Source organism: Daldinia childiae (assembly GCF_008694065.1).
Source record: "Daldinia childiae strain JS-1345 chromosome Unknown Scaffold15, whole genome shotgun sequence".
NCBI classification, from domain to species: domain Eukaryota; kingdom Fungi; phylum Ascomycota; class Sordariomycetes; order Xylariales; family Hypoxylaceae; genus Daldinia; species Daldinia childiae.
Genome location: NW_022984656.1, coordinates 457,566 through 597,787, shown reverse-complemented (window position 1 = coordinate 597,787; position 140,222 = coordinate 457,566). Strand labels below are relative to the sequence as shown.

The 140,222-nt window shown below is 44.4% G+C and overlaps 30 protein-coding genes across 30 annotated transcripts; 15 read left to right on the top strand and 15 right to left on the bottom strand.

Moving 5' to 3' along the window:
- Positions 1–1,105: 1,105 nt before the first annotated feature.
- On the bottom strand, positions 1,106–3,892 carry GL218_09077 (AAA family ATPase; the record flags this gene model as incomplete). Its single annotated transcript, XM_033585901.1, has 10 exons — positions 1,106–1,491; positions 1,549–1,578; positions 1,642–1,721; positions 1,770–1,908; positions 1,965–1,994; positions 2,063–2,516; positions 2,575–2,649; positions 2,709–3,623; positions 3,697–3,816; positions 3,866–3,892. The coding sequence occupies 10 exons, from the start codon at positions 3,890–3,892 to the stop codon at positions 1,106–1,108; spliced, it is 2,256 nt and encodes a 751-aa protein (XP_033440127.1).
- A 6,044-nt stretch (positions 3,893–9,936) lies between these two features.
- Positions 9,937–11,145, top strand: GL218_09076 (uncharacterized protein; the record flags this gene model as incomplete). The annotated part of the gene is made up of 3 exons (XM_033585900.1): positions 9,937–9,990; positions 10,054–10,653; positions 10,804–11,145. The coding sequence occupies 3 exons, from the start codon at positions 9,937–9,939 to the stop codon at positions 11,143–11,145; spliced, it is 996 nt and encodes a 331-aa protein (XP_033440126.1).
- Positions 11,146–11,824: 679 nt separating this feature from the next.
- Positions 11,825–13,139, bottom strand: GL218_09075 (Isocitrate dehydrogenase [NAD] subunit 1, mitochondrial; the record flags this gene model as incomplete). Its single annotated transcript, XM_033585899.1, has 3 exons — positions 11,825–11,909; positions 11,962–12,998; positions 13,107–13,139. The coding sequence occupies 3 exons, from the start codon at positions 13,137–13,139 to the stop codon at positions 11,825–11,827; spliced, it is 1,155 nt and encodes a 384-aa protein (XP_033440129.1).
- Positions 13,140–14,719: 1,580 nt separating this feature from the next.
- On the top strand, positions 14,720–15,557 carry GL218_09074 (uncharacterized protein; the record flags this gene model as incomplete). The annotated part of the gene is made up of 2 exons (XM_033585898.1): positions 14,720–14,986; positions 15,084–15,557. 2 exons carry the CDS (start codon positions 14,720–14,722, stop codon positions 15,555–15,557), a joined length of 741 nt encoding a protein of 246 aa, XP_033440128.1.
- A 334-nt stretch (positions 15,558–15,891) lies between these two features.
- On the bottom strand, positions 15,892–18,048 carry GL218_09073 (Serine/threonine-protein kinase svkA; the record flags this gene model as incomplete). Its single annotated transcript, XM_033585897.1, has 7 exons — positions 15,892–15,993; positions 16,040–16,803; positions 16,862–17,027; positions 17,093–17,442; positions 17,505–17,821; positions 17,877–17,907; positions 17,973–18,048. The coding sequence occupies 7 exons, from the start codon at positions 18,046–18,048 to the stop codon at positions 15,892–15,894; spliced, it is 1,806 nt and encodes a 601-aa protein (XP_033440123.1).
- A 2,454-nt stretch (positions 18,049–20,502) lies between these two features.
- Positions 20,503–21,093, bottom strand: GL218_09072 (uncharacterized protein; the record flags this gene model as incomplete). Its single annotated transcript, XM_033585896.1, has 2 exons — positions 20,503–20,770; positions 20,819–21,093. 2 exons carry the CDS (start codon positions 21,091–21,093, stop codon positions 20,503–20,505), a joined length of 543 nt encoding a protein of 180 aa, XP_033440122.1.
- An 857-nt stretch (positions 21,094–21,950) lies between these two features.
- Positions 21,951–22,793, top strand: GL218_09071 (putative protein kinase superfamily membrane protein; the record flags this gene model as incomplete). Its single annotated transcript, XM_033585895.1, has 4 exons — positions 21,951–22,071; positions 22,172–22,277; positions 22,343–22,385; positions 22,455–22,793. The coding sequence occupies 4 exons, from the start codon at positions 21,951–21,953 to the stop codon at positions 22,791–22,793; spliced, it is 609 nt and encodes a 202-aa protein (XP_033440125.1).
- Positions 22,794–26,026: 3,233 nt separating this feature from the next.
- GL218_09070 (Arginine permease) lies at positions 26,027–26,749 on the top strand (the record flags this gene model as incomplete). Its single annotated transcript, XM_033585894.1, has 1 exon — positions 26,027–26,749. One exon carries the CDS (start codon positions 26,027–26,029, stop codon positions 26,747–26,749), a length of 723 nt encoding a protein of 240 aa, XP_033440124.1.
- A 1,840-nt stretch (positions 26,750–28,589) lies between these two features.
- Positions 28,590–29,956, top strand: GL218_09069 (uncharacterized protein; the record flags this gene model as incomplete). Its single annotated transcript, XM_033585893.1, has 2 exons — positions 28,590–28,765; positions 28,852–29,956. The coding sequence occupies 2 exons, from the start codon at positions 28,590–28,592 to the stop codon at positions 29,954–29,956; spliced, it is 1,281 nt and encodes a 426-aa protein (XP_033440118.1).
- A 907-nt stretch (positions 29,957–30,863) lies between these two features.
- GL218_09068 (UBX domain-containing protein 5) lies at positions 30,864–32,557 on the bottom strand (the record flags this gene model as incomplete). The annotated part of the gene is made up of 2 exons (XM_033585892.1): positions 30,864–31,945; positions 32,014–32,557. 2 exons carry the CDS (start codon positions 32,555–32,557, stop codon positions 30,864–30,866), a joined length of 1,626 nt encoding a protein of 541 aa, XP_033440119.1.
- A 970-nt stretch (positions 32,558–33,527) lies between these two features.
- On the bottom strand, positions 33,528–39,105 carry GL218_09067 (Proteasome-associated protein ECM29 like protein; the record flags this gene model as incomplete). Its single annotated transcript, XM_033585891.1, has 4 exons — positions 33,528–38,256; positions 38,318–38,779; positions 38,832–38,878; positions 38,938–39,105. 4 exons carry the CDS (start codon positions 39,103–39,105, stop codon positions 33,528–33,530), a joined length of 5,406 nt encoding a protein of 1,801 aa, XP_033440116.1.
- Positions 39,106–47,977: 8,872 nt separating this feature from the next.
- On the top strand, positions 47,978–52,674 carry GL218_09066 (putative RNA-binding protein C23E6.01c; the record flags this gene model as incomplete). Its single annotated transcript, XM_033585890.1, has 7 exons — positions 47,978–48,171; positions 48,232–48,339; positions 48,499–48,697; positions 48,768–48,904; positions 48,956–49,523; positions 51,696–52,064; positions 52,120–52,674. 7 exons carry the CDS (start codon positions 47,978–47,980, stop codon positions 52,672–52,674), a joined length of 2,130 nt encoding a protein of 709 aa, XP_033440117.1.
- Positions 52,675–53,517: 843 nt separating this feature from the next.
- Positions 53,518–57,488, bottom strand: GL218_09065 (Nuclear GTPase SLIP-GC; the record flags this gene model as incomplete). Its single annotated transcript, XM_033585889.1, has 6 exons — positions 53,518–53,903; positions 53,957–54,725; positions 54,883–55,279; positions 55,370–56,211; positions 56,294–56,816; positions 56,941–57,488. The coding sequence occupies 6 exons, from the start codon at positions 57,486–57,488 to the stop codon at positions 53,518–53,520; spliced, it is 3,465 nt and encodes a 1,154-aa protein (XP_033440145.1).
- Positions 57,489–59,437: 1,949 nt separating this feature from the next.
- GL218_09064 (glycoside hydrolase family 16 protein) lies at positions 59,438–60,735 on the top strand (the record flags this gene model as incomplete). Its single annotated transcript, XM_033585888.1, has 2 exons — positions 59,438–60,503; positions 60,578–60,735. 2 exons carry the CDS (start codon positions 59,438–59,440, stop codon positions 60,733–60,735), a joined length of 1,224 nt encoding a protein of 407 aa, XP_033440146.1.
- Positions 60,736–66,615: 5,880 nt separating this feature from the next.
- Positions 66,616–67,554, bottom strand: GL218_09063 (putative 4-hydroxy-2-oxoglutarate aldolase, mitochondrial; the record flags this gene model as incomplete). Its single annotated transcript, XM_033585887.1, has 1 exon — positions 66,616–67,554. One exon carries the CDS (start codon positions 67,552–67,554, stop codon positions 66,616–66,618), a length of 939 nt encoding a protein of 312 aa, XP_033440143.1.
- A 5,987-nt stretch (positions 67,555–73,541) lies between these two features.
- Positions 73,542–75,000, top strand: GL218_09062 (uncharacterized protein; the record flags this gene model as incomplete). The annotated part of the gene is made up of 2 exons (XM_033585886.1): positions 73,542–74,364; positions 74,573–75,000. 2 exons carry the CDS (start codon positions 73,542–73,544, stop codon positions 74,998–75,000), a joined length of 1,251 nt encoding a protein of 416 aa, XP_033440144.1.
- Positions 75,001–76,195: 1,195 nt separating this feature from the next.
- GL218_09061 (putative chromo domain-containing protein) lies at positions 76,196–78,151 on the bottom strand (the record flags this gene model as incomplete). Its single annotated transcript, XM_033585885.1, has 1 exon — positions 76,196–78,151. The coding sequence occupies one exon, from the start codon at positions 78,149–78,151 to the stop codon at positions 76,196–76,198; it is 1,956 nt and encodes a 651-aa protein (XP_033440141.1).
- A 711-nt stretch (positions 78,152–78,862) lies between these two features.
- Positions 78,863–81,343, top strand: GL218_09060 (Methionine-tRNA ligase, cytoplasmic; the record flags this gene model as incomplete). The annotated part of the gene is made up of 8 exons (XM_033585884.1): positions 78,863–78,988; positions 79,089–79,475; positions 79,530–79,845; positions 79,902–79,976; positions 80,031–80,157; positions 80,211–80,444; positions 80,510–80,743; positions 80,800–81,343. 8 exons carry the CDS (start codon positions 78,863–78,865, stop codon positions 81,341–81,343), a joined length of 2,043 nt encoding a protein of 680 aa, XP_033440142.1.
- A 1,275-nt stretch (positions 81,344–82,618) lies between these two features.
- On the bottom strand, positions 82,619–85,650 carry GL218_09059 (uncharacterized protein; the record flags this gene model as incomplete). The annotated part of the gene is made up of 4 exons (XM_033585883.1): positions 82,619–82,969; positions 83,034–83,264; positions 84,947–85,480; positions 85,531–85,650. 4 exons carry the CDS (start codon positions 85,648–85,650, stop codon positions 82,619–82,621), a joined length of 1,236 nt encoding a protein of 411 aa, XP_033440055.1.
- A 3,862-nt stretch (positions 85,651–89,512) lies between these two features.
- Positions 89,513–91,271, bottom strand: GL218_09058 (Baeyer-Villiger monooxygenase; the record flags this gene model as incomplete). Its single annotated transcript, XM_033585882.1, has 3 exons — positions 89,513–89,653; positions 89,721–90,073; positions 90,131–91,271. The coding sequence occupies 3 exons, from the start codon at positions 91,269–91,271 to the stop codon at positions 89,513–89,515; spliced, it is 1,635 nt and encodes a 544-aa protein (XP_033440054.1).
- Positions 91,272–95,883: 4,612 nt separating this feature from the next.
- Positions 95,884–96,889, top strand: GL218_09057 (putative proteasome subunit alpha type-7; the record flags this gene model as incomplete). The annotated part of the gene is made up of 3 exons (XM_033585881.1): positions 95,884–95,886; positions 95,945–96,170; positions 96,246–96,889. 3 exons carry the CDS (start codon positions 95,884–95,886, stop codon positions 96,887–96,889), a joined length of 873 nt encoding a protein of 290 aa, XP_033440063.1.
- Positions 96,890–97,566: 677 nt separating this feature from the next.
- Positions 97,567–98,655, bottom strand: GL218_09056 (uncharacterized protein; the record flags this gene model as incomplete). Its single annotated transcript, XM_033585880.1, has 2 exons — positions 97,567–98,455; positions 98,528–98,655. The coding sequence occupies 2 exons, from the start codon at positions 98,653–98,655 to the stop codon at positions 97,567–97,569; spliced, it is 1,017 nt and encodes a 338-aa protein (XP_033440062.1).
- A 4,352-nt stretch (positions 98,656–103,007) lies between these two features.
- Positions 103,008–104,842, bottom strand: GL218_09055 (M-phase inducer phosphatase; the record flags this gene model as incomplete). Its single annotated transcript, XM_033585879.1, has 5 exons — positions 103,008–103,594; positions 103,794–104,149; positions 104,202–104,424; positions 104,486–104,553; positions 104,607–104,842. The coding sequence occupies 5 exons, from the start codon at positions 104,840–104,842 to the stop codon at positions 103,008–103,010; spliced, it is 1,470 nt and encodes a 489-aa protein (XP_033440061.1).
- Positions 104,843–112,586: 7,744 nt separating this feature from the next.
- GL218_09054 (DNA polymerase V) lies at positions 112,587–115,764 on the top strand (the record flags this gene model as incomplete). The annotated part of the gene is made up of 5 exons (XM_033585878.1): positions 112,587–113,049; positions 113,121–113,612; positions 113,663–114,056; positions 114,106–115,183; positions 115,261–115,764. 5 exons carry the CDS (start codon positions 112,587–112,589, stop codon positions 115,762–115,764), a joined length of 2,931 nt encoding a protein of 976 aa, XP_033440060.1.
- A 4,268-nt stretch (positions 115,765–120,032) lies between these two features.
- GL218_09053 (uncharacterized protein) lies at positions 120,033–120,764 on the top strand (the record flags this gene model as incomplete). The annotated part of the gene is made up of 1 exon (XM_033585877.1): positions 120,033–120,764. The coding sequence occupies one exon, from the start codon at positions 120,033–120,035 to the stop codon at positions 120,762–120,764; it is 732 nt and encodes a 243-aa protein (XP_033440059.1).
- Positions 120,765–120,879: 115 nt separating this feature from the next.
- Positions 120,880–122,364, top strand: GL218_09052 (uncharacterized protein; the record flags this gene model as incomplete). Its single annotated transcript, XM_033585876.1, has 5 exons — positions 120,880–120,986; positions 121,038–121,159; positions 121,229–121,260; positions 121,369–122,052; positions 122,134–122,364. The coding sequence occupies 5 exons, from the start codon at positions 120,880–120,882 to the stop codon at positions 122,362–122,364; spliced, it is 1,176 nt and encodes a 391-aa protein (XP_033440058.1).
- Positions 122,365–122,799: 435 nt separating this feature from the next.
- On the bottom strand, positions 122,800–124,550 carry GL218_09051 (uncharacterized protein; the record flags this gene model as incomplete). The annotated part of the gene is made up of 3 exons (XM_033585875.1): positions 122,800–124,158; positions 124,242–124,485; positions 124,537–124,550. The coding sequence occupies 3 exons, from the start codon at positions 124,548–124,550 to the stop codon at positions 122,800–122,802; spliced, it is 1,617 nt and encodes a 538-aa protein (XP_033440057.1).
- Positions 124,551–127,209: 2,659 nt separating this feature from the next.
- Positions 127,210–132,960, top strand: GL218_09050 (U3 small nucleolar RNA-associated protein 20; the record flags this gene model as incomplete). The annotated part of the gene is made up of 3 exons (XM_033585874.1): positions 127,210–128,524; positions 128,575–131,874; positions 132,179–132,960. The coding sequence occupies 3 exons, from the start codon at positions 127,210–127,212 to the stop codon at positions 132,958–132,960; spliced, it is 5,397 nt and encodes a 1,798-aa protein (XP_033440056.1).
- A 1,013-nt stretch (positions 132,961–133,973) lies between these two features.
- Positions 133,974–134,687, bottom strand: GL218_09049 (uncharacterized protein; the record flags this gene model as incomplete). The annotated part of the gene is made up of 1 exon (XM_033585873.1): positions 133,974–134,687. One exon carries the CDS (start codon positions 134,685–134,687, stop codon positions 133,974–133,976), a length of 714 nt encoding a protein of 237 aa, XP_033440147.1.
- Positions 134,688–135,454: 767 nt separating this feature from the next.
- GL218_09048 (Cullin-3) lies at positions 135,455–138,319 on the top strand (the record flags this gene model as incomplete). The annotated part of the gene is made up of 3 exons (XM_033585872.1): positions 135,455–135,514; positions 135,792–138,073; positions 138,142–138,319. 3 exons carry the CDS (start codon positions 135,455–135,457, stop codon positions 138,317–138,319), a joined length of 2,520 nt encoding a protein of 839 aa, XP_033440148.1.
- Between the last annotated feature and the right edge of the window lie 1,903 nt (positions 138,320–140,222).

The following is a 140,222-nucleotide window of genomic DNA, read 5'->3' as shown; positions in this document are numbered from 1 at the left end:
CGTCTAAACTCACAGCTAGGCACTGGTCACAGTAAAATGATTACACCATACTGTTCACGCCAATAGGTGACTAGCAGACCAGCATTATTGCTTTATCGATCCAATGTTTACTGTAGCTAGGCCTCTAAGTAGATAAATAATAGTGTAGCGCAATACAGTACGAAGTCCTGAGATAACCCCTCGGGAAGCTCAATTTTGTGAACAAGGGGCTAGAATTCTTATTAACCCCTGCGGCTCTAATTCTAGGGACATGGGATGCACATACCAATAAAACTGCGGGAGAATCCACTGTGAATAATAGAGGACAGAGTTGCGCCTGCTCCTTCTTGCCGAATGACTTGAGTGATTACATGATTGATACGAAATCATTGTACGGATCTACCTATGCTCAGGATTCCTGAGGTATTAATAATTCTATGAATCTCTGGTTGGTAGACCTAGAGTGATAAAGATTGCATATTAATACGAAAGGCTCTTGGGACAGACCACCTTAATCACGCACGTAAGGTAAACCAAGTGAACATGATTGACTATCTTCATAGCTAGGTTTGTCTCCAATAAAGAATAATGTTTGCAGATAATCAGTTTTGTGTTTGTAGTTCACTCAATTAGATTTTGAATAAACAATGTACGTTCTACGTATCAGGCTATTAAGTTAAATACTTGATTTATTCTATCTAGAGTATCGTAATAAACGATGGAAGATATACTGGGAACTGCTCGTTGCTTCGCTATTTTTCGCTTTCATAACCATATCCCAACAAAAAAAAAGGATAATAGAGGAGGGAGTTAGTTATCTCAGGCTACAACATCAGCTGGTGATAACGCAACAACTGGCTACCAGCAAGATTGCTTTATCAGTATCGCTAAATCATGTGGCTACAGCATTCAGTGCTATAATGATTAATGATTGATTATTTAGAAGGCTAGCCCACAGCTATCTCTTGAAAGTATACATAGGCCTCATTTATCAGTCTTTCCGGCCCAGTTGATAGTCCTACTAGTCATCTCCAATAGTAGGACTTGCTACTAGACAAGTTACTAAAATCAACGCCCGCCTTGCTGAATTTCTGTAGCAGATTAGTAAGAGTCATAGGAGTGAATATTAAGTGAATTTACCTTGGTATCTTCTTGTCTGGTATTCCAGATCCCCTTTAAACGATGTCATGATACTAATGATTATCTCGATATCGTCTAATCTCATTTTACCGGTGCCGTTCTGCCGGGCTTGAGCTCGACCCATGGCCGAGGCCAAGAGGTTCCGTAACTGCCGGCCGTCAAGTCTTTTCTTATAAAGGTCCGTTCTTCCAAATCGCTCAATCTTGTCATATTCTTCCACAAGCCCCTTATCATTATATAGGTTCAAACGTTGTACGAATATCGCGATGGACTGAGCTTTATCCAATTCGGTGTACTTGATCGCGATATGTATCCTAGATTGAACAGCGACGTCGAATAGGGCAATTTGGTTCGTAGTCAATATGAGTATACCTTAGGTGCATCAGTGAATTGTGTATACGATTTGGTATAATATGAGGGGAATTTTACCTTGGAAATATTCAAGAACACGAAGAAAGACTAGATGATATTACAAAATTTGTTACCGAAGTACCTAAAATATATTATGCTTGTGTATATTACCTGAAACAAGAGCATTTCGCTCTGTCGTTGGACCCTGATGACCAATGCCTCTACTTTGTACGAAGACGTCTACCTCGTCTCTAATGTTTCATGTCAGCATACTATCTTGGCAGTGAGAGATAACATACATTAATAGAATGGCTTTCCACTTTGTAGCAAGGTCGAATATTCTCCTCAGGTTGGACTCGACATCCTGAGCTTTAGTTCCAACATCTCCTACTCCGATGCTGAACAGTGTTTTACCTGCTGCAGCGGCCAGTGTTTCCGCTAATGAAAATTAGCTAAGTACTTGTAGTATTGGTGGCATTTTTTTTCAAGTGTACCCGTCGATGTTTTCCCAACTCCGGGATTCCCTATATGTTAGGGTCAGCGTATACCACTCTATATGTTTCAAGCATTATCCAATAGAGTAGTTACTCACCATATAGTAGAATTACGAGTCCCTTCCCTTTATCTTGTACCAGATCAGCAACCTGGCCTTGACCATGAGTCTTGACTAGATCTAGTAATAGATCTTTCATCTCTGTTTCGCTGAGATAGGAGTCACCTTTTAGGTGAAGGCTTGATTTAAATGTAGAGTCATTATCTTTGATGGGCTTGATGTACCTAATGTAGAGCTGAGCCCATTGCTTCTCGCGGAGTATGTATCCTAATATTCTTGGAGGGCAGAGCATGAACTGTAAGTCGGCCCAATCACCAGTACCTGTTGTTTCGTCGAAATCACGATGGTATGTCTCTGCCAAGGCCATATTATCTCTACACTGTGAGCAAGTGCATTCATCAGACTCATCACCTATGTATAAGTCTCCAATACGCCTAAACTGTGGACCATGTAGATAATATGACTCAAAATCGATCATCACTTCGCCTTTGACCTGGAAATATGTTAGAATAGAACATATGCAAATTTTATATGGGTATGATGGGTGATACGATAAGTTCTTTGGGTCCTGGTTCGGTATCTTCATCGTCGGGATCGCCCATCATCATGCGTTTGAATGCTGAAGCCTAATATTCAAGCTTTGTTAGCAAGTTTAGATTATTGTTAGTACCAAGATTTTATTCACCCAGTTTTCTTTATGGCCTCGAAACCCGAACTTATCCGCCATAGCTACTCCATTATAATTGAACCGCTTCTCGCCGTCACCTGCAGTGCAAAAATTTCGATATAATTTCCCACGTTCAATTAATAATTGCTTGATTTCCTCTGCATCCTTGGCTTCGGATAGTGGGTAATACGGAAGAGAAGAGATGGACTTCGTTCCTCGGAACCTAGGAATACCCAATCTGATAGGCTTTCGCTTGAAGACTCGTCCGTCCCAGTCGTAAGTCAGGCAAAAGATAAACCACTCCTTTTCGCTCGGCCACAACTCTTCGGTATCTTGGACGATAAATACTTGGTCGTTCTTGAAGTAAGGACGGCCATAGACAATTGTCCCCGGGGGAAAAATAGTCCATAGAGTGTCGTACGTAATACTTTTTGATTTAGTCAGCGATTCTCTATTTTTCAGATAATCGTCTAGTTGCATATCACCACTGGTCTGTTGAAGGAGTTTGAGGATTTGATCCAGGCCTCTTCTTGCGATGTTGTCCTCCTCATTCTCAGGATCTCTTTTCGCTTCCTCAATGAGGAGGTCCAAGTTCATGATAAGAGGCTCATACGGTGATCTGATTTTTACAGACTGGCCATAGAAATCATGTGTAGGATGATGTGCAAGAAGCCCTTTGAGCAATTCGCGAAGACGTTGATTCAGTATCTCCAATTCGCCATACCCCCCGTCCGCATTCCCTGAATCCTTCGAGTCATATATAACTAGCCTGAGGATAGAAGCAGCTTCTTGGCCGTCAAGTTTGTCTGGCTCCGGAGCCTGAGTTTCTTCAAAATCTTTCCTCTCGCCGCTTTGAGAGCTTGGATCCCGACGGTTTGTGACCAATTTCACTCTCCAGGGTTCGTGTGTCTTTTTCGATTCCGTATCATGTTCCTTTTATTAAGGTTAAGTGAGCACATACTGTAGATTACAATGTCGTATTATTTAATTTATTGCATTTACATACCGTTTCTTTTTTCAAATCATCATCTTTTGCCGAGGGTAATTTGTCCGCCGTAGCGCACTTAGCTTCAAGCCGTGCTAATCGCGTAGTTAGGTCCTGGATTTCCTTAATAAGAGCCTCCTGCTGGTATACTTTAGTATATATATGTACTTAACCTCCTTTTATCACTCACATTTCTCGCATCTCTAGTTTCAGCCATCCTGGATGTTTTAGGGCGGTGATAAATGGACATGAAGATATAAACTCTGGAAGCTAGTATATTAAGAGTTCATGGATTTAGCCCATTTCTATACTCATATGGGTAGGATAAGCATGTTCTCCCAAATAAGATTCTTGCAGAACTACGGTCACAATATTGAAATTAGGTGCTACCTATATGTCACATAATTGGTCGGTTCCTATCAGAAAAGCTAGATGTTGCAGCAGGCTCTGGATCTCAAGCCGTGAATTCCCGCCCGGTAACTCTCTTATTGGATACATCTGGAATCGCATCATGCATAGATACTCAGCTGCGCCACTGATAGAGCCAGATGTGTTTGGGAGTGTAAGATGCATTTAATAGTGTCACCGGCTCACCGAAACATGAAAGTTATGTACGTATTGGTAAACAGTAGAATTTATCCCTAGTAAAGTATTCTTACAAATTCAATCACATCCAATAAAAACTTCATCGCGAATTCTTTTTAGGCTTATCGTGATCAGTAGCAATGCCTAGACAAACCCGCTCGGAGATTGAGTTTCAGATTGACGTAAGCGACTACAATCTCTCAGATGAGGATAAGAGATATCTCAAAGATGTCGAGGAAAAACAGGCCAAGTTCCACCAAAAGTTGGAGAAAGATGGAAGATTGTCATCATATGAGGAGGAAGCCTTGAGATGCACTAGCCATGATGAGTTTACGAATTTCTGGGATAGGTATTGTCGACAAGCACACAATGGATTCCGGAATAAGCATGATTTTGGATGGAGACGATGTGTTAAAAAGTCTCAAAGCTTCGCAAATCACGTCCTTACCTTTATGAATGACATAAAACCAGCACTTGACGTGTGTAAAGACTTTGGGAAACCCTGGTCTGGACTTGCAATTGGAACCCTTACCATTCTTTTTGTAGTAAGTCTAGAAACTCTTTCACTCTTAGCGGAGAGTGAAAATTCTGCCTCGTCCTACACTAACTAGGTACTTATTAGGTCGGTTCTAACAAGCACTTAATGGAGGAACAGATATCATCTGCCCTAGAAGGAATAAGAGACCGACTGCCAGGATTTGAGATGTTAAAGCAGTGTTACAGTAATGACACCATACTCGAAAATGGCTTAAGAAGAAACATACTGCTCGCTCGCTCACCTCTCAATCATTGAGTTGGTCATGGAGGTAATTAAATACTACTTTCGACACGGTTATCGTTAGTACTTGCGTCTATTATCAATGTCTACCTATCTGAGAATTTAGCTTTGCTCACCTCTTCAAACTCAGGGAGATGGATAACTACTATACTGAATTCAAAGAAATTCAAGGAACTATCGGACAGAGTGAATGAACGAGTGTTTACTGTTCGTTTGCGATGCGAGGAGTTAATCAACTTGAATATTAGCCAAATAAAAAAGAAAAATGATGGTAGGCAGATATCTTACAGCCTATGATTTACTATATAAAACCTAGTTGCTAACATGCGAAGATCTCCTGCGGAGAATAGATAGTAAGTATACCCTTCAATCTTTCCCCCCTATAAATAAAGACACAAATGTCACCTTACTAACTATTCGGAAACTAGTACTTCTTCAAGGTGATGCGCATAACTACATTTCCCGGCTCCAGGAACTCTTGGGTATTCCCGCTTGGTCATTAGCTCTCTTCGAGACGGAAGAATTGGCATCCTATCGTCTCAGCCTTCAAGATGAAGCTTATTACGAGCAAGGGGTATACGAGCAAATTACATATACGAATATCAGGAATTCAGGACTCGGTGACATTATTTCCCAGTGGTCAGCGAACGGAAACTCTTCGATGCTCATCCTCACTGGGGTCAGCAACACTAATATAGCGGCGATAAAGCGTCACTGTTGGCTATCTCCTCTAGCACTCGGCGCTTCCGATAAAGAGCGAGAAGCGGAAACGCCGCATGCGTTCTTCCTCTTTGGCCGACCGAACCGAAGATCCCTCAGCGTAGCAATACCCATTATCGTTGCTCAGCTAATTAGGCGTAGAGGACAGAACTTCTTAGAGCCACATAAGCTAGCTCTAACGTCAGATGCCGAGGAATTCGCTCATTTGGGTTCTGATCGACCCATGGCTGGTACCGATGTCGAAGACGATAAAAGCATCGACGTACTTAGCCGACTGCTATACGACACAATTAAGATATTCCATCAAGAAGAAACTATTACACTGATAATTGACCGCTTAGACGCATGCGAAGAGATACAGAGGGATGAATTCCTGCGTGTAATGGCTAGGATGATTGTTGAGGCTAGCTGTGTCGTAAAGGTCCTCGTCGTCACTCAATGGGTAATTGACTGGAGACCAAATGAGCGAGAATTAAGGGGAGTTTTGGGTGTAGACGCCACTCTACAATTAGAAACCAAAGTACAGGGATTCATCTTACTAAGGCAACATCAATATTTCTATCTTTTCTTCTATGCAACAGCAAGTCAACGACTAAATCGAAGGGCAGATGAACTAAGTGTCGAAAATACTCCGTAGACGTGAAGGGGGGGAGGAATGAGTTGAGATTTTAGTCCTACAGTGCTTCGGGTTATTCTATTTCGAGAGCAGCTTATGATCTATGATAAAATAAAACAAAAATACCTAGTATTATGCTTTTTCTAATAGGGTAGGGTCAGATCCTACAAAATGTGGTATTATTCCTTTAATCAAGCTATTTGCCATAATATTAGCAAGATCATATATTAGGTGACCGCATTCCTATTTAATTATAGATGGTCTGTTTCATCATGGAATAAATGAGCGCTTTTGAAAATGCAACGGATTTATACTCGAGATTACTGACCTTGGTGAATTTACTTGGAATATCTAGAGACACCTGGGTTGGTTGCGTGGAGGGTTGCAAATTCTTGCGACAGGTAGGCAAATCCACCAAAATACTTTCTAAAAAAGAAAAGGGAATGAAAAATTGAAAAATAAAAATAAAAAAAGGATAAAAAGTGCAAAAAGTCGGCTGGAGCCTGTTATCCGCCGGTTCGAACAGGCCCCCTCCGCGAAAAACCTGAAAATGGCAAGTTCCCAAAGGGATAGGAAGCCCGGTGCTCCCAACTACGCCACCCCGTTTTTACTCCCAGGACTCCAAGGCGCCTAGGGGCACCATCCCGATTAATTGATGCACTGCTATCTACCTATATATGTTACCTAACTGTACCTAAGCTTTTAAGGTTTGTATTTTCTCGCTTAAGAAAACAGAAGATACTCGATAACGTACCTATGTACTTGCAAATCGTTCTCTGGACAAAAATTCCCATTTCATTCATTTATCCAACACCCCCTATTTTGAACCTGCTATTTTCTTATGACTTATGCCTACATAATTTTCTCACAGCCTCCCGTAATGAAGATACCCGTATTCTAATAGTCTTGCTTAGGGATTAGCATCAATTTCGACTCAAAATACGCTATAGCACTTTGCAGTGATCATGTAAATATTTCGAAAATTGAAGCTGCATATAGTTAGTACCTAAATCATAGGTAGCCTCGGTTTGGAATCTGTACTTAAGGTACATAACGCAGTAGCTACCTCACAGGTGTTAAAAACCTGAATTCTATTTCTACGGCACGAGTAAACTTGGTCGGTGCCTGAGGGTAAATGCGTATTGTAGGTACATTAGAAGGTACACTTAAAGGTTTATTTTTTATATTTCAGTGTTTGGTCACCTTATACGCCGAGTTTCACTTTGGAAGATGTGCTTTCTAATAAATGCAGTGGTATTTAGATTCTAACTACTGAGAAACCCCTAGCAACGGTTACTCTAGACCTACTCTTTAGTGGATTAGCATGTCACGACCTTAGAATTTTATTTCTTTTGTTTTCTTCAAAAACACAACGTCTTATTTCACCCCATCTGCATCAAGACAAAATTTCTTGAAATTTTTATACACCATAGGTATCTAGAGGAAGAAACCTAGCAAAATGGCGTTTGTGGGGGAGCAACACTTCCCTCACCTTGCATCCGGAGGGAACCAAGTAAGAAACTTGTCAACCTCTTTCAACCTAGTTACTGTGAATAAAACTTAACCTATTATTGTAGAGTCAACTAGAGGAGCATTCAGTAGTTCTGATACCTGCACCTACGCCGATCAAAGATGAGTTTCATATGATGGAGAAAACGATTAGCCGACATACTCGGCACATTATTGAGCAATCTCAAGGCCTTATTCAAGCCTATCATGATACGGGCGATAAAACCTGGCTAGATAAATATCGGGCGACACTCGAGAATTACATTAGTCTATTCGATGCCTTCGCTATACATCAGACACAATGCAGGAATGCTCTTCAAGCAACATTAGATCCTCTACAGGTAGTCCCGTCGAACAATACCACTTCATTTACCAACAATCACGAAGCGGTTATAAGTCCAGTAGCACCTGTTGCCTCTACTCAAGATACAACAATCATCCGTCGAGATTACACCCCCCATCAAGTCAAAGAAGAGGTGGTCACTCCGTTGCCACTATGTTTGTAAAAGAAAATCTCGATGTCCTGGCATAGACAGCACAAGCTTCGTTTCACTCTCTTGTATGCTGGTATCTCAACATACTCGGCACCTGAATGGCACTTCGCACGAAAAGTACAGGGCGAGTGGATCGTGGGCGATTGGAAAGTGCCAGCCAAAGGCGTCGACGTTAAGACAAATATCGTTCTGGGTACGCGCTGAAATGCCAATATTATTCACCAAGCACACAACTACTTGAGGGCCCATAAGAATACCTTAATCCACAAACTAGCCCAAGCTAAGAACCAGTCGTTGAAGAATCACGAGCGAGATTTCTAGGAAGACACTCGGCACTTTTCTAGCAACACCTTCAAGGAAAAAGATCTACTACTTCATATCATTCCCGCGGGTTCAAATGAAGTGACAGTTAGCTCTGGTCGTATTCTCCTCCGTGATATCAATCCCGATGGTGACGAGGAAGTCATATGTCCCCTTTCCAATACAAGAATCCATCCTGGTGGAATTAGCGTCGACGACATGATCTTCTCAATTGAAGAGAAGACCTTGAGAGATCTTCACCTTCTTCGCGAGTTTCTCATAAGCTACGTCGAAGGAAAGAGTGCAGCTAGACAACGTTAAGTTACGACAATGATTCCGAAGGATATTGTGGCCTTGAATTGATGACCACTCCTACGCGTTTTGAGGATGAATCGCCAGCTATGACTATGTCGTCTTTTTAAGGACTTTGACAGCAGGGTTGGAATGTTTACTGAATGTACTTGTATAAGTGTCTACCTGTCTTGTTTAACCGGAAAGCTTTTGCGAGACAGCTTTGTCGAAGCTGGAAGTTGAGAGACCGGTTACATTTGGGTTTTAGAAAAGATAAACTTTTATTATCTGGCTTGGATAAAATTAACTATCTATATCGCCTTAATTTTAGTTTTTGGTACAGTAATGAAAAAATTCTTGTAATTTCACGTTCTTACAACTTATAAGACGTTGCGAAGGTCACGTGATGTTCATTGAGCCGCTTAACAATGGATGGGTAACCATACAGCAAATGCTAAACTTTTATTTCCATTTCTTATATGTCAGATAATACTAATACAGCTAATGTGCAGTGTCGATTCTACCCGGATATGGTAAGGCTTAAGTTTCAGCTATAAGTTATAAGTAAGTACTTACATAAATGGTTAGCATAGCTATGAAGACTAGTAAAAGGAGTTAAAGGTGAATATTGATGCAAGATCGGATTATAACCCCATTTTAATTATGTAAATAGGTGGTCATGTTGAAGAGGCACTCGAGTAATGCAAACTGTAGGTACCTAAGTAGCATACAGTACCTTATGTGAGAAACGGTTGCCCTGAACATACATGTATTTTATGCAGGCAAATATATCATAACAAACACAATAGCAAAATGTTTCGTGACTATTGATTATCTACCTACACGCATGTAGTAAAGAATGGTTCTTTACTTCGTATTTAACTTTCTACGTTCGCACCATTCTTACTGACCTTCCGAAGCTATAGACTTAAGCAATAACAAAATCACTTCTAAGATTCGATAGAAATATGGCATCATCACGAGCACTTCAGTCTCCCCAAGCTGCATCTGCAGGCGATCTAGTGAGTTAATTTGCTGACAACCAGCCACAATAATGAACACAAATGCTAACGCATCTTCAATAGCGCGGTGAAGAATGGTGTCGCATCCTAATACCGGTCCCCAATCACGACGAATTCTTCACAATTGAAGAACTAAACACCCGCCATACCCACGATGTCCTCACTCATTGTCAGGAGCTCTTTGAGACGTACCAAGATACAGGAGATTCATCATGGCTGGAAAAGCGCCGCCTAACACTCCAACAATGGCTGGTTCGATTTGACGCGATGAGGGTACATCAAGAACAGTGCAAGAACGCTGTCCAAACGGCTTTGGAGCTATCAAAGACAGATGATCCGGACCATACTTATGCATCGCCTAGAGCTCCTTGTCAGTCAGCAATTGAGAAACCTGCAACTCCTCCCCTCTTCCACAGTAGAACCACGCGACGAAGACTGCAACAAGTTGGCTCGACTCCAATCGAAGAAGAGAGAGGCTCATTAACGCCTCAGAACTACTTGGAACAGAAGATTGAGGCTACTTGGGATAGATATAACTGGAACCTCCAGTTCAACCTCACGTATAACGGCTTTGGTGCCGACCCTCCTGACTGGTACTTTGCGCGAAAAGAAAACAGACAGTGGGTTGGGAGCGGCTTGCGATGGGAATGCGATGGAGTAAAGGTAAAGAAGTACCTTGTTCTATCTACACCGCGCAACCTCACCATCGTGCATCACGCACTGAATTTCCTACGAGACCATAAGGAAAGGCTTGTCAAGGAGCTAGCAAAAGTCAAGGGGTTGTCGCTGGACCGACGTCGCCGAGACACTTAGGAAGATGATCGGGCCGTGTTCAGCGGCAACCGCCGGGACGAACCGCTGCAGCTTATGGTTATCGAAGTCGGATCGAACCGACAGACCTTTGCCTCAGGTCGCATCCTCTTACGCGACATCGACTTCGAAGGCAACGAGGAGATTCGAAGCCCCTTGTCAGGCGAAATCGTTGATCTGCAAGATACCAGTTCTAACGATTTGATCTTCCCGGTTGAGGAAAGAACCTTGCGGGATATTTATAACCTCCATGAAGACATAGAAGCCGAGATTGATGCACGCGATGAAGCGGCTGAAGCAGCGGAAGCAGCGCGTCAGAATGATGGGGAAGATACTCCCACCTAATCGGCCGTTAAAGTTCGATTGCTCAGCACAGGAGATTACGTGTTACACATGAGGGGACCTTTTGTGATTAATGCTTCTATGTTCGGCTTGTTTTTAGAAAACACTTAGCACGCTTGCTGAGTGCGCATAAGTGTTTTACGTTCCATAGCCAATTCAAGTGGTTCTCCATCCCTACTTTTAGTCCTTATGTTATTATATTTTTCGTATACACCCATCATGTAATAATAATTGCTGCATCTCAGTGTGTTTAGTTTCCGGTACATTAATAAAAATCCGATGATTTTGAAATGTCTCTCACTCTGTAACTTATAAGACGTTGCAAAGATCACGTGATAAATAAACAACCTTATGCTGTGGAAGCCCACAGTTCCATTGATGTGGCTTAACCCTAGCCACAGACTGTAGAGTTCAGCCACAAATCTAATGATAGGCGTTGATTCCGTCCTTAAACATGTGAATGTAAAAGGATCAACAAAATTTAAAACAATGAAATTTATTCGATGCAAATCATATCCTAATCTACGTACAGTACATATTTAGGACTCTCCAACGTCGCCTTCCGTGACTCCATGTAGTCATGCTATCGTTCTCCCTATCCTCTAGGTATCTATCAGAGCAACACGTAGGAAGTAGGCCGTAGTTTTCGGGTTTAGGTGTAAAGTTATAGAAATGGGTTTGTTTACAAGGTGTCCATCTTGTCTAGGATGGCACGGGTGAATTCGTGAGTAGTGGAATCACCACCCATGTCGCGGGTGCGGTACTTGCTGTGGAACTAGTTAGCACTAATAATCATAACTTATTCCAAGAGAAACTTACCCTTCGGCAATCACACCATAAACGGCCTTGGAGATGCGGTTAGCGTGGTCGTCAAGACCCAGGTGGCGGAGCAGCATAGATGCAGAGAGAAGAAGAGCAGTAGGGTTGGCTTGGTCCTTGCCCTTGATATCGAGACCGACGTGTCGGCAACCAGGCTCGAAGACAGCAACATCACGACCCATGTTGCAGCCGGGAACGATACCAGGACCACCGACGAGAGCGGCACCGATGTTGGACAAGATACCACCGTACAGGTTGGGCATAACCATGACGTCGAATTGCTGGGGTCGCGACACGCACTGCATGCTAGCGTTGTCGACAATCATGTCGTTAGTCTCGAGGGTAGGGTATTCGGCAGCAGTCTTCTGGAAGGTGCTTCGGAAGAGACCGTCAGCCAACTTCATGATGTTTGCCTTGTGAATACAAGTGACCTTCTTGCGGTTGTTGGCTAGCGCAAAGGAGAAAGCGAACTTGGCAATTCGCTCCGACTTAGCACGGGTAATGATCTTGAGGGACTCGACGACGCCCGGTACACTCTGGTGCTCCAAGCCGCTGTATTCACCCTCGGTGTTTTCTCGGATAATGCATAGATCGACATCCTTATGACGGGTGTTGTAGCCAGGGATGTTCTTGATGAGCGAGATAGAGGCATAGATGTCAAGCTCTTGTCGCAGAGCGACGTTGAAACTCTGATGTCCTGATCTGCTGATAGGCGTGTGGAGGATACCCTTCAATGCCAGCTTGTTCCTCTTGAGGGAAGCGACAGATTCGCGGAACATTTCCTCGAGGCTACCAGGCGAACCACTTTCCACACCAGAGACATCGACTTGCTCCCAATCAATGGGCACGCTGTCGGCCTTGAAAACAGTCTTGACACTCTCAGCTACCTCGGCACCAATACCGTCACCGGGAATGAGGGTAACAGTGTATTTTCCGCCATACTTCGTAGGCTTGAAAATGTCGGATTGGACCGTCGCAAAAGATCGCGAAGCATTTTGGATGTGCGATTGTTGACGGGTGGCTGTTCGCGCCAGGCGCTGCGGGAGAAGAGCGTTAGCCGAATTATCGTCTTACCGAAAAAAGGGCATGTGAAAGGTAGAGGGAAGCTCGAGCCATTGGGCTCAGCAAATTGGAGATATATGTACCTGGGCAGCTCTGGCAGAGTTTCGCGACAACATCGTGGGTTGGAAAATTGGTATGTAGCCTTATTAAAAGGGAGTGATGCGTCGGAAGTGCTCAAGGAAAGGGAATCAGTGATGCGAGGACTTGCAAATGGCGCAGGTGGTAAAAAGCTTGGTGGATAGGTCCTTGGTAGGCTAGGCTTAGTGCTGGTTGGTGGGAGGGAGAATGGGCAAGCCGTGGCATTCCGATCGGGTGAACGGGGGCAAGAGAAAAAAAGAGAGCACGGTTCGTTTGAAAACACCCTTTAATTCCGATGGTACTTTGGTACTTCACCACGTTTAATGCCAGGTGCTACAGGTTTTTTTTCTAGGTTGGTGGCTCTCTAGCCACATTATGCACGTAAATGCGGGTATATGTGGCGCTATATCTTATCTGATCTGATCGCAGAATGCATAACTTTTAGGTACGTACCTCAAACCCGCACTTTTGTGTACTTACATGTAGGTATTCACATGTAACGTTCCAAAGCAAGGATTATTCGACTGAAGGAATATTTTCTTAAAAGAGTAAAGTTCTATCCCTCTTTCAAACAGATAGTCATGAGTCTATTTAGAAGATATTATATTAGCTTAGCATCCCCTCGAGAAACTACGACGAAGATTAGATTACTTTCATTATTTCGACAATCTGTAACTAGTTTATATGCTGGAAACTCCTGCTAATAGTAACCGCCAGGATATTCTTACCTTTGAAGTTTTGATAAGAACATCCAAAACGACTAAGACAATTAGTCGAGGAATAAGAACAAGGAAACTATACCTACCTTATATATACTAACAAGCTGAAAACCACCGCGATGTATAATATGTGCTGTCAATAAGGGGTATACGAAGTTTCGTGAAACTCAGGCACTCATAGACTTCAATTTTCAATAAGGCGGAGCACTGCAACTCCTCTCCACTTGCTTGATTTATTTTGATATTTCCTAGTAGATGCCACTGCTCTATATTGCATCGATTTATCGGTCCAAGCTTCCTTTCCTTTTTATTTATAAACTTCACCCCAAACCACTTCCGTATCACAAAAGGGGAGATCACACGATAAGAGTGAGGTGTATATAGAGGGAAACTTTACTTCTCATTGAAAACTTAGCAGGTATTACTTACTCTCCTAGGTCTCCGCATCCACCTCATATCTTAGTTAGTAACCTATATCATTCTATCCTACCTAAATGGCTCCCAAACGCAGCACGTCAGCATGGGCAAGAACCAATTCTGCTGAACGCCACTCGTTTCAGACAGAATCTCCTTCGGATAATAGGTTTACTTTATATACCTTTCTCATTTTTCCATCTTCCCTTCTGAGTAGGACATCCCTAACCTGAGAGTTGTGGGCACACACCAACAACCCTCCTCGGTAACTCCTAGAAGAAATAAACCCAGCCGGAACGTAAAGTATATATTATAGCAAAGGTTACAAAACATACAGATAAGCTGTGTGAGGGAAAAGGAGATTGAAAACCCCAAGAAATTGGGTCGTCTGACTTATACCCGTTATGCAACCTGTCAAACCTCATTACCACTAAACCCCTATCATTAGCCAGCCGTCCGTATATCAAAATAAAGACACAGCAACAATGGCCGAATACGCGGCGGCAGCTATCACAGCTTTGACAACAACAGCGGCCATCGTCAGCAGTTCGACGGCGTACAGGCAGCAGATAAATAGAGGATATAACGGCATCGAGAACCCACCATGGCAGCGCCGCCCCCCGTTCACGAGCATGTCCCTTCGACGTGCAAGTGCTTACTACGGGCAGCCATTATACTATCCGCCCGGCTTACACGAGCACCTTGTGCATCACGCCGAGTGCCCGGCCTCACAATGTCACTACAGAGCTTTTGTATGCCCTCTCTCTTATTCTCTCCTATATTTTCTCGAGGCCGTTCCCCACGGCCCCTATTAATAATTTTGCTAACGCCTCTTTCCCACCCGCATAGCTCATGGATTCGATCCAGCGATACAACGAAACCAGGCGAGCCCTGCGAGAAACGTACGTGTGGAACCTACGGGAGTTAGCATACGTACATGCGGCACAGCCGCGCAAGCCGGCCGCTGACAAGACCGCCGAGGCCGATCGCCTCTATACTTACTACGTCTCGCGGGTTCGAGACGTCTTCGAAGAGCATCGCTGTGATCACCGCCGGCTATTCGGTCAGGACTACCTATATTGGGCGCAGCCCGAGCGTGAGGACCATGTAAGGCTATTATTACGCGACCGAACGAGAAGCAGGATCGCCAGTCGTATTGAGAGTTCTAGTAGCGATACCAACGGCAATAGCGAGACGCAAAGTACTGATTGCACCAACACTGAGGATGTGAAAGGAGAGAGAGAAGAAGTTTCGGAATGCGCAGAAGGAAACGGAGGGGACGAAGAGAACTCAGTCGGAGGCACAGAGGACAAAGTAACATAATTTCCCTTTTCCTTTCTATTCTGCTTTTCGGCAATACCATTAAACGCCTTCGTAACATAAATGCCAAACCTCGCATCGCATCCAGGGCAGACGGGACGGGGGATTCTAGAACCTAATACAAGCAAGCCTAGCTAGTATAGCTCCGGGACGGGCAAGGAGTAGTACAAAACGGAAGACCCGTGCCTAATACATACCATCACTACCAGCACCCCCTTATTAGATATATACTTACACAACACGTTATCCCTCCGCAGGGTATATCTTTTTTCTCGAAATAAAATGTACTCCTATAGTTCCGTGCCGTGCCAAGCCATGCGTTTAATCAATCCAATCATTATGTTTCATCTTCATCCAGTGGCTCGACTCGAACGAGGATCTCTTCGAGAAGGCCCTCGAGGAAGGTACCGACTTCCTTGCCCATACCCACGGGCTCGCTCTTGTCGAGCCGGTCAATCTCCTTACACACGTTGGCCAGCTTGTACACGTGCTTGCGGATGCGGTCGTGTGCCGCCTCGGCTCGCTGCCGTTGCGGGGTAATAACCTTTTTCGTTGCGGTAAATCTGCTGTAGCCGGATCTGCCGTCGCTTAAGGGCTTCCTCGAGAGCCGGGAAGATAACGTCGTTCAGTGCGTCCAGCTCGCCATTCGGGTTCGTGGGGCCGGGAGGCGGGAAGGCGTCTGGCATAGGAGCCTGCTGCTTGGGCTGTGCCTTTGAAGCAAACGCTTGCGAGCCCGGGTTAGAATGCTGATTGCTAACTCCCCGTGGAGGCTGTTGTTGCGCACTAGGTCCACGATATGGAGGGATTTCTGGAAGTGTAAACGGGATGGGTCTAGGAATTCCGCGTTGCTGCTGCAGCTGGGCTTGAGAATTCTTGGGAGTTATAGGCTGTTGCGAATGAGTAACTTGAGATTGGGGAGGCGCAATACTGAGAGCGCCCATATCTTGCTGTATTTGATCCTTCAGTGCCCGATCATAATCGGCTGATATCATGCTGGTATTAGGCGTGGGCCTCGAAGGCCGTGGAGTACTGGGATCTTGTGCGTATTTCTGTGGTGAAGGAGGTAATGGAATTTTTGAAGGTGATACGGGTGTCACGACCGGGACAGGTTTCCGCTGAGGCGAAGATTGCCGGGACGTCCCTAATAGCGGGGCGTTTGCAGCCTTCAATGTGCTGGTTACGGAGGAATTGGCGAAGTCTTGGGCTTGAATTTTCGTCGGTGATGATCCCCTGGGGCTCTCACCATAGTCTGCCTCCAACGGTCTTGATGCCCTGGCATTCCTAGTAATTCATCCATGGGTTCAAACCAGGTCGGTTAACTATTCCTCCTCGGCCGCTCACTAGTCGGACAGTGCCAAAATCCCACATATCCTCATTAACGCGTTCTGGCTCAACCGAATCTTCTCGTTCTTCCACAGTTTCCTCTTCCTCCGACTTATGGGTTGCGCTCCATCGATTATAACGCTCAATTAGCTCTGTTAAGTAGCTAGTTTTCTTCGCCTTTCGGATGAAAGGGTGCTTGAGCAATCTCTAGCTACCGGCCGTTCTTTCGGGTCTCTTTGTAGACAGAGTTCGATGAAATCTTTGAATGCTTTTGTGAAGTTTCCTTCTAATCTAGGAGGAGCATTTTTGGGGATCAGGAACAAAACTTTCATTGGGTGGATGTCGGCATAAGGTGGCTCGCCATTGGCAAGTTCTAAAGCTGTAATTCCCAGCGACCAGATGTCTGCCTTGTGATCGTATCCGGACTGTTTAATGACTTCAGGAGCCATCCAAAACGGAGTACCAACGAACGTATTCTTCTTTGTCATGGTCGCGGAGAGCTGGCCAGAGACGCCAAAATCAGCCAGCTTCACCTGACCATTGGAACTGAGTAAAATATTCGCCGCTAAACCAATACCTTGTTAGCAAATTCATATTCGCAACATCTACAAAACTCTGCGGTAATACCTTTAATGTCTCGGTGAAGCTTCTTATCTGCGTGAAGGTAATCAAGGCCCAAGAGCAACTCCCTTATGATTATTGCAATGTAGTCTTCTCCTATCATGCCAGGCTTCATGAGATCGGCGCAGCTCCCGCCGGAGCAGTATTCCATCACGATCCATAGCTCGGCACCTTTCGCATATGATCCGTAGTATTTGGTGACGTATGGTGATTGAAGCTCGGAGAGAATGGCAATTTCTTGTATAATATCTTCGACCTCATCTTCGGCGCTCTCGATATCGATGACTTTGATAGCGACAGCTTGACCGCTCCGCCTCTCAACGCTTGTCTTAAAGTTAGCCATTGGTATAACAAGATGACCCAATTGGAAGCACAAACCCTTTGTAAACTTTTCCAAAGCTTCCCCCACCTAAAGCGCAGGTCAGCAATAATCCCCAAGGTAGTCCCTATGCAGAGCGTCTGCGAGAGTCTGACCAATGCAGTATTCTTTGGTGTACAGAAGCTCGGGGTCTAGGGCCTCATTGCTCTCGTCATAATCTCGTTCAGCCATAATGCAACGCAGCTTTCGTTATTCGTAGTATATAAATTCGTGAATCGTAATAGTGCGACGTTGGTTGTTAAGTAATCGGGGTAGGTATCAAAGTAATCAAATCGTGGTGATTTTGGATTGGCTGATTCCAGAAAGGAGGTGAAGGCCTGCTTGCAATAAATCTCGAATTTTCAGAACATAAACGTTCATAACCAGCTACCTAAATAATTCAGAGGTTGTATAAGTCATAAGACAGCTTTGATCAGCTTGCCAGAGAAGAATGAAGGTAGAGTGCGAAGCTCAAAAAAAAAAAAAGGGTTGTCCAATACAAAATAGAAGCTTCAACGAGGAATGAAAGATGATAAAGTGACAAGATGACAAGACGAAAAAAGCACCGGCGATTCGGTAGCATGCATGTACCAATGCGACAAGATCGATGTCCAATGTCAACAAACGCGGCAACGGCAATCAATGCATGCCCAGACAATGTGATGAGTGAGAGAAATAGGCAAGTCAAGAAAAATAGAGACAGATGATTTGTTGTGACGGCGGGAGAGCTGGGCAACTGAAAGCACTGGGGGCAACAGGGCAACAGGGCAATTAGAATATGTACCTAGGTACATGTATGTACAAGATTCTGATAGGTCTTACAAGGGTTAACAAAGTTCGACAGGGGGTTGATAGGGTTGGATAGGGTTGGACAAGGTTTCCCGCTATGGGTAACGTGGGGTTGAAAGAGGGACGTTAATCGATTGGATAAAAACTAATGCGGTGAGTTTATCTCCCTGTTTCCCCGGCACCGCAGGCTACTGCGGGCATGCGCGCAAACGCTGGGCTGAGATTCCTCGTTACGTCGTTACGTCGTCACGTTATTACCACCTTAGGTACATAGGTACATAGCTGCGTAAACCATGCAGTCCACGTAATAAGGTCATAAAAAGTCGCGGTATATATAAGATACACGCGCCACCGCGTTAGATATAGCCTCTTAGCCCTATATACCTATGTACCTTAAATAGGTACCTACTTTTTAGGTACATACGGATTGTAGAATAAGGCTTGAAAACTTGAATTACATTAATATGGGCTCAAATAAGACTAACAAAAGAAAATCAGTTTTATACAAGTTTGTCAGATTAAATAGTTATTATATTAAATCATATCTATTGATTATTATGCTCACTACGAAATTAATAAGCAGCTGATCGGCGTTTTGAGAAATAAGTCTCATCCATTGTTAAAGGCACTACTAAATTCCGAGGTAGATTGCCGTCTTTGACCGACTATTACACACCGCGTTTACTTTCCTATTCCACATTTGCCAAGTAAACGCCTGGTGTTTATTCTGCTATTTGTTAACAGAGACTATTATTTCGCATGTATATAAGTACCTAGGTATTGAAACAAATAGAGGTGTTCTTTCAGATAACATTCGATCATTCCCATTCACTTGGCGCCTGGGTCCGAATATTCGGGTCACCACCAGCCCCGCATTCAGCTATGGCCCATAGGGTTCGAGCTCAGGTTCGGGGACTTAGCAGAACCCCTGATTCAGGAGTCAGCTAGCTGGAGGAGTCTTTGGTAAAAGACATGGCTTTTTCTTTTTCGGGAATAGCACCTGTTCCCGAGATCAAATTTCCAAATTCCATATCTGTTATAACTTCTCCCGAAGTAAGTCTTAGAGAGACATAACTATGATGTTGATCTTGCTAGTTTTCAAATAGTGTTATATAGATTCAGATACGATTGACTACCTTAGGTAAACTACCTGGCAGCATATTAGATACCTATATATTGCCAAGATTATACAAGACATATTCACCCTTGTTTGATGGAGTAAGGATAATGAGGCACTATGAAGTTGATTTTATATCTATAATGGTTACTTCTGTTTGTATTGTAAATCTTGAAAATGACGTTATACTAATATCAGCCCCTCATGCTGTGTTCTATCATGAGATATTAAAATTCCGGACTGTCGAGATAAAAGTCATAAAGAGATACTCTCTAAGAAAGGTTCTTATTATAAATACCTACCGATAACGTTGATGCGAGCTTCCAGCCTACCATACCAACCTGCATCTCAAGTCTCGGCCCAGGTATCACTCGGCCCGGTTATTTGGCATAATAAAAGGTACTCGGTATATGAATAATGCCTGCAGAACATAGAAGATGACTGTGCCATAGTAAGATCAAAACGATTGCGGAAATGTGCTTTTTGTTTTGTTAAATCATATCAGTCTTTGTTTAATAAGGGATATAGCTTAATAGGATAATGACTTCAAAGGGGTTACTGTTCATAGTCAAATAGAGAATGCCCAGTTCCTTACCACCTATCGACGTAAACCGGCACAACATTATAGTAACTACGAGACGATAAGTTGCTACAAATACCAATCGTCATGTTTAATCTGTCTATATTTGATCGGCGACAGCATAGACATCGTGCTTCCCACAATACAAATCGGCGCTCATCTAGGAATTCAACTGAGTTTTCACCTCGACAGAATGTGGCCAGAGAGCCCGAGAGCGAATATGAAACTGCAACATCAGGACGACAATCAACGCAATATGGTTCCGCGCGATCAGGGCAACAGTCAACACAATATGGTTCTGCACGATCGGGGCAACAGTCGACGCAATACGATACCGGAAGATCAAGACAACAGTCAACGCAATATAATTCTGCACAATCAGGGCAACAGTCGACAGCCCGTGGTCACCCCTTTTCTCGTGGCCGTTCCTCTTTGTCAACGCGCAACCCACTTGGGCTAATGGAAAGTCCGATTACACCTTCTTATCAATCTTCGTCTTCATTATATCCACCTTCAACAACATATAGCCCTGATCGCTCGTCATCGCGATATTATCCGCCTTCAGTGAAGAGATATCCGGCAGAATCTTCACGTGACACCAGTCGTTCATCTTCGCATGATCCTGGGCCTTCACGAGGTGAATCTTCACGAGGCGAATCTTCACGTGGCGAATCTTCGCGTGGTGAGTCTTCGCGTGGTGAATCTTCGCATAGGACTCACCACTCACATTCACGCGATCGACCCCCATCATCACATGATTCTCCGCCTTCTTATAGAACGCTGCCTTCGCGAGATGGTCGTCCACCTCCGCCTCCGCCTCCGCCCCCACCCCCACCTCCAGGTGGACCATCACCTCCAGAATCCGATTCTTCAGATTCTGGAGATTCTGAATACGAATCTGCACTTTCACATATACCTCAACCTATAGATGAACCTAGACCCCCGACAGCCCTCAACCTTCTAGCAAGAGCACGAGCTGACGCTCGCGAAATGCTTCGACAAATGTCAAGAACAGAGGCCCGCAACATACGAAGCTTCTTCGAGAGAGATGGAAGGAATTTTCAATATCAAGGTATAGCCGGCCATGGTGCGAGTAGCGTTGCGGTTAAGGTCAAATTGAGGAGCCGTTGGTTTAGCCGTCATTCTTCACAGATGTTTGTCGTTAAACGTGCGATTGTGGTGGAATCCAAAGGAAGCTAAGGAACGAAAACCGTATATTGAGAGTAAGTATTTTGAAAACCTAAAGGAGGCTATGGGATTTCCAAATTCCATACGGCTATATCCCCGTTATAATTGTCATTAGACCTAGCTTACTCTTTCAAAGATGCTGCGCGGAGCCAAACACATCATCCAATTATATCGAACTTCCGGTATACGTAACCCTATAGATAGCGCGCGAGGTCGAACAGTGATAATGGAATGGGCTCCTAATGGAACTTTGGGAAATTTCATCACCAGACTAGCGCGAAGTCGAGACCATCAATCCAATCGAATATTCCATATATTATTCATGTGCTGTAAGTAGTACTGGGGATATGAAATTTGATACTTAATTATCGTTAAGGCTAACATTTTGGCCCTTATCTAGTGGTTCGCATGTGTATAGCCATGGCGTTCCCACCAAGACAGAGAAGACGCGCAAGACCTCAAAGGGAGGCACTCCCTGATTCAAGAGCTGCGCGGGAGCGGAAGACTCAACTTATCCACCACGACATGCATACGAATAATAGTAAGCTCCCTTCTACTTAATTATCTAAGAGATGCATATCCATATAGATGTTACTAGAGTGCTAAGAGTCGTTTACTAATATATCTGTTTTAAAATCTAGTACTGTTTGCAGACGTTGAACCTCCTGGTGACCTCGATCATTACGTGATCCCCCCGTTGAAACTTATAGATTTCGAAGACGCTGAGGTACTTTCTAACCCACGCAGGTAAGACTATCTTTCTCCCGGTAGTTACTAGCAAAAGCACAATAACGTTGACATTATCCGTGAAGATATAACGAAGCAGTGCAGTCGAATATATTAAGTATCGGACTGGTACGTGGCCATTTATCGTTATATACAATCCCGGTTAACTTATTGACATACTTACCTATGTTTAAACAGATAATGAGATGCATACTTACGGGCAGTACAAACCTGGACGCCCATGCTGTCCCTGTAAGGATTAATGTTAGTGGGCTAAATGTGACCATCACATCGTATGCCAACTTTCCTTCCAATACCTACCCAGATATCGACAATGATCTTAAAAGCCTTGTCGTTCAATGTTGTGCTGTTAATCCGCTGGAGAGGCCTACCCTTGAGGATTTGTACAATAGAGCCCGTGGCCACCTCCGCGACAGGGAATACGATTACTATCGAAATACTCCGAGCGCACCATACGAAAGAAAGCCATGGATAACAAGATTAGTCCAAGAGTATATCCTTAACGCTGATAATTAGAACTTGAGTAGAAGGGGTTGTTACAGTAGACCTCATAATCCAGGTTATAGGGAGAGTATTTGTCTCGATACGGAGGCTGAAATAGCATGCGACAACGGAGTAAACAAGGGTTAGAATGAAATAGGCTCCAGCAAACACATATAGAAAGTCGACTAAATATCAATAATGTCATTAAATGTACCTAGGTAGGAGTATATAGAGAGGAACTAGTAAGTTCGTGGCTAATTTTAGGAATATATATTCATCTAATGTTTTCATTATAGCTGGACAAGGCATATAAACCAGCAAGATCATGTCCGTGAGAGTCTTAAGTAGCATTTTGAGGAATGTGTTTTGAAAGAAAAAAACCAACATAACTAGAGTATAGGGGTTAGCGGTATAATTTATATGTCCCCATGACAAAATCTAAAGGACGGCGGAAATGTTCATTACGGGTAAGTTAGTAAATATTATCAATAATAGTTTACAATGGGTTATAAACGCTCGATGATAAATGTAATATAGTAAATAGAACTGCCATTAAGGCTCGCAATAGGCGAAAGCCATACCAATCCTTCGTAACACTCAAAATTATTATATGACAATTCGACGAGTAGCTAACGAGGATAGTTGAGGCTTAATATCATACCTCTCTATCCCCATTTTCTGCCCCAATGCTGTACCATTTTCTCCAAAGACTACCAGATAATATTAGGACTGCTTTTGTTTCGAGAAGAGTTCGGCACTTTGCTCGGCTATCATGGTCAACCAACTCGGCGACCTATTTACATAATATGGTAGTAATGCTAATTTGGGGTTTGATCTCATCACGTAAACTACCCCAAGTTCTAACCTAGACTTTCTGTATTGATCGGTTCTGATGTGACTAGGTACCCAAGAAATTATAGCTTCACATAGATCGGCCATTCGAAGTTCTACATTACCTAACACCCGAAGACTTTAATTTTACCTTTTCATTGAGGAGTTAAGAACTTCCTCCTTGTGCACAAGAACGGTTACTATTATAGAGTAGAATTCCTTATAGAGAGGGTTTTTTTTGGTTTTTTTGTTGTTGTAGTTAAATGTTAATAGAACACATTTGAGTCTGCACACATGGTATGTGGTAACGAAGAGCTAATCACGACGAAAACAAAACTGGCCTTAGTATTGACTGTACGAGAGCTGTATTTCGACTTCAATTGAGAGGGGCGGTACAAACAGTAGGTTTGTTTGATTCTCATTCTTGTTTTTATGATCTTCAAGCAGATATCCGTTTCTAGGAACTGTGGATGATGGGGCATGTATGCTGCGTTGTAGATAATATTACCTACCTATGTATGTCAAGGATTGCTTGGCCAGTCATGACAGATTAAGATAACCCTAGAATAGCCGCTAAAATTTAGATCGTAATGCGAAAAGGGGTATGGGGAACCCCATCTTAGGCTTAGGATCAACGTAATTCAAAAAAATATAGTCTACAGATACGTAGGCTGAGTAGTTATATTCGGGAGACTAGCTATTGTAGTTACCTAGGTTAGTTATTATATATAACTAGTGAAGCTATCTCCATCCAATTAACATGACATTGAAATCAGGATATGTTAACATTTGGTGAATTAATTGGGTATGAAATTGGCCGTCGTCTTTTGAACATCATTTGTAAATGCAGCATACTATTTAGAATGCGTATAAAGTTCCCAATTAACTCTTATGTGATTGATAGTTCAATCGTAAGTAGAGGCGAGTGCGGTGCATATAATGCGCAAAGTCCCGAAGAGATCTGCAGGCCATGTTAAGCAGTTTGACCGCTATGACTGCGTACCTAATGTTGACTTAAGAGGAGGCCCACGAAAGTCCTTACCGATTTCTCTATCGAGCTAAGACTACCCGACTGGGAACTAATAACATATTTCCTGCTTATAACTCACGCCAAAGCCAATTGGGTAGAGTCCAGCTGGGTCTGATAGTTGGATCTAACGTTTAACTTAGACATTGACCCACGAGATTATTTTAGCTTGCTACAGTATGAAGGAATGAAAGAATGAAAAGCAATCAGAAGAGACAAGTTAAAAGCTTAAAAACATAGGTAGCTTATCGCATCGTTGGCTAATGTTGGCTAATATGAAATGGTAATGGTTATTAGCCTACCTAGGTACCTACTTATTAAGTTAAGTACTAACCTAACGCGTCAATATCCGTATTAGTATAGGTATAGGTATCAGCATTTAGTTATACGTTGAAATTGCACGTTTGGAATTGGAAAAAAACAATACTTTTCCCTCGTAAAAGATGTATGTAAAGACTCTCGGTCTTCTTAGTGATATCATGCCACGGCCGGTGACGAGAGCCTCACTTATAATAACCAACCACATGATGTCAACAATACCGAGAACTATTATCGGAATCGCGCGAACGGCGGATTTTTTTTTTTTTTTTTAAATTTGGCCCACGCAACCCACTCACCCTTGATAGCGTTACAGCAGCTCGCGCTTAGAGTCCCATTCGTCAATTGATGGGGAAGGAGGGAAAAAAAAATATTTCAGTGGAGCTATAGTTTTACGATACGCCACTGATAGGGCAAATTATTCTTTCAGCCGAATTTCCAGTCTACGTCGCACTGGTCGCGATGAATGGACCCGACTGGATCATGAGACATTTTCGGCAATGCCGTAGTATTTCAAGCAGGTAGTCTAGTTAGGTACTATGTAGTCTATGTAAACTGTACCAGCAGACCAGTTATTATTTCGAAAACTTTTTCTGGAAGAACATGTCTCTTTTAATAAAGTCGATGGTAACCGTCTCAAAAAGCTTATTTATATGAATTCCCCTCACCTCGTATACATTATCATCACGTTCCCCTTTCACTTCCCACCTCCCCTAAGTAAAGTAATTAATTACATAACACGATCCTTCTAGTGTTTCTCACGTTACGCTCGTGCGCCTTTGTTGTCGAGCTGATTTAACTGTCGAGATGGACCTAACCATCAGCGAGGGAGAAAAGAGTCCCAAGGAGAATTCTCTGACTAGCAATGGTGGTCAGAAGGATGAGAAGGATGTTGAGGCTGGTGACGACCAGCTACATCGGGGCCTTCGCAGTTACCATCTCCAGTTTATCGCAATCGGAGGAACCGTCGGAACTGGCCTGTTCTTAGGAAGCGGGGAGGCATTGGCGACAGCCGGGCCTGTTGGCTGTCTAATCGCTTTTCTCTTCGTCGGTTCAATCGTCTTCTCCGTCATGACGAGTTTTGGGTGAAATGGCTTCATTTATTCCGGTTGCCGGCAGTTTTACCGTGTACGCTTCTCGATTCGTCGACCGCTCTCTTGGTTTCGCGATGGGCTGGATTTATTGGTTCAGCTGGTCCATAACGTTCGCCCTCGAACTCGTAGCAGCCGGCGTTATTATCCAGTATTGGGACTCGAAGCTTAGCATCGGAATCTTTATCGCTATTTTTTGGGTCATCTTCACAGGCGCCAATTTCTTGCCAATTCGTTATTTTGGAGCCTTCGAAATGTGGTTCTCTAGCATCAAAGTCGTCACTATCGTCGGTTTCATCATATTCGCCATTTGTATTGATGCTGGTGCGGGGAAGAATGGATATCTCGGTTTCGACGCCTGGGTACACCCTGGCCCTTTCGCCGAATATATTTTTACTGGAAACACCGGGAAGTTTGTTGGATTCTGGTCGGTACTCGTTACCGCCGGATTCAGCTACCAGGGAGCAGAACTTGTCGGCATCGGCGCGGGAGAGACTCATGACCCAGCAAAGAATGTCCCAAAGGCTATTCGGTGGACATTCTGGGGAATTTTATCTCTTTTCGTTTCAACCATCTTTTTTGTCGGCTTACTCGTGCCTTATGATACGGAAGCTCTTCTAATCGGCACTACGGATGCCTCAGCATCGCCACGCCACTTGTTATCGCAGCCAACCTCGCTGGGGTTTCCGTGCTTCCCCATATCATCAACGCCGTCCTATTAACCGCCGTGCTCTCTGCTGCAAACTCAAACGTTTACTCCGGGAGTCGTATTTTAGTTGGTCTAGCCTCGGAGAATAACGCCCCTGCATTCTTATCCCGTACAAATCAGTATGGCACTCCCTATTTCGCGGTTGGTGTCACTTCGGCAATCGGGCTTCTCGCCTTTATGAATCTATCGTCGAATGGCGGCGACGTCTTCGATTGGCTACTAAATATCACTGCCATAGCTGGTTTCATCACCTGGTCTTGTATCAGCGTCTGCCACTTACGATTCATGAAAGCCTTAAAGACTAAGGGGATTTCCAGAAAAGATCTCCCATACGCGGCTCCGTTCCAACCATACTTAACCTGGTTTGGACTCTTCTTCTGCGTATTGATTCTCTTGACTAACGGATTTACTGTTTTCATCGAGTGGAAAACCAGCGATTTCTTCGCCGCATATATTAGCCTTATATTGTTTGTTGTGCTCTTTGTCGGGCACAAACTCATATGCTGGACAAAACCCGTCAAGCTGGCCGATGTAGACCTTGACCGTGACAGAGTCCAGCAATAATTTTTGTTGCATATGTAAATATTTATAGCAATACTTATAGTTTATGATACCCCTAATATAAAATATTAGAGTCTATTAGCGTTGTCATTAGAAATCTTACTAGAGAAGTCATAATAATTACTCAAGGGCATTATCGAAACAAGAAGCTCTCACCTTTATATTCACAACACAGTGAATAGTTACCAAGGATGAATAGTATCCACCATCATATAGTCTCATATAGTCGTCGACTGCAGTACGTGCTTTCCAATACTCTTAAGTATATCATAAGCTGCTCTGTGAATGCTGATTATAACATGACGTTTTCTATACTCGTCGAGTATACGCCGCCCCTCTTTATAATCGGCGTCTACGCCATATTATTTTTTCTAAGCCATCGACTATAAAATGTACCTCTGTATAGTCGGCGACTACAGCATGTGACCGCCTAACAGCACTTGCCTATCAAACAGTATCTGCTCCACGTTCACTTGCCTTACATTCACTTACCCTGCGTGTACTCGCCTTACATGAAGTTATCTTGTGCACTTTCCTTACATTAACTCTCCATTAGGTTTCGATTATCACCTGTACTCGCCCTGTCAACCAGATTGACCCGCATAAAGTACGAAAATTTAGCATGTACTTGCCTAAGAGGCTCTCATGACCCTCTACCATTGGCCACGATGTGCAATCTAACCAGGTAGCTACCGCAGTCAGTCTTTTTCTCACCTACTGGCCTTTCCTCATTCCTCAGGAACACAACTTTCGAAATCTCTATATAATTCCCCAGGAAATCCCAAGTTTTTACCTTTCCAATATTTTCTTTCACAGGAGGCTTTTAATTATTGCACTCGAGTTCCTCGAAACCTGCAACCACATTAACCAATTATCTCTTCACCCGAGTTAATTTAAACCAACCTGACAGTTAAGTAATCTTAGCTTTGAGGTCGAGCCAGTTCAATTACTTTTCGAGTTTCGAAGGTTAGTATTCCCCCAAGACTCCTCTTACGCCCTGTCTTTTACCTCTTTAACATGTTTCCCTTCCACATTCCTACTACCATTTTCCCTCTCTAAATAACACAAATCATAAAAATGCGTTGAAGAAATCAGACCATTGTATTGAAAAGAAACTACCCTTTTTCATACTGGCTGATACCCCTTACTTATTGTCCCATATGATATATATGTATATGGCCTTACAATACTTCATTATTGCACCTTTCAAGACTTTTCAAGCCATTATCACCCCAGATTCTGATTCTCTCCTAGCGATCCAAGTCAAAGCTCTGACTACTCATCCTCCAACAATGGCTACAAGCGCCGAATCATCAGCTATGGCCATCGCCAAAAGCGGCTCAGACACAGCCGACGTTGTCATTTGGGGCCTTGTCTATAATGATGATTACAAGAAAGGTGTGAAAGAGAAAACCGCTAGTCAGTTTTACGAAAAGAGCTTGCGCCAGAAGGGCAAATCCGCGACCAAGTCTAGTAAGGCCGAAGTGAACAACGATGGCATCGATAGCGGGAGCAACAATAGTGCTGGAAATACTCCGAATCTACTACGACCAGGGAAGTGATGGGCGAGAAGAACACAGCCCCAACAGACCAAGTACTTAAGGCATTGATATTAGGAGACGATAAACGACTAGAAGTTCCCGAGGCTACATCATACCGCTATGTCTATGGACCTAGCGAGCCCCAAACCGCACCGGCGAGGTACACTCCCCGGACTAGCATGTATGATATTCATTGGGAAATGATCGCCACGGACGGAAAGTCGTATCACAAAGCTGACGAGCGAGATGGTGTCAATCCCCAAAATATGGGCCCGGGTAAAGGAAGTCCACATACGCTCTGTGATGTTGAAAAGGACATCTTCATCATAGACAGATACGCTTTGGCATTTGTCGAGCGTCCCGATGGCGTCAATAGAAACGACAAGGTTGATATCTTTGAGACGAATGATACCAAGAAAGCTCGTCAACGGATTCCGGATTGGCTTCTACGCCCCAGGAATGTTCTCTTCAACATTAATGATCCGGGAAGTCTTCTGATTTACTTGGATCTTCTCGAAAGAGCATCTACATACGGAAAGGACGGAAGCAAGGACCTTATCAATGAGAAGAAAACAGTTGGCTTCTTCTCGGGGCCCAAGCAATGTAATCACAACAATTGCCACGAGTGGCGTAGTGAACAAGCGAAGAAAATGCGGACGCCAGCGCAAAAAAATATCCTAAAGCAACCTTGGTGGGTCTTTGCTGACTTCTGTCCGATGGGCACGACTGCGATCTCATTCAAAACTTCGCAGCACCCTGAGGATGTAATTTCCGCCGAGGGCATCCATAATGCGGATGCAAACCGTTGTCGCGCCTTCTGCCACGCGATGCTGAACCATTCTCCCTTTAAGGAGGGTTATGCCATCCACCGACAAGGCCATATGTTCCCGCTCTTGGTTCACGCTAGTGGTCAGTGTTTAACTCCCAATGACACTGGAAGGGACCAACTGGATGCTATTGTTAGCCAAGTTGAGGATGGCCGCACGTGCTATGGCTGTGCCGAGCAGCGCGATCCATCAAAGATCTTCGCAAATAATAGCATTCTTAAAGATCAAGCTACGGGGCTGATCTATCTCAACTATGAGGTAGATGAGGATACAGTGATGGCAGATGGGTAATGGCATGAACGTCGCACGCGAAGAGAGACAAGTCAGTCTTGACTCCTCATCGACTCTACCGTTGCTATCGCTATACCTACACTTTTCCTTCCTTTCCATCGTAGCACCCCCCCCCCAATACGTCACACAATAGGGGAAAATCTGCCAAAGTGACAAAAAATGCAAGTCTATTGATGCTATAGAGTCGATGGCAGTTTATTGCAGATACCCTTGAGACTCGAGTAGGTTCAGAACCAAGTATTCTCTTTAGCCTATTGAGCTAGGAGACAAAAGGCATTAGATGAAAAACATGTAGCTACCTTAGGTAGGCAGTCAATACTGAAGCTTTCCTTTAATATTTTTATTCGCATAATTATGAAGTGATTAATCAAATTCGTACACTGGTTTTCTTGAATGTTTATTGGTTGGAGTACCGGCTTTGATACGGAGGTTATCGTTGATATCCCGGCCGATCGCCGGCCCCACTCTGCCCGCTAGCCAAGGTCTACTGTTGAAGATGCTCTTGCCCTAGGCTATTTATTTAACGACCCATACCACATACAACTACTATTAACTAGGGTAAGAGACATGTAGATGAAATTATTGCAAATTTTAGGGGATCAATTCGTATTATTCTCTTGCTGCAGGACAAGGCCAAAGCTACGTATGTATGTAGTAGAGGACGTAATCTAATTCGTCCTTAAACGTAGCATACATCACAAGTATTAGGAATAAGGTCAACAAACGCGCGGAAAAGAATTCATTTCTGCTAGGAGCTAGCTCTAGACAAGTAGGCAACGGGAGTCCCGACCGTCGCAATCGTGGCAAGTGAATCTATAACGCATCTCCTGAGCCATAAATATCAATGCAAGTGTGTATTCCACAACCACTCATCATGGGCCGTGTTCCTTTCCTGCGTCATGATTTACTATGAGTCCTCAATAAACTCGATCATGACTGTGCCTTGTTTCAAACCAGCCTCTTCAATAGTCTTTCCTAACTCCTCGATGAGATCTCTGCCTGCCGGCATTGCTTTGAGCTCGAATTGTATATTCTCCTTGCCCTCGAGAGGCTCGGCCTTCAGCCACTCATAGATACGGCGAACGGGGTCTGCAATAGAGAATCTTCGGATAATGCGACCGCCGGCGTGACGAAATTGTATTCTAGTTGTAGTTGCCGGATTATTTTCGGGTTCCACATGAGGGTTGGTTGATGATATTTGGGCAAATGCCGACTCTGATGCATTAGAGGGTTGGTTAGAGTCACCAGCTAGGTCATTAGACTCATCAACCTCTTTACCCTTGCCTTTTCCAATATCTGGGTTTGATTTAGTAAGGGCGTCAGGATCCTGAACGCTAGGTCCCGATGATCCGCCATCTTCGTCAAGACTGTTTTGTAAAGCCATTTTAAGCATCTCCTCTTCCGACATTCGGCTAATATCTACGGGCTTCGTCTTCGGTTTTGACTTAACCACGGGATTCTTGCTGTTGGCCGCTAAGCTGTATCTGTCAAGAAACTCAACGAGATCGGAATGAAACTCCGCCATGGAAGGAAATGATTCTCCTGACCAAACTTTGACTTGCTCTCCGGTACGGGGATCGATAATAGAAACATGCGGATAGTTATTTTCGTCCTCGTGAGCTTGATTGTTGAAGTAGAATGTGGTATATGATTGGGCCACTGGGTCATCTAAAGTGTATTGTAAGAAGATAAAATGTTCACGAATCAAAGACACAATGTCTTCGTTCTTCCAGTGATCTCTGTTAAGAACCTGGCACCGAAAATCATCCATCTTCTGAAGATTAACCAGTATCCACTTCTTCTCTTCTTTTCCGAGGTCTCTTGCAGCATCTAATGGTAGGCGGGTAATCAAGCCTGTCGGGGGTGCGAATAGATCTCTTAATCTTCGTGATGTATTACTGGAGGTAGGTGGCGTATTTCGCGGTCGAACGCCGTCTTCCCGGTCGAACCAGTCAACCGAGGATTGACTGAAGGGGTTGGCACTAGTACCTATGAAGAAAGTTAGGAGAGACAGCGGAATGATATATGTAGTTTATAAAAGAAAAGTAAAGGCTCACCTTGTACTCTCCGTCGGCGTAGTTGCTCCATAACGGCAGCTTCTCGGTCGTCGTCTAAACCCCACGAGGGATCGGGTGCTGCGAGAGTCTCGGTCGTTTGCGCTATAGGGGCTCTTACTCCATCCAGTGATCCGTGGTTTTCAGAGTACATTTCCTCTTGTAGCCGTCTCGCCATCTCGGCATCTTCTTCCTCTTGCGCACTTCTTACTAATGCCGTGACATCATCCGCATCGTCAGGTACATCAAAATCATTGTTTGCCATGTGTACATCATCGTCGTCGTCGGAATCTATGTGAATTACCCCGCGGGCATCTTCGCGACCGGTAAAAGCTTGGCTTCGGCTTGCAGACGACGATGTAGGTTGTCTTGCTGGAGTAGAAGTTGAAGCGGCAGGCTGGTTGAAGCTGGCTTGCAACTCAGGGTTTTCGTAGAAGAGCTGAATAGCTTGCATAGGATCACCGCCTGAGATTTCAAGATAGCCGCGAGCTACATGATCGGCAGAGATGCCAGTTATGGCCATAAACTGAACCACGTCCTCATCCATCTTCTAAAACTTGTATAGATACCTAACCTAGGTAGGTATAGATAATAGTGGACGTGTTGGATATTATCTTAGGCGTGAGACCAGTATTCGATAGGTTTGGGTAGGTCTAGATCGTGCCGTGGAGGAACTTCTAAGATGAAATATGCTTTCGTTAAGTTAGGTAGCAGGCGGTAGGCACTCGTAGGCACTCGTAGCTGAAATATCAATAAAAGTTAGCGACGGCTCTAAGTTCACAATGGACTAGTTAGGCTTTAAATACTCTGATGGGATTTTGCCTGTAACAACAACGTGAACAATCCACATAATTCGAGAAAAGTATGAGTGAGCGATAATCACCTCTGCAAACAGAAATAAGAAGAAGTTGTTTGCATGAGAATGATGCTGTAGCAGATGACTGTGCTGTAGTAGTAATGGACTAATGGTTTAAAGGCGGCTATTGTGACGCAACAACTATCTTGTGGGGCCGACCGCCGATAGGAAGTAGATACCTTAAGATAGGGCAGATAGGGCAGATAAAGTTACCTATGTAGATACCTAGGTACCCACCTTATAAAATAATGGGGCCGCTGTTATCCTTTCCCGACCTTTCCCCGTTTAATGTTGACCTAAGGTCCACTACTCCCCCAGGTACTTAGGTACTTAGTAGCTACTTCCTAACATTACCTACCTGGTAATACTCAACAAAGGGATCCGAAACCCTATCCATAGGTTATATACATTTACATAACACAGTGGTGTATCCAAGCCTCTTTATACCGACTTCAATATTTGAACAATTCATCTTATTTTCCCCTTCAACGCTATCGAGTAAAGAAATTCTACTCAATAAATCATCTGTATTCGTATTTATCACATAGTTAATTAGTTTACTTCTTAAGAATATACCTAACGAAAAAGTCTATTTGGTAAGTTCATTGCTTGCTATAGCTACGTTTTCCACCCCGGCTCCCTACATGGCCTCTCTCTTAACCTAGACAGCAAGCTGTTGAACAACTTTCTCTAGTAGCTTCTGTACATCTATGGATCTTTCTGTTTCTATCATAGCTCTCAACTTCCGCCCAACTTCATCAAGTAAAGGTCCCTGTTCGCTAACTGCGCCAAAAATGCCTTTCTTTAGCGCCATCACGAAAGCCCCGAGCGCTTTTGCCCGGCTTGAGCGTTGATTTTCAAGGATAACATCACTCTCATCTGCCACCAGCAGCCTAAACCATCGAGTAGCCGCCGTACCCGCTGAAGGGTCCAGGGGACCCTTAGAGATTGCGGCCTGGTTCAAGACATCAGCGGCGCTGGTGAACCACGTATCCCTAGCCGACGAAATTGCTTCCCTTGCCCCCTCTATAGTAGTCACTATAATATCAAGCACGGCAAGCGGGGCCTCCCGCATTCGTTGGCGATTATATGCTGTTAGGGTAACTTTGAGTGCGGCATCAACTGTCTTTTGTTCTACCTCCGTAATCTTGTGTACTTCATCGGCTTTCAAGTAATCTGATACAATAGCGACCACTTCTGCATACATATCTAAATCTTCTCGGGCACTAGCAAACTCCGCGAGTGCTTGGAAGGCATGAGGACGATATGAATCATTATTTCGTTTTGCTTCACGGATAGCTATCTTTTTTAATTGCACTGCAAGAGCCGAATCCGTGCTCCAAAACTTTTTGCCGTGAAGTATGAAGAGAGGATATGCAGTCACTACCTTCTCTTTGCCTGTAAATGTCTTAAGCGACAGGGCCTTTTCCAGCGGGGGCCATATTTTCTGTATATCTGCGTCGGCGAACTGTCCATTTTTCCCAACCGCACTGCTGAGTGCGGTAATCATAGACGCCACAGCTATGGCGGCGCCATGTTGAAGAGCCCACTTCGACGTATTGAGACCGTTCAGCGCGAACTGTGTAATTTCGTCCACGAAGCGTTTTACACTATGGCTCCCACCGGCGTGTTGGCTCCAAACAGCTTCGAATTCTTCGGATACGTAATCGTCCGTGTCATGTTTTGCTAGGTAGGAAAAGGGTAAGAGACGAGCCTCAAGGTCTGTAAATGCATCAGGGGAGACCTTCGCTATGGCTAGAACCACATCGGCAACTTTCTGCCGGCGGGTATCATCCTCAGCTCCAAAGTACAAGTCTACGAGTCGCGATGTGAATTGATCTCGAGTCTCTGAATTTGCCGATCTTAGCAGATATGCAGAACTTCTAGCATAGGCTTTGTTCACTTCGTGGTTCCGGTCTAGGATCTGTGTCTCCATCGTCTTTAAAAATTGCGCATTGTATGGGGGCAACAGAATGCTATGTCGAAGTGCCAAGGTACTGAGAAGTTCAGCACAACCAATCTTGGTCTGCATTCCAATAGCTGATTTGATGGTCGATACCAGCTGTGGGGCTAATTCTTTCATGACATCCTCGTCGGCAAACCGCAGACAGTCAACGATGCATTCAAACATAGGCGATCGAGTAGCAAAGGTGCCTCGTAGCTTGTCCAAATTTTCGCGATCCTCTTCACTGAATCTTTGGTACGCAAAATTGACTTCGTCTGGCTCTACGGTGCTCAACAAGCCTAGGAAATGCGTGATAATAGGTGGGATGAATGGTTTTAGTGCATCGCCTCCGTTTTTGACGACATCCAGAACCGTCTTAATACAGAAATACTTGATTTCTTTAACGGAATTTTCAACTCCCTTATCGGACAACAAGAATGGGAGAACCTGAGCAATCATTGCTCTGGCAGAAGCGGAGGAGTTATTCTCTTGGAGCTGCGTGACAAGCGTCTTTGACAGCCCCATACATAACTTCAGAGCAGCAGCCCTAACTGAACCTTTCTTGTCGTCTAGGACTCTAAGTGCGAGCCTCCAGATATCGGCGTAGTACTTTTCGTATTTGGCGAATGGCTTTCCATATATAAGTTCCGCAATCGCTGAACAGCTTGCCTCTCGCACACGCCATTCTCTTCCATCTAATATACTTTTCAAAAGGTCCGTCATTATAGCATCGAAATATTTGTCGATCACTGCTGTTTGGTCTTTGACGACCGCTTTCCATATGTCATTCATCGATCTTTGCACATTCGAATTTGGATCAAACCGGTATCTGTACAATTTTGGGTAGATCTTAGGATCCAATTCCGCATCCGACAGAATATTGCTTAGTCCGAAGCGACCAAAGGCGGAACGAGCAGTCCACGTCGCGGCGTTCGTGGCCAGAGCCATGAATTTATATATTAGACTTTGATCGCCGACTTCATTAGCAAGACTGACAATATCCTTATAAGATGTAATTGACTTTCCCTCGTCTGTCGGTAGGGCGCCGGCATCGAACAATTCAGTGTCCCCGTCAACTTTCAATTGTGCTTTAGTTCCGGTAAAACTGGAGACCAAATCCTTTACAAGCTCCGTCTTAAGAGACGGGTCACCTCTTTCATACACCAACGCAAGTCCGCGTGATGCCGTTTCTTGGACGAGCTCATCTCGAGCGGAAAGAAGTCTCATGAAAGCGACCTGACATTGGCGCAGACGAGATTGGATCTCAGGGAGGTTTGAGCAATATTGGATAACGCAGAAAAGCCATATGCCAGATGCTTTCAAAACGGAAGGCTTAGTAGTTTTGCAACCCTCAATAAGCTTGTTTATCGTGGCATCAATTCTAAGAGGTCGCTTTCCAAGGTTGTCGACGATGTCAGATCTGCCCGATCCAAAAGGTTCCACGTCTAGGCTAAGTTGCACAGCTTCGGAATCCCACCGAGCGATTGCACATGCAATTGCCTCCCCAGTCGCGAAATGGACTTCGGTTCGCTTGATTTCCGATAACGCGAATAATTTATCTAGGATATTTGTTACCGGCTCTGTCTCCTTGCCTGGGACGTCGGCCGATGAAGGAATTGCCAGCCTCCCCAAAGTACTAATCGCTTTCTCATTTCCCGAAAGTGCAAGCTTGGCCAAGGAGTCTATGATCTCCGTTAGATGCTCGTCTTTCTCAGGGAAATGAATATTTGCAGTCCACAGTTGGGAGATGGATTCCAGAGCAGCGGCTAGGATGTCTGCGCTTCCCTTCCGCAACGATGAAATAAGCCTCTGGCAGATAAATTGGGCATGTTCGGATACATCTTCGGGCTTAATCTTACCATAATAAGCAGCACGAGAGAAGTAACTACCCAAGCAAACAAGCGAACCCTGGTACTCAGCAGACTGAGAAGCAGAGGGCTCCGGGTATAGGGTGACAAAATTCCGCAGATAAGAAATAAAGGTGGCAGACTGGCTACTCCATGGCGCTAGTATACCGAAGACCTTTGACGCTAATTTCCTAACTTTTTGATCATTGGACTTAATTATAAGAAGTAACTCTTGAGTTCTCGCAGACAGTGGGGATATAACAGTTGTTGAGGGTGCAAATGACAAGATGTCTGCGAGACATCCAATATACTCCTCGATACCAAGCTCGGGATGATCTCGAAGACCATCAAAGGCCGCGTTAAGGAGTGTGAAGAGAGAGCCCACGTTTGCGACGCCAAAATATTTCCTGATACGATCCCGGCTCCCTAAGTCATTTTGAAGTTTTCGTTCTAGCTGCGATTCCCAATCTATCTCAAACTTATCCTCGCCTAAGGCAGTAAGAAATAAGATCTGCTTAACGTAGCGTATTGCTATTGGGAAAGCCTGAAGGCGATCATTGTGAAATAATGTGTATTTGGATTTCTGATCGATATCCATCCGGTTTTCGTTGTCTTCATGGTCATTATTGAAGAACATATGCACCAGTTGTGTCCAATCGGGCAGGACTAGAACATCATCAGGGTGAAGTTTGGCAGCCCACCACGGATCAAGCCCTCGTTGTCCTTCTTCTAGTACGTCGCGTCGTTCAGAAGGACCACCGCCTAATGCAAGAATATCGATCCATCGAGCTTGGATATTGCTGTAAGGAAGGCAGTTATTCGCATAGCGCGCTGCGATATGTCGCGCTGTTCTTCTTCCTTGTCCTTCAGAGAATGCCATATATTCCAGGAGCAATATTTCCAGATCTCTTGTTTGCCCCGGAGTTGTTGGCTTGAAAAGACCCATCATACTTGACAAGGCACTCTCAATATAGACCACAATATCTGGGCTTGGGTCGGAGACTAGAGAATCAAAGAGCCACTTCAGGAGGGAATCTTTTGCCTTATACTCGAAACGGCCACCTCTCGCAAGAATACCTATAGTTTCATATGCATTAGCTCGTAGTCTCTGTTCGTCTTGAATCTGCGACTGGTTTCCTCTTGGTGTGGGTTCAGGCCACCCTTGCTTCAGAATGTAGTCCTTCAAGATTAGAACAAGAGGTGGCCCAATATCATCACCGTTGCCGTTAGAAATGGAATTATTTCTAGCAATCCAGCCCAGAAATGCCAATAATGCTTTGCTTAGTCGCAAGCCTTCGAGACCGAGAACAGATGCATCATCACCTGATACAATCCTGAAATCCTGCCTCACGGCTTCTAACATCTCTTGCTTGAAACTGCATGCGATAGATGATTTAGAGAGTAGCTTGAGGACCTGTATCCGATGGGCAACTGGAAATCTTCTATGCGCGTCATACAGCGACTGGACTACGCCATTGTTTTCGAGGTCAACATTAGACCGTTTTATACCATCGTCAGCAATCGATGTGATTCGTGAATCTGCGGAACCAGCGGCGCATATCATTGGTATATATCGCTCGTCGTCTATAAATGCACCACTAGCTAGAAAATTGACAGCCTTGGTTTTACATTCCGGTAAGCTTAAACTAGCTGGGCCACCTGGTTTCCAAGTTTGTTCGTTGTTGTTTCTCAAGGAATGCGATATCCTCACGAGTAAGACCTGACGGCGAAGCGAGGAGCTTCCCTTCGAGTTCTCCCTCGGTTGCCAAGGCTAAATCCTGTCTTAATAAGAAAAGCTTTCCAAGCCACTGTGATATGTAGCTGGCATCTCCTGGATCCGAAAGACCAACTCTTTCTCGAAGGTCGACATCTTCCTTGCTGCCTCGCCCAGGTAGCTTGATTTCTAGAAGCAGACGCAAGAAGATATTGAAAAACCCGGCGGCGCCAGCCAAGTTCGTTTCCTTGGAGATTCCTCGCAATACTACTGGGAGTATCTCTCGACGCTTAAGTTGGTCAAGTCTTAGAATGCCTGTTTTTATAAGGTTTAAGTCCAGCTGCTTAACCATAGGCGAACTGGTTTTTTTGTACTGCTCTACAAGAGCTGCAACGGGCAACACGACGCTTACATGTGGGTTAGCAAGGGGCAAATCCATTTGCTCAATATGATACATACCCTATAGGCTTAACGAAGTTGTTGACGCTAATGAATGCTTTAAAAGCCTATCCAGAGAATTTAGTTATGTATTCGGACATACGTTAGGTAGGGATGAGGTTCGTACAGCATCTCTCACAGCCTTATACTGACTACCAGCCCGTTCAAGGAGAGGGACAAGTTGAGAGTGGAGTGCATCACTAAGCTTCTTCTCCTCGGTAGAAACACTGGCGAATTTATACCGTATTGATGAGACAAGCCTCAGCTCAGCATCTTCGTTGGACGAAGCCATCATTAGCCGAGAATTATAGAGAATTTATTAAAATCGTTGAAAGTACTCCTGATATTCTAGGCGATGTCTGCTAGTGAGCAGTGAGCAGTGAGTAGTCAGGTACACGCCAAACTCAGATTGATGATTGATGATTGATGGTTGATGTTTTCAATCGCATCTCAACTGCATGAATTTGCAAAATTATGTAGTATCGTCTCCCAAAATTTCTGAGGGGCCTATAATATTCTTAACCCAAGTCTTTTTTTCCCATCTCGGGTGCCGGCGCTCGTTAGCCAGCAAGATGCGCACGTCAACAAGGAGTCAATTGGTAGAATCAAGAAGAATGTGGCGGTACAGATCAGGCTGTCAGGATATGTACCTAGGTACAGATCCTTGACATCTACAGAATCATCAGCCACAACCACTGCCACAAGTGGCTTCTATCTTTCCAATCGAGCATTTAGTCCTAAGTACAATTCGTCATGTTGTTCAAACGAGACTTCATAAGTGATGTGATAATCGGTATCAAATATCAAATATTGAAATTCTTGGTAAATATAAGATTCTATGTTCTATATCAACTGTATATCTTCATAAGCTGCTGCTATATGTCGCGTATTGAAAATGTTGCTTACACTAATATATCCCATTTAAATCCATGGGTAGATATTAACCAAATATCCTCTTGGATTAGATTAGATGGGTGATTATCTTGGAAATAATATAATATTTATATATTTATTGTCTTTCCCGAAATTAATATCCTACCTATAAACCGATGAACAATATTGACGGAAGACCGCGTCAAGTTTCATTTATACACACCATAAGAACAGTGAAATATTCAGCCGCACATTGACTAGAGGCTCAACTCATGGTTATACTCGGAATCTTGGATGGAGCTCTACTTTTAATACATTGTTCATATTCGTATAGATTCGTATAGACCCTAATAGACTTTACCTGCTTGTTTTAACGCTTCATCCTTAATCTACAATCCTTACCCTATGGATGACTCTAATAGTCAATTCTACCAAGATAATGTCATCACTATCACCTACAGCAGCAATCCCGGACACTGCGGCTAGCCGACGTAAGTGGCCAAGTTTAGAGTATAGTCCTCCTCTTTGATACGAAGATGATGGCTCCGATACAACGCCACCTTATTAATAAGTTGTCGCCTTTAGGGTTACCAAGTATATGATGGTACCGAGTTCGGCTTGAACCTTCATTGCGCGTTACGTTTTATGACAGAACCTAAAGCTACGTAGTAGATCTATGCCTTAGAAGAGCCCGTATTGCGGAGATTGACTACCTGTCGACTAGTTGAGAAGCTTTTGCCTTTGCATTAAAGCCGCGAGTTAACTCACTCTGAATTTGCTAACATAGACTTACCTAGCGTATCATGCTTAAACATTGATAAACCTTATCAACGAATAGAGCTGAAAATATTTGCCCTGATACGAGTAATATATGAGCAGCTTGACATAGAGTTATCTCATCGTAATGAAGTCTAGCTATGAGAATGACACCCTCAGAATAGTAGGCCTGCGAAGAAAGAAGAAAGACATCACTAGTATAGAGCATTTTATCGAAGGAATGATATACTAGCTCATTGGCGCGATTCAGTGAATCCGTTCAAATTGTGAGCAAAAGGTCGGAAGCCCGGAAGATCCGTTGTGCACAGACGGAGCTGGGACCCGCAAGCTTTGATCTTAGCGTAGGTAGTCACACTACTCAACACCAAACGATGGGATGACGTAGAAATTGACTAGGCGAGCTTCTGAAAGGATAAGTAGGTACCTAGACAAGTAGGATATGCCATTAGCATCTGAAGAGACGCTGCGTCCCCAACGTTACGTAGTCGAGACTCGTACTATCTGGATAGATCGTGCTGCTGTGAGACTTGAAACGAAAATCACTCCGTTTTCGAAGAAAATTTGTTTCTCGCGTTTGCTGAGTTTTACCAAAAGGCATTTATGTTAGGTAGGTAGTTTGGGTGGGTTGTACTGGTGGATATAAAAGGGTTAGCATATTGTGCCTTGCAGCCTGTGTCTTGTACTATACAAACTTGGTTGAATCGATACATGTCCATACAAGGTATGCTATCATCTTGCACAAAAAGGGTTTTTATTTTTATTTATTAATTTTTTTTTAAAAAAAAGAAAGGAAAGTACAAAAGTATTGGATCCCGATTGCGGATCAAGTGGTTAGTTGCATGCGCGTAATTGCTCGCAAGCCGGGAAACGAACGAAGTGGGAGAAAGGAAAAGAAAGAAAAAAGTTTGCTGGCCTAAAATAGGTACCAAAATTGATGCTTACATATGGACCACCTATAGAAACAAATAGACATCGGTTCTTGGATTCTATACAGGTACATCATGTACATAATGGCTTCAATAAAGATGGAAGTGAATGTATTTAAATGTATATATGTACATATCTAGTACCTGGGTACAGCAGCCCTAGGAAAGCCAAGACCCATCTGATCGTCCATTTTTTTCGGGCCTGTCAGAAAAAAAAATTCATTAAAGTTTATCTCTAATACAAATATAATGTGCGCAATTCATTTTTGTGCGTCTTTCCTAGTTTATATATTGGCTTATACTTTATATTTGAATTATTCACCTCATACTGGTAGTCGTAAGGTCAAATATCCTCACGCAAGCGCACTGTCTGGTGTAAAAAAGATACTGTATTTCGAAATGATGCTTGTCATTTCGCAATCTACATTCAGGCCGCCAACCAAGCAGGGATCTTGCAGATCGTCGCATTTCCCGGGGTGAGAGCCATTTTATGATTCGAGATCCGGTCCCAGATTTCATCGCCCTCCCCCTCGCACACGTGCGATTACGCCGTCGCACAACCAATCTCGACTCGTTTGCGGTAGTGCCCGAGTGTCGCTACATACATCGTAGAGGCTGGTGTAAACTCCAGAACTCCAATCAAGTCGACACGATAGAAAATTCCCCCCTGCTTCACGTAGGTATCAAGTACTCAATATATCAACTAGGTACCTACCCAACCAACTTACCATCTATCCCTAAGCTTTTTACAGATCTATTCGAGTGATGGCTTCACTACCTGGGTATATTTCCGAGATTTCCGCAAGCGTAACTGATAATAGTTCGAGGCCTAAATCGAGAGATTGATAGATCGCATACATATCCTTAGCTAAGAAATTACACTCCGTTTGGATCTGAAAAGACACGTTTCAAAACAAGACATGCAGGACAATGTTAAGTTATTAGTACCTAGCAGACATGGACCTAGTGGATAGAGTAAACATAGCGAAATTCTTTACGAACTCATTAATAAGGTTACATACACAAATACCTAATAAGCAAGATTCCTAAAAGGTAAGACATCGTGTTCCTCAGCTGTAGTAATTAATTCAATTATCGGAATGTTCAGCATGAGTATAAGTGAATGGGTATTTTAGGTACTATGTAGGTATCAAGGAAATAAATACCTGTGTACATATTAAAATTGGAAGAGGGTTGGTTTGACTTTGGACTATAATGCTTACGTCTTATTACAGGATTAGCCAAGTTATCGAAAAGAACTTACAACATATCTCTGTAAAGAGCTTCACGTTTATAAACCATGCGGTACTAATAAAAATCGGTACTGAATTTTTACCTATGCTAGATTTAATACGATACACAGATATATCATAGGAACCGATAGAGTCAATCTCTATTCATTTCTAAGGTCACATAATAGTAGGTATTTATAAGATGGGTAGTATGAAAATACACACTAGCCTTATTCACGCCTTCAATGAAATCGTCTCTCTCATATCATCTCGTGCAAAGGAATAATATAAGCACTTGGAAAATTTGTTCTAAATACATCCTACACAGATACAATAAGGTAGGTATGTATTTCTGCGAGATTCCGTTCTATTATCAAGTAGCTACTTGTATATAGGCATGTACCCACTTTAGAGGTATTTCGCAGTACTATTACGTATGCATGCATCTAGCGCCATGAGGTGGGGGCACTGACCTCACCTGCATATATTGTACCCTCGTACAGTAAGTACATACCTACGTCAGGTACGTGAGGAATTTACTGCTTAGAAGCTTCCACCAACTTATTTCAACAAGCTAATGCCTAGAGCGGGCAGCTTCTTGAGATTTACCTAGGTTGGTTACATACCTTAAGTACGCTCGCCTGCATAGAACTACCCGCAAAGCAAGACAGCACACTATTAATATGCCGAGTGTTCTATCTGTATATAGTTTCGAGGTACGAATGGTGCTTCACTCGGTTTCTAATAGTATGCTGATACTTCCTATGGGGCAATTATATCGGTATCAACTATCTCTCGTGGCTTACATCACAAGCATTTTTGTTTGAAGAATATATGAATTATTAGTCGATGTCTAGTATATGCCAATATATTCAAGCAAGGATGTAGGCGTCAGAGTTTGTAGCGGGGTTTAAAATATCGAAGCTGTTAGGTACTATATTGTACAGTACTTCCTCTGCCCTAAGATATACTGGAAGCTTGCTTAGTCGCAGCTACTAAGTACAATGAGTACTTAGGTGGTTTAAGCCATTAGCGGCATTCATAGAGGGCTTTATTTTTTTAAGTTTGAAGTCGCAGGTGCGCCTTGGTCTGGCAAGCTCCACTTTGGCAACTGATGGAAGAAGATTTGGCGGCCATGGCTCCGTGGAGACTCGTCTCTCCTCCACCCGAAGGGCCCCAGCCCAGTCCAATTCCACCTTTTTTCCCACTCACACACATCCACACTACGCGCAAACCAAACCAGCACTATCGTTGTTCTGATTTTGTGTTTCTTGCTTGCTGTTTTAATTCTCCTTCTCTCTCGCTCTCTCACTCTCCACCCTTACACTCATTTCCTTCTATTCCTCTCTTCTCTCCAACCCTAATTAACGTCGCGAGCCCAATCCTTCTTGCCTGCTACGTGAATTTGTTGGTTGCGTGTGCGTTTTGGCAAAAAAAAGCGTTTTCTGTGTGTGCGCGCGGCCTGCTCGGTATCCCATCCTTCGTCTATCGCATCGTCGCAACGGTCCAGTGCGGGTTTTATTTCCCAATTATCACGGTTCCCCCAATTCTTGTTGCGGCGTCGTAATTCGATATCTAGGAGTCTAAAAAGGAACTATCCTGCTATTTTTAACGAGAAGAGACATCTCCCGGTACCCTCGGATCTTGCTGGAGTTCGCAAAGGCGCTACATTTCTGCTGCTTTACTCGGAACTAAAAGTGTTGTTCGGTGTCTAAAAGTAAGTGCACAAACTCTTATTCTAATATTATTGCGCCTTGGTGCTCTTCAGCATTTGAACTCCCTCGGACCCCTTGGATAACTGCAATTCATGGATCCATAAGACCTTGCAACCACGGGACATCTTTCTCTGGAGGCTCTCTAGCCGCGAGAATTGGCTAGGCTGCACATTTTTGTTGTAGTAACTGGATTGACCGACCCTCGGATCCTACATCCCCGAACCGAAGCTGCGTCATCGAATCCTAGCTCTTTCTAGCCAGATACAAGATACCACTGTTGCATTGTTGTGGCTATTATAGATGGTGCGCACTCCTGGAATTTGCTGGATATCATGAAGCGCACAATGCCCCGCATCGCAGAATATATAGTTGCGCGCAAATGCTCGATCGACTTGAGCTTTAGAAAATCCTGGACGATCAGCCCCACCTCTTGCTAGGCTAGCCTTCTAGCTTCGACTGAGCCTCTTGGTGATGCACGACGTCTTGATACAATGCTCTCGCCAAAGAGTTCTGCCGCACATGGAGCGCGAACCATCGATAGCTTAGATAAATCATTTATTCTTACCAATCGCCTCACGGACCTTCTCATATCAGCACATATTGCAAGATTCCCGCATATGGGTAAAGGGGATAGATCGTGTGGGCGTGCTCGAGAATACGACTAGCTGAAACTCGCTTGACATTGCGAGTACGTCCATCCCATCTAAACGGCTATATTTTTTGCCAAAGACATGTTCAGTTTGGTAATCATGATACGTCAAGACCCCTCGTCCATAATATACGAATTCTTCGACGCCGTGTTTTCTTTTACGGTTCAACTTCTAGTTCCTGGAGCATATCTCGATCCTAAGGGTATATATGCTTTGGAGTTTATGGAATCAAATCTTCACGGTTACCAGATGGAAGCTATCCAGGCGCATCCACTTGTCTTGGGGAAGGACTCAATAATTCTAGGATTGACTTACGACATGAAACTTCATCAATATTTAAAATGGATGGAAGACTTCCATTGCAACAAGAATGGCAGCTATATGAGCTGGACTGGAAACTGCCGAATCGTCACGACGAAATTTGGACTTCAGAATCGAGACTCGCCTTGGCGCTAGAAAGTGCAAATCCCCAGCGAGACGGCACTACTGAACTATACCTGCCTAAATGTTGAAACGTTGAATCTACCTAAAGTAAGTAAATTTTCATTTTCTAACCCCGCACAATTGTCGCCTCGGCATCGTACCCATATTCCTAGCACCATCTCGTAACCATTTAAAGCCCCCATAGTTATCAGTTTACTTGGAAGAATTTTTATGAGTATTTACTGTTTGTTGTCCGGATTGCCATTATTACCTTATAGAGTACTACTAACCAGATATATTTACAGAGATTATACAATTAACAAGCCAATACCCTATCAACAGCACTATTTGTCCCTGAAACTAACGGTTCATGATTGAATTTCTGCTCGGTCAATTCTCACGCAGATCATGCGCCGCGAATTTATCATCATAGCACCCGCATTCTGTATGGCGAGTGTATTGAAACAGTTCACGAGCATTAGCACGCATTCTAATACAGATACCAACAGTTGAAGAAGCATAATAATATCTGATCTCGATAGATTGGCCTATATATATACCCTAGGATTCTATCACGCTACCCACCAGGGAAATCGGATCCGCCATACTAACAATGCTTTTGCTACCTGGAGTTCAAATGTTGAAGACACCGTTATGCTGGCTATGAAATATTTATCTTTTGCCCCCATGATACTAATCCGGCTACAGGTTTTCCAGAATCCTTGGCCCCATCGTCAATAGAAATTGTCACACGACCTGAAAGCTTGATTCCATCCTTTCAATTGATCAGGCGTCTTCTAATATTTACGGTCGTCGAAACGGAATTTAGGAGCATAGCTTCAGATTCCAACACTTGCATTCCCACTTTCATCAGAACAAGAAGCCTGAGGCGTCGGCGTTTGGTTCCTAGTCTCTGACTTACGGGATCTAGATATTAATCGGGTGTTTTCTCCTGGTGAGTTATATCTTGTGGTTAAGCTACTTTTCTCTAAGATGTTGCTTCTCTGCCTCTGCATTTCAGCATCATGATCACTTACCCCTCCCCGCATTCCCTCTGTCCTGCCCCTATTGTCAGCGGATGATAAAGACACCTAGTTCAAACTTTGAAGAGCACCGAATGTCCCATATGAATATGAAATAAGACCAAGTGGGCCTATATATTAAGTTAAGCCACCTCGATACTATCATCAGTTTGATATTATCTAAGTAGATGGCGATTATTTAAATCCTAGCACCCTCTACATTAGCATAGTTGCTTTATTCATATTTTAGCCTCCTTTCACGACTGGCATATGTTCGCTGTACTGGTCTCCCTGCGAGTTTCAGTATCAGCGCAAATCTTTGGCTAGCTCAAAGAGCTACTACCACGAACATATAGTCTACTCTTGGTATTCAGATATTTATATGATTATTCCCTTGCCTCGTCAGTGATAGCTATTGTCCTATCAACAAAAGGTCCATATCTCTCTCTAAATCCCTATTTCTTAATCCCCTGACAGATTTGCTGTCTGGCGGCATATTGTAGCAAGGATTATAGTTTCGTCCCAAAGCGCAATATTGCTCGCCGACGAATTATTCTATTTCCAGCCTAGACTTTTGTTCTGATTTTTTATTTTGCCAATTTCTCTCTATCGTAACAACTCTGTCATCTAGTTCACCGAGGAGGAGTCTAGTTCCTACAAGGACATGTGTCTAAAATATCTCGCATGTTTAGCCTCTGACCAATATACACTATGTAGTATGTTTCGTACAACATGCCACACCCAGACATTGCCCATGGCACAATATTAATACTGTCTTTTATGCCCTTAAACCATTGCTCGAGCTCTTAAGCGACCCACAGGAAATTTTTTTTCTATATTGCACATGCACTGTTTTGAAATAGCACTGTCTTTAAATCTGCGTACTGACATCCTGTTTGCTAGAAAATCTACATTTGGCCATACACAGCTTTTATCGACTACAATAAATACGATAGGTGAGTCATATTAGCGAATTTTATCGTCTACCTTGTCGTCCATCTTGCATAATGCACTGTGCAACTATTGGACTTCCTCATTTCCTATTCGGCCCTGCACCCTTTCTTTTCTATCTCCCAGCCTTCAACTCCTAGGTATTTTCCTACTGCTTCTTCATCATCTGGATGTGCACTTCTATCGTTGTTGCCAAACGTCACTAGTGCCTTCCTCAACTCTTGAGATCATCAAATCGGTCAAGGGCCAGCTCTTTGATAATGATCAATTCCTATATTACACATATTTAAGCTCCTTACCTGAGAAAACTCCTCTCACATGCCCTTAGGCTCCGACTTCAATTTATTAACCGATATTTCACAATATAGCCGTCTCTACTTGCAGTATCCCAGCGATCAACTCGGAATTTTATTGATAAGACTTTACAGAGTTCCGCCACAGTCTTGATTTAGTATGTTCATCGTTCCCCGACTTGCTTATCCCTACCGTTGTCATCCGATTATCGGGATACACCCCCAATATCAATCTTATCCGTATACATCGTATCCTCGCAAAGTGTCAAGTATAGACTGTATCTGACACCCACTCGCAGGTTACTATGGACGGATTTAACCCCTATAACGGCAAGCCTCCGTCTAACGGCTCTGGCTCCCAAGGCGATGCTGGCTCCCAAGGTGCTGGCGGTGCCCCTGGTGTATCCCAACAAGGCCTATCCTTGGCCCAGACTAACGGTCAAGCTGGCGGTGACATGACGCAGCCCTTCCCTGCCGATTCTGCTCGTCAGACCCTTTGGTATAAAACAGACCCTATCCCCACTCAATAATAACAAGTAACACTGATTGAATTATACAGGATGGGTGAACTAGCGGGGTGGATGGATGAGGGTTTCATTCGCACGTTATTCCAGTCGACACTCAACGAAAACGTCCAGGTTAAGATCATCCGAGATCGTCACTCTGGGTATGAAGAACCTGTCTATTGCCATGTTCCTCGCGGGAGCTCCAGTGGGCTCCGTAATACTACCGGCCCTTCCAAGCGGCAGAAGCCTATCATCCCCGATCCTGCTTACTTAACTTCTCCCCCACAACCTCAAACCAACAATTTCTCACATAAAAATAGGAGTGCCGGCTATTGCTTCGTCGAATTCGCCACCCCAGAGGCTGCCCAGAAGGCTCTGCAGCTGAACGGTACGCCCATCCCCAACACCGACCGTGTTTTCCGTTTGAATTGGGCTTCGGGCGGAGGTCTTATTGATCGTCGTGACGACCGAACTCCCGAGTTCTCGATATTTGTTGGAGATCTGGGTCATGAAGTCAATGTTTGTCCTGGTCGCTCTGTTCCAGGCACGATTCCCTAGCTGCAAGTCCGCTAAGATCATGACCGATCAGCAGACTGGACAGTCGCGAGGCTATGGGTTCGTCAGATTTTCCGATGAAAAAGATCAGCAGCGTGCGCTGGTGGAGATGCAGGGCGTTTATTGTGGTAATAGACCTATGAGAGTTTCGCCCGCGACTCCTAAGAACCGGCAAGTAATATATTCTAATATCTGGTAAATATTTTCTAACATGATGATTAGCAATCATCAGGGAGGGCAGTACAACCCCTACGGCCACCAGATGGTCCAACCCCCCCAAGTCCCGCAGCATGCTGGCAATATGGGTGGCCAGTGGGTACAGCAGCAGCAACCGCCTAACTATGGCTATCAGCAACCCGGAACGTTTAACCCGTTAACGATGAACCAATTTACAGACCCGAATAATACAACTGTCTTCGTTGGAGGTCTTTCTGGCTATGTGACAGAAGACGAGCTAAGATCTTTTTTCCAGGGTTTTGGCGAGATTACCTACGTTAAGATCCCACCCGGTAAGGGCTGCGGTTTTGTTCAGTTTGTTCACCGTCACGCCGCCGCGGAGATGGCAATCAATCAGATGCAGGGCTACCCAATTGGTAACTCGCGGGTTCGTCTGTCTTGGGGTCGTTCTCAGAACAATTCTGGTGTAGGTACCCCGTATCGTCCTGCCCCTCCCCCGCCTCATTACTTCCCCCCTGGCCCTCCTGGTCCACCTGGTCCCGGTCCGTTTGCCGGTCCTAGCTTTGGTGGCAGTGGTCATCAGGGCCCTCCCCCTGGCGGCTTAGGTCCTCAGGTACGTCTTGCAACTACCCCTGCATCTGTTGCTGGAGAAGCTAACCTTGTCTTAGTAAACCCGCTCGCAACAATTCAGCACCCGGTATGAATTGTCGCACTTGGTATGATCTAGCATAACCGGCGTCCTGCGTTTCTGGCGTTTCGGCATGCTTCTCAGTCTCTCGTATCGCTCTCTGGTTTCGGCTCCTCGGTCTTATCCATCTTTGTTTCCCTGCCATGTACGACACCATCTACACGCGGTTGTTCGATCATCCTTCTCCTCGTTATGATATGCAGGCGTTGGTGAGTTCGATACGACAAATGGGCGGTGCGCACGGGGTTCGGGGGTCTTAGGCAGTTGTTTCCCTTGCCTTTCATTGACTTTATGGCGTTTGTCAAAAAGTGGATGTTTCTACAGGAGAACCGTGTACCATTTGCATTATTTGCTACGACGTTGATTTCATTTCACGATTTCTTTGGTTTTCATCTTATCCAACCTGAGCGACACGAGTCTTCCTTCATGACAATTTCGTGGCATATAGTTTCGACATGTCTCAAACATTGGCGATTGCAACTGCTTTTTTCTGCGGCTACTTTGCGTCCTAATGCCTTGACATTTTGAAAACACATACGCCTTGTTCGCAGATAGCGCAATCAATTTCATTCGCCTTGGCATGTGTTCGTCGAAGAATATCACTGCTTGCACCGAGTCCTCCCAGCCCCTGCCTCGAGGTTGTAAAAAATCAGCTCTCTATTATGAAACGGCAGTATCGAGATAATTAGTTCTATACTCTTATGCAACTATGGTCCTTCTTCGCAGGCTTGACGGAATACGAAGGACTATATAGTCCCGCCCTGATTCCCGACTATCTGCCTCGGATGACGATAGTTATGGCTTTAGTTGTTTGGTACATTCCCCGAATACAAATAGGAGCTCATGGAATAATGAAAGCTATGGAAATTTAACTAAACTGCTCCTCTATTATCCTAGCCTATGTTATTGCAGCAATTCATCGTCAGGTGCATTCGATTTCGGTAGTAGTGGAATGGCGTTCTGCCTGGACTTGCCTTGGTGACGTTCGTTTAGCCTTTACAAGCATTAAATTGGCTTAATAGGCGCTCAGGTTTTCTTTAGTCAATAACTACATCAAATTTCAAAGTATATGCTTCAGGGCCCGTGATTGGCTTGATAACTTCGGCTTTAACTATTATCTGCTTGTTAATCGTAGTACAATTTCTAAATTACCTGCAATGACATCTTCTAAGTTAGTAGTGTTAAGTAACGGAGTATTTTGGTCTACTGAGTGATAATGTGCTAACTACTCGTTTATTAGTATAGTTAAAGAATTTAGTGACGGTGTTGCATCTAAACCTAAGTCTCAGATAAAAATTAAAACGTCATTAAAATTCTGCCCATCGTTGCCATAACTTAGACCCACGTGGTGATGCGTACCGGGGCGCGTTACGCAATCCCAAGTCCTGTCGGGAAGCCTGACGGGGGAACACGAGCGATAGCACTGACGTAATCCTGACCTGTTGGTAAGCCGTCGACGAAGGAAATATCGTTTATTAGATTTAGGATGTAACGGCGTCGGGAGCGCTGGTTGGCTAGCTGGTACGGGCGGGCGTGGGACGCTCGGTCCCGAACCTTCTTTGTGGTCGGGGCGCGGCGGCACGTCCCCAGGCCAAGTTCCGAGACAAGAGGTACTAAGGCTGGAAAACTATCAGTGGTGTAACGGCTCTAGGGGGGCTTGGACCTTCTTTCTTCTGGGGAGCCGCGCGTGCTAGATCGCGGGGGAAGGGGGAGGATATATATATGTAAAAGAGGGTGGCCGTTGGTAAGGGGGGACTGGAACTTACAAACAAAAGTAACTTTCTATTGAGTTATATTCTGCATTTCTCACGCTTGATGTGGTATAACTTTAACACGGCGTAGATGAATAGAGAGAGAGAGAGGGCTGAATTGAGTTGAATTTATTGGTTTACTCAAGGGCCGCGTGTCAATATGAAATCGGTTGCATTTTGCTTATAACCTCGCTTTATTAGGTAAGTTCAGTCCATCTGCCACATTTCGTATATAACGTTTGGTGAATGGAATATTTCTTTATAATTCCTAGATAGATATATATATATAAGTAAGCCTTAGATATGGGCTAACCTTTTTTGCGTAGCGGGAAGTGTACAAGCCCAGGGTCCATACAACAACGACGGCGGCGGTGCTTGGGCGGGTTGGGTCGGGGACAATGGAGACAGCGGCTATGGGAACGGGCCGGGAAGTTCAGGCAGTTCAGGCACAATAGGAGGCGGCCTAAGTGTATTTGCGGACTTCGACGTTGATCAGGCGATTCGATACCGCACGGCTCACGGTATTATTGCCGCGTTATGTTTTGTCGTGATATTTCCCATCGGCGCCATCCTCGTACGACTACTACCTAGTCGACACACTTGGATAATACACGCCGCAACTCAGATTATTGGGTTCATTCTATACATTGCCGCTGCCGCGCTCGGGATACATCTTATAGAGATGGTGAGGATTCCTCCTAGTGGTTCTAGTTTGGTAGGTAACCCCCTTTTTCTTAGATTCTATACTGGCCCGCTAATAACCAAATTAGTTACAAATATCATCGAAAAACGCACACCCCATCATCGGTATCGTCCTGCTCGTGGTAATGTTCATTCAGCCGCAACTCGGATTCGCCCACCATTCCAAGTTCAAGCGTCTGCGACGTCGAACCTTTTATTCGCACGCGCACCTGTGGCTCGGCCGAATTGCCATCACCCTAGGTATCATCAACGGCGGGCTCGGACTAAAACTAGCAGAGGCGTCCCAGGGATTAATCATCGCCTATTCCATCGTGTCAGCATTCGCCTGGCTGATGTGGGTTATGTCAGCCGTGTTAGGTGAAATGCGTCGTCGAGAGAAGCTTCGAACTCACATAAACGATACTCCTCTTCCTAATAACATACCTCCTAATCACGGCCCCTCTCCATTTATAAGAGACGACCATCGTCGCCATAACAGCACCTCGAACGATCCTAGTCCTCCGTACACGCCCGGCCCTATATACGGTGGTCCACCGGTATATAGAGGTGGACAGACGGTGGAAATGATGCCTACAAAAAACACCGTCGAGAGGCAAGGATCCGTATCGTCCGTTCTCGTCTGAGTTAACGCCGGTAGATGGAAGACGAGACCATAAGAACGCTGATTCGTGACTGTTATTTGAGACTCATACTACGATGTAGAGATGAAGGGGAGATGTGAATACCCACCCAAGTAGAACTGGGAGATAAATGTGTGCAATTATGATATTTCACGGGGATACCTGCGCGTCCTTAGTTTTATCAGTCATCTTCTGCGGAAGCCCCAAGGAAAGGGGGGGACTTGGGCCGGATTTATTATCGCAGTGTTACTATTTAGATCGCAGCTACACGGCACACATAGCTGCCATTAACTGTTATATATGTTATTAATTTACCTTCCACCACGTCTCATTATACCTAGATGAAATTGTTATTAAGTTTAAGAGTTAACACTACAAGGGCTAGGCCCCAAAAGCTATCGATCTAAAATAAGACAACACAGTTATGCGACGACAATCCAAGAGCCATGCCATCAACCTAAAATGGCTGCGTAGATGGGAGATTATAAGACAAATTACCAAAAATATCAGTGATTTTCTTTATTGGTCCAAAGCTATGTGAACCACGTTTACACAGCAGCTTGAGACAGTTCCTATATAGCTACCTAGCTCACTTTACCTACCCTTACAAACTTTTACCAACCATCATATGATAGCAACCTTGCTAACACTACCTATCCTTAAGCTAACTCCCTTTACACACAAACACACCAAACCAGACCAAACTCACTACCGAACCGGGTGAGTTGCCGACCACCTTTCACAGAACTGAATAGAAGGGAATACGGTCCTTTATGTGGCCCATCGATTTAGAGCCCGCGAGTGATTTTACTTGTTTCTCAGAAGAGAAACATGTGGTTAGAAATTTCACTCGCACTCGACGCTTTGGCTTTGCGCTCGAATTTGTTGCTGCATTAATTCATCAGCTTCAGCCAGCGTTGAGTTGTACTTTACATCTTGTATAGCGTGGTTGTTATTGGCCTCGCTAGGTACGTCGATGGAGGCTTGGGTCTCAGTTGGGGCTTCTATTTTGACGGACGCCACTTCCCCACCATACTCATTCTCACCCTCTATCATTGGGTCTTCTTCTGACGTCTGTGTTGTGCCTTTTGTTTCCATACGTCCATCGACGGCTGTCTCGTCTAGAACGGATGAAAACATCAAGTCGCAATGCTGCAGGAAGTCGTTAACATTTGCTCGCATGGCAAGTTCTTGGGGTGGCAGCTTGGCGTGACGATCGACTGTGGTGCCAACTGTAGTAATATTAGTACTAAAATTATGTAGGCCGTAATAGTCAAGTACTCACCAAGAACCTTCATATAGTCGCGAAAGATAGAACTGAACATATCTTCCATTTCGTCACTTAGGCTCTTTTGGACAGTACGACACATCGCTTCCAGTTGTGCTTTCACTGTGTCGGTGGCCTCATTAAACATAGTATGACGCGAAGTTGCAACATGGTTCGCCATTGCTGCTTTCATACGATTATAAGAACCGGGGCCGCGCTCCTCTGTGCAAACTTGATAGGCATACTGCATGGCACTGCAGATAGCAGGGGTAAATTGTCGACTAGCCTCTCTTTGAAGGTCAGTAATTACGGCTCGCAAGGTAATTGGTAGTTGTTCTAATGTACGTATATGGGCCAATATCTGACTGGACAGGGTAATTATTCCTGATACGTTAGTATGGCGTTGCCGAGCGCGGGTTTCGGCAGCTTCATGAAACGCTTTTAGTTGTTTCTTTGCCTTTGAAGCAAACTCATCAAGAACGGCTGGCAGCCGACGCTGGAATGCGCGTTCCCACCCCGTTGCTAGATTGCGAGAAATTGGGTCGAATAACTCTTGGTTGAAATCACGAGGACCCGAGGCCCCAGTATAAACACCACTCCGCCGAACGGTTGCTTTATACGTCGCCCAGACCATACCGCCTAATTGTTTAGGCGCTGACCATCCGCTTGCGGTATTGGGGGCAGCAGAGACAGCCCCTGGAATAGACGACGTGAAGACGGAATAAACATGCTCTTGAAGTGACTCTTTAAGTAATTTTACTGCCTCCTTAATAGATGTATCGAATCCCTATGAAATGTCAGTCATGATTACCTAGGTAGAGAAACTAACGAGTAACAGCCGAAATCGTCATGTTGCGAATAGCTAGAATGAATAAAACAACCTGCACTAGCAGCAACATAGTATGGGTAAATCATAGGACAGGAATAACTAGACAAAAACGTACGGTCTCCAAATCATTCAAGAGTTTGCGCAGATGCATTTCCTCGCGCCGCTTTTCCACATCCGTCAGTGTAGATTGAGTTCCATCGTTACTAGCCCATAGTTTCATAGAATTGATCAATTGGGTTAGATCATTAAGGAATCTACGGCAGTTACTTGCTCGTCCTTCCTCTGTTAGTTTCTTCGCATGCAGCTGAAGCTGCGGGATTTCTGTATCTTCTAGAGACATAAACCCATGATCTTGGAAGTCATCTTTCCGGAGTTTCCCAGTTAGACTCTGGTAAGCACGACTGCTTACACAAAACACGGGTAGAGTACGAGCAACCTCATCATAGTCGCGAATATCTTCATCGGGGTTGAACGTTGTGTCATCTTCTTCTGCAGCGTGTTCTTGATCAAGTCTAATTATTGTCAGCGGATAAATGGAAGACCAATCAGTATCGTTATAACTGATACGGCAATAGGCTAGTGCTAACAAACAGTAGACTTACTCTTTGATCCCCATGGCGAAGTCCTGCTTAATTGCACCGCGAGAATAATTATTGCGTCCTTGGATACACCGTGCCTTGATCTCGGCAAGAATTCCTTGTCGCTCAGCTTTTGCCTCTCGTATCTGCTTGCGAGCATCTGCAATTTGTGCATCAAGGCCTCGCCTTTTGTCACGTATTTCTCTCTTCTGTGCCCTGAGTGACGCAAGTTTCTCGTCAATATCATCGCTGGTAAGAGGTTGGCCGGCGCTGATCGACTGCGAGTTTTCCTTATCACTCGAGTCATACTCGTATGCATCCTGGCCATCATCATTGTCGACATTATCGATATCAGATCCAAACGGGCTGCGGCTCTTGCGACTTTGGAAGGGCTTGGAAAGCCTCTTTCTCTTCCTAGACTTTTCGAACGGCGCGTAAACTGTCTCTCCGCTCGAAAGCTGACTTTGTAGGTCCTCCCATATGTCCAAACTAGCTTCAATCTCATCGACATGCTCGCCAAGTGCAGTCTTCTTGTCTGTCAATTCCTCTAAGATAGATTGGGAGGTTTTCATCGAATTTGTCAATTCTTCAGTTTGACTCCAGGACTCAGATATTTCTTCCTCGAGGCCAAGGCTGTCTACAGCTTCCGTGATGGATATATCATCGGTCTTGGAACAAATAAAGGTAACAGCTGAATATGTGCCGTCGTATTTCAATTGCCTCTTGAAAGAGTCGCCGAGAAGTGACTTGGCTGTCTTATCGTCAACGGCTCGGGTAATAGGTGCCACAATCCACAAACCGGTACATGACTTCATGTATTTTTCCGCCACCGCTGCTCGAGCAGCATTGGAATCTTGTACACCCGGCTGATTAAGTCAGTATAAGACTACTTCCTCTCCGTAATAAGACAGTGACCCCTATCTTGCGAGGTGGGTTGAAAAAACTTACTAGGTCAACCAGTACGGCTCCCGTAGACAGCGCCTTTGCCTTGATGTAAATTCGGACAACTTTGATCAAGGGCCAATATTCCATAGGGACGTTTCGCTTTTTATTCTCATTCCCAGTAATCTTCTCCTTACTGTCGACATAATGCTGTAACCGACTATATAGACTCTTCGCGGAATTCTCTTTAAGAGTCTTGATACTACCGAGCACCCCTCGAACAGCTGGTTCGTTGGCAAAATCTTGTGGTGTCCCTTCGGCGATCATTTCCCTAGTCTTATGCGGATAAACGGCTTTTAGCTTCGCATAAGCAACACCGGCCTCGCTATCAGCGTTGGAACAGTCACGCGAAACCGCACCATTGCCGTCTAACAAATCATTAAATAGTATCTGGAGTTCCTTAATCCACTCTTGAGCAGTGATGAATTCAATCTCAGCCCGGTATAATTCGGAGGGATCATCCGAGTGATTATACGAAATCTCAGTCGGCGACGCAGTGCATGCGCGAATACAGTTTGTAGGAAGTAATCTAGAGACTTTTAAGTATACGTATAAATGCATTGTAGGGTTAGGTGATTAAGTGGGAAAGGGGGATAGGAAAAGGGAGGTGATGAGAGGATGGGTTGAGAATGTAATAGCAACCGAGATCTTACCGTTCTTCATCTAGAAGTGCGTTGATGACGGAGCTCTTACCAGCGCCGGTATTGCCGACAACACCTACGACAGTGCGCGTTGGCTTTGCACTCTCTTTTAACGTATTGATTGTATCGAGCCACGTATCAACATCGGGATTTTTAAAAGTGCTTAGATGAACTTTCAGTTGATCTAGGAGGTCGACACCAATTGTCACGCCAGATTCTAGTGTTTCGGGAACAGTCACAGTGATCAGCTGATCGAGATAATTTGTGCCACTCGATTCCACATCAGGAGAGTTTGGGTTTCTATCTTGCTCTATCTCCTGGTCGGCCTTGATAGGAGCATTCGGAGAAGTTGACATTCCTGTTTCAGTCTGAAGAGCGGGACTGAAAGGATCGGATGAAAAAGACGCACCGGAAGTCATAGTCAGGACATTGTGCGAAGGTTGTTCTGATGCAACCCTAGAAATTGGAGGTGCTGTCATTGGATCATCCAAAGGTTCCGGTTTAACGAAACGATCCTCGGAATCCGAAGGCTCGGGCTTGATAGGAGGATTCGCATCCATAGTTACATAAGGCGACGGTTTTATAGTGCCAATAGATGTAAGTGATATATCGCACTCTTGATGCGATACATTAACAATGTACCTAAGGATGTAAATAAATAAATGTAGTCTTACGTAGAAATATTAGAAGAATTCAATAGAATTCGACAGAACAATACTACGATAGGTTTAGGTAAACAGGAAGAAATGAAAGTGTCCCGCTGTGGAGAGAGTTGCTAGGATGGAGAGAGTTGCTAAGTAGCAAGTTGATGCGGTTGATGAGGCAAACATTAAATGTTAAGAAAGTCGCGTCATTCTAAGTTTTAACGCGTCCAAAATCAAACGCGCCATCACCTGTCACTTCTCAAATTAAAACAGAAGGCATAGCGCACGGAACTACGTAGGTACACACTCGATGCTATGAGTCTTACAGTGCATATAATGATCATTGTGATATATGCACTGTGTTTGAATACCTAGGTAGGTAGGTAGGTAAGTGAGGTACCTGTTTGTGTATAAAGTATCGGCAGATTTCGACGCTAAGAACCTTTCAAGACCTTCGATGTATAATCTATCTCTCCAAGATACACTACATATACTCATTTCATTAAAGTATCTCCTACTTATATCCATCGCGCATATGTAGATAAGGCTTGAGGTAGAGTAGAAATATGCGAATAATCAGTAGATTTATAACGATTATTTACCTAATAAATGCTACTCAGGTTGCCCAAGTTTCTAATACCGAATAATGGCGTCGCCAAGCATTTCCTACGAATATCGAGGCAAAAATTAGAAATGATATAGACAGGTAATAAAATGAATACCTACCTAAACATGACGTCTACGCTTCGAAGTACGATTTTCTTTAATTCACAATTCTTCGTCCCTATTCTAGCTATGATCAAGATATATGTTATTAGGAGCAATAACAAGTATAAGTTCTTTTTTTTATGTTTTATCCACGAGAAGAATCATCCAGCATCAAACGTCATTTATCTTAATTACCTGACCGAAAAGTCACAGTTATGGTATATATTCCCTAGTATATTTTACGTAATATATAAGATGTCGATATTAACTTCGGTAGGTCGAGACGGAGAGCATAGCTTCGACGGATCTATAGTCGGATGCTACAATCACCGGCACGTCACGTAGCAGTGGTATCGCACCACCGCGCTTCACTTCAGAGATGACGGTGTGGTGTTATTCGTGGTATTATTGGTATACCCCATCTCAGATCTCGTTAGGTGGTTGTATCGTCGCGGTGTGGTAGCATTCAAGATGCCATCGTCCTCACGTCTCGACACATGTCTGCCGAGTAGTAGGACTCGTCATGTCTATATTAGCTTCACTGCTCAAAAATTTTTAAGAATAATGTTCCGTAATACCACCCTCGCATTGCGAATCATACAAATGTGTCCCCTTATAAGAACAGGGAGAAATGCCGTCCGTGTTTCTAATATGAAAACGTTGGCATTCAAGGTTTTTGACCTAGTACGATTTACCCGGACCATTCTACTTCTCCCCCTTCCCCTGACGACGATCCGGATCTGGCTATTCCCCGCAAGATATTCCTTGCAGAAAAAGCTTGTTTCATCGCTAAGCCTATTATATATTTGAACTGCCCTATATCCGCGCGGTGCAATGTGGGAGAACATGTTTTTACCGACTAGTTCTAGATTTCCCTGAGCCGTGATGCTAACCATCGGCCTCATATCGAATGTTTCCGCTGACAGGCAACCTATAGCTGGACTCGGCATAAAGATCTTTGGCATGGATTCTTTTCCCCGTTTCTGTGTTCTATTTTGGTTTATGCGCGTATGTCCCTCTAGTATGAACTGGTATTTTACCCACCTGTAGCCTCGCTCGTAGGAGGTCGTTGTGACGTGTCTTTCCTTCTCGAATATTGTAAGAACGATAAACATAAGTATTGAAGCCACAAGGTCTGCTGGCTCTAAGCCTCAAATATGGCTAATAATTGGGGACTCGTTACTACGTTGATAGCCATATTCTCGTCGTTGACCGTCGTCCACGCGCAAAACTATCCCTTAGTGACCGATTCGAGATGCAACTGCTATAGAACCAATACAACGACTGCCCATTACTTTACGCATCATCGCTTCTTCGATTTTAGGGATCAGACCCAGAATGTCCGCGTGCCAGGGCCGATCAATGATCCAAAAGGTAGCGCTGATGCGCCTGTGACGAATAATTACTTTAACGATCCTACTTGGACGAGCATGTGGTCTATCCAGACATGGAATAACAGTGCTCTCATGAACGGCAGCTCGGACGTTACTGGAAGTGATGCGTCGGTACTGATGGTGAACTCAGCGAATAATATCTACTTCGACAGGAATTCAGACCCACGAGCGTCCTCCAAGACATATCTCGTAATGCGAACGATGCGTCATGATAATTTCCAATCGGCTTCAGAGATCGAGTCTATCTCCCTCGGTTATCGGTACCTGTCTATCCGTATGTATGCCAGGACTAGGGGTGCGCCAGGGGCCGTTACGGCTATGTTCACTTTCCGCGAAGCGCCACAGATTTCTCAAGTACAAGAAGCCGATCTTGAGGTTAGAACTGTCGACCCGAAGTACTCGATACAGTATACGAACCAGCCATCCTGGAACGAGGCCGGTGATATCCCCCAGGCAACTCGAAACGTCTCCCTACCAAACCGCGTAGATTGGTCCGAGTGGCAGTATCATCGAATGGACTGGACCCCGGGATCCACAAGTTGGTTCGTCGATGGGCAACTTATGTCTTCTATCCAGTTCCAGGCACCCCGCGACGCAAGCCGTATCATGTTCAACAGCTGGAGCGATGGTGGCAGTTGGAGTGGCAACATGACCAAGGGCCAGTCTGCGGAGATGCAGATTCAGTGGATCGACATCGTTTATAATAGCACAGACCCGGTGCCTGGAAACCCGTTCACGAACCCCGGAGCTGGAGGATCGTGTGCAAATACTTGCAGTATTGATCTCACCTCGAAAACTGGTACCCCTGTGTTGATATCTGGGCCTCAAGGTAAATATTTCTCTTGCCTCTACACCAAGTCCTACCTTATCAGGGCATTGCTGACACATTCTCTTAACTCACAGGTGGACAACCCGGACAACCACCGGCTCCTGGCGGTGGTAACGCCTGTGCTGCGGCTAAATATGGGCAATGTGCCGGCAAGACCTGGAATGGATGCACTGTCTGTGCTGCTGGGACAACATGCAGGTTCCAGAATGATTATTATTCACAATGCCTTTGAAGGGCCTTTGGCTATATTAACATTAATTTTACATTATTTGAACCTTTTTAGCTGATAAAATGTATAAATACCTATCTATAAATAACCTACTTGAACCATAAGATACTCAATTGTTAACTTCAATGCCAGTCGGGAAATAAGTGGGCCAGGGGTAGATTCAGGGGTAAATCTACATACTAATAAGAGGCGCACAGCACCCTCGAAAGAGGGTAGGCGGCCATACGTTAATGGCTCAATTCATCTATCTTAATATTCATTCTATGTGTGAAATCAATTAAGAGTTGTACTTAACAGTATCATGATTTGATTTTCCGTACTTACAATAAAATTGCTTCACATGCATGTGTGAATATAAGTTTTGGAATTTCTGATAAACGGTGGATAGATTCAATGATGACAGTTATAAGTCACTTATGTTATGAGAGATAAATAATATAGCTTGAGGAACTTGGATATGGCCAACTGTCTGTTTGGCGTGAGGATACTTATGGTAGTTTGGCAGCCTTCCGTGGTCTAGTGTTATATTTCTTTACTATTGCTATTCATTATGCGTCATATATTTATATCTAACTTATTAATATAGAATGTTTTTATTGTTCTCTTACTATTTCTTTTCATACTTCCCTAACCTATGCAGAAAAGGAGATAAGAATAATTTAATATATCTAACACGCAAACCCGGCAGGCATCCTAATAAAAACAAAATACACTAACTATAAAAGCATCGATAGTTTGATATTAAATCATGAATAAAATGAGGCATAATAAAACTTAACTTATTATATTACGTGTAGTTATTTCATTCTAACCGTAAGAGCAAGTGTTGGCTCAAATCTTGAAAAGAGGTATAACTTGAGTACTTTGTTAGTGTAACGTTAATCCAAGCGCTGTTCACAACCACGTCGAAACCTTTGGCATTGGAACAAGTAAAAACTACTCAAAACGAAATACTGAATTTTTTAAAGTCTTATTAAGTAATATATCAACTCTAAGTTAATCTCATTCAGAGGAGACAATCCTTTCGGGACCATCGTTACCGTATCTTAATGTGGCCTTCTCTAGAACTAGATAATACATTGACTTTTAGATATCTGCAGCTAAGGCAGTTTATAATATTGCTCTCTATCTTCCATTTCATCTAAAGGGTATTTACTTTGAATTAGACCAAAATAGCCTTCATCGCAGTCAACTATGGTGAGAAAGGTCACGAGCTGTCTAACCAAGTCTGAATAAGCCCAAATAAGTCCTATTTCTGACTTGCTTCTTTCAACACCTTAGATCTACACTGTCAGCGAGCCAATGATAAGCTTAGATATAATTTGGTTACCCTGTGTCTCGTCTTCTCGTCCTGGCCGATTATCTAAAATGGGGGTCACTAATATGTGCAAGCCGCGGTAGCATTTCTCTCCTTGACCCGTCTACCCGTGTGGTCCTAAGCGCTTACGTGCATCGGGATTTGATGCATAGGTAGGTATCTTCAAGTATGACAGCCTTGATTAGCGGGTGTTGTTGAAGCTAGGCTGCCCGTACCCTTATTCGACGTCATAGGGGCCATGTCTTGAAATTTTTCAAACATGGAAGGATTAAGCGCTGATTATTGTTGCCGATTTACACGCCTGTTGTCTAAGTGAGTGGCGACTTGGAAGCCACTTGGATGTTTAGCCCTTATCTTCGGGCAATAGTACGAAGAGGTATTTTATAGCGAATTTACAATATTACGCAAGCCGTCCCTGTCGTTGGGCTCTGTTATGGGATGGACCATACAGAATCGAATATATGGAAGTGGGCGGTTATCATATTGAGTAAGATAGGGCATTAATGATGTATCAGAAAGACCAAGATCGTGCCGTCTCATATGACCGAAAATGTGCACGTTTCCTAAATGGGATATTTTATATCAGCGCGGAGCCGGCCTTGCGAACCCGCGGTCACGTAAGGATCGTACCAGGGATTCAAAAGACTCGGACGATCCCCGGATATGATCATTTGAAAGGAAGTAATTGGTTCGATCTTTACCGCTTGCTACACGCAGGGAACAGTCCAATCTGGATCTCGCATGAGAATAGAGCGGCCTAAATTTAACAGCACCGCATTATATGTGTTATATTTGGTAATGCCTCAATTCGGTTCGAATTGCGTAGTAATTCCCATGGTATTGTAAGCGCCACCAGTAATATTCTGTTCCTGAAGCTAGAGCGGCATCGACTTCTATATCGCTTGCTTCTTCTTATCCTTCGGAGATGTTAGGCTTCGTTGTGAGGTTATTGGGAGAGTCCTGGCCGCCACCTTTGCGTTTGTTGGGCAACACTACTTCGGTACTGAGACTGTAGAGTAATACAACTTACGTATCACCAGCCTCAGACAAGGCTACGAAGCACAGAGTCCTCATTGCCAAATTGTTTCTCATGGAGCTGACTCCGAGAGAAAGGTAACGACGATATAGTAGTCCATGCACAGGGCAAAAGGCGCGGAATCCTCAGTTGCGGATTCAATTAACAAATCAACATCACTAACATCATTCGTGTCCCGGTCTGTGGCGCCCGTGCAGTTCAATAGCTAGACCTGTCACTGCAGATCCAGTCTGACTAAGGTGGAACATAAGGAAACTGGGCGTGGGGGTTTCCTCATTCTATGAGTATTCTTTGCAGCTGAAAGGTGAACAACTCCACTTGGGCGGAAGCCAGAAAAAGGAAAAAGAAAGCCACATGGAACCCTGGATCTCAGAGATTTCTGTCAGCAATACATACAGACGCGGCTTTTCTTGTCCTTGTTATTATCTCTTGACGAGATAGCCGTCATCGCTTCTATGATTTGCTGGTGTAGGAAACAATAAGCCAGAAATATCCAATAGATGTCATCGTCGGCCCTGCAGCTCGCAGCTCGCAGCCTGACGAAGCTTTATGTGTTCGCGACACACGCAACGGGAGCACCCGCTCTTCACTTATGTAAACCCGGTCTCTGGCCGCCGGATTCCCATTCCGGTATCAGGGGTCGCCAATCCCAGCATGTGCTCTACCAATCCTCATCGGCGCCAGTCGTACGGAACAGGAGATGGCAGAGGACCCTGCCGCTCTAGCCGAATAGCTGTGTGGCTGGTAGTTGACTCATTCTATTATGCCTGGTATGCCGTGCTTGATGATGTTATGATGAGGTTTAAACGCCTTTACCTTTTTAAATTTTCGGCTTTTTTCTCGATTGCAGAACCGGCCGGGCCGTGCCGTCACATTCGCATTTCAGCCAAAATCATGACATATACTGAACGAACGCGCGGTCCGCGGCAATCCTATTTCGAAAAGTAGAACTCTCTCGGTCGCTTCCAGATGAGAAATGTAAAGAAGAATTATGCTTCGTAGATTCGGACGGACTGGCCCCGGATGTACCTTCAACTCTTTAACGAACGAGATAACTTCCAATTACCCCCGGTGGCTTCAGTGTTTCACTCTCATGAACTGGTTGAAGGAATTATTAGCTAACCGCAGTCACCTCGTGGATTGTAGCCCAACAACCCCTTTTCAGTGCTGACTGCATATTGATTGCATCGGTGTACCGCATTGCAAAGTCCTTGCCACGCAACCGAGGGGTCAAAATACAAACCCCACGCCATTCTATGCATATCTGATCAGGCCGTCTGCCGGGTGCCGGCATTCCTTGCGTTGCATTGCCTCGCCCCTATCGTGTAGCGTTGTTTTATATAGCACAATTTACCTATTCATGATTATCAGACACCGTGTTCTCGTGGTCGCATGTAAGCGCTTTGAGTAGGTGAGAAAGGTAGTAGTAGGAGGGGAAATTTGGCCATTCGATGGGCCCTGGCTATAAGAGTAACTTATTCGTCATTTTATAATTAGATAAACTACCGTGGAAAACCCCTGTATTTATTAAGATATGTGTGGGCGAAATAGGTAGGAAACGTCCAAAAACTACGATTCTCTTTTCCGTTGTGGGGGTTAGAGGTCACCGAAATTTTTTGTCCGTATGTTCGGGTTCGGGGAATGGGATCTCATTCTGCATGATTATCTGACCGTGGTAGTCTGGAGAAAACTCACCAAACTGTAGGGAGGAACCAGATGGTCTGGTGAGGGTTTTTTTTTCCTTTTTGTTCTTCTGCTTGACATAATAGGTGTAAGCCCTAACTCCTCTCATTGCCCGTTTCGGACTTCTCCAGCTTTTTGTCCAATGCCATCACGCGGCCAACCCGAGAGCCCGGACATATGATAGTATTGATCCCCTCAGTATCACATAATCCCAAGCCATCATATGGCGGCCGTTTATGCCCGTTTGGAGCCCTCGAAGTGAGCTTGAAACAGCTAGCTAGAGAACTAGACAGAAGAAAGGCAAAATGCCCGATGTTGGAGTCCCTTACCTTACCTTACATGTTGCCACTGTCTTTTTTTACGCGATAGTCTCCGCTATCGCAACACATAGACGCAACTTTGCTAGGCTCTGACCCCTAAGAAGTCGTCTTATTACTAAACTACGTTGCAACAATGCGAGGCTTGTAAGACGGGAAATTCAGCGAAACAGGTCAGTAGCCAGGACGCAGAAGGTCTTGGATGGGCCGAAAAACCAGGTCGCGGAGAGCGGTTGCCGAGGGATCCTTCATATCCACCACATGGTCGTGGTAGGTAGTGTTTGTGGTGGTGGCGTCGGCGGCGTTTATGAGACCGTCTACTGGTAGTAGTAGCGAGGTGTCATGGCGGATGAAAATAGGTATGTAGTACTTTGGACATTACATACATATTCGAAGCATACATATAGTGATATAATGCTACCACTCGCTGTATGACATTCGTTAGCTCGGGTAAATATATGTACAGGTTGGTCGATAGGTTAGGTATCTACGTAGTCATCGTACAAATAATAGCGCGACAAACGCTGACGGAGTTATTGTAGCGTGCGTAGCGTGCGTTATTCTTTGCATTCTGTCTCATATCAACCCCCAAAAGTTCCCCCCCCAAGGAATGGGATACCGATTCATAGGACTAGCGCGGCATGGCCCTGCAAGGTCCGAACTGCGGGGTACAGGGTTGAGAGAAAGGCTTGGATGATCTGCAATGTATGCATTTTATGACAGGACCGACTGGTGATCGGCCGAGGATTTACTTGGTACATGATGCAGAAGGGTCTTGTGTTCCTGTCCTCCCTTGCGACTGTCTCGGGTGATGGACGTGTTTCCAATGGATGCGAGCTGCGAAGATCGGTTAGGTAGTACGTAGTATGCGACGTGCCGTCATGATGTGTGAAGCTGGGTTGGGGTAATGTGGCAGCGTGGATCATGCGTGATGCTGTGGCATAGAAGAATTGGTGGCGCTGCTGCCCATTGGAAATCATGGGACAATGGTAGCCGATATCCTAACCGTTATGGTCGTCGCCGTCCGAGCCTCGAACGTGCTTCTGTCGTGCGAAATAGAGAGCTTGACAAAGTCCGCTAGAGACGCTTAAATTTAGAACCAACCAACCAACATGTTACAATTACCGGCAGTTATAGCCTATAATGTTTCTCGTAGCATACCTAGTGGCATATCTAGTGAAGCTATATCGATGGTATAAATGAGAGGAAGCTGGTTACGCATTAAGCGAGATGTGGCTATGAGAATCCTTTTGGATCATATTCATATGGAAACTCTACATTCTAGCCTTTTGACAATAGCTGATAGTAACTCTTACTCAAGTACCCATTTTAAGAGCCTTTTAATACAATCATCCTATACCAGAGGTCACAGATAGCTGGTAAGTCTTTTTGATTCCATAGTTTTTGCGCTATTCCGTCCATGTAACGCCATTCAATCTCATAAACGCCAAGCGCGTGGCCCACTCCGTTGTGAGAACCCAATTGAGCCCCATGATGCCTAGTAGAACCTAATTCCCCAGATTTTCCCTCTAGACTAAGCTCCGTTCCAGGGCCATTACCTCCTCGAATCCATTTGTAACCATGTTCATATGCTCGCCGCTTGGCAGTCCACATGGCTTCCGTGGTTCCCCGCCGTATCCCTCAAAGTGCTGCAAGGCAGCCTTCACTCCAGCAAATCCGGTCTGGATGGCGATCCAGTCTGCTTTGGCAACGATCGCTTGCAGCCGTCTTGCTTCCTTTAACTCGCCTGCATGGAAAAGCTCGCAGATACGAACACAGGCTCGAGGTACTAAGTTGGCAGTTCCAGCAATCGTCCCGTGCCCACCCACGACGAGACCCTGTAGGATGAAGTCTGCGCTGCCTCCAGCAACGAAGAAGCCGGGTTTGGCCCCGTCCACAACCCGAGCCAATTTCCCTGTATTTCCGCAGGTAAGTTTAACGCCGTGAACGTTAGAGTGCTTAGCGATTTGAAGAATTGCATCGGAGGAAAGGTCCAGACCGGAACAGGCTCCGGGGTAGTTGTAGATCATGACTGGAATTGGACTGGAGTCGGCAACATCGTAGAAATGCTGAACAATCTTAGATGTGTTGAGGAGTCCACCGTAGTACGCGGGAGGAAGTAGAATGACATAGTTAGCACCAGCACTGGCCGCATCACGGCATAGCTGGATTGTCTCGCGAGTAGACTGTGCACCACAGCCTGCGATAATCGGCATGAGGTGATGGTCTGCCTCGTCTAGCGCTGCTCTTGTGGTCTTAATAATGAGGCTACGTTCCTCCCTACTTAAATGAACGGCTTCTCCATTAGACCCATGTACAACAAGACCTGCAACGCCAGCCTCGGCCAGATGGATAGCATGACGCTGGGTTGCTTCCAAGTCTATGTCGTCATTTTCCTTAAAGAAAGCCACGGTGGGAACATAGACCCCATCGGGAAGAGACAAAGACTGAACTGGAGATTCCGTCATCGGTTCGATTAGATATTGTAAAACTGCTTGTAGAGTTGGGGAGAGATACACGTAGGAATACGTGAGTGAAGAAGTAGATGATAAAGTTGGAAGGAAAATCACAAAGATTCTAAGATGCTAAGGAAGTAGGAAGCAGATCAACCTACGCGGGATTTGCTCTGGTTTATATAATGGGGGGGTGGATATGATAAGATGGTTCTTTAAGAGTGAAGAAGAAAAGCTTAGGCACTTAAAGTGTAAGAGGAATGACTATGGGAGTACATGTAAACCCTCCTAGTGGCAGGGGGGAAGTATGGTTTAAATACCTTAATATTCGTCTCTTGTTGGCGAAAAGGTGTACGTCTAGGTATACGGCTAGGTGTTTGCCTCGCTCAAGCCGACGAGACTACCTCGTTACCTTAGTAGGTATAAGTCGAAAGACGACTAAGCACGGGACTTGACTGGCTAGCTATCCGATCCTTCTTTCGTCAAAGGCAGACCAATGAGATCGTAGAAGAGTCAAGCAAAGACCGAACAGAGCCGCTCAGACTTTTTCGAACTCGAGATATTATTGGAAGAGCTGACATAACTGGATAATGACAATGAAGAGGCTACGCCATGTCGTGGAGTGCGTGGGGGTGTCATGTGGTTGCGAGGTTTTCCCCTGAACAGGGGAATCTAAGTTGAACAAGACTACGTATGAGACTAAAGAAGAAACATGATTGAGTGTACCATCAGGGACTCATCGGTGGGCTTAGATGCAGCTCTGACACGGAGAGCACTGCATAAACGTACTGAGGAATTCCGTGATGATTGGTCCTTTTTGTATTATTTAGGCAGGCAGACATGAGAAATTGGTATGTAGGACGCAGAAATGCAGGACTAATGCTTTAGGGTCCTCTGTATTCCATGGATAAGGTGTATGTACGTACGGGAGGCATCTATTTTCAGGGTCACGACCAATCTGGGACGGTCAGAAAGAAAGCCAGGTTGTATTGTTGGGTGAAATAACTAATCCATGTTTGACGAAATGCGGTGAAGCTTTTCGTCAATCAAGCAGCAGTTGAGAAGGAGGAATTGAGAATGAGGGGCAAGTCTAGGTAGGGTGGGGAAGTTTAAAAGTGGATACATTATATTCACCTGTCACCGTGGGGGAAGGTGTAATCAAGCCGTCAGGGCTATGTGCCTACCTTAGCTGCTTAGGTTAGGTTAGGTTAGGTTAGGTACTTAGGTACCTAAGGTACATCCATATTTCCATTGACGCATCCTTAGAGTTCTAGCGCCTGCGCATACTACTGCTGTGTGCTACCTACACCTACCTAATACTTTGTAGGTACTTTTGTACTTTGTACTTGGTATTAACCCCCACGTTCCTCATTCATCAAGAACGAACTTAAAACGATGCAAACACCCTAGCGTTGCTCAGCTCCGTTTTTATTCTGGGTTTCGAACCGGGGACGGGGACTAGGATTTGAGTACCTACAGTAGTTAGAGCATACTAAGTTAGACATATATCCATAGTCGTTGAGCCCACCCCCAACTTATTCCTGGAAAGTTTGGGGACGCGCCCCGGAATCCTGGTTTATACCTTGTATGGCTTCTCCCCGGATCCATTTGAGTGGGTGGACGAGGGGCAGACGAGGGGCGGGCGAGGGGCGGGCGAGTGGGCTAACATTATAGTCTATACCTCGTGCTCTTATACCGCATATCAACGACAAACACGACACCACCACTCCTTCCAAAAACTATCAAGCGAGACACACGTATAAACTGCATGATACGCACGCTAAGACTCTAAGTTCAGTCTAGGTAGTCTAGGTAGTCTAGTATAAATACTACTCTCGTGTAGGATGTCTAGTACATCTGTCGGCTCTATAGAAAAGGCAAGGGATATGTAAGTCAGGACTAGTACGTATCATCAGGCCATTTCCAGATCATTTAAATTACTAGTACATAGCTCAAGTATCGGCTAGCTCTCGGGAAGAATTTGGCCTCGTCGTCGGTATTCCACTCCCCCGGTTCCCATACCCTGGGACTCGATTTGGTAAGCCGAGCAGCCCGGGCTAGATCTTCATAAGGCTCGCTAAGAGCTTCCTTTTGATGCCTATCCCACCGAGTACGAGGCCACGGGGCCGCGAGAAAACCCGGCGGTCTGGCTCATTTTGGGGGTACAAGCGCATGTCAATATTGGTGGTCTATTTGTCGATATCCGTTCTTACATCCGTCAACACCCTTTTCTGACACCGAAGTCTCGTATCATTCACACTGATGTTGACAGGTCAAAGTCAACCTCGTTGAGGCTGTATTAATTATGATATAGTGATAATCCTCTGCGGGGAAAGGACCGGCCATTTTTACCCCTTCTTTAGCATCGTAAGTTACGGCAAACTACCTAACTACATAAGACAAACCTCCAGAAACGAGACTCACGTGCGATTGAGAAGGCCTTATGTGGGGGTCAGAAGCTAGTATTGGTACGATCGACACAGGGGGTAAGGTGGCTTATTCCCGGGAGCCTTCCCCTCGGGAGGGGATGATCATTGGTGGTTCGGTCTTCTTGTAACATATCAGATCTTTTAAGTACTATGTAAAGTACCCTCTCGCTATTATGCAATTGCAACAATCCGACATCATCTTAATTTTAGCTGTTGGTCAAATAGGTAATTTATCAATTCTGTAACGGAATGGCACAGTGATGGATGAGTTATCACAAGTGGGACCTGAAGGAATATACCCTAAAGATAGAACCAGGTAGGCAAGTGGATCAAACGTATATCATTGTTGGTCTTTAAATCAACTTCAGTTCCATATTTTACTACAAGTTAGCTAAGTTTCACTCCGGTCCCGGTGCGCGCCGGTGGAGGTTTTAGGGTAATCCGGAAGTATCGGAAAGAGCCCGGTACGTACGGCGTCACGGGCTAGTAACGATGATTAATAGTCATAGGAACAGTTGTCCGCTTATGTACAAAATCCCACAATATCACACGACATAATCAGGTATCTACGTTGGGTAAAGTTATACAGCAACAAACTATGCTGTAGTAAGCAGATAAAAACTGAGGTTTTTGTTGGTATGAAGGTAGGAATGTTGCAAACCAGAAGATATCAAGGTACTAATAGACGTAATAATCAAGAAATATCATAGACCAATGAAGATTGTCATAACAACAGTTGCACAATAAAGGTAACGTTTTCGTCACATCCCCCAAAAATAGGTAATAAGCAATGAAAATCATCAGAGTTAGCTCCCCCTCAAATATCAGCGTCATAATTCCTCATAAAAACTATATGAGGCGATAACCAATCAGAATTTGATTGAATGTGTTGAGCAAACTTGTATTAGTTAGACACTATCCTTATCCTTGACATACCTAATGCTTGCAGGGGATCAAATGAGGCCTCCTAGTGGCTAAGGCGATACTACAACGGGCTGCAACGTTTTGCGCTCACCGGTTCCCTTATATGTACATAGTAATGCTGATAGAAGTCATGAGGCCTGTTAATCGACCTAGGGAGTTTGTTGGCATACTTCGTGTTCTGGTAGTTAGTGGATAGGGATACGTTGTTTTCCCGCGCCCCTTTTCCATGGCCTAAGAATGGTTACAATGGTCTATTTTCTCCACTTAATTAACGTCTAGCCCTACAGATGTATCTTATTGTTACGGAAGGTCTTTGGCGACTTTGTGACCTACCAATAATCAGATAAGTATAGCAACCCTCTCAATGTCACTTATTATTTCTACATCAGACCGATGATTCTTGTCACAAAACGAAGAATCACCAATATCTTTGATTCGTATTCTATTTGTTCTCATTTCTTATATGCCTGTCTTCTAGATTATTTATACGATCCTTTAACTCTAAAGCTTAAATCTAATTTATGTCAGACGGATCGCATTCTTTGGCAATATGACAATTCCTATTTCAGCAGTATGACTTACATTTATACCTAGGATGTCTGGGCCAAGGGCATGTCCTGGATAGATAGTTCATAGGGATAGCAATTATATGACCAAAGTTGTGCGTTAGCTAGGAGAATCTATTTATATGTAAATGAAGGCTGCGTGTCCCTGTGACTTTGGAAATACCTAAACAATAGCGACGAGATGTTGCTACCATTTAAGTAGTTCAATGCTAGGCATGCGTGGAATCTCAATTATGCCTAATTAGAATGAGCCCACAACATCCAAGGAAGCAATACCCTAGAATAAGCAGAATTTGTCTTTATCAACCAGCGTATCCTCAGAGAGCTACGGAGTTTCAGTCCGTTACTTGTCCTCCAATCCTCAGCCTCTAACCATGATGTGCGGATAAATTCATGGACTATATATGGTCCTAACTTCAATCTAATATGCATAACCCAAGAATATAGAACTTGGCGTAGTTCGCAAATCAATTTGCCCACATGTGAAGATGTATTTAAACTCTACGTATGCCATCAACTGAGATGGTCAAGCTTAAGCCTACGAGAGCTTCCTCGCTAGACAAAGCGCCTATTGACATTAGACTAAAGAATCGATGCCAATGTCGAAATTTTAAAATTATAATGCATTTATTTGACATAAGAACTTGCTCAGGTAAATATTTAATCCATGGCGGTAAATACTGCAATCCAGCTACAAGTCCGTCGAAAAGTCCCTTAGGTTAGGTAAGCTGAGTTATCAAGACGACAACATGCTCTCTTCTTTCTCGTTATATTAGGTACATACCTTGTAGTCAAGTATATAGTACATATCTAAAGCCATACTGGCTTGTGTTCCTGCCAGTCCACGAGAAGGGTTGAGTCATGGTACCTCTCGGTAGTAGTTTCTATCATATCGGCTGTTATTACAATTTGATTGATAGAAATTGGCGCCTCACGGATGGGAGAAGCGTGCTAACAACTTTATTGGTATAGTTTGTGTTTGTCCAATAAATCCCTTCTGACAGAAAGATCCAATTTCAAGTTGAAGATTATCTGTAGGTATATAAGTTAGAGCCCTAAACTGCATGTAAACTACATGTAGAGCATCTATACTTTATTATACGATCTACATATAGTTTAGGTAGGTACCTTAGAGGAACTATTGCAGGCGCTCGGGCCATCACAGGATTTGAGAAGGTTCGGACTGCTATTGATGTTATATATCTAGAACATGTATTTTGTAACTGCCATACACTGTGTATATGTAGGTAGATTTACCTATATGGCATAGGAACCAGGGAAGTCGCGAAACTGAACAGAGGTTAACACATAAGGTATATTTCCATAGTTACCTCTATGTACCATACTACCTCCTACCTATTTCTATGTCAATGATATCCTTCCTACCTCTTTTGTCAACTGCTTTCCGACCGTAAGAGAATATTAGTCCACTAACCCCGCACTTGTCTTGAGTTGTGCTTGCCTGCCCAAGTAAAACGTAAGTATTTCGCACAAGGCGTGTCGCGTTGCGTCGCGATTCATTCTCTTCTACTGCAGTCACTCCTTTCGTTCCTGCTTTATTCGTAACTTCTACCATTCATAGAGTCGATGCCTTTCTTTCTAAATCTCTCTACTCTTTACCTACTATTTACCTTACCCTCACCTGACTATTCGTTCTCCTATTTTACAATTACTTCATATTACCCTAGAGCAATAGCATTCTTTTTCCAAGTATTCTAGCCTTACGGACTTTACAATGGATTTGTCAACTCACCATGATCATGTGGGTATGGAACATCACAATACCAAGACTGGAAGTGGCGATTCTACGGAATATGAGTATACCTGTCTATTCTCACCATATGACTGTCCTCGTGATGTCTGCGCGACCCATGGAAGACGATCTGAGATGCAAATAGCGGTTAGAATGGCTGAAAAGGTTAGTCGGTACGACCCGACTAATCCTCGAGTGCTATGCCCGCCGGGTAGTTGGTTAGAGCGTTGGCGCCTAAAGCGGATCTATTCGGTTCCTAAAGAAAGGGCTTCTGGAGAGACACTAGGAGGTACGGCTGATACTAATCTCACAACTCCTCACACATACGAGATGGAAAGGCCAAATGCCGAGATGGCTCTACCGGCAAGTATTGGTGGAAGTGACTACTCTGAACTTCTGTATACCCCTGAATATTTGTCCAGCTCTTCAGGATGCCTCCGCGTGACTGAAGGGGTCGAACTTCCAGGCAGGAACCTTTGGAAGCCAGCTAAACAATATGTGCTTGGAGCGAGCAAGGAGGGTTGGAAGACGAGCATTCCGGACGATCACGACTATGTCGATAGGGTGTTTGCAAACGAGGCTAAGCGTCTTGAGGCTATAAACTCATATCGTACGCATGATTCCCGATTTCAAAGCAATATTCTTCCTCTCATGTTTCAATTTGGCATTCGCTATGCCCCCGACCCTTACCCAGCACCTGTCCCAGTATCACGCAGTATCATGATCACAGGGTTTCCTAAATCCACACCTCTCAGCGATATCATGGCGCGAATCCGCGGAGGACAAGTAATCTCAATCACAACAGCCACGAGCCCTGATCCCGTCGGACGAACTATCATAATTGAATTCAAGGATAGCGTCGCAGCTTGGAAATACGTTCACTACGTAGAAAGGGAGATGCCATTTATATTTTCTGCCAGTTCTAAGGTCACGCTATTAAGGTCTCACAGCTATCCTATGAGGCTTGATATACAACGTGACGTATCGAGTGGAATCACTCGACTAGCGGTATTTCTCAATTTTGCAGAGAGTCGCTCCTTTGAATTCCTTGACGACCTTAAATCTATGCTTGGAAGCCCAGAGGATATCCTAGAAGACTCGTGGATCGAAAAGGGGGCCTTATTTATCCTCTTTAAGAGTGTGGCCACCGCTAGTAAGTATTACAAGACAGTTGTATGGAACCAGGAAAGACTCAAGCCAGGCTCTTTTGAGAGTAACTTATACCGATTTGCTGCAGATCCTTGCAATAAGCCACTATGCGACCTGCAGCAACCTTTCCGACCGGCAAGATACCCCCATGACAGTTTGCTAGATCAATGGATAGAAAGAAACTCTCAAGCGGCTGTCTCTACAGTCCATAGAGAGTGTCTATCAGCCACACGTCCCGATTTCCGAAGATGAAGAGTGTGAGGATAAGGGGGGAGAGAATGAAGTTTCGAGTCAAGCTGAGAAGAAGCAAGAGACGATCCAGCGTATCGTGAACCTACTTGACTCGCCCATCCACGAAATTAGTCACGAGAAATTCCCTGTCCTAACCGAGTCTCCGACAAGAGCGCCCCAGGAGAAATATCCGCTTATAGACATCTCTATAGACGAAGATGGTGACGAGAAAATGATATCAAAACATACGCTACCGCAAAACGATCCAGCCTACTACGAATTGTTGCACCGCGACAGTTCTGATCTAGTCCGCCTATCCGAAGCCAACGCCATCTTTCACGCTCAGCCTTTCCGAACTATTCCCAAGGCAGAAATGCGTGCGCGATATTCCGGTATATTTGGGTCCTAGACTAAAAGGATTATCAGACAGGTGCAGCATCAAGTTTTCAAGAAGGCGTGCCGGCGGGATGCCTAGCAAGAGTCGCTTTAATGACTTATGGGTACACCGCTATCTCCTTCTTTAGATCCATGACAATACATCGTCGTTACAATTCTCTTTATTTCTCAAAAGATATTTCACCAACCATACGATTCGGGTTTATTTGCGGGATACATCAGCCTTATGAGATAGTTGACCCAAACTCGTCCTGTTAACTTCTACAGGATGGATGCTTACACGGAGTTCATGGAAGCATTTCTATCTGCTTGCGTTATTTTCCTTTGATTCTCAAATAGAAGGCGTTCATACTATATTTCAGCTTTAAGACAACTTGCCGTCAACTTTCATCATGGCATTGCATTATCTTTCGTCACGACTCTTTTGCTGCATTACCGGAACGGATTTCACGCAGAATGGTTTCCTTTCTACAGGTCGATTTTCCTTATTTCGTTGTTTCAGACGCAGTCTTGCAGTCTTGGGTTCATAGGTGGTGGTCTGGGAAAATAGAAAAAAGTTGAGGTAAATTACCTAAGCAACAACAAAAAAAAGGAAAAGGGAAAGGGAAATGAATGGACAGGCAAAGAAAAAAAAGGGGGGGGGGGATTTGCTATCAGACCAGCATCTGCTTATATACTCGGTGCCAGCACGTACATGGAACATCTACACAAAACATCCCAAGGTCCATATCTAGGATGGATAGATGAGGAGGCCATCTGAATGATCTAAAAGCTTAGAGATGCTAAAGTTGCTTAAGTGCTCTTATGAATTCGAGTTTCTTTTCCTTCGTACTTCCTTACCTTTTGTGTGTGAATTGCTAGGCGTGACTTCGTATATCATCATAAACGAGAAACGGTACGTGCGATGATATGATTTTAATTCACTGCTATTAATGTAGCTGTATGTTGGATGGCTACTCAATTAGAGTCATCCCTTGGGGAATATATCGGTGCTTATGTGTCTAGGGTATCTAAGGGGTATGCAATGTGTAGCTTAGGCAAGGTAGGTACACATGTGGGCGAGATATTAGGTAGCGCTCATACTTTCGTAAGCTCATCAGCTTTCTATAGCCCCTTACACCCATCGCCTCCTTCGCTGTCAAGTAGATAGCTGCATCGATTGTTAAATAATTCAGCAGTTAGAAGCCGTACTTTGACCCTGGCCGAAGTTAGTGTAAACCTCCATTTTCATTACCGAGACGAATAGCTGCGGCGAGATCTCTCATAAAGGCCGCACCTAACTCTTCGGGCTTTGGTCTTAGTCTTGGATTCCGCCTACTAGGGCTCGCCTCCTGCTCTTCTGCTACAACGAGCATTTCCTCTTCCCCATAATCTTCATCAGCGTTATCATAGTCGCCTCCCTGGCTGGTATACGATCCATCACTCTGGCCCGCGCTAATCCCTATCTCCCCTAGATCCTCCCCTTCTCCTGCAAACGCTTCCGCCACGCTCGAATACTTTCTCTTGAGAGTTGATTGGCGGAGTGACGGCATGTTGCTGGGGACATTATTGTTATTCTTCCTTTTCGGAGACGCTGGCGTGTGGCGGGCGGCTTTCTTTTTCAGATACAGTTTTATGAGTGCGGGCGTTATATTCTCTTCTGGCTCCCAGGTTGGGTTTTGATCCGGTGGCCAATCACCCTCCCAGCGTACCTTAAAGTACCGCACGTGTTTACCATCGACATTTATCATCTTGTCACCTTCTAGTCGCTCTACCACCCATACTTGAGGTTGTTCCTCTAGCTTTTGAGGCGTAGGCTTTGGTTTAGGCGGCTTCTTCTTCAAGTGTGTGGATTCTTTATGATTTGTACCGCTATTTTTCTCATTAAGTGGAGATACTTGGGAGGGTATATCGCTTGGTGAATGGGCTTGTGCCGACGGCCATTTGCCGGAACTTCGCCCTGCGGGTGTGAAGCCGTGATACTGCGGCGAAGCTGTTGCAAGCTGTGGGAGGGGAGCTTGAGTAGAACTATCTCCTTTCCTATTCGTTGAGCGTGACCACGAAGGGATCGGGACTGGGACTGGAGTAACACGATGTTTGGTATCAGGTTTTGGTTGTAGTACTTCTTTGTTCGGCCTCAGCGGTGTGGGAACAGGAACTGGCGTCGTAGAGTACTTTGCACCGGATAATTGCGACGAAGTCATTCTTTTATTTATTTTGAATGGTAGAGGGACTGGGACGGGTGTTACGCGGGGATGGCTGTCGGTTCGTGTGGGTGAGGATTGTGGTGGGAGTTGTCTATTGGATCGGGGTACTTCGGGTACGGGGACATGGCTTGTCGATGACTTCAGTGTAAGACTACCATTAGTGTGCTTGAACGTCGAATCCTTGTTTAGCCAAAGTGCTCTAGCATACGATCTGAATTCGGAACCCAACGACACAGTTTCGGGAATATTATCTAGTGGTATATCTCCATTCCCCTTGTCGTCTTCTATGTCCATATCCTCAAAAGAGCCATCATTGTACCCACATAATTGTCTGTATATTGCATCCTCCTGATCCACCTCATCAATATCCTCCTCTATATCGGTCGCAATCTTTCCGGCCGGCTTTTTTTTCGGTGTAGAGAGTGATGGTCCGGATGTACTGGCTAGGGGAAGCGCTACCTCAATATTCCCCGAAGTGTGAAGACTTGCCTGTCGTACAAGCTGACGCGACTGGAGATCGGCTTTGCTGGGTCGACCACGTCTTTTCTGATTGGCTGCGTTTGGAGTTCTTGGTGCTGTTGAAGTAGAAGTCATTATTTTATTCTTTGCTGCCATTTCCATCTTTCTCCTCGTTTCCGCTTCAAGTCTTTCATCCTCCTCGTCTCTTTCAAGTAGTGCTTTATATTCGAAGTCTTCCACAGCCCGAGGTGAGACGTAATCGTATATCTGGGTCGCAAGGATAGAGACGCGGGCGGCAGGTAGATCTGGCCATCCTACTACGTAGTACATGTGAAGCTTCAGCTCACCATTTGGAGTGGTGCCTGGAAGAACACGCTTGTCAATTATAAACGCGTCTGTATCATGTTCGGGTTGAATTCTGAGAGGCGCTAATGGTGGACCGTCGCCAGGCCTGTAGGGTGGGGGTTTCGAAGATAATGGTATCTCGATCTGTGATCTTCTTATTTTTTCAGTATCCATAAGTGCGGTTTGGATGTTGTTCCACCAGGGAACAGCTCCAATGGCTACCAGTTGCTCTGGTGGTGATGGGGATTGGTGGTTGATGGATCGTGTGTTTTGTCCAGGGTAGCTGTGCTAACTTAGTATCACAGAAAATGTCTTGGCAAAGCTGGCGTGGGTCTTGCAAGTCAAATTCATGTAAGAGGTATTGTATGAAAGAACAAAATATTATACCCTTCTTAAGAGTTCACTACCAATATTGTGTAGTGATAATTTGTAGTTGTATCCTTTGTTTAATTTAACTTGGGTTAAGCACTTTCTTAGATATGTGATTCTAACTTTCCAATAAAGAAATGAATGTTCACAATATTTACCTAAGGTACCTAAGGTAGCAATTGGGGTGTACAGGTACTCCTACCTACCCTATAGTTAAATTTAGATTGGTTACCTGGTAACTTGGAATACTTATTCATTAAATAAGTACCTAGGTACACTATAATTACATAATTAGACTCTTACCGCCTTCTATTTCCGTTGTCGCTCTTTCCCTTTCTTCTTTCTGCCCATCTTGTGTCATTTTTGTGACTCAGTTGCCCCTCCCCCTCCATGTCAAAATTATAGTTGCTCTAACGAAGTAACGAAGAGACGAAGAGCTTTCTATTTTAACACGTACCTAACTCAATTCATCATACAGACAATTAGCTACAATAATCTGCAACAATAATTGCGATCATGGGTGACTCAAATCCGAAGCCCTCGTTACTTCCGGAGCCGGGAAAGCAGAGCATTTTAATCACCAGCGCCTTACCATATGCCAATAACGTTCCACATCTTGGCAATATTATTGGTAGCGTCCTTGTAAGTGAAGCTGCGTCGCAACCCCCAGAACATAGATGAATATAGGGTAATATAGCAATATTATAATTAATTATAACTAACATACTTTAACTCTTCCAAGTCTGCAGATGTATTTGCTCGTTTTTGTAGAGCTCGAGGCCTACCAACACTATATGTCTGCGGTACCGACGAATATGGTACGGCTACAGAAACACAAGCCCTTACAGAAGGTGTAGATCCGGCAACCCTTTGTTCCAAGTACAATGCCATTCACCGCGACATCTACTCCTGGTTCAAGATCGATTTTGACATCTTCGGTCGCACACCAACTCCCCAGCATACTGAAATTGTCCAGGAAATGTTCACGCGACTTTGGGAGAACGGTTTTATTGAGCAGCGAGAGACCGAGCAAGCCTACTACTGCCCTGCACATTCTTCTTTTCTAGCTGATCGCTTCGTCGAGGGCGAATGCAGCTTGTGCCATGCAGCTGGTGCCCGAGGAGATCAGGTAGGTTTCGCTGTTTCTTGGTAGATACCTCCGTTTTTCTAACGTATTTATTAGTGCGACGCCTGTGGAAATCTCTTGGACCCCCTAGAACCAATTGAAGATACTAAAGCAGAATCTGGAGAGGACAGAAAAGCCACTGGTTGGCTGGTGAACCCCCGTTGCAAGCTTGATGGTGCAACACCCGAAAGACGAAAAACGAAGCACCTTTACCTCCGTCTGGATGCGTTACAGCCGGAGATCAAGTCTTGGCTTGACAATGCTAGTAATAGCCATGAGTGGAGCTCTAACGCCATAGCCATCACCCAGTCATGGATCCATGACGGGCTCAAGCCCCGTAGTATTACGAGAGACCTCAAATGGGGTGTACCAGGTATGCTGAGTCCTACATATGGAAATCGAGTTGCGCTAACCTCATATGCCCCGTAGTTCCCACCAACCTCCCCGGACTATCAGGGGATGATTATGACAAGAAGGTTTTCTATGTTTGGTTTGATGCCTGCAGTATGATATTGTACGATCTTTGTCAATCTATATAGATATGCTAATGCGCGACAGTTGGCTATCCCTCCATCACAAAATACTACACAGATAGAGATGACCCATCTGGCAAGAACTGGGAACGGTGGTGGAAGAACCCAGATGATGTATCGCTTTACCAGTTCATGGGCAAGGATAATGTTCCGTGAGTACTTTTCGACTGAAGAAAATCAGATACGGGCTAACATCTCAAATCAGTTTCCACAGCATTATATTCCCCGGATCTCAGCTTGGTACAAGAGAAAAGTGGACCCAAGTTACCAAGTTGTCAACCACAGAATATCTCAACTATGAGGGAGGAAAGTTCAGCAAGTCAAAAAGCGTTGGTGTGTTTGGAAACAGCGCGAAAGACACTGGTGTGGCGGTCGACGTATGGCGATATTACTTGCTCTCTAGGCGTCCAGAGACCAGCGATTCTGAGTTCAGTTGGCGGTAAGTCATGAGCCGAGTTTGAAATATCTAGCAACTTATTGAGACTAATCATCTCTGTGATGTAGGGAATTTGTTGATGCCAACAATAACGATCTGCTGAAAAATCTCGGCAACTTCTGCAATCGTGTTGTCAAATTCTGTCATGCGAAATTGAATGCCGTGGTGCCTGATTATCGGACCTACAACGATCCTACGGGTTCTTTTCAGCAGCACAAAGAGGAAGTAAATGGTTTACTTCAAACATACATTACAAACCTAAAGGGTACCAAACTACGTGCTGGTCTTACCACGGTTCTTAGGTATGACTTCTCAAATTCTTCTAACATGTATTCATGAATTAACAAAGTTTCTTTAGTATATCTGCTTTAGGAAACAAGCTATTGCAAGACAATAAGCTAAGCAACCAGCTTCTATCCGAAGATCCAGAGCGCTGTGGCGCTGTTGTTGGTCTTGCTCTTAATCACCTACACCTCATTGCGAACATTGTGTTCCCATATTTGCCAGAAACCGCGAATGGCATTCTCGAACAGCTAGGCGTCCAAGGTTCTGGAAATGATCGCTTTTCTATCCCAGATACTTGGACGGCTGATGTCATCCCGCCTGGCCAGGCACTCGGAGAACCAAAGTTACTTTTCACACTTATTCCTACGGAGAAGGCAGACGAATGGCGTGAGGCTTTTGGTGGTGAAGAGCTTCGAAAGCAAAAGGCTATCGAGCAAGAGAAGGCCGCAGCCAAGAAAGCCTCGAAAGAAAAAGAAAAGGAACGTAAGCGACTCAAGAAGTTAGGCCTTGCAGGTGGTGCTAAGGGCGAATTATCACAAGGACCAACAGAACAACTACAGAAGCTTAGCATTACTGATAGTGCAGTAAACCAACCTGCACAGGAAACACCTAAATAAATTGGTAGGTCCGAGGCTTTTACTAAGCTGTTTTTTCAGGAGTGTGATGTTGGTAGGGCGCTGGTATAGAGGTTTCTGCAGAGACACCTTAGGTTTAGCGGTCTAGTTAGTGTGTAGAGAACCGCGGATAGATTCATTTGAGCAAATAATGCGGATTATTAAGGGTTAAAAATGGTCCTCTGATTTCAATTTGCTACTACTTCTAAGTCGGTCTGAATTATGGGCAGGATATGCTCATTGGTGTCTAGGTACATAAAAATACTAGCGTCTTTCCCTTTATTCCCTTACTGGCATCATTTAGAAATACCATGAGGTGGCTTGCCATAAGCCACATCAAAACACGCTCCCGCCCTCTTTATCGTTGGTACCCTAGACCAAGATATAGTGAAATCTATGATGTATGGACCTTTATATAACCACGACTCAGGCACTCTTCTCCTCGTCTACTTACTGATGGTAGCCATTATTAAGGCTAGCTAGACAGGCATGATTATGATACCCTCTTCCTTGATTAGAATACTGACAGACACCGCAATAGCACGCTAAAACTCCTAGAACTTAACGGGATCGTCGTTAGTAACGTCAAAGCTCTCACCGGCGTCGATTACATCGGTGGGATTATCGTGGATAATTGATGATGTGGATATATTAATAAATCCCTGTGTTGTCTCGATCTTTCTAGCCGAAGTAAGCAAGTTACGAGCGCCAACTACACTCTTTTGAAGATCGAAGGTTGTTGAACAGTAGAGTCTGGGCATGCAAAGTGGATAAACTGGTGCATAGGTAAGACAAGCAGATACGACCGGTGTTACTCTTGATTCGGTGGAATAGTTGCACAGGAAATTATAGCATGATTATTCATGGCTGGTCAAGTATATGGCAGGATATTGTATTACCACCTTGTCGGAACCAACGATATGTAAAGTATGGATTTTTTAAAGCTTATTGTCGGGTAACTATACCATTAGACCAAAAGATGATCTCATGATAGCATATATCTTATTATTGAATATATATAATATCCCTCCCAACCCCTGGTTTTGACGGTTACGGCAAACACTGGAATCTTGTCAAGTACATTTGCTACGGACAGGCTAAGAAATTCTAAGCATTTAATCTTTACGACAGTGTATTTCTCATATACCGTATAAGTAATATATATATCTCTGTTTAGTAGCTCACTGTTCGGGCTTCCTTGTGAATGATGATCTCAATATATGGAGTTTCAGACATTTTCATATATCCCGTACAGCATATCCCAACATGGGGGATAGCTCAAGGCGATTTACCACCATACGGCTTTGTGGATTTAGAGTCTGGGAACTTGGTAAATAGGTCTCGAATCTTATCAATTGGTGCGGTCATAAAGCTAACGACCGTTTCAAATGGGGGTTTATCAGGAGCATTGGGATGACTTCGGGTTGGCGTAAACAACTTCGTCTTCTCGAATTTTTGACACAATTCTTTAGACTGCGTCAGCCCAAGTGCATCCTCCAGTTTTACAAGATCTTCTTCTTCCTCCTCTTTGATATGACGCTTCAGGTCTTTGAAGAGCGCCTCCAAGGTGGGGAGGAAACTTTGGTCTCCAGGTTTCAGCTTCTGGAATTCGTAGAGTTGCTCTTTAACCTTCCATGTCTGTTAACGCTCTTCCATGGAAAAATTATGTGTATTAAAAGGGGGCTTTCAGTACCTTTTGGTGCTCCTCGCGATCCTTATCGGCTCTATGGGCTCCACCAGGAATCGCCTTTTCTAAGATCGGATATACGACGAGCTCCTCTGCAATTGAGTGACGTGATAGCTCCCAAATGAAGGCATTTTGAAATCTCCTCTGCTCGTCGGGGTCTTTAGAGCTGACAATTCGGTCGTAGTAATCTTTCAGTTCGCTATGGTCTTGTTCGATAGCCTGGCTGATCTTGAATATCTGACTATGTTCAAGTGATTCGGCTTTATTTCCTGGAAAATGATGTTCTGCGAATGTGCGTTGAAGGGCGTGTGAAGTGGCTGGACTGTAGACCCTTACCGGGGCCCTTACAAACCGGACAAGGCGACTTGACTGGCGAAGCATTTTTGATGCATTAATGAAGTTTTTAGAGTGATGAAATAATTATTAAATGACATACCTACCTACATTAGGTGTACTTAATATACTAAGTCTATCGGGTTTACATGGAATAATGACGATCCAGATGACAGCATTTCGCCGTCACCTTCGCGTCTTCGAGTTGAGATTAGGATCTGTCGGAACGGGCCGCCAAGCATACTATGATATAAGCGACGAATCATGGCTCATATTTTATTCGTCCCGATAGACAGCTATTATATGAAACCTAACGACCATATTGATTTAAATATTGCGTAATCCGTTCCTCTAAGGTAGGCTATCACTAAGTGATTCGTCCTGATTCACCTAATTTATGATATTTCCCTTTATGCTAATGGGTGGTTAGTCGAGTCTCGCCAGGATATTTGCCGTCATCACCAAGATATTATCTCCAACAGTACATAAGTCAAGACAATTTTCAAAATTTTATTTTCGTACCTACAGGTAGGTACCTAGGTATCGACCAAACTATAGTCTTCTCGGTATGTTATGATAAAGCCCAAGAATCATTTCGACCTAAGGCGCAGGGACCTTGTCTCAGATCGATGCTCTTAATCATCACTATCTCCTCTGCTTGAAGTTGCTCTATCAAGCAAGTTGAACGACCAGTTGTAGTGAATAAACATTTAAGTTCAGTCTTTCTTATTGCTTTAACCAGCTCCTCGAGATAAATAGATGTAGTTCGATCATCTAGCCACTGAAAGCTATCAATAATACAGAGCATGGTGTCTGGCATAAGGGATAACAAGTCTTGAAGCAGGTTTAACATCTGTGACCAGCACAAAATGGAGCCATCGATTATTTGAAGCCGGTTTAGAGAGAAATCGAGATTTGCTTCGAACTGTGGGAGTAAGAGCTCCATCATCTGCCGTATTAGAGCGCAAACTAGAGCTACACAGGATTGGGCCTCTCGTGTGTCATTTCCTAATCTCAGATGTTCCCGGCGGCGAATTTCACAAAAGCTTTAGAGAGGAAGACGGGTTAGTCCGTTATCATATTAAAAGTGCCTATCCAGTTGCCTTTACGATCGGATTGAAACACTTACTAAGAGATAACTGGGATATGAGAGTTCTCTGCCAATTCCGCGATTCCGTTAGCCAACATGGTGATAGGGTTGTCAAGATCGTCGGCTTCTATCAGTGGACCTTCGAGCCAAAGAATACGCGAGGTTTTTTCTTTCATCCATTCACCAAGTCGACTGATGACTTCCGAACTAATACTAGCGGAGGCAAAAGATCTACCTAACAATCGCATGCGATCGCGGTGGAAGAAATCTTCCAAGTGCTTGGAATTAAGCACAACGTCCTCCGACTTCCATTCTGAAAGACATGGTGAACTTGACCTGACTGCTGGTGCAACTCCCAGGTACTCTGGTCTAGCAAGCAGAGAAATGGGAGATAATCCTAACATAGATAAATAGAATTTAGCGTTTTGGCCTTTATGTGCAATGGAGGAAATATCCTCTTACTCATGTCAATTGAGTGCATATCCCCTATCCATACCATTGCTTTATCCTGAAGCATACTAGTTAGACGATCAGCGAGCTGCTTAAATTGTCTTCCTTCCTCTCTTAAAAGCTGCCTCTCTCTTCGCCCTTCTAAAAGTTCTTTTTCAATCTTCTCTGCTGCATAAATCGTCTCGGCATGCCGTCGCTCTTCTCCTGTCAGGCCCAACCTGATGTCCTGTGCGAGATCTTCAACAGCCAACCTAGTTACTCGCTGTTCTGCACGGGAGCTCTGGGCTGCCAAGTTTCGTATCATATCAGATTTGTGCCTAATCGTCTCAACTTGATTTTCGAACTTCTTATAGAAGTTTTCGTTAAAGGAGTCCAACAGCCGCTTGCGTCTTTTCTCTGTTATCCAATCCATAGTGTCAGAAAGGAAGATGAATACGTGCGCATAGAAATCCGCAACTAACTCCAGCATTTCTCGGGTTCTGAAAAGCTCTAGCTCCGATTTACACTCGTAAACATGTTCGCTGATGCGGCACAAGGCTTCCGACAAACCCTCAGCAATGCGCTCATGGTTAACACTGGCCTAAGTAAAGTGAGAACGTGATATGGTGTGGGATTGGATAGTAAGCTCACTTGTATAATGACATTCAGCGTCCCAGCAAATATAGAGACATATTCGTTACCTTCCGGGATCAGCTTTAGCATTGACTTATGCGACTCTATCGTGCTGCAGAAGTCATGGAATGACTTCATAGCTTTTCCGCGGCGACTATTATCTCGCTTTGATTGTGACATCGTCGCAACTTCTTTGACAAGACTGACCACGTCTTCAATAGTTGGCTCTGATTTTGTTATATCCAGGCGATCCGCAATAGGGCTGTTTTTGAGAAAAGGGGCCCATTTCTCTCGAAGTTTATTTGATTCGATAGCAATAACAGCAATAATAGGATCTCTAATTCAAGGAGACGTTAACGATAGTTTTTATTCTAAATAATTTGGGATGACCTCACTCATCACTTGAAGATGGCTGCCACGGCTCAAAGAATATTCGCCATGGGTTCGTCAAATCTCTCGGATCAGGTCGGTCACGACTCAAGACCTGTCCCAGAAGCTGAGCATCATCACTGCTGCGAGACAATCTACCTTCAACATCATTACTATACGTCCGCACAAGCCTCAGCGAGTCTCGAATATCATCCATTTTACTGGCCATGGAACTGTCTTACTAGGTAGGATACGTTTTCATATAGTAAAGAGGGGAGTTGTTTATTGGGACTTTTCATACACCATACTAGGCAAGGCTGTAAAGGTGGGCAGACGCGCAGATGCTGACAAGCTTTCTGTCTAGCTCGTGCTCGACAACGCCTAGTACGCGCAGGATTTTTATCTCATTGGATATCGAGGTGATATATGTCAGGATAAGCAGGCTCTGTCGTAAGATGCCACCCACCATTCATTCAGCTTCTGTCGTTTCGGGACAACCTGCATGAACTGCGGGTTTAATGAATGTTTGGGGTCCAAAATTCAAACTACAAATAAAGAGCGAGGCTCTATATCATAACTAAAGTTTTTTCTATTTACCTATTTCCATGACGAGAAGGTTATTTTCTCAAGACCTTCTTACACAACAGAAAATAACTAATTAATAGAGTATTACTATATACATGGAGGCTAATAACCAAAGGCAAACTACTTGTGCGGACGACAATTCCAGGAGTCCTTGGATTAGATACCGTGTGGAATACCGAAACCGTGATACGAATGAATTAATCAGCCATCATGATACAGAAACTCCCGATTTAGACGCTGATAATAGTGGTCTCGACAATCTGGCTTTTGCTGTAGTAACCACGTTCAAGGTAGCACCACCATCTCAAGTAGTATCATCAACGCAGCTGATTCCTACCACAAACCGCGAAACCCAGCCATCCCGGTCATCTCTTCCAAGCTACTCTCTACATCTATATTCTCCAGCCATCGTCAATGCTCTACAGACAGTAGTCCAATATTACCCATCCCAAGATCTAACAGGCACTGTCGAAATAAAGTGGCCTTACCCAATATTGGTCCATCATTACGACGAGCTCGAAAAGTTTCGTCAAGACGTTGCTCTCAAAGATGACTCTGAACTTTGTGTTCGAGAGAGACACGCGTATGAGCACATACGGTTACTCCTTGATTTTCTTGACCAGAATATCATGGGGGAAGTAAAAGCTGAAAAGGAACGAAATAGAAAAGGATTCTACACGTACGAGCTCGCCTGGGTAAGCCTGAAACCTGGCAGCACGGTAATGTTGCAGCCGCTTATAAGTTCCGACAAATTGGCACGAGTGATCCATTCTATTAAGGGTGGTATATTTGATACCCCTCGAACTTCCTGGTCGATTCAATATTGGTATATGCAGTATGATGGCTACTATCCTGGTCGATTCAATATTGGTATATGCAGTATGATGGCTACTATCTAGGTAGAACTATGGAATTTGCGTCTATGGGAATCTTTGACGGGCAACGTGAGTTGAGAGACATAGAGGTCAATAATCTTACTGGAAAAGATCTCCCTATCGAAGTTGCAAATCAGTTAAACTATGGCAAGGCTTATTGGAATTTATTAAGGAAGCAGTGCAGACGCTACAAAGGGAAGACCGAAGCTTTTCCGTACAATGAAGTATGTTGCATCTACCTTCAAACCATCAAATGAATAAAGCTTACAAGAAACTAGGTTGATGGTTTAGTGATGACCGATCTTAGAAGCTACTATGCGGATCAGGGAAGCAAAGTCAGCTTAATGGACACTTCCGACTGTCGCAACTGGATCTCGGATTGTAAATGTCTAGTTTGCAAGAGTGTAAATACGAAGAAGGAGAAAAGATGATCTCTCTTCGAAGACTACAGCCTCATCGGGATCGAAACGACAGAGACGCTTACACCTCATATGTATTTTCTTTGCAGCTACAATATAATGGCATTTGTCTTTAGGACTCGTAGATGGGGTGAGTTAAAACAGCACTACCCCATTCCATTTATTTAACAATATTATGTGAGCTCAACTAATAATTAATACTTGGATAAGAATGCTTACACGTGCGCCACTTCTCCGAGCCGCAATTCGATGAGGAATTGATCGACCATCTTGTCATGGAGCGACATAGAAAACAAACATTGAAGTCATTAGCTAAAAGCTTTGCTCGTGTAAATCAGTACGGAGATGCCATGACTCGGGATCCGTGGACTGCGGATTTCGTAGAAGGTAAAGGACAGTATGTGTTCCCGAGTACCACTTCTTACTCAGAAATAAGGCCCCAGGGGCTTCCAAGTTCAATATATGGCATGGGTCAATTGTTATTAACATATTCTCGCCAACAGCGGCCTTATTTTCTTACTACATGGTCGACCGGGTGTAGGCAAGACATGTACTGCCGGTAAGAAAGTCTTCTATGTTCGATTCCATAGGTCGAATGTACTAATATACCGAACTCTCTTTACAGAATGTATTGCAGCCTTCACAAAACGCCCTTTAATGGTCTTGACATCCAGCGACATAGGCACCGACCCAGCAACTGTTGAGGTCAACTTGACAAAGCATTTTAAGACAGCAAGAAGTTGGGGCGCTATACTTCTAATTGACGAAGCCGACGTTTTCATGGAACGCCGCTCAACAGCCGATCTTGTTCGGAATAGTTTAGTTGCGGGTAAGTTTTCCTTGATCAGCATCAGTTATATCGAAAAATCTGTTTACTAACATAAGACACGGTATATTCCAGGCTTCCTTCGAGCGCTCGAGTTCTACGACGGCATACTATTCCTCACTACGAATAGGGTTGGTTCATTCGATGATGCCTTCATCTCGCGTGTACATCTGCAGCTGTACTATCCTGACTTCGACGATGATCAGAGACGACAGATCTGGCAGACATTCATAGATAAACTCGCCAAAGAACGAGGCGACTATATGAGGCTCAACGTCGATGCAAAACTATATCAGGGGTGCCGAAATGCGGGCCCTCAAGTGGAACGGGCGGGAAATCAGAAAATGGTTAGTCGTGAACTAATATTGTGCATATCTCCTCAATTTTTCCCTTTCTAATCAATGTTGTAATCATAGCGTTCCAAACTGCTGTGTCATTAGCAGAGTATGATGCTGAGATAGGTGAGGATGGGAAGATCATGATCACAGACGAGCATCTGAGAGCAGTCGTTGAACTCTCTAAGGATTTCAAGAATTATCTCAATGAGCTCCATAAAGGAGACGAAGGGAAACGGGCAGAACGCAAATATGAGCGTTTGGATTCATATGATAAAAGTTAGTTCCTAACCTAGGAGCTAACTTGTTTGATATTCGAGGATTTTCCTATAAAAGACTGAATGATGAAATGCTTCAACATATTTTTATTTCATACGCTATCTAGATTCCTCTTCCTTTCCCCACATAAAAAAAGGGGACATACCCCTGATATTTTAATATCTCCACCGTCTTATGTGAGTGTGAGGCTATGAATTTCTTATGCTACTAGATAATTATATCTAAAGAAAGCAGTGTAGGAAATCAGATTGGTTGGAATGGTGAAAGTGGTGTGCAAGTCGAAGAATGCCTTTCCGTCAAGCTTTCACGTCATTATACATTCAACCCCTCGAAGTGGAATCCTTTGTACCCGTTCAATGCGCTATATCCCAGGCTCGCTTTGTAGTTCGGCACGCCTCCTAAGTACATCTGCGATGCTCTTGGCTTCCCGGCAATACCGTCACCCATGTACCACTATTCATTCAAAATGTTAGCGTCTCCGTATTTTGACATGACAAAGGTTTCTTTGGTATCAACTTACACCCTTGGCCTTCGGAAGAAGCGATGCGTTTGTCACGCCTTCCACGTGCTCGGTCCATGTTTTCTCGCCTTCTTCATCCGCCACAATGCTGTTGATCCCCGCCTGGCGGAGGCGGTTCATGACGTCGGCGATCCAGTTGCCCTGGATCTCAGAACACGTGGGGCCGTTGCAGAAAGCTGACGGAGACTGAGGTCCGTTCGAAAAAAACATGTTCGGGAATCCGGCGATGCAGATACCGCAGAATGTGCTAGGTCCTTGCTTATGGAACTTGTCCTTCACGGTCTGGCCACCGATCCCGCGGATATCCATGGTAGTCAGGCCGCCCGTGACGGCATCAAAGCCGGTCGCAAGAACTAGGAAATCAAGTCAATATCCACCACAAGGATCCAAACAAGCGGGTAGTCACTTACTAATTACGTTAAATTCCAACTCCTTCTCGGTTGTCTTAATTCCATTCTCTGTTACTTCAACGATGGGGGTCTCATTAACGTCAACGAGGTCTACATTTGGCTTGTTGAACATGTCGAAGTACCCATTTTCGAGCGGTACCCGCTTGCACCCAAACGGATAGGGCTGATTTGTAGGCGCCAAAAGTTCTCGGTGCCTAGGGTCGTTAAGACGAGCTCGCGTCTTCTCGCGCCAGAACTTGTAGGCCTCGTGATTGGCCTCGGGGTTAAATAACATGTCTGAGTAGGTTCCAAGCCAGAAGGTGAAATCTCCATTCTTCCACAGGGCTTCGTAAGTAGCCTGCCGTGTAGCCTCATCATCGTCAAAGGTTTTCTTCGGGAGGAGTTCGAAATCGAAACCCCAATAGCGGTCATGACAGGTATCAAAGAATTCTGCCAATGCCTCTTTAGGCATAGGTTCTTCATCATCGGCATACTGTATCTGTCTCATTCGCAATGGCATGGCAGGCGTACGCTGAAATACTACGAGCTCCCCAGCCACCTCGCTTACAGCGTGAGATAGCTGGACGCCGGTAGAGCCTGTGCCAACAACGGCAACCTTCTTGCCCCTTAGATCCGGCTCATCATGCGGCCAGTAAGAAGAATGAACTATAAGGCCTTTGAATGACTCAATGCCTTTCCATTTAGGAGTCGACCGACTAGCTGCAATTCCGGTGTGCGGCAAAAAGAATGTTGACTTGAAGACCCGGCCATCTTTTGCCGTGATAACCCACTTGAACTCGTTCTCATCCCAAATAGCTGAGGTGATATAGGTATCGAAGTAGGTGTCTTTTCTAAGGTCCCATTTCTCTGCCACAAATTCGAAATATTCTCGTAGTTCCTTGTGGTCGGGAAATCGCTGCTTCCAGTGCCAGTTCTGCCAGAGTTCGGGGTCCGAGAACTGGTAGTGGGGCGCATGGCTATCAACACGGGCACCTGGATACCTGTTCCAGTACCAGATCCCACCGTAGCCAGAACCTGACTCTACAAGCTTGACCTTATAACCCTCGTCCCGGAGCTTTTTGAGTTGGTATACACCAGAGAAGCCAGCTCCGATAATGAGAGCATCTAGCTCTTCAACGCGGTTTGCTTCGAGTGAGCCCATTTTGCGTCAACTTAAATCTATAGCTCGAGTTAGATACGCCTACTAGGGTGTTGTGTCATAGTTTAATCTTACATCTTAGAGTTAGATAGAGGTGAGAGTTAGAATATCGAAATCTGAACTTGTCTAAACCTGCAAGACGAAATACTCTCAGTTTTAAGGCCTGATGGGTCCGTTTTGATATTAGATTTCCTGGACAAAGGATCGGGGATGGCGATTTATATACACCTCCCCAAAAAGAAGTGCTCTACTCAGAACGGCGGTCACATAACTATTCACATAGTGTTACGCATTGCCCCTCGGGGAATTTTGTGAAAGCCGAGTTTGTTGGTGCTTTCAACAGGTGTAGTTCGGGGCATGTGGACAGACAAAGACGTTAAAGCGTAGGAAAGGGTCTAGCTTGAATGGTTCCCACGTTACCTTAGGGGTCTTTTCTAGCCATGCAGGATGAGTCCCTTATCCTGTTTCCCGCTATTTTAACGGGCCTATGGTTGAGCATGTTTCCCTTGCACAAACTCATATTTGGAGCATTCGCTCTACACGTGTATTACATGTTCTCGGAGTATCCCTATTCGCCCTTCTTTATTTCCAGCTAATATGCTATACCAAAAGCAGGCTCCAGTCCTGCCGCTAGGGAAACAAAGGTATACAATCTTCTCAATACCACAGCGAAGATGAGATGACCGCAGCATTCCGCATATTATGGTCCGGTAATTTCATAATACAAACTTTAATTGACTCTTTATCTTAACCCTTGACCCCTCATCAGTGCTACTCGAAATTGTCGGTACAATCATTCATGCTTCGAATACGATACCACCCTACTTCTTTATTTATGTGATCATATCTTACCACCTGTATGGTCAGAATCCGATGCTTTGACTTCAACGCTAAACCACGTAGAGATTTTCTTTATATCTATGTCATAGGTGTTCCAGTTATTGAGATGCCTTGCAACTAATACATGTAGCTCTGGAATGCCAGTGTGGCCAATCCTCACCAATACCTTGGAATACCATACTAAGATTGGGGCTAAAGAATCCAGTTATTTTCCAGGATCTCCATAATTCATATATGTGCTTAGGATAGGAGATCATAGGAAGACTTTAAAGTTACGAGCGGGCCATTCATCGGTAGATTCTACAATTACATCTAGTTCTTATTCCCGGTCAAGTATACTTAATATTATCCCCTAAGCTCGATCAGGGGTTATGATTCCACATCGTTTTATCGTATTTCACGAAATATATCTATGAAATCAAGCATTTCATGAATGCTAATTTGGTAATCATTTATAAGTCTAGGTATAAATTCCGCATTGCATCATTCATTTTCTATCAGATATTACGTAGGACCAACAGGAACCCCGACAGGCCAATGAACCAATTCAGCTTCGAATATTTTATCCAAGATACATTTTTCAATTTGACATCAAATTGAACCTTTCCAGCCTATTTTACGGCAATAGTTAGCGAGATAAAATGTATGGCTATTTCCGGAGTTACACAAGCCCCCTAAAAGGACGTGCCTCGAATCTCAACGTGGAATATCAGGGTGGAGGGGTTTTATATCGCTGGAAGCATGTTAGCCATGATTTCCTATGTCTCAATTTCCATAATTGATTGTTGTTAGCACATGGCTCTTTTGATTATTCAAGTATCATAAACTCTTCGTATTAGATATCTTAAAGTAACTAATATACTATATGCATACAAATTAATACAAAGGCAATACAGCATAGATCTAACAAATACAATAAATGATCCTCTTTTTTAGTTTAACATATCATCACAGCGTAGTAATTTCCTGCTTGTGGTACGCTTGCAACCTCATGCACATCTCCGATATCCCCTTCAAGAAGTTTCGTGACCTTCGGAGCTCACACCCACGGTTTTCACACAACAGAAGCCATTGATAGTCTTAGAAAATATCGTCAGGAGGCGCCAACTTAGACGTCATAGTTCCTGTGATAGTTTTAATATAGGGTAGCTTCCGTTGCTGCAGGAACGCTACTCGACCATGGTTCAAGCTTACCTGCTGCCTTGTGTACCCTAACAGATGACTTATTAACGGCTACCCCGGAAGAACCATACAATTTATGGGGGGGAATCTCGTTGAATTTTCGGAAACCCCATACAAGGAGGCTGAATTTACCTAGGATAATCCTGCATAATCAAACCCGACGGTTCGGGTTTGATAATTCCTCTTAAGCCATTGGCTAAATGTATATAACGGTTATTCACGGTATATATACACTTCAAGATGCATTCTAACCTCTGTGTTGGATTTTTTAGACTTTGGAACAACTTGTTTGACACCTTACAGGCGAGTTGATGATGAACTAGAGAATTGGTAACTTGCTTTTATTCAGACTTGGATTTAATAGTTCAAGATATTAGCATGGTATCCAATGTATTATATTGGCAAGATGTATATATTATTCAATGCTTTATCCTTGAAATTGCGCTTAAACTACTTCCGCCTAGATTTTAGCTCTACATTTAGTCTTGTTAGAACCTTCCACCTCATTGTCGATCTTAGATACCTAGGTAGGTATACCTAATGTGCGTAATGTTAGCCCCCTGATTTTTCAAACCTTCATGCAAAACGGTTGCATTGAACCTAAACCCCACTAGCTACCGAGATGTATCATGTGTGCATACATGTTCGATCGCGATCGGAGGGTTACAACCATACGAGACCCTACCATGCCTTAGGTAGTAACTATGAGGCTATTATGAGAAGGGTTGATGTGCTATTCCCGTGTTATGGCCACCACATGGTAGCACACCGTCTCATTCGGACCATTGAGTTGGTCCTCATCCGTCAGCGGGTTAGATGATTAATGCATCAGTGGATCGCGACGTCTGTCTGTTAGTAGCTTACGATGCAGTCATACATAACAACCTATAACAGATATATAAATTTATGTAGTAACTATGTCTTCCTACTTATGTAAACTTCTCATCAGCCTTATTCAGCCTTATAGAGCGTCGAAAAGTGCATATCTTACGAGAGGTCCTGCATAACTAGTGTATGTAACGGCCAAGTTGATGCATGTCAGCTGGTAAGCTTGAATGCTATTGGATCATAGGTGAAGTTCGGGATTCGGTATGAATTAAATGTTGTACTTGATCGACCAACATTTAATTGCGACTAATAAGCAGATCCTTCATAGATGTATAATGCTTAGAGTGCAGGCAGAGGTATCGGCGATAAAGAGATGGTCCCCCCTATCCCGGTGTCTTCTTTAGGTATTAAGGACGACACTGCGGCTTAATACTCATATTTCTTTTTACTTGGTTAGCTAGCATTTCTTTCTTTATAGTGTTTTCCCTCGGCGTCAAGAATAAGTAAACAAAGACGCCGAGTATACCTCAACCTGTATCAAGCTTCTATTGAAAAGAGGCCATAAAATTTCTAATTCGCAAAGGGTTAAAAGAAGGTTGCAGAAACCTTGCCGCTCTTAGTATAAGATTCGTCTAATTTCGCAATCTAATCCACGTACATTGAACATTATAAAAATTTCCAGTCTGGTGATTTTGATGCAAGTTATCGTAGCAGTGGAATTTTCCTCGTGCCCAACTCCTGACTATTCCCAGACCTGTCCAAGGTAACTCTACCATTTTTTGCGCTCCTGTGATCCTTTATAGGGCCACCAGTAACTCCGAGGAATAATTAGTGAGTATATCGTCTAAGACAGAGTTGCTAACAAATCCCATATGTGATTAAAAATATCATATTCTATGAAGTAGTAGCCTACCATATATTAGTATCAGTGCGTTACAATAGGATAAGCAAGTTACATTCGTACATCGAGTTTTATAATGACTTTCCCCCACGTTTGACCCATCACTCATCACTTATGCTTCTAGTTTCCAGGGCAAGAATGTAAATATACATACGACAGACTGGTCATGGGCTTAATATCATAATCCATTCATCGCAGCAGCTTATACCAATAGGCGAAAGACGGATATCTCGGATTCTAAAGACAAGTGATCAAACACTCGGCGTTGCCCACGAAAACACCACCAAACAAGACTCTCGGCATTTATATTTCAAAATTATATAATATCTCAGAATAATTTTAATTTTTACTTGAAAAAGGAGTCGAATACCAGAATTGATAAGTGCTTGTTGGTAAATGGAGACTTGAGATAATCAACAGGGAACTTGAAATGACCATTCCACCAAGTACCTAGGTAACTAAATTTAAATTAAATAAATAGAACAAATTATTGATAATTTCCCATTATAATTGTATAAGACAGTAAAACTGTTGTTATTTTAACGTTGATACTCCTTCATGTTACACTGGCGGATTACCTAATAAGGTATACAAACTGTGTAGCCCCGCCATACGTGGCTAGTATTATTTATACGTACCACTAGAACCTACCTGCAAGGCTGATTACCAGCCACATCCACTTGGGGGGGGTGAACTGGGAGCTTATGCAGCTAAGGCTGGCAACGCGCAGCTCAAGTTGCCTAACGAATGAAGCTCCCTCAATCAAACATCACCAAACACCGCCGAGCTTCATTCCACTCATATTCCCTCTCCAAATCTATACAACTATTATATCCCTGTTGTCTCGTGCACACATAAATCAACATGGTAAGCTTAATTAATCAAAATTATACCATTCACAAGCTTACATTCCTTTTAAAAATAGACGTCAATAGGAACGGGCTACGATCTTGCCACAACTCTTCTCCGCCTGATGGACGAAATTTTCAAGTTGAATATGCAAGTAAAGGCGCGTAGAGAACGGTGGCACTTCAGTCGGTATTCGATGCAAGGATGGAGTGGTCCTAGCAGTCGAGAAAGTCGTCACATCCAAGCTACTAAAGCCCGGCGCAAACAAGAGGATTGCGACGATCGACAGACATCTAGGAGTTGTATGTTGCCTTATATCCCTTACATCTACTATCATAAATGTTACTAACACATATTCGTTTGGTAGGTCTACTCAGGCATGGTACCTGACGGCCACCACTTCGTCGACCGAGCCCGAGACGAGGCCCGCGCCTGGCGCGAAACCTTTAAGACGCCTATCTCCACATCAGATCTAGCAAGCCGCATGGGCGGGTACCTACAAGCCTACACACTCTACCAATCTGTTCGCCCTTTTGGAATTACTGCTATTGTAGGCGGCTTTGACTCGGAGCTTGAGGCACCCGTCGATGGTGAAGTCGGCTCCGGCCCCTCTGTCGGTGCCGGTGGTAAGGTAGAAGGCAAGAAGCACGGTGGTCCGGGTCTCTACATGATCGAGCCGAGCGGTATGTACTGGGGATACTACGGCGCAGCAACGGGCAAGGGCCGCCAAGCCGCCAAGGCGGAACTCGAGAAGCTAAATCTCACCGAGGGCACCCTCGACCTGAAGCAGGCCGTCAAGGAAGCAGCAAGAATTATCTACGTCGCGCAGCAAGACAACAAGGATAAGGAGTTCGAGCTGGAGATGAGCTGGATTAGTGGGGTTGACGGCCCAACCAAGGGCCGGCACCAGGATGTGCCTAAGGACCTCCTCGAAGAGGCCGAACGCTTAGCAAAGAAGGCCCTCTCGGAGGACGATGAGGAAGAAGAAGAGGAAAAGAGTGATGATAAGATGGAAGAATAAAGTAGCCATCTAACCATTCGGTCAGGGGAAGCGTGACTGTACTTGTACAACTACGTGGCGAAGCGCTCGGGATAGGGCGAGGCTCATAGACTAATTTCTTATAAGAGCCACGATTTCTGATCGACACTCATATGGTGACGGTTTCATGTCACCTTCTATCCTTAAGTAGACCCATTAGAGCTCCCTAATTCTTTATGATGATGAAAATCTTGTTAACATCCAAAGGATTTGCAGACTACCTAGGTACCTTAGGTACCTAAAGGCGTACATCCTCCACAGCTCTTTACTGGAAGTAAAAACTCGCAGTAGTGTGCTTTGTTTCTAACCCCAGAAACCCCTTGTAGTTTTCACGGTATCCACAGCTTATCCTGCCTGCGGGGTTTAGGTTATTTGCAAACAGGTCCAAAGCATTCACCATATGAGCGCTAAGTATCCTCTACTATGTATTTCTCACTTCAATAGCAAGTAATCAGCTCAGTGTAGACCCAGAATCACGAGTAGGACCAGCACAATTATGAAGAGACCCTTTCGAATGTTAGATGATTGAATTGTTCAACGCATTAAACTCGGAATTCTACGCAAATGAGGCTAAAAGCCAATGTTGCAGTGAGCATCGCAATATATCTTCTGACCAGCCATGTCAGGTTATCCTCCCCTTGTTTGTCCTCTCTCAAGTTCTACTCCTGTCCGATCGGTGTTCTCGGGTGGACCCGATGGAACTGCCAGTGGTCGGACGCGTTCTCTCCCTCTCCCTCTCGACGCCACCTGGCCATGAGCGTCACTGAGTGACCTTCCTTCCGGAGAGCTTCCTTGTTCTCATCCACCCAGTCTTGCACATTTGCCGGTACCTTAGGCGTGACAGGGACTCTGTACTTGGCCCATTGGTTGAAGTGCGTGGGAAGGATTGCGTTCTGGTTGTTGTGCTCGAGACCGCCAAATCTGTTGATCCACTGAGAGAATCTCGGATGGCGATACATGAGATCAGTCCACTTCTGCATTGCAGCCGGACTCACGTGCTCCATTGCGCCCGGAGTTAGTGGACCGCGGGCAGTCAACAGGTCCTCCATGAACAATAGTAGCTTACGATGGAAGCGACCTCTCTGATTCTGTAAGAAGACCTCGTAGAGGCCGGCAGCATCAAACGGACAATCTCGAGGATTGAACTCGACCCTAGTATCGCTTCGCACACTGAGACCCCAGGTGTACTTGATGACGATAAGACGCAGGCAGTAGTTGGCAAGCTCGTGCATCTCAAGGGTGAGTGCTGCATGCCAAAGAGCCTCGATGTCGCTGTTGTGACCAATGGTAGCGTCGCTCGAGTCAGAAGGGTCCATCAACCTTCCGACATAACACCACTGAATGATCTGCTTCCAGATCATAATAGCTCTACGACCATTCTCACCAAACGCTATCCAGAAGGCAGAGACAGGATTTGATTCTCGTTCCATGGCGTTCTTGATGACTGGGGACCAGTAACAGAGCAAGCTGGCATGGCAGGTGACATGGTAACGGTCGCGTCTCACTGCGTATCCGATCGCGATCATTCGTTGGCTTCCGTTGGCCAAGCTGTCCTTTGTGAGCTTCATTGACTTCCATAGTAATAATCATAACATGGTGATGAAATGATGTTTCACTCACATTGCTGCAACAACCTGCGTGTGCTCATAAAGCTCGCGACTGACCTCACACTGTCCCTTCAAGCCATAGGAGCATGGCTCACAAGTGCAATACTTGATGAACTCGGAACCGGTCGGCATTCCAGACATCTTGGCTGACGATGACGAGTAGTCTCTGCAGGTTGTACCTATATGTATGGAACAAATGCAGGTGCTGGGTGTAGGATGGTAAGAGTGTTGAGAAGGTGATCAAAGGAAAAGAAAGTTTCAAGGAAGGATGTTGTCGTCGCTCTGAAGAATATTCTAGAGGATCGCTCGGCCAGCAGGATGTGAAAAGAAGACAGAAATTCGAGGAAACCACATTCAATGAAATTATGATGTCGCGGGTGAGTCGCTCGCAACTGAACTCGCCACCGAAACTGGGTGAGATCTGACAGAAGAACTGCTCATAAAAGAAGGTTCCGGTGAGTGCTCACAGAAGAAAGTAGAAGATGGAAGGGAAATTTGGATGTGCTTCTGTAGGGTTAAATGGACTCTGGGAAGTAGGGTGCGACGAGAAGCAGAATATTTGCGTGAGAATTTAAAAATTACCCACGAGATACCATGTGTCCTCACCTATCACCCCCTCTTCGTCTTGTCTCTAGGTTTCTGATGAGGTGCTAAAGAAAATATTGTATGATGTGCGACCGTCGATGAGGTCTAGAAAACTGCACAACAAGCGTCGCTGTCCCTTATGACTTGAAAAGAGACGAAAATGCCTTGTGGGTGCAAACTATAGACCTAGTGCTCTCCTCAACAAAGATAGACAGGACGTTTAGAAGATATGTGCTTGATACGTCTAGGGTAAATATGTCATGAGATTTCAGATCGAACCTCTGTCGTTCTAGTTCGCGTCTTATGTTCATGGAGCTATGTCCATTTGAATCTTGACTCACAAATAGCGCCTTGGTGAGAGTAGCACAGACTCAACTAGGAAGTAAGGATTTAAACCAGACACCAATTACATAAAATCGCATTGGTGGATTAAGAAAGGACCTGCAGGAGCCTCCTTATTTTGCCCACCCAGTGCGGCCCCAGCTCCGGTACCTGCCTTGTGTTTTTCTGCTGTACATACTAGTTCACTATTGTGGCCCCCCTAGGGTCATGAGGCTATGGTACCCCATGGGGAAGCTACACGATCAACCTATTGGCCAAAAAGGAGCGCCTTCCCCGATGTAGTATGTGACTAGTATAACTATCATGAATCTTCTCTCGGAAGTCGGCAGGCAGGGGGAAGGTGTTAAGATCTAAGCCTATCCTAAGGGGCGATCTTGTACCTTGCTACAGGACAAATAAAATCGTCCAATTCATGCTTCCTAGGAAAAGGTGTGAAACAAGGGGCTCAACACTCATGGCCCACATATCAATGTGCTGTCGAAAGGAGGAAGTAGCAAAAGATACCTTGGAACTTCAATACATTCTCAACGAAAGTGAAGTATAATGTATTCCTCATCTGGAGTGGGTGTGCGCAATTTATTCGTACAGCATTGTATTTTTCATGACATGATCTAGAAACCCTTCTAAAATTGTTGCACTTACTGGTTTGCCCCTTTGGATAAAGGTTGATAGAATCCCAAGTGTAAATCACTCAGAAGCTGAATAAGAATAGGTAAGGTACATTATTAGTATTAGCATCCAAGCGAAACTGTGTGAAAGTAAAATCACGATGCAACCCAGGGCTGCACACCCTAGCTTACCTCTTAAGTCAGCTCCGTCTGAAGTTGTTGTAGGTACTTTTGGGGATACGCTAGGTAGCCAGTGATCTGGGGAGGAAAATGAATTCAATATTAATATATTAGCACTGGAAAATAGGATATGCCGCTATGTACAGTCTCAGCTACATCCAAACCACGGGATTGATTACGATCATGGGCTATTAATGAAGTAATAGGTGAATCTGATAGAGTAGAGAATAGAAATGAACATAGAAAAAAGAAAAAGAAATAATCATCGACCAAAGGACTGCAGTAAGAATATTAATCTACAACTATTTTTATTAGCATATTACCCTGCTTCCGTCCTTCTACGATAACTATATCCTTGGGCATAGGTGGTAGGAACTGAACTGTACTGGGCCGGTGCTCAAACGGTATAATAACCAATTCAAAATAGTTATAACATCAGGTGTTGGATATCCTCTCTTCATCTTGTCTTATATTGACGATATCCTTCAAAATGTAAAGTATGATAAATTACCTATGACATGATGAATTACTTTCCTCAGTATCCAGAGACTACTATATTTCTTGCTAAATACCTATGTAAGATTCATACAATATACTTAGATATTTCAATTGAAGCTATTACGACCCTAAATGAGACATCCAGAACAAGGGGTACTCCCAGTATGTATAGCCACAGGTACCTGATTAGAGCTCCTTCCGGAATAACGATGCTGTTTCCATGTTTCTCGCTCTATCTTGTAATAGAATCTCTACCAATAACATATGTATCCAGGTACTTACATGTAGTTAATTACCTCTATATGAAGCAAAAACCAGTTGCTCCTACCTTAAATTTATAATCAACACACCTACTTCCTTGGTCAATCTAAGATCTACATCGAGCTGCTTCCCAGAAATCTATTGATTCCTTCAATTTAGCAACATCTATAGATTAGGTACCTAGCTCAATATCATCTATTTGTGATATTGCTCCCATCTGAGAACCGCCAGAGACCACCATAAAAGAAAGTTCACTAACACTTGTATACGTCCTTTTACAGCTTTGATCATACCAGTCCCTATAACAGAGCAGGGTTCTTACTCTCTTAGATAAACTGCATATGTGAAGTATTTGCGTTCTCGGTGCATGCAAGATATAGTATTGACCCATCCTCTCTTTCCTTTAACAGTATGTACCGATATGTACCGGCTCCGCTTGGACCCACATCGGCCCCCGCACTCGCCCCGTGCCGGATGTGGGTCCAGGCCGTACCTACCTAAAACATGCATGTAATTGCCGCTAGAAGCACAGACCACATATGAAAGAAGCAACATCTTTGGGAAAGAGATTCCTTGATCAACATTATAGATATTAAGCTCTTCCCTTATTAGTCTAAATAGAGCAGCAATGCCATATTGCCACTTCCTAAGTCTACTATGTTCATTGTTGCTATCTCTAAGCCATCAATACCGGTACCAAGGAAGTTCCTACACCCTGCTCTGCCAAGTTTTCTGGTAGAGGTGTATGACGATCGAGAATACTGAATTAGTTGAAACATGAAGTAACAGTAATAACCCTCTAACAAAAGAGGGTTCAGAGTCCCTCGTGAATAAACTAACTTGCCACATAATACTTACCTTCTATAATGTTAATGTTAGTATAGTCGCTTCAAATACAGTAGTTACTTTGCGTATTGCAATTTGCACTTCATATTACTAAGTAGCTATATTACATAGCCCTTAGACCAGAGGGTTTTAACCGGGTATCATCCACCACCCCCCTGGAGCGCAAATAAATCCATGCGTCCATAACAGCAAACCTCTAGGGACCAGGTATCAAAGCAGTAGTAACTAATGTACAACCAGCAGCAAGATGGTCAAGCTAATGAATCCTGCACCCAAGATGAGTAGGGAGGTATAATCACGTTGAAGACCACGAGCCCTAACGCCATATCCCAGTTCCTTAATACCTGGAAAATAACGTGGGCTCTCATTTTGGTTTTACAACCCTTCCCGTGTCCGCAGTCAATCTGGTCTCCTAACGTCTGCAACGCAATGTGTAATTCTTTGCCGAACCCCCCTGCACTTCGCCCAAAGTGCATCTCGTTCATGGCATGGCTTCCTGCTTGGGTTGCGTAAATAGTACGGCTTCATCTGGGGCGAGAGTAATGCGGGTCTTCGTGCCGAAAAAGTTCCGGAATGCATAAACAAAAACAAAAATAAGGAAATCGTAGTGGCAGGTAGTGTGGATCGTGATGGACCGCGATCATATCGGACGTAGTACTTCCTCGTATTGCTGAGGAAGCATCGAAATCGTAGAAAATAGTAGTCAGACTCGTAAGGAAATAAGCGATTCGTGAGTAAGCACCACACGAAATGGAAGTGCAGAACAGGATGTCTCGACGTTGGGACTCAGAAGCCTAAGCTTTGATATCTGTCGAAAGAATAGGTCGGGTGTCTGGGTGAAAAAAGACCAGACGCCAGACCCTTAAAACCATACGCCATGCTCTGATAACAAATTATGAGGATTAAAAAAAGAGGCACCGGCCAAATGAGCAGATTAGATACCGGATCCAACATAGCTCAGGGCAATGCAACCGACCGGTATGCTATGCAAATGCCTGTCTAATGCTGAAACGAAAAATGGGTATAATAAAAACAAAGTCGACTAAATCAAATAACCCAGTCGGAAATAAGGACATCAAAGAATTGATGAAGGTGGTACGATGACTAGTAGTGTCAATAGGAAAGAGACAGTAGTCTCGGAGTTGCTCTGGCCTGGAAAAGGCTTGTGGATATTTAAAAGGATGCCATGCGACGGGCAGGCGATCGGTTGTTGCCAAGGATCGGTGAGTTGCCAATCATCATGACCGGCGAAGGGTGTTCATAGCGTCTCTCAGGGGCAGTAGGAGAAGCTTCAACCATTGACTCTCGATGCCCAAAAGCAAAGGTCTTGGCTCTACCCAGACCTTTTCGCTTCTGTTGCAACTTGCCCAATTCGCGCTCGCAAGTTCTAGCATGCTCCTCAGCACCCATCTCGACGTAGGCTTGCGGGTAGCATCGTTCGCGATTCTCAATGAAGAACTCGCTGTATCCCCCTTCGAGGATATAGACCTCTGGGTACGTAAGTCTCGGATAGTACTCAGCGTTGACCATGCGGTCCGATGCCCGGATGTGGCGGGCCATCATTGGTGCACGGCAAGCAGAATATTCGCAGTGGAAAATTAACAATGTTTTTCCATGCATTGGATTCTCGAAGAGGTGCTTCGCAAGGAGTTCCTTGTCATTGTAGTTGATAGCAGCGTCAATATGACCTCCTTCATACTCATATTCGAATCGACAGTCGATTACCATCTTCTGCGTGTAAACATCGTTGAATTTTCCATCTAATACATCAAGGAAAGTATCTCTCGAAATTCTCGGGATGCTATCGTTCTCGCATCGGGGTAAAAATGGGGTAAAATCGGGTCTTGGGATTCCTCAACATCCATCACAGATTGCAACGTGCTACGGGAAGCAGGTTCTTCTGAGCTAGCCTTGACAACATCGTCTGGGCTGTCAAACATGCTGATCGATCGACGGTACTGCCGACGAGGTCGTGCAAATGGATTTGACACCCGACGAACGTGACTAGGAATAGGGGAACCTGAGCCTGTGCGAATATCTCGAGCCCCGTTAAGTGTTGCGAACTGAGCCTTGGACCGAGCACAGCCAGCATTGCCAGGGGTAGGGCTATGCGCCGTAGAGGGTCTCCGATCTTGAAGGGGAGAGTCGTCGAAACAGTCGCCAGGAGACATTGTTGCCGATTGGGGCCCAAAGCGAAAAGTAGAAACTTGGTTTTCTGGATGCAACTTCGTAGAGAGAAGAGCGCTGGTAGTGTGGCCCTTAGTTCGAGATAAAGAGGGTCGGCGTAATCCTCCTCGCTTTCGGCTACTGTGCCTCTTATTAGTATTACTAAGATCATGCCAGTTTTTACTACAATATAGAACCTACTCAAACAACACCTTCGACGGCTCCAAGCCCATAGAAGATTGCCGAGTCACGGGTATGGGCGACTCCATCATCACATCATCCCCAGGCGTCCCCTGAGGCGTAGGTGAGGCAACCTCAAATGAGCTGAAGAATGGCTCCTTATTAGGTAAGGGCGAGATATCCATAGCATCATATCCTCCCAAAGGAGAGGAGGTGACTGGTAGCGGTGGAGTCGTAACGTAACCTATCTAAATATTAGTATTTAACGCCCGGTTACCGTGCCGAAGACACTTTTCCTAACATACCCCGATTCTCGATGGCTTCCATCATATTTGATGTAAAAAGTGCACGACGCGGAGTCGGGAATCGGGGACTAAATAACCATATTAGTACGAATTCGCCTTCAGTATTGTATATTCAACACACCTATCCTCGCTATCAATTCGGAAGTTTTGCGAAAGATCTGCTGCGAGACTAGCAGCGGGAGAAGAACCTCGGATTGTCGAGTTGAAATAATCAGGGTTAGACCGATGTAGCTGCTCGCGAATAGCAATATTACCGGATCCGAAAGGGTTCCGGGAAGGCAAATAATGACGAGACTGTTGTCCCCAAGCCGGAGTTGGGGTGGGGCGCATGGCCGCCAAAGGTGAAGAGGCATCCATAGTTGATGAATGACAAAACTGAGGATGTATGATAATAACCTTTACTCCTCAATGTTTACTTCTGATGACAATCGACTTGTAGGATACGACTGTAATATACCGAGCGCCGTAGTTAACGAATGCTCCCCGTATTCTATGATGTAACAGGTTGTATCTAATCTCCCAGAAACCAACTCTTACTAAATTCCTTGAAGTTCCTGTATACCAGGGAGTTTAATGGCCGATCGAGATGATGTTTAAGTCTAAGGAATTAGGTAGTTTCGTAATCCTGGATTCCAATTGGCGTAGGATTCGGTCGAATTGGCCTTGAATACCGAATTTTATGTACAATGGGACTATAGTTACAAAAATTTTAGTTCTCAGATCTCGTCAATTCTAATTGGTATAGTACAATTATAGGATTTAATAGTTCAGATGCGCTTATTCGCAAATTCCCGTATTTGAATATTGCGGGGTGAAGCTATATCCAAGTAATGTTCGCACGTACCTTGTGCAGCTGAACTGCGAAGTAAGAATTGCCTAAATAGGAAGGTCGGTGGTCCAGGTGTAAGTAGAAAGATGTACGGGTTTTCCTTATAGCAAGCTTAGGAGTCAATTGTCTATCGGATGTGGCGAATTGGTCGCTAAGTCTATCGGTGCAGTATCGAATAAATCCCTAAGCCGGTGACCGGTGAACTGTAGATCAGATCTGATTAGATCGTCCCGTCTAAACGACACCAAGATGAACACTTTGTTATGCCGAACACGTCTACCCCTAAGAGACATGTATAAACTTGTCGTAGAAAGCGGCACCTGGGTGTTGTTAAGAAAGGGACGTCGACTTTAAGAGGTCGGCTGCAGGAGGGAAGAGTGAACGTGAAAAAGGTAGAAGGGGTTTTGATGCTTTTTGTTCTCTAGCTGACGGTTTGCAGAAGCCGGTAGCCAGTAGTGTGGAGAAATCAGTTACAATGGTGGTTGCGAGGTAACACAGGCCTGTCCTAGGCCTACGCATCCAATCCCAGCTCAGGACAGTCTTTTTCAGTGCCCACTAACTTACCGTCGCCAGGGCAATCCAGTGGGTGCTCGCCGTTGCCCAGGTTGCCCTGTAGCTGAAAATGGCAGCTACCAGGTACCTAGTGTCGTTGCTCACTGTTTTACCCGCCAAGCCGCCAGGGTCCCAAGTGGGATTGGTTCCATTGGTGGGACAGCGGGGCGCTAAAATTGCTAGAAGCTATTCTTTTGTAGTAAGAAACGTGTGAATTGGTTACATCATACCTAGCAACCAGCAAGCTTTAGCGGTGAATGCCTTGCAAGCCTTGTATTTCTATCCTTTTTTTTGCTATTTAGTACTGTATCTTAGGCCCTGACAATTGAAGTTCACAAACATCCCATTGTTAAGCAAAGCCCTGATGGTTTCATATTTGCAGCATATGCAGATCATGGACCCAAAACTTGGATTGTCCACCTACTTTTGTATCCTCTAACACGAGCTGAACAGGTCACCTACATCAGGTACGTATATCTTTCAATTCGTCCAAGTGGAGATGCGTACGGATCCGTACACACATGTAGGTACATACACTATGTATGTATGTCCACTATCATGTAGGTACATACATACCTACCTAGGTACTATCCACATCCCTGGGCTAGGTATGTTAATAATCGCGATCCCACAAGCCAAAGCTACCGAATCATGCTCAATGCTCAGTGAGACAGTTCTTCCGCTCGGCTACTTGATCATCCTTCGTCAGACATGTTCACCCAAGTGAATAAAGAGCTTGGATTTAAGTAGTCCTATCCATAGATAGCTCGTACAAAGGTAGTATAACACACGGAAACGTACCGTCGCTACCGTTCCTCTCACCACCAACATCCTATATACCAAATACTTATATAGGGTACAATCACTTAATCATTTTATTATTCATCCTCTTAACTGGCAGCTACCCGAGGTAACAACCCGTCTATTATCGACATATTAATGCATCTGAGAATTATGCATACCATAGCTTAGCTTAGATTCCGCCCTATATATATACTATACCTACTATACCTACTCGGCGATCGTCTTGCAGATATTTCATACCGATATCTCATACAGGCTTTAAAACACCAGAAGGACATATTCGTCGTCTAGTCTAGGGAATACCCTAGTCTGTGACGAGTGCATCTGTTTGTACATACATACGGGCCCACCAATTAGTTTCCAGCGTTTGGCCATTAGCCCTGGTATCAATTGCAAGGTTTTGCGGGCTGAGACGAGCTATTCGAGCGGAAGTTTCGAAAAAATCTCCCAAAGCATGGCATGGTCCTCAGCCTTCCCTCGGAATAACTCGACTACGTTTTTCTATGTATCTTGTATAGTGTCGTCACTTTACCCGACCAGTTAAATTGTTAAGTCTTGATTTTTTATATAGAACTTCGACAGCTGCAATGAAGATAATATTTCCCCGGAACAATTCACTTGGCCAAGGGAATGAGGCTGTCTTGGTCTGATTACCTGATTCATACCACGTTTATTCATGTCTTATTGCTTCTCTAAGTCTCGGTTCTTTTATAAAGATTACCAGATGTCCGCCACAGTTAACGATTTTCTACGCTAGATTTTTTTTGAAGATGAACCCTGCTTGATTCTTGAATCCGCCATGTCCATTTGCCGGTACCTAGTCGGACCCGCGTCTCCGAACAGCTTAAGCCGAGCACCAATACGCCGTCAGGTAACGCAATGATGTTACCCCAGATCTTGTAAGCCCTCGAAGAACCATGTCGCTTGAGAGACCATTGCATGTTTTTGACGGATATTCTGTTTCGAATATATGACCGTATCGTGCTTCTATCAGATGTGAACAGTACATTAACTACGATGGAGCTTCAAATGAGTTCCGGGGTTCCACGATACAGTGCGCTGAAGGATCTTCCGGGGCTTCTTTGCTTTATTACCTAGCTTCTGACGGTTGCTACGGTGCTTGCAGCAATAAGCACGACCCTAGTTTGTTATACGCATGGATTACCTAGGATTACCGTCGTCTACATTCTACATATATACATATATATTACTATGTGTTGGGACCTGTTGAGGGAGAAAACGGCAAGGAACTTTCTTCCGGGCCGCACCGATAAGTAATAAGTAATCGATATTTTTCGCTAGCTTGCCCTTGAAGCTTTTTTTTTTTTTTTTTCAATCTAGACAGTATTAAGTAGTTGATGGTGTGCTTTTTACAATATCGAAATGACACTCATTATCAATCCCAGACTCGCTTGCGGCGTGTCCGGTAGTGATTGGACTTAGCAAGCGTAAGCCCCATCAGTCTATTTTGAAAATTTGAACCTCACCGACGCTTATGGTGCTATGGCCGCAGGCGAGCGGACGTACTGTACGACGATGTGGAGGAACTAGGTAGCTCTAGAACTTTTAAAGGCTTCTAACACCCCTTACGCTTTGAGCCTCACTCGGGGAAATTATTTTCACAAGCTCAAATTGAGGTAACGAAGCCTTAATTTGAAGTTTTAAAAGGGGCTTTTATTTACTCGATATCCATTATCCCAATCCAAATGTTGGATCCGTTCATCTCTACGGCAACGCGAAGCCCTAGATATATCACATAAAGGATAAATTAATTGCAGCACTAGTCCAAGCCACCAGAAACTTTTTAAGCCTGGGGACAGTCCGGATTTATCTTATCGGCTCCCTTTCGGTAGCTTTTTAAACAATAGGGAAACAAAATCGATAGTATGTGGACCATCTTCGATCGCACATTGAAGACCACGATCTCCTAGCTCGTGGCAGACGTCATCTACATGTTCCTACAAAAGGCAGGATCTTCACGGCCGCTCTCTAGCCTCATAGTCTCTAGGTTAAACGGTTTCGCACCGGTGCACTTGGTCGGAAAACTCAGTCGGAAACATATGCGCTTTACAATAGTCGACATTGTGCAGCAAACAAGATCCGAAGGTATTAGAAGGTATTGAGATCTTGATCACTGTTGATTGTTTACATTTCATAGATAGGTAATCGGGTGCTGTCGTGCTGACCGCCTTCGGATTACCTGCATAACTGTGCAGCAACGAGCACGATAAGGCGAATCACAGTAGTCGGGGAAGAAAGCAGCTGAAGACCCAATGAGATGGTTAGATTGCCTTGCCAACCTCGCGCTTACTATCGCCGAGCTCAATGCGCCTATTTAGTGACACCTTCAGCTGTCGCAAAAGAAGTCCTACCTCCAGACTAGGCAATCCCTTAGATAACGAACCTTTTAACGGTTAATCTAGAATACCAAGAATACATTTGAAGCCACTAGCGATTCATGAAATCAGGAGAATAAGCGGCTATTTCTAATGAGACAATATATGGTGCCATCTTATATTTAACAGGACCCGCCAGCAGTTGAATACGACTGTGATCAAATAATTGTGTGTGATTCAGATTGCACGAGCTTGTTTGATATCTAACAAGGGGGTACCCGTAAGTGTCCGCCGAGATGCGGAGATGGGAAAAGGAAAGATGGGAAGAAGAGGGGTTGTTTAACAGGTACAAAAAGTAAATACCAAGACCGCGCAAGCTCGCGTGTCACTGTAAACATTTACCCATGTCCATCACGATATCACGAGGGGCGGCTAAGCTTCAAATAGCTTAAAGCTGCGGGCAAAAGACATGGGAGCTTGGGGAAGCTCGGATCTCCAGAGTTACATTTTCGAAATCCTACACAACCTTGCAGCCCTGGCCATCTTAAGACTCTGGGCCATCCAGATGCGATCGACTTTATTACGCCCTCATGGAACCAATAACGGTTAGACTAAGGAACACCGATTGGCCCGTTTCGACGGACCTCAAATTCACACAGCCAACATATCTCACCTGACTACTACAGCCTCTGAAACGGCCGAGTCCATGCGAATGGGTCGTAGATAATCGGAAAATCCTGTTTAGCGTTCTTCCAACACGAAATATACGTACAATGTTTCCATTAGAGCCGCATATATCGTCATCAGATATCATGCACTGTTCTTATATCCCGAGTGCGGCAGCCAGGCCCATATATGTGCGGTACCAACCGGCTTTAGTAGTTTATATACATATTCTGACATTCAACGTTAGCAATCGTCAAAGACATTGTAATTTAAGAGGACCATGAGAGATATAGTAGGCTATTAAATCATTCAATCCTTCACATATATGAATTGTCCAAATTATCAGAGCGGTTAGTTCGGTTCCTTTAGGATTCGGGAATCCTGATCGAATGCGCGGTTTGATCACATGCCGGCAGGATTCAGCCTTCCAACGCGAGAGTGAGCTGCTTCGAAGAGAGTAAGATCCATGCAAAATGGCGCAGATGCTTGTGTTTCTGCTGTATTTTCACAGGTTCCGGTGGTATGATTTTCATGCGCCATACCACCCAGAGCCTCAACTAGCCACGAAGCTCCTGGTGAACGTAATAGAACGAGCTTAGTCCCTTAACTACGCTGCCACCAAATTTTGTCGCCTTACACTAACTACCAATCTATTCTTTAAGCAGTTCGATTCAGAGAAACGGATTTGGTATAACCCAAAGAGATGCATATTTTACCAAGACTTGGGTGTAATTGTTCAGCATTCCATTGACTGTGAAAATTGCATTGGCCGATAACGTTAGCTGTATTAGATTTATGGAACTCAGCGCAGCAACTGAACGAGAACCAAGTAAAATCGTGAAAAAATATAGAATAGCATAAGCTCTACGGCCCTGTAACTATGGAAAGACTAGCAATTACTAGAGTTGATACCAATCATATAGCTAGATGTAGTGACCATGCTCCAGTAAGGAGACTTTTCTCTCCAACTCCTCTACTTACTATTTGAATATAAAACAAGGCAATTATGCGTAGAAACTTAACGATATAATGTGCTGTCAAACACCTCGGCTAAATAATGTCTTTAAACCTATATACATCGACTTAAGATGCACTAGGATACTCATATATTAGGTAGGTATACATACGTAGTCATTATATACCTGTCTATGCAAGGTTAGGGACAAATTTGAAAGATAATCTCTTATTAGCTTCATTACCTAGCTATTGACAGTCTTTAGGTATTTAAATGTTACAGGTTAGGTAAATGGTTAGTTACCCGTCGAAAGAAGCATGTAAGAAATATGTGAAAATAGCTTAAAATCAACCATAGATCTTAAAGAGCTACCAGATAGTAATCTATTAAATCCATAATGTTATTTATATAGCTACATATAAACCATGTTTTATCTTATTAATGCTATGTTTATATTACGATGAAACATCATCATAATAAGTGCTATTTCCAATACCCTTCTGTTGATAAAACCATTTATCATTGATACCAAACCCTATTTATAGCTTCAAACTCATCACCAGTTTTCATGTGTAAATAAAAAAACAACGACCTTATATGATGCTGCCATAGGAAAAGTCTAAGTAAGCAGTCCTATATGTTTATTTATCTCTTGTTTCACTTATAGTCAAACATTAAAGCTAACTTTAAGAAACCTCTTTTATGCCTCCATTGTCTCAGTGTCGGCATTGACGTTACGTTAATGAATTTAGGCAAAGGGAGATTATCACCTCTGCCAAGAACTATATTGACACAGTAACTCTTAATTTTCCGGCGCGTCCATCTCTCTGATATAGACTCTATCAACTCATACTTCCTGCAACTTTAACACCTATTGGACAGTGTTTGATAGGACCTTCATTTATACTTTTCCCCTTAACAAGGGCATTGGTTGGTAGTTGAAGCAACCGGGAAAAATAACGCCTATCTTCCTAATTCTAGGCCTTCAAGTTACGATATAATCAGAACAACATGGTTTAGATAACTAGGACGTTAAATACTTAGGTAGGTACATAGGTGAATTGTATGGTCTCTATCATATGCCACTTTACACTATGTGTTTAAATGCACCATGCCACAACAACTCATTGCAGGTTTACTAAGGGACCCCGCATGGTAATTCAACTTATTAAAGCATGCGTGAAATCTATATTGACAGATTGAGTACAAGCGCCGAATGAGCTCCGTGATAGCCGATCACACTCACGAGAATCCCCACAAGAACGAGGGGAAGGGGAACTATTGAAAGCTAAATCCACTATGCACATTACCGGAATGCACTATTATAAACTTGGCCTAAGCACATTGCGCTAATCGGTAAGAACTTGCATTGGTTCTTGCTATCATAGAGCTAAGTTGACAATTGGTAGCGACATTGGTAGATCGTGAAGAGGTCTGAATATAACTTGTTTGATGGTTAAATTTGGGTCCAAAAAGAGCATTTACAACAACAACCATCCAACTTTTAAGTGCTAAGTTCCAAGATTAGCGAAAGCAACTTCGAATTATTTTCAGGGCGGGGAAGAATAAGAGCCTCGTGTTATTGTTTGGATATGACGTCAAATTGTACTTATAAAATTGCTCACGTTTTTTACGCGACGCATAAAAGCAGCTAACTTAGCTCAACCTAGAATGGTGGGGTGGAGGTACGCTAGCTGACATTAATCCACCGCCTGCCGTTTTGGGGTTGTAAAAAAGTGGCAGGATCTTATCGAGATCTTATCAAAATCTTATCAGAATCTTATCGTCGCAAAAAAAAAAAGTTGTTACTTAGAATTTAATACTAGCAATGTCCTCAGCGCATGCTGCTACAAAATTACTGTAACAACTAGGCCAATTGATTTCGTCAACTGAACCAAAGTCTAAATTACCATTTTCTCTACATCCGTTAGAAATAATATCACGAGCATCTTCTTCATAATGGGCAAAAGGAAGCGTAGTGCCAACAAGGCTGGTCCCAATGGCAGCCAGCCTACGCAGAAGCGCGCAAAAACGGAACAGTCTCTGTTAAATGGTATCGAAGCTCTCAACCTTGACTTAGAAAAAACCCCCTTTACAGAAACCCTAAATAGCGAAGCTCGAAAACGGGAAGCTAAGGTATACGAATTGCTTGGAAGTGCCGATAGCGACGAACGAATTGCTGCTGCCGATGCGATCGTGACCGGGCTTCTGGTCTCCTCGGAAGCCGCACTTGAAAGGCATCTCGATAATCGCCTATTCCGTGGACTTGCGAGCTCACGTAATGCATCCCGAGTAGGCTTCAGCCTTGTATTAGCAGAAATCCTGAACCAGCTGTTCGGTCCGAACAACCTCGCCGAGTCAAAATATACTGGCTTAACATTCGACAAGGTGCTGAATATCCTGGTGGAAAAAACAACTTCTAGTGGAAATATCCCTGGGCAGGAGGAGAGAGACTGTTACTTCGGTCGACTTTTGGTCTACAATGTTTTGTAGAGTCCAAGACCCTTTTCGATGAAGAATCGCGATGGTTAAAAGTCTTGGACTTGCTGCTGGATATGGCTGAGAAGAAAGTCTGGATGAGATCGCACTGTGGATGGGTTATCGTGGAATCGCTATCACAGATGGGACAGGGAAGAGCAGAGGCAACGCTCCAGAAATTGTCTGATATTGGGCTCGGCAAGACCGCTGAGGGCATTGCTATCTGGATGAAGGCACAAAGTTGCTATCCCAACCTGAAAACACCGGCAAACCCCTGGCACGATCCTATGAATCCGAGTGTACTGTCCGAAGTGGCTCGGGTATTGAAGGATAATGTGGCACAAGACAACGGAGAGGACGCGGCGATCACCAAAACTAAGCAAGGCGGCTGGAGCGCCCAATTGCATTTTGTCTGGGATCTTTTACTCGAGACATTCCTCAATCAAGAGACAGGTGGAAAGCAGAGCAAAGACCAGCTGAAACTATTCTGGACTACCGTCATTGATGGTAAGTACTTTCTACCCGTGACGTATTAACTATTCTAATTAAAATTCTAGATAGTCTTTTTTCCAAGAATGCTTCTGACGCACAAAAGTTTCGGGGTTTCGTCATATTCCAAAAATTCCTCCTTGGATTTGCGACAGGAAAAGTCAAGTTTGCTAAGGAACTATTTACTCGGAATTTAATGAAGTGTCTGATGAACCAAGCTGCCAAGGAGGATCGATATCTCCATCGGGCTGCGCTGAAAAGTCTACAATCGATCGAGAAAGCCGTGCAGGTCTCGCCAGAACTCCTGCTGCTAGTCCTAAACGAGCTAATTGGAAAAGCTGGGGCTTACGATTTTGATCAACGAACGAGTACTAAGACTATCGAGAACCTGCTGCAGTGGGCTACTCCGGATAATGCGAAGAATGTTCTTAAGCTTCTTCGAGATCCCGTCGTCGCGAACGAGTAAGTTGTTATATCATTCTATAAATAGGTCAGTTGATTAACCTACTAGTAGTGGTGCAGCTAGCGACGTCGAAAAGCTTAGACATGTGTATGCCGGCTATGTGTCTAAATTGGCCACCCAGGCAAAGCCTGCATCCGAAGCCTCGACCGATAACGAGAGTACGAATGTCGCCGAGCTTGGAGTAAAAGAACTAGCAGCATGTGCGTATTCTGTACAAAAACAATTTAAACCAGAATTATCGGAGAAATCAAGAGAAATATTCCGCAGATTACTCGCTTCTACGATTGGAAAGGTCATGAGGCGTCGAGATGATGCCGAATATCTCTGTAATGCGGTTATCTCTGTCGAGCCCTCGGCAGTGGATATGGGTGATGAGATAAAGGCTGAACGAGATAACGCACTAAAGGCCATACGAAAACTACTGAAAACAAGCAAGAAATCAGATAGCAAGAATGCCGGGGCTTCTGTTGGCCTCGCTCTGTTATATGCTATTACGATATTACAACTATATGATGGAGCACCAGATGCTATCAGCATTCTCCAGGATCTAGAGAGGTGTTCCGAGAAGATGAAGAGCAAGGAAGGTGGTAGCTCAGAACTTCTGGTGGAGATATTACTCGCGTTAGTCTCTCGACAGTCACCAATGATGCGGCAGATTAGCGAGCAGGTGTTTGAGGCATTCACTTCGCAGATTTCTTCCGAAGCTCTCGAGCTTTTGACGGAGCCACTTCTCGCGGAGGAAAACCAGAAAGGATACCAAGCCCTATTTGAAAACCTCGAGGACGAGGATGTAGAAATGGACGATGGTGAAGAGTCCAGGTCTGAAGATGAAGCTGAGGACATGGAGGAGGACGAAATCTCGGAACTTGGCTCCGATGTTGAATTTGTTACTTTAAATGGCGCTGAGGCGACGGCCGACGACGAAGATGACGACGAAGGTGAAGGGGATGAGGAAGATGATCAGCAAGGAGAAGCAGATGCTAAAGAACTTGCAGACCTTGACGACGCTCTCGCAAAGGTCCTAGGAAGCCATCGATTAGACAAAGATAAAGAGGCCGAATCGTCAGATAATGATTCGGACATGACTGATTCCGAGATGATGGCGCTAGACGACAAGCTCGTCGAGGTGTTCAAGCAGAGGGCAAAGAATACAGGAAAGAAAAAGGAGAAGAGGACGCCAAGGAGTCGGTTATAATGTTCAAGCACCGCATCCTCGACTTCATTGCCCTCTACCTCAAGCACGAGGCTGCTAACCCATTGGCCTTCAGCCTCCTCCTACCACTCCTAGAAGTCGTACACAGCACCACCGCCAAGCCTCTCGCTAACAAGGCAGTCGCGGCTATTGAAAACTTCTCCAAAGCCTTCAAGAAGGCACGGGCCGCCGGCGACAAGCACGAGCTTGACGCTACAGCGCAACTGGCGCTGATGCGTGAGATCCACCAACAGGCAGCCAAGGATGTAGCTCACGCCTACGGCCGTGCGGCATCGATGGCTAGCTTACTCGTCGCATCGAGCCTTGTCGCCGCTGCCCCCGCCGGCGATCATGTCGACGCTATCAATGCGCTTTACGCGCAGACGTTTACCGAGTGCCAAAAGGGCACGCTCAAGCTACCGGGGTTCTTATTCACCGACTGGGTTAATTGGGGAATGGGACACGCGGCAAATGCCCAACAGCAATCACAACAGCAGCAAGAAGGGGAGTCGTAAGAATGTTTACGTCCGGATTAGGTACTCGTTAACCAGGCAACTAGATTTGCATTAGCTAAATGGGTGGATATCCGGGTATATAGAGTCAGTCGAAGATACCGAATATAGTAATATTTGTAGAACCTCCTTTCCGCATGCAGCGTAATCTGGGTGGTGATTTCGGGTATTGCTGAGAAATGAGTTGCGGGACTAGTAAAGGGGGCGGGGCATTGATTGTGGAGGGATTACAAAAGGTGGATAGCGAAATGAATATGAAGACACATATGTTACCATACCGGCAAAATGTGGTTTTGAGATATGATATTTGGGGGGTGGAATGATTTTTGTATGGGATATCCTTTTTTGTACGGGAATTAGAATCTTGATTGGATAAATATTATTACAATATTAAAAAAATGAAAGTGTGGGTAATAAGGTTCAAAAACGGGTAAACTTTCAACAGCACTAGAGGACTGGCCACCCGCTAAAGCTGCTAGCTCAATCAAAACCTCCCGCATTAGTGGGACGTGCTGTGGTGGGGCTAGGAGCCTGGGGTTCGAGTCCCAGGCATCCTAGCTTTTTTAATTTTTAAGGTTTTTGGGGGTCACATGACCTTAATCCCACTTATTCCAGCCAATCAGAGCCTTTAGTTCTAAGGAATCATTCCTTTCCTAGGAATGATTTTTTACAAAAGAATTATAATTTTATAAAATATGGTATTACCCATTTTAACCATTATTATGGGTAATATGATAATCTACGCATGGAATCCTTCCTGAAACCCATACACTGCCGCTACGGTAGGTAAGGTAGAAAGCCTATTAACTGCCTAATCTATACAAAAAAAATATTTCTATTATCGCCGTTGAGCTACCTGAGTTTCTCACACTGGTCTATTTCCCTATGTAACATCGGTTTTGTCGTCTCGGCTTTTTCCCTATCAGATCCCGTGGGGGGACCATCTTCAACACCCAAATCCTATCGAATAGAGGACTAATGACTATTTTAGAAGTTCGCGTAGTCGCATTGTTTTTCTAGTCATAATATTTATCCCCTTCTGTTCGACTGTAAATGGGCTTGAATCATGGCTGTAGTTACTTAGTACTCTGTAAATTCAATCCTTTCCCTCCTATGTTGCGAAGTCTTGAAAGAGATCGTAGTTGCTTTAAGATATTTTTTTGGGCTGGGGTGCGCGTCTTCTTCGCTTGCTCATCACGCCACTCGTTGCAATTATCGTGATTGCATTGCTCAGGGCCTGAGAAGAAACCACCTGTTCTTTCTCGTAAGAAGGTCTTTACTTCAATCCTTTTCGTATTTAGACGCTCTCTCGAGGAGATCCAAGTATATTAGAAGGCTGCCCGGGTCATTGATGTTATTTAATACGCTCGCGATGTTTTAATATCTTAGGCACCTAATTCTTAGTTAGCCCATTTTGTCATAGCAATATAGGTGTATGTTGACTATAGGAACATACATCGGCAGCGATCTCGCCCTCTGCCGCGCGCTTCTTTAGGCGAACCTTCCGCGCTTGGTAGTATAGGTATCGTGTGGGACTCACGGCCAATTTCAATAGCACAGCACACACACTGGAGACAACATCATCCGACGATTTCCAGTTGCAATCTTGTATGGTATTTTGTGTCCTCAAGAGTACCATATGTACTATGCTGACAGTCCTTGATGCCCGAGTTCTGCCTCTTCTGTCGGTTACACTGCCGCATGTAATGGCTTCTGGGCCTTGTTTGAGAATGAAGAAATACGCTGGCAAAAGTGGTCACCATATTCATTGTTGAACTTGCTATTAGCGCATTTGTTGTCGTCGCTATTAGTAGAGTTATTTGATATTGGACCTAATGCATATGCACATTAAGTCATGTGCTAGGACATTTGTATATTGTGGGTTTGTTGGACCTGTTGTCCACCCTGTTGAAGGAAGATAATGATGTTTCTTCGATGCCATGATGTTGCGTAAGAGTAAGATGTTGTGGTAGGTATTTTAGCGAGCGAGTACTGCGATGCTTCTTCCACATCACCATGATAAAAAAAAACGAATGATGTTTTTAATGAAGAACACCACTTTGGTACTTCTGAGCCGGGTTTGTAAATATAGAATTGCTAGGAAAGTGTCGTTGGGTACGGTTTGGCTACAATGTAGAGATGAGGCTTTAGTAATAAGTAAGGTGGTGTGTTTAGATGTTTAATAGCTGTTAAACTTGCTCTGAGTGATAAAGAGAGAAAATAAAATGTAATTCTGCGTTTGTTTCTAGGAAGTGGAAGTAATAGAAGCCTAAAAACTTTTGTTGCTGTGGTGGTAGTTGCGATTCCTTAGGAACTGCCGGCTGTCTGTTGCGACTGCCCGCAACTGCCCACAACTCTGACCGCCCAATCTATGTATATATACATATAAAGGAAGGTACGCTTGGTATCTTTATTAGGTAGGTAGGTTAGGTAGATACCTGCCTAATAGAACTTTATTCATCCGGTTGGTTTAAGGGGTAAATCTTTACAATAATAGACATTTTCCTTATTCCTTAGAGCATATCGATGGATTCTATATCTATAAAACATTCGAATACTAGAGGGCGACGTCTGCTACATGAAACCATGAAGCCTTATTTATCACGATTACTTATTAAACATAGCATAAAGATGGGAGAGGAGCTTTATTAGGGGGGTTAAAACCCTTTTCAACCCCCTTTTTCACTCCCCCTTTTTTTTTATTTTTTTTTATCTATCTAATTTAGGTACGTAAGGTATATAACCTTATGAAAAAAAAATTTATATCAAGATACAACATTTGGCCAGCCTACTATTGTCTTAATATACTCGACTTAAATGTGGGTAGCTTAATATTAACCACATATCACCGTATGGTTGTAGATGCAATATGTACATCTATCTATCGACGGGTTGGTAACCTTTTCGGTGCATTTGCATTCTCGACAATCACAATTATATATCTTCTCGCTGGAGCTGGTAGACTGAGAGCCGTTGTCGGCAGTATTGTTTGTTGGAGACATGCTTTCTGGGACGAAAAATTTGGGGAGAAAATAGAGAGTTTAAATAGATAACTGCGATGATGTAGCAAGTAAATATGCTGTAAGTAGCTGTTAGGCTGTATGATGTTATGTAAGTGCCTAAGAATGAAGAGAATGCTGTGATATATTTATATCACATAACCTTCGGCTCTACATTGAAGTTGTGACAGTTAGTTAGAAGATCATTGGTAGATTGTTTGAAGATACAGGCTATATACGTTAACAATACTATTAGAAATATGATAACTTCATGGTAACCTTGTCGTGCTACAGAGTTTTCCTGTAAATTTTCATTGTGTATGTGATATTCTAATTACAAAAGTGAATGTACGGATTAGATGGGATAAAGATCTTGTAGTAGTATATATAGGCAACTAGAGTTATCAAAGAATACATAATCATAATAGTGGTGTTTAAACTAATAAGTCGTTAATATTAATAAAGTAACTATATGAAAAGTCAATAAACGTTGTGGTATCTTAGGTACCTAAGATTACTATGTATGTGGTAATGGTGGAATCTACAGAGCTTAGAAACGACAATGATGGGTATATAGCGAACGCACCACTTCACCAAAAGGTAATTTTGTCATAGTATATATGATATTACAGTATATTTGACAGTATATTGATGCTGCATATTTTACTCTATCGAAGCATTAATAACTCGAGTTTAAACATATAACTCAATCATATTACGACACGCACTATAACTTGCAGAGAAACATGGCAAATACACCTATCCAATGTAAACGCATAAGATTATCCATAGCTGGAGAATTTTAGAGCTGGGAAGTAAGGAATAACGAGTCGTGGATAGGTTAAACTGAAACAACATGATACTAACATGTTTTTGTTATCCTAAAAACGCCATTGGGCGAACTGGGAGTGCGCCTCTTCCCCGTTTTGCTTTTCTATGTATGTTGCTTCTGCAAGGGCTGGCGTATTGTAGGACATGTAGAACGCCACTCAACCCAAACTGCCATCCTCTAACTCGGAGAGTTTTCGTCATGCAGAAGTGCATACACCGCTATCAAGATCTACAGTTATCGACTTCAGCCCGAGACACACGTTGATATCTACCTAATGTATCTATCCGATGAAGGGAAGACCTTGGTTTCTTTCTACTCCGGTCTCCTGCAAGCACGGTATAATTATCGAATTAGTCCCCGAGATAAACCTATGCTAGTCCGATACAAGTCTCCAACAGCTCTCTAACCTCATCATATATAAATCCGAATACCTATTTGAAATGAATGTAGGGGATCTAATTCCCCAGCTGGCGGGTCTCACCTACAACCCGCCAAGCTCTCTGCCGATCGGCCTAGGGGGCCAGAACTTCACGCACTGTTGCCTCCGGGCGCTGAACGACTCGTTGGTAGTTCGCTCTGATGGGAACTTATCCTACTCACCAACATCGTTCGTGGCACCCGGAGTTTCAATCGAGGATCTTGAGACTGCAATTCAAAACGACGAGTTTCCTTGCGGCGCGACCTTTAATGGCGACCTGAGTGGCGCCCCGGTCGTCCGTATCCCGTACTACTGGTGCACGGAGCAGTGTTCGGGATGGGAAATATCGCACTCAAATGCCATGCAGCAGTGGATAGGTCCACTAGTGCAGTTTATCGTACCAAGTTTGGCATTCTGCACCAACGTCCCGCGTACTCATAGACTGGCGATCCCGGATTTTGTCTTTCGCGCCCACCCGCGTACGCTCATAGGGTTCATGACGTACTGGATTCGGCTGCTAGGCGCGGTTGTGCTCATGACTCTTGACACGGTGGTCTGGCTTGGGATCTGCTTTGCCTTCGCGGGTCCGATGCTGCTGAGCGCCGTGTACGAGTACGCGCTTGATCGAAAGATACTGGAATTTATGGACCCACCTCATGGCAAACCTCCGCCTATGCCCATGCGGGTTGAGGGCTCAGTTACTGCTGTCTATAGTCGTTGGGAATATTCGAATGGCTACCCTCGAGAGAGATGAACTGGAAGTGGATAATTGTCACAACAGTACCACTTCCAGTGATTTGAAAGCAATTCCGCCACTTACGAAGCGCAGAACGAGTAAACTGGTGCACAATAGTGTCTGGAAAAGGGTGATGGTGATGGTTGACGAATACGAGGCGTTGAAGTTTGACAGTCGATATCGGGGGGAGATTGTGTCCTTGCCGACTAAACTCAAGGCGCTTCTAAATTCACAAGCAAGGTGATGTCTGCCTGACTTCAGTTCTATGGAGAGAACTGACTCTGAATGTAGCTTCGGATCAACGGTAGGGGCACCAGTATTATTCTTCCTGGGCGGTTTCGTGTATACTGTCCTCGATGCTGATAATAACTTGGGCGATAATGATACCGCCCACGCCCTCGCGTTTGGCTTGTGTAAGTAGTTGTTCTGAACTGTTATCGTTTAATCGCTTGCTGTATACTAATGGCCTATCAACCATCTAGGGTGGATGGTGATTCCTTACCTCGCTATAATCGTATGTGTACACATTCCTAAATCGTTAAATATTCCTGAGTTTGCTTTTGTGAAGATACTCGTGTGGAGTAGACGCTCCGTTTGTCACTACTAATTATATATGCTACAGTCCTGTGCGATGCTGGCATCAAATAGTCCTAGTACGCTCGACGGTATTGTGTACGACGGTGGCATTATAGCCCCGACGGACGATTATGAGTTGAGCTTCTGGACACAGTACCTGAAGAAGCTTAAGTCGTATAAAGGTATCAATTTTGTTATGGAACGGATTGAAGGTTACAATCCAATTGAAACAGCTTTCGCAGGTAGATTTCGCACAGTTAAGCTATGGAAGCGGGGTCTCAATAAGCGCGAATGGGTTCAGGAGGCGATCAACGAGTACGCACTATCTTCTGAATATCGGAGTAGCGATAGAATATCTCCTGAAGGGTTGCGCAAGGCTCTTATGACGAACTACCAAGATTGCTTATATGTTCTGGTCGGGGCTTTGTTCGCAGTGTTGGCGCCTTGCTGTCTCGCGTTCCTGACGTCTTATAATACACCCCAAGCCGGATTGTCCTGCCGCAGTCTGACATATCTTGTCTATGCCATTAGCCAAGTATGTGAGATGGCCTTATGGACGTGTGCCGCACGACTGAGAATACAGTATGGAACCCAGTGGTCGGAGACCAACCCTATCGCGAAGAGGATATGCTGGTGGGGACAAGTGTTCGTAGGATTCTTTGCCATCTTTGCGGCGGTAGGTGGTACTACTATGCAGTTGGTAGGTGTCTATCGAAGCTGTGCTTGCAAGGTGAGGTCATGATTATCCTCGTAAAATTGGGATAAATGGACGTTCCCCCTTCACTGATTGTTCGACTAACACCGAGGACAGGTACCAGTGAGATATTGGCCCAGGCTGAGCGACCCAGACGCGTACATCGTGCTCAGCGATAACACTGCCGAAGACATAGAAGCAGCGCGGCGTTGGTGGATAGTGACCGGTAGTACGGCCGTAGTTGTGGTCGGCATCGTATGTGCGCTTGCATGGTGGCACCAACGACGGCTACGAAAGAGGTTTCGTGACGAAGCGGACAAATTAGATATCGACGACGTGGGAAGTTAGCAAGCAACGCGACGTTCAGGGAGGTAAGTTATGAGGTCGATTTAACGATTGACGACGTATTTAAGTTGCCTATAATTCTATGACTAAACGTTCCCTTTACTTGAAGATTGAATACATCGTAAACTAAGTATCTATTATAAAATCTTCATCGGAATCATAAATTCTTCGCGATAGTGCTTGGAATCGTGTGTAGGCGTCATGGTAACCGGCTACAAGAGTAACTATGATCATATGTACCAAATAATAAGCCCACCACCAAGCGATATAATATAAATCATCGATATAAATATGTGTGTGGTCCACTATAATAAACGATATAATTTTTCGTAACTCTGCGATGTTTACTTAGACTCCGTAGTAAGTATAGTTAAAATTTAGAACAGGGTATAAAACTTTTGTGAGCCACCAACGCCAATTCCGAAAATGCTGAGCGGATCATGCTAGAGTGAAATCCCAAGGCTTAAATGCTTCTTTGAACTTCTCGACGTCCTGGGTCTCCTCTGCGATAGACTGAACGACATCTTGCCAATAAAGTCGGTCTTCAAGGCCAAGGAGCTTCGCTACAACTCGGCGACCGAATTGGAGGTCAAAGCGCAGATTGCTATCAAAGCGCATCACCAATTCCTTGCTTTGGATGCCGGTGTCGCTATCGTCGGACCAAATCCAGAGGCGAAAGAAGTCGGAAGTCTCGTCAATGCCAGACTCTAGAGTTGTCTCTTCGAAAGGTGGAAATTGGCGATTTTCGGCCTCCACCTTAAATCCGGCTTCGACGAGGCCCTTTCGAATCAGTTCCGAAGGGATCGGTATGAATTGCCAATGGACATGAATACCGGATTGCCGACTAATTTCAAACGTCACTGCGCCTAATTTGAACTTTGATTGCGTTGCCACCATGGCTTGCATAGATTCTTTGAAACGCACCATTTCCTGGTAAGTCTTATGGGCATCTTCGCCCATTGAACGGATAGTGGGCTCATGAGGAAGGGGTATGATAAGCTGGTGGCCTGGGAAAGAGAGTCCAGACGAGGCAAATGTATCGGAACTGGGCAATGGGCCTTTGGCTGTAGTAACATAAGAGTCATCTCCTATAGCACAGACCATATGCGTGTCTACGTCGGTGTTGCTAAGACAAAAGAAACACCGATCGGGACCAGGAGGAGGTGACCGATCTTTTCGACGGCGGACACGACGACCGCCGTGGTGATCGTGGCCATTAGCCCTGTCATCGGTAGGAATTTGTCGTTTTCTCGTATTGGTCCTAACAATAAATGGGGAGATAGTACTGCCAGGAGGAATCGCAGAAGGTACCTCTCCGGGGACGAGATTGAAGGCGTACATGGCCTTAGCTTTAGCTGCATTGCCAAATGGGGCGAGCGAGATGAATCGCGTGATAGGCTTTTGGTCGGAGTCAGGGCTACTCGGTGGGTGGAAGAAAGGCTCACGCTCGTAAAAGAAGTCGGTAGGCGACATTGAGAAATGATAACGTGGTTTAAGAGTAGCACATAAATCGGCGATTTCATCGGTGCTTGCGATGGAGGATTGCTCTTCAGGCGTCAAAGCCTTGCTCGAGTTTGTCCATACCTTGGATGGCCAGCAGGTTGTAAGCAGTATATCAGTTGCGTTCGCACCACGTAACACTTTGGCGTCGTCGGCAGTATGTAGAGGAAGATGTTGTTCCTTGGACTGGCCGCCGATAATGGTATTGTCGAGAATACCACCCAATGCTACGATTCGAATTCCGTCTGACGTTTTAGTAATACTTCTCTTGCCGAGGAAATGAAGATTCTCGCAGACCTAAATATATGAATTTAGTTAGTTCTACTAGAATCATGGAGCTGTGCGATTTGGAAAGAGGGATGAGGCATTGCGAAACGTACATCTTCGCCTTTCTCGACGCGCTCAACAACTTGGCTTGGTAAAGGAGTCGTCCCTATGGTAAAATAGGTTGAGAGAGGGACTTGAATCTCGCCGTTAAGAAGTCGCGAGATAGTATCGTCATCTTGGTCGGCGCTGAAAAGGTTGCCCGTAATGATAGCGAAGGAGAAGTTTTGTTTTTGGTGTAAAGTCGCGAGCTTCTGGAAGACTGACTCAAACTTGCAATTGATGCTGCCTAGGACAATGCTTATGTATGTTAGACATTAACTTATTCACACACTGGAATAGTCTACTTACATTTTAGCTGCCATGATGGCATATAAGTTGAGATAGGCAAGCTTGGTTGGAAGCTATCTGAATCGCGACCTCTAATTGGCTTGCTTGATGCGATGAAGACGAGATCAAGTTAACTATGAGTTAGTTGCATAAATTGTAGTAGGCAGAGGTTACGTCGAAGCTACGATAAGATATATCGATAAGGATATCAAATATCTTATCTGAAGTCCTTATCGTGTTATCGTAGCGTCTCGCAAAAAAAAAAAAGTTACAAAGTTGCTGCGTTCTCTTTCGCGATGCGATTTGCAGTGGGGCAAAGAAATAGGTTCTACCTAAACATTCAAAACTAACTGCAGGAGCGGCAAGCACCTTTTCCCTTTTATACCCAACGGGGAATTGGCTGCTAAGATGCGCTCAACGCAATCGGGACGTATAGTAAAGTCCTCCCGAAAGGGGGGAGGGACTCCTCACCAAAAGAATCATCGATGGGAGTCTTTCACTACAAAGATCTCCAAGCTACATTCTCTCGATCCTCTCCGAAGAGTACGACGACATGATCTTGAAACCGAAGACCTCGAAGCAACTACTTCATACTTTCGAAATGGCATGGAGAAATGGGCCGATATCAACATATCCAAGGCTTTTACTTTTTCCGGCGAGAGGTGCGGCCCTTCTGCGACAGTCTGCCCCAGATTTTACATTTCGAGGATAAGATCATGGAGTTGTTGGTAAAATACATATCAATGCATGATCCTGAATCCCTAGAACCTCTCCTCGATTTACTTACGGCCTTAGCGCATGATCTGGGCACTCGTTTTGAGAAGCATTACCCGACTACTTTGTCCCTAATCACTGGGATCGCGAGTCGACACCAAGATGCTGCAGTTACAGAATGGACCTTTGGCTGCTTAGCTTTTCTTTTCAAGTATCTGTCAAAGCTCTTAGTACCAGATATCCGACCAACCTTCGACGCCTTGGCGCCACTACTGGGCAAAGCTCGAAATCCTCCCCATATTGCCCGATTCGCAGCCGAAGCGTTAAGCTTTCTTGTCAAGAAAGCTGCCGCGCCTGCGAACCGAGACAAAGCCTTGCCTCTGCTAATTGAACATGCTAGACTAGATCTCGAAGGTAGTAGGGATAGCCGACAATTTGGACTCTATCATCATGGACTTATGACTATGTTTGCTGAGGCTATTAAAGGCCAAGGATATGCTATCCATACGAGTGGACCCGAGATCATCAAATCGCTCATCGTATCTGTTCCCAATAACGAATGCATTTCTTCAGATCCGGTAACATGGACTGACCTTGTTTGCGGTGTACTTGTTAGTACTATTCATCATACAACTGCTGAAACATTTAAACCTATTCCGCAACTTGTAGCAGATATTGCAGTTGAAGACGAGGGCCGTATTAGCTACCCGTTGCGAAATTGTCTATATGTTAGGATTATGGGGACGATATGCGGTGTTCGAAGAGGTAGTCGCATTAGAGACTGGTCGACGGTTCTTAACTGCTTATTGGAGTCTCTCAAGACTCTCTCGAAAGCCCCAAATAGCTTTGAGGATATCGATTCATCTGCTATATGGCAGCAGCTCATGGTAAATATAGCTATCGTTTGGCAACAGGCTAAGATGGACTCTATCATTCCATATATTACTGATTTCGCGAACGTTATGACTCGGGAGCCTCTGATGAGATGGTTCATACCATTTTGTTCTTATTTCTCCGATCTCGATTCTACTAAATTTCGTAGCCTCCTACTGAAACAATTCCAAAAGTAAGTTGTCTTCAGCTCCTTACGACGTTCAGTTGCTAAACCCTGGGACAGATTTATTGTGACGCATTGGTCCGAGGGTTCTAACGAGGAAATGTTATGCATATTTCTACCACGGATGGTAGAATCTCGTGCCCTGCCTTCGATCACAGAACCTGAGAGTTTTCCTCTCCCACAATCCTGGCAGGATCAGATTGTTACCAAGTTTGAACGCCTGGAGATTTCCCGTTCCCCGAGCAAGGGAATTCGAGTGGATACGATAAAGACCCAAAACATGGCGGGACAAGTGCTTACCTAAATACTCGGGTCTTCTTCATGTCCTGGAGGCAACTACAGTTCGGCCTTCTACGAATGGTCCCATCGCAGAATTGTTGTTAAGGAAACTCAAGCTTGCGTTAAAGCCCTCTCAGTCTTTAGCGAGTGAGGAAGCTCATTTTATCGTTAGTCAGGGATTTTCTGCCTATCTGCGAATGAGCAAAGCCACCGGGCAGATTGATAGTTCTCTCGAACCCTTGCTCAAAGCAGCTACTCCCCGGTACCGGCGACTCACTGGATTCCTGGAAGCAATGATTACTTACGAGGACCAGCTTAATCATAAGGAGAGCCCCCAATCTCAAAGTGAGAGTAGTTCCAATAGCGAAAGTGATGAGGACCCTTTCATGAAAAGTCTCATTGAAAACCTATCTAGTCCATCGCATCAACATCGGTTAGCGTCTTTACAGTTGCTTAGCCGTCTCGACACGGCTTCAGACGAGTTGGACTGTTTGGCAACCATGATCCAAACAGAACAAACGCCCCTAGAATTTCAAAATACTCGTCTTATTTCTGTTCACATACGGAAGCTGGCAGCAACTTATCCCCAGCTCAGTAAGGGCTCATGGCTCCGACAGGCAATACCAAAATTTCTCTTTGGACAGATGACAGTGCGGTTAACTCCAATTTGGGATTCCGCGGTGGAGGCATTGCAGCAGATTGGGGAAGTGAAATCTGGCGAGGAAGTCATATGCGATATTGCGTTCGACTGGATAGAATCTCCATCTAAGCGATGGGAAGGTTCGCAGAAGGAAGCTATAGCTTCACCAAATACAGGCCTCACAGATTTTGAGTGCTGGAACCTGTCCAGTTTGCACAGAAAAGCCGAAGAGGCAGAACGTGTATTGAGATGCTATTCCGAAATCATGTCAGAACATTTCGAAGTTAGCCAGAGTTTAGTGTCCGCCATGCCTGCTAACGCAAGGTCTCAAGCACTCAAAGTCTTCTCAGCTACGCCTGGTATAGTAGAGAAAAGATCTCGAAAATTAGTGCCTTACTTACTGTCGTGGACAAGAGATATCGAGGAGCAAGATGACAACGAAATCGAATCGTCTGAACAGCTTTCTGGCGGATCCTGGTCCCTCTTTGACAAGAAAGCTCTTTTGGGTGTATTTGGTCAATTTTCAAACCCCAAGGTGTTGTACCAAAGCCAACAGGTTTACGACGTGCTTCTCGGTCTACTTGCCAATGGTGACGTAGAAGTCCAGAAGTCTTCTCTCAAAGCTATCTTGACTTGGAAGCAAGAGGGAGTTAAGCCTTACCAAGAAAATCTAGAATACCTTCTTGACGAAGCCAGGTTTAAAAACGAGCTGACTGTGTTGTTTCAAGGCGAACAGCAGATTCGACTAGAACACCGCTCCGAGCTCATGCCTGTACTACTCAGACTTCTCTATGGAAGGTCAATTTCAAAGAAGGGAACTGCAAGTGGACGCCACGGTCTTCATGCTACTAGACTGGCTGTTTTAAGACAGCTAAGTATTGAAGACATGGGGGAATTCCTTGATATTGCCCTTGGTAATCTTCGTGGGATTAGGGTTCTCGAGGATACTCAGCTACGCGAAAACATTTTTGATGACGAAGTATTGACTGTGAGAAAGCAGGTTGGATTTCTCAATATGATGGAGGCCATAATCAACGAGATGGGCACTGGTGTTGTCTCCTTTGCCGATAAGATCCTCAATGCAGTACTCTATTGCCTCATACTCTCCTCGCGAAAGTTAAACCAGAACAATGAGGACGCGGAAGAAGATCTACCCGCACAAAGTTCTCTTCTTCGAGTTGTCAGGAGCACATCCCTCAAGTGTCTGATTGCATTGATTCGGAATGCCCCTGGTTTTGACTGGACACCTTATAAAGATTTGCTTATTAAAGAGGTTGTAAGCCCGCGTCTGGAGAAGCTTCCAACGGAAACAACTCAAGGTGTATCCGGAACCCTTCAATTCCTTGCGACATTATCACAACTTCCGAAGACGGCTTTATTTCTCTCATTGACAAACGCATCATTGGCAAGTTAATGGAATGTCTTAAACTTGAGAAAACCAAGGATGAAGTCAAGATTTTTGCACTGAGTATTGTACGCAGTCTAGTCGGAATTTCTCAGCAACCGGCTATAGAATCCGAATTCAATGAGTTGATACAAGAAGAAATCCTAGACCCTAATGTTAACGTCATACTAGAAAGTATCGGTGTGGCTCTGACATCCAAAGGAGAAGTGAGCCGGGATTTACTCATGGCATGTGTTGAGTGTGTGGTAGAGTTATCTCCAGTTATTCAAAAGTCGGCTCATGTCACAGATCTCATCGACATTTCAGTCTCTCTTCTCAATCAACCCTCACGACGTGTTAATCCTAAAGCCAAGGGACTGGTCCTTGCAATGCTGGAAAATTTTATCAAGCTCGCAGGAGCGGATCTTCGCACAGAGTTGAAAGACCAGATCTATTCGACAATAGCATCTCTCTTTGGGTTCTTCAAGGACCGTGTCAACCGACAAGCGTTGTCAAATGTGTTGGCAGTATTATACCCAGACGACCCGTTATGTCTTGAATTATCTTCACTTTGTGCAGATCTGAATTCTTACGACAGCAGCCGCGTGGATGAACCAGATTATGAAAAACGACTGTCAGCTTTTAATGCTATTTTGCGTGCTAGAGATATACCCTACACGCCGCGAGACTGGGAGCCGTTAATACATAACATGACTTTTTACATCAAGCACGATGAGGAGTATGGGATTCTATCTGCGAATTCTGCTGATGGCCTATGCAAATTTATAGAGACCGTTGCGTGCTCGAAGGGTGAAGAGCAGGATAAATTCTATGATATGCTGTCAAATATCTTGATGCCATCTCTATACTCCAACGCGCGGGAATCATCAGAGACTGTGAGACGAGAGACTGTGAAGGTATTTGGAGTTTTGGTATCACGAATACCTTCTTGGCCTCCAATTGCTGACCTTGTGGCAATCAGCCCCGAGCCGGACGAGGGTGACCCGGACCCAAGTTTCTTTAACAATATCCTCAGTCCCGCAGCAGCACGTCAGATGCGAGCACTGCAGCTATTAACTAAGGCTAGCCTGCACACGTCTTTGAATAGCAAACACTTAACCCACTTCTTCATACCTCTCCTCGAACATTTTATCTTCGGTCGAGAGGAGGGGAGTGACGACCATGGTGTGGGAGCTCAGGCCGCAACAACAATTGCTGATATAGCCTCATCTCTAGAATGGCCACAGTATCGTGCCGTCCTCCGCAGATATATCAGCTACATTGAGTCGAAACCGGAACTCCAGAAACAGTTGATCAGACTTCTCGGTAAATTCGTGGACACCCTTGCAATGGTGGCGGCGGAAAGGAGTCAAGATGCGATGGAAGTTGATTCTATGGCTGCCTTAGAGATACCGAGGAAATGTAAATTGGCAACTACAATGCCGGCGCACGAGAAGTTGAACGAAGACATTTTGACCAATATCCTCCCACCTCTCTTGGAGTATATTCATGAGAAAGATGAAACTATGGTTAGTTCGCGTGTTCCTGTCGGCATCATCATTGTAAAGATCTTGAAGGTGTTACCAAGCGAGTCGCTTAACCAAAAGCTGCCCGGAGTCCTTACGGATATTTGCCATATCCTACGCAGCAAGGCTTGGGATTCAAGAGAGATGGCGCGGAGCACACTCGCGACCATGACCTCGCTTCTTGGGCCATCTTATTTTGGGTTCGTCCTCAACGAGCTTAGAGGTGCTCTCACGAAGGGATATCAACTACACGTCCTGTCGTATACAATGCATACTATCCTGGTTCATGTCACGCCCCAGTTCCGAGCGGGGGATCTTGATTATTGCCTCGATAAGATTGTTAGCGTCATAATGGACGACATATTTGGCGTCGTAGGGCAGGAGAAAGATGCAGAAGAATATGTTAGTGAAATGAAAGAGATTAAGAGCAGCAAGAGCCAGGATTCGATGGAACTTATTGCACGAACTGCTTCTATTAACCACCTAGTCGACCTTGTTCGACCTCTTCAGTCTCTATTACTTGAGAAACTCAACCTCCGCATGGTACGGAAAATTGACGACCTATTGTCGAGGATAACTTCTGGCTTGCTGAGCAATTCTGCCGCTGATAGCCGGGACACCTTGGTGTTCTGTTACGAGGTCATTCAGCAGGTGTATGAAAGCCACAAGCCGCGCTCAGAGTCAAGACTTGACCCGAAACTTAGGCGTTATCTTATCCAGAAAGGTGCCAACAAAAGTGGTGATCGCAGTACTACTAGCAAGTATACATACAAATTGGTTAGATTTGCCGTTGACGTTCTGCGGTCTGTACTAAAAAAGTACGATAATATTCGTAACGCGACCAATATCACGGGATTTATACCAATCTTGGGTGATGCTCTAGTTGGAGGCGAAGAAGAAGTTAAGATAGCGACCTTCAAGCTCCTAACCGTTCTTGTTAAAGTTCCGTTTAAGACCGACGATTCTACAAAGCTCTACAAAGTAGCTTCGAAAGAGGCTTCGAAATGCATCTCGGCATCTACTTCGACTGCAACAGATCTCGCGCAAAGCGCTCTTAAACTTATGTCGGTCATCATCAGAGATCGCCGTGATGTTGCTCTCAAAGACGCAGCCGTTGATATGCTCCTCGGGAAAGTCAAGGACGACCTAACAGAACCTCTATATCGTCATGTTACGTTCAATTTTCTGCGATCAGTTCTTGATAGGAAAGTTGAGACTGCTACTGTTTATGATATCTTAGACTACGTCGGAGGTATCATGATCACGAATGATGACAAAGACACACGAGACCTAGCTCGGGGCGCATTCTTCCAGTTCCTTCGTGACTACCCCCAGAAGAAGAACAGATGGGCTAAGCAGCTTAGCTTTATCGTGGCAAATCTGAAATATGAGAGGGAAGGTGGTCGTCTCTCCGTCATGGAGATTGTTCATCTTCTATTGATGAAATCTGCCGATGACTTCGTGCAGGAAATTGCGACAACCTGTTTCATCCCTCTAGTTTTCGTCTTGGTCAACGACGACAGCGAAAAGTGTCAACTGGCAGCCGGCGAATTGCTTAAAGAGGTCTTTCGAAAAGCAGATAAAGAGCGAACATCGAAATTTCTGTCGCTCATGCGGGCTTGGATAGAGCAGGATGACAACTCTTCGGTCTTACAATTAGCGGTCCAAGCGTTTACGCTATATTTCGAAGGCAGGGAACCTGCGTCTAGAGATCGTAAAGACTTAGATCTCCTGCTCGAGACGTCAGCTGATGTTTTGGGTGACTATTCAACTTTTGCCAACGATTCCGATTTGATTAATACAATTCTACGGACAATACCAATCCTTATAGAGAAGCACCCAGCAGTAACATTGGCACACGAGAGGCTGTGGCAGTCTATCTCAAATCCACTCGCACATCCGGATCCCACTGTTAAAGTCTCAAGCGTGCGGTTACTACGAATATACCTGACTGATTTCTACGACACATAATAAGAACGCTGTAAATAACCAGGCTACTCTTGGATCTTATGGTCTTCGATTACAACCGCATATGGTCGGACAACTGACCCTCTATGCCGTAGGCGTCCTTAGCCCAGCAACTCTAAAGAGATGGAAAAGGAGACTGCAAAAGAAAAACAGTTCTACACCTTTTAGTGATAACGACGGGAAAAGTCTTACTGAGAACCCCGTGGAACTGGACGAGGCTCTAGCTGCCGAAGTTAGCCGTGTCGTTCTGATGCTGAGCAAATTCTTAGATATTGGCTCGGTAGATTCTGAATCTTCCGACAACGATCCAGACAGCTCTGAAGACAGCGAAGATGAGTGGGGTGGTATTGATGACGGCGAAAAGGAGAAGGCTTATAACATCACTCTCCATACGTTATTTGTCTGGCTGTCTGAAATTCTCGTTGAAGAGACGCCGCCTAAAGCTGATGCTCTTATCCCTAAAGTCGCGGCACTGGATATAATATCCATCTTGACTTCGACGCTGCCTGAAACGTCCTTGCGACCCTCGCTCAACATCCTACTCACGCCACTACATCATCTTACCGATCCTTCGATCCCGACACCTTTCTCGCTTAACGAGGTCTTCAAGATGCGATATGAGGGGTTAAAGACGAAAGCAGAGGAAACTATGGAGGTTCTACAGAAGAAGTTCGGCACTGCCGAATACACGAAGGAACTTCTGGCCGTGCGCGACCGCGCTAGAAACCGTCGCGAGAGCAGGTCGAAAAAGAGGAAGATCGAGGCCGTGACGCAGCCTGAGCGCTTCGGTCAGTGGAAGAAAGGCCGTTTGGACAAGAAAGTCAAGCGCAAGAAGGAGAGAGGGTTGGAGAATCGGAATCGTCGAAGAGAATATTAGAGGAGCTGTTGGGTGGTGGATGTTTATTTGCTATGCTATGCTTAAAGCGTGGCTGGTGTTTGTAAGGTATGATTAGAATAGGAAAATGGGATAATTTAATTTAATTTCGCATATACAGTAATGTACTGTCAACATACCGCTACACCATTAAAAGGTTATCTGGTAATAAATTTTATTCTATTACATTTTATATATGTCGGACAGATATTTATATCTGCCATGTACAATACTAGCTATTGTTTTGTCATGGACGTCATTGGGCTTCTATAGGTCTTCAATATAAAGAAGGTAATAGGTAGCGTACCATTATTAATATCCTTGAGAATGGGTATAGCAGAGGGGATACAGTATAATACATGAGTAGAGTGTATAGGTATGCAGAAGGCCAAGGGAATGTGCTAGACATTTCATACTGTTAACCAGTTCCTCGGATATCTCGGGTGACGATCCTCTTCCTCAATAGCGCGACGAATACTAGGTCTTCCAGGTTTGCTGGCCGTTTTGAAGTGTTATCTTCCGGTCGTAATAGTGTTTAAGATTCGTGGATGCCCCCTCTCACCTTCGGGTGGCTACTCCTACTCCTACAGCCTGAAACAACATATAATATGAGATGACATGTTCGCGACCCAATATATAGGCTAAGTTCGCGGAGTAAGAAGTTATTTTCAACTCATTCGCATTAAATTTAAACTTCAATAAGTTAGGAATATGAGTTCCTGCCTTGAATTGGCCTCGACAATACCGCATGCAGTAAGCAGGCCTTTGGAGACTATTGCGCAAATTTGGTAGCATATCACTAATCATAGCCAGCGCTCCGCTTGTTGAACCGATTGCGCTCGAGTTATATGGGGATAGTAATGGGAATATCGCGCTTTGGTTATTGGCTAATTTCCACCCGAACTAGTATTGGCGCTACTTGTCTCGTGATTCTTATATATCTCGATATTATAGGACCTTCTATATGATCGTGACTTAGTTTGAAAGTTGTAGCTATTTGGCTGCGCTGCTATCGGCTATTGGCGTCGTGTCGATGGCACTTGATCGGTATGTTGAGTGCTGTCTATTGACGGGCGAGCGTCTGTGTTCCCCAACGACGCCGACGCTGTAGGTGTCGGGTCGGTAGATTGTGATGAGGGATCTCTCGTCTGTCGCGAGAGAGAAGCCTCGTCTGAATCGTCTTGCTTATTTTGCGCGGAATTCTCTCTGGTACTGTCCCTAGCGGCGGCAATATTTCGCTTTCGCCGTCGGTTACTTACGGTCCCATCTTCCCAGAATTCGACATCGCCGGTCTCGCCAAGAGTGCCTCTCTTCACTAGTTGTCCCTTCTCTTTCATAAGATCTTCGATGGTAATCTTACGATCGCCAAAGATATTCAAGTGGTCGCTGATGACGTGGCGATTGCGACAAGACGGGCAGGTGATGAGTACCGATCCATGATGGTAGCCCTGTTTCGATATTTCATGTGCGGAGCGTTCGCCGCAAGGTACGCAAGTAAATGTTAGTTCATAGTGAGGCTCGATACGCTTTGGCGGATAATGTTTCCTTAAGGTTGATGCCGAGGTCGAAGGTCTCGAGGTAGGCGGCCTAGGTATGGTATGAGCAAACCGGTAGGCAGTTGGTGAATTCAGTGATATATAAGGACGGAGATTGAGTACGGAGGGGGATAGGGTTCCTGGGGAGCGGAGAGTTGAATTAAATAATAAGCGAGATGTTAGTCTAGAAGCCATATTGTGGTTGGAATAAATATAAAATTTTAAATATGAACTTTGTCAACAGATGTATTAGACTGGACCAATTACGTATAGGTTTCGGCTGGCTACGTAATGAATGCTTCAAGGTTTTTAGTATTAGTTAGATAATCAGATAACTAAGGCATATGCAAGGGCCAATAAGTCTATCGATAAGATTACAGCCTTAGACGGTAGCTAAGATATTCCTGGCCGAAATCGAGGGGCAGTGCCCAGACCTGAGTTTAGGTAAAGTTACAACCCAAGCGATATCCTCCGTCTTGTGGCGCGTAGAAGGCACTAAAGCATTAAAGCACGAAACCATGTCGTGCTGAACATTTAACCCAATTCCTTCCATATATGTAGCAACCAGAAGGAGCAGCTTCTATACAAACTTCGAAATGCAAGCAGAGCTGTGAAACAACTTTTATAGTTGCCGTTATACACGGTAGCAATCACAACCTTAACAACCGTAACCGTGTGGCGACTTCTTAGACTTTCTACTTTCTTTTTTTCTATTTTCCATTTTCCATTTTCCACTTTCAATGCCGCTTGGGCATCTTTTATAATTTAGCATGAACTCTTTCAAGTTGTTTCCCTTAGCAGAGATGCATGACTAGTTCACTATTTCACTGCATTCCATTAATACTTCACACCTGCATCCATATACAGCCTTATTTCGTATAGCCTTGTCATAATTCACATGCGCAACACGAACACAACAAATTATAACCTGATAGAGACAAGACAAGACGAGATTATGAAAAATGATTAGTGGCCGAGGAGGTTCCATGATGCGAGGTGGCCGTATTCGGCCTCCTCGAAGGGTAAGTCGTATCTTCCGAACCCATATCCCCTTTAACCTGAATCTTCTTCTCGATACAATTCTGAGAGTATCGTTCAAGTCTCTAGCCCTCTGGACAAGTTCCTGTGGTTCCTGACGATCCACGAAACCACTCCGTCGGTTCGTGCTGTCTCTTGAGTATTGCGCAAAACCTCCTTGGTGTATCTTCCTATCTATACTTGATATCCCTAGTCTTCCTCTCTACCCGCCGCTTCTACATTGTGTCATACTATAGTAATATGCTAATCATTCCGTTATAGCCTACGAACCAGTCTAGTAACACCGACGAATTCGAACAGTGCTGGGAGAAGCTCCGCCAAGCTTTGCGCGATATACACCTTCGTAATGCCGGCAAGCTTTCCTTCGAACAACTCTACCGATATTCGTATAAGATTGTCCTTAAAAAGGCAGGTCATAAGCTTTATGATAGGGTCAAGGAATTCGAAGAACAATGGTTTGCAGATGAGGTGATACCTCCTATCCGGAGTCTCATTACCAGCAACCTAATTAGCGTTACGCTTGAAGAAGTCACCGGAACAAGCGTGGTGGAACGACGTGCTATGGGTGAGAAGTTCATAAAAGGGATCCGTACCTCATGGGAGAACCACAATTTCTCGATGAACATGATTGCCGACGTCCTTATGTACCTTGAGCGAGGGTATGTCCAAGATCATAGCAGACCCTCGATTTATACTACAACCATCGGACTGTTCCGCGATCATATCCTCAAGTCGGCCCTCAAACAGGACGGGGTTGACTATCCCATATTCAATATTCTTAATGCCACTATCATTGACCAGATCAATATGGAAAGGGAGGGCGATGTTATTGATAAAGCGTTGCTTCACAGCTGTATATCGATGTTTGAGGCTCTCTTCGAAACGGACGAAGAAAATGACAACCAGCAGCTTTATGTGACTACCTTCGAGCCCATATACATCGTCAGCAGTACAGCCTTCTACCAAGCCGAGTGCGAGAAGCTTCTTCGTGAGGGCGATGCTAGCGCGTGGCTTAGATATACACAAAGACGTCTTGCCGAAGAGGCCGAACGATGTCAGACCACGGTTTCTCCGTTATCTCTACAGAAGATTACGCAAGTAGTCGAACAGGAACTAATTGTTAAACACATGGACGAATTCCTTGGTATTGAAGGGAGCGGTATCAATGCAATGCTTGATAACGATAGGCTCGAGGATCTCAGCATTCTATATCAGCTCATATCGCGTGTCGATCCAAAAAAGGCCGTCTTACGCAAGGCTCTTTCTGTTCGGGTTATTGAACAGGGCACCGAAATAGAGCAGACACTCAAGAATACCGATTTCAGCATAGCGCAACAAGCAGATGCGGAGGAACCAGCAGATGGTGCAGAAAAGTCCAAACCGAAGACTTTGAATGCTGCAGCGCAGCAAACAGCAGCCGCTATCAAATGGGTTGATGATGTCTTGGTGCTCAAAGATAAGTATGATGGATACTGGAGAACATGTTTCGAAGAGGATCTCATCTTACAGACGGCATTAACGAAGAGCTTTGCCGACTTCATCAACGCATTTAATAGAAGTTCGGAATATGTCTCGCTTTTTATTGACGATAATCTCAAACGAGGTATTAAGGGCAAGACTGAGGCTGAAGTGGATATAGTCCTCGACAAGGCGATAACTCTGCTTCGATATCTTGGCGAGAAAGATAAATTCGAGCAGTATTACCAAAAACATCTAGCCCGTCGATTATTACATGCCAAATCCGAGAGTCAAGAGGTCGAGCAAGAGATGATTTCACGCATGAAGCGAGAGCTAGGTAATAATTTCACGCAGAAATTTGAGGGTATGTTCAGAGATATGCGTACCTCTAAAGAGGAGACAGAGAATTATCGCGATCATATCCGCGGCCTTGGCGATGCGGATGAGAAGCATATCGATTTTAACATCAGTGTTCTTGCCGGCAACAATTGGCCCAAGGAAATCATGGGTCGCACTGGCCTCGCAGATGGGTCTAAAGGCAAGATCATATATCCACGTGAGATCCAGGGACTTCAAGATAGTTTCTTCAAGTTCTACAGCCTGAACCGTAACGGTCGCGTTCTCACTTGGGTCGCAAGCGCAGGGAGTGCGGATATTAAATGCGTATTTCCGAAGATTCCTGGCAAGGCCTCTGGACCCCTCAGCAAAGAGCGTCGCTACGAACTCAACGTGTCAACATATGGTATGATCGTGCTCATGCTTTTTAACGACATCGCCGAAGACGAATGGCTACCATTCGAGCGTATTCAAGAAGAAACGAACATCCCACAGTCTGATTTGATTAATGTGTTGACATCACTCTCGGTGATTAAAGCATATCGCATTCTCCTAAAGGAGTCACAGACAAAAGCAGCAGCTAAACCTGGCGATAGATTTACATTCAATCGCGAGTTTACTAGCAAGGCAATCAAGATTAAGGTGCCTTCGATAAATGCTGCTAATAGGGTAGAAAATGACGAGGAACGCAAGGAGTACAGATCAGAAAAAACGAAGAGACAAGAATGTATGTTACTGATGCTGCCGTCGTCCGTATAATGAAGTAAGTCCAACGTGAATACCTAGAATCGGAAACATAGCTAACCTACCGACCAAGGCAACGTAAGGAGCTTGGCCATTCCCAGCTCATTACAGAAGTTATCCAGGTCCTAGCGAGTCGATTCAAGCCAGATATACCACTCATCAAGCGTCGAATCGAAGCATTAATAACCCGCGAATACCTTGATCGAGCGGAGTTAGCTGATGGCTCTCCGGCCTATCAATATGTAGCCTAGCTACTTACAGATCTCATTCTCCAGGGATCAGCGCCAGAGGATTAGTCAAGTACTTGGCCAGAAGACACTCGCGAAAATACGCGCAGTGACGTTGTATATGCTCTTTACGAGTTTGGCAGATTCGTGTTTCCTCGAATGGGCACCACGCCTCGACCACAATTATTCCGCAGCTTGGAGTTCGATAGGACGTCGGCGTTACGGATATTGTGGATATGAGAATAGTTCTCTGGATTTAGATCAGGGTAAGCGGCAAGCCCCTTTTCTACTTGGGAAAATAAGCCGTAGCCCCAGATGTCACATTATATTGCATAGCAGTTGCGATAGGGGCGATAGGGGCGATTCAAAACACACAGAATGACTGCATTTAGCTCATAAATATGACATTATGCTGTACATAAGATGGCGATAACCGCCATAGTAGAGATCGTGTACATAATGAACATGGGAGTTCGACTAGATTCCCACTTCTCCTCTATTAGAAGCTCAACGATCAAGTTCTTGCAATACATACATCCGGGTGTGTTGATTTGAAGCATAGAATCTAGTACCTATTTAGGGTACTGGGGCATCTCTCGACGTATCAAACCAGAGGCCGTGATAACTAGGCCAATAGCTCCCTCGCAAATCAATCTATTACTGGACCTAATCATTCAGCGTAGGACCTCCTTAGTCTAGCAAAACTCGGATAGCATCTGGACCTTCGTCACTCACGTTACACAGTCCTTTTGTCTGCGATTATTTACCTTTGTCCGCTCGCGCGAGATCACCGATATTCCTACTAACTAAAGCAAACAACAGCAATGTCTCTTCCAAAGATCTGAAAACAACCCTATTGTCAAGGATTTGATCTTTGTTTCCAACCATAAGCTATTGCTGATCCTTGACTTTTCTATGTACTATATTTAACAACCGTAGTTGTTCCTATAGTTGCTGAATAGCAACATCGCTACCTACTCCATTTAACCAGTCCCTTTTCCAATGTTTGCCCGCTCGTGAAAGCAACCTCCTCTCATGAGTATCATATTACGCCCGGGCTAACTTGGATCCATAGCATATTATTCATCATATTAAATTCCTTTGTATCTGTGTCCTTTACGTTGTGGGTAAACGAGTAGGACGCTACTAGCGACCTATGCCCTGGCGACACTAAGCATAGGTATTATTAGTAACATCTCATTTCCGCCAATATAGCTAATATGGCTACTACGAGCGTAGATCATAAACCTCATGAGAATGACGAGGTGGATGAGGAGCTACGAACTCTCTCATACCATCGAGCTCTTGCTTATGATGCTTTAACGCGAAACTCTCGCAAGAGGGCAGATTCGTATCAGAAGAAGAAAAGGAATGGCCCTAGGCAACCCCGGACTTATCCTCCTACCTCGCGTTCAGTCTCGCCCGCCTCTACTTTGAATAAGGCGAGTAGACAAGATAGAGTAGAAGCTAAAGAGAAACGCGAGAGCCCCCCTATCATATGGCAGCCGCGGAAGCCAGCCTATATGCTGCCCTCACGCAAGTCGGAAACAAACATCAGTAATAATACAAGTTTTCCTGGGTCTGAGTATCGACCGCATTCAACACCACCAAAGCAAAGGCAGAGGCCACAAACTAGGTATGGTCCTATCAACCAGAGCAGTAGCCAAAAAAAGCCGTCATTAGAAGAAGTCCACGGGACTTTCACGAGGCAAAGTGCTAAGAACGATGATGTCCGTAGCGAATTCAGTGGCAACGTATGCCCGCCCATCCCTCAAACTACAGACTCAGCTATACGAAGTAGTGTTCAGCCTTTACACATCACCGAACAGTTAGTTCAGTACTACCAGAATCCTCGCTATGATTCCAGCCCAGGACCGGTGCAAGGATCTTATATCAATTCAACTAGTACGCACGCTCCGGAATCTGT